Source organism: Haemaphysalis longicornis, unplaced genomic scaffold (genome assembly GCF_048455015.1).
Source record: "Haemaphysalis longicornis isolate Haplotype H1 unplaced genomic scaffold, Haemaphysalis longicornis Haplotype H1 scaffold_23, whole genome shotgun sequence".
Classification (NCBI taxonomy): Eukaryota; Metazoa; Arthropoda; class Arachnida; order Ixodida; family Ixodidae; genus Haemaphysalis; species Haemaphysalis longicornis.
In genome coordinates, this window is record NW_027526306.1 from 3335400 (window position 1) to 3479578 (window position 144179).

At 47.3% G+C, this 144179-nt stretch overlaps 1 pseudogene; it reads right to left on the bottom strand.

Annotated features, from left to right (window-relative positions):
* Nucleotides 1–15751: 15751 nt before the first annotated feature.
* On the bottom strand, nt 15752–71472 carry LOC144172505 (uncharacterized; annotated as a pseudogene).
* Nucleotides 71473–144179: the final 72707 nt, after the last annotated feature.

The window sequence follows — 144179 nt, forward strand, 5'->3', positions numbered from 1 at the left end:
CCAGAAGTGCGGTAGGTTATTCTACCCTAAACGTCTTCCTCTACTTCTGCCCTATCGGCATCGGGATGAGGACGCTCAAACAGAATTGCCTTCTGTGCGTTGCACACCGCATCTTTTGGGGATAGACCGTACGCATGCGATTTTGTCCTCCATCATATCACAGACCCTTACTGCTCCTGCGGTAAATAAATGACATTGTGAATGCAGTGCTCTCATGTCCGCGAATCCGCCTGTGCAGTGAGTGTTGCTGGGTTTTACTGGGGAAGGGAATTTAAAAAAAAATTGCCGCATGTACCCAACATCGTGTTGGCATTAATATAGTACAGTCAATGTTAACGCCCCAGGTCGGATTCCAGGTTATAGGGAAGAATAAATATTTTAACTGTTAGAAGTTTCTAAAATGTTGATGCTAAACAGTGTGAAGGCAGAACGTCAAAATGTTCTCAATACCAACATAAATACACATTGGCAACCTTCCTCCTGACGATGTTTTTACATAAATGCGGCATCACACGCTGAAGAATTAGCACAACATTCTTCAGCTTCACGGCCACCAATTTAGAGCAGCGTTTTGTGAATTCGTATAGAAGATGATGATTGTGTTTAATTGCGCAAGGTCTTCGAGGCCAACTACTGCCAAAAGAACAGTGTTCTGTCTCACATTAGTTATACGCTGCAAGATTTCGTTAAAAGATGGTTATGTAAAATTGGTGTACAGGGTCAATGATTGTCAGTAAAAAGTGAAATAACCGTGTTAAGAGCACAGAAAAAGGTTTGGGCTAAAAATCAGGGAGCCTCGGGGAGTTTTTTTTGCCTAGCAATAAAATGCCACAGAAATGTACCTCAGCAGTGCCCTCATTATTGCCGGACTAGCTGTGGTCATGTGCGATAAGAACGTTTTCTTTAAAAAATCTACTTCAGCAAAGTAGTACAAAGCTTGTTGTTAACTAATTATTCTTTCATCTGAGAGAAAGTGTACCTGGTGTAGTGGTATGTGTTGTGTGTACATATTTGCGACGTGTTTCTGTCTTTGTGTTTCGAGTACACTACATTCAACTAGGATATGGAGTACATAGAGAAATCCTCCACATTATTCCCGCCTTCGCCGTAGTGTTTTGTTCAAACGTATTCATGTGTGCCGTGTGCGTGCCCTATTCTTAAACGACACAGAACAACTTCCATAGGTATGTGTAGTTTTTGGTTAGGTGTCTGCATATGTGTGGTTTTCTGTCTGCGTTCCCCAGTGTTCCTGCCAGAGTTCTCGGAGTTTTCTTTTAGGAGCGATTTGAGGTAGCACTAAGGTACTCATACAATGCCCACATTTCTAGGAAGAGCAGCAGCAGCTGCCTCTCTATCAGCAGCCTCATTTCCAGATATTCCACAATTGCCAGGAAGCTAGCAGACTATGATGTTGGGCTCGATCGAGTATGCTGATATGATAGTGTTTATGATCGCGTTAACACTGCAGTCTTATGGGGCTTCGCTAAAATAGGGCTGTCATTACACTCAGCGAATCACTGTGTATGTCTGGCAAACTATCGAAATTTTGTTTTATGTGTTCTACACGCATCGTAATCCCTTGGGCTTGACCTGTGAAAATGCTCCTGATAGGTTTAGCATTTCTGACGTGGAGAGGTTCAGTCCATGCTCAGCACATAATACCGCAGAGTCTGTTTTTGACGCATCTGCGTAGAAGTCTGTACATTGATATTTATGTTTAAGGGTTAAGATGTTGAAGTATCAAGTCGCAAGGGGCTCTGTTCTTGCCTAGTTTTTTAAAACATAAGTCATACCCGGGCGCTAGCTTCCAAGGGGCTAGCTTCCATCAGACAAAGTGGTTTTGTAGGTGTCTTTTTCAAACCATACATGTTGCATTGGATGCTAGAGCGTTTAAGTTTATCCTGTGTGCCTGTGAAGTGAAGGCCTTTTATGGAATAAAGTTACTGTAGATGTGTCATATGTTAGGACGTTCAATTGATGCTTTACGACTGAGGTTGATTTTACTGCGCATTGCAATACTGTATAGGCACGCCGATTTTCGAGTGACCACATATCTGATTAAAAATATAAGCTTTCTATTGGGCTCTTACGGAAAGAACCAGTTGCCAATCACAAGTTTTCATGGTAAACAGGATCCCGCAATTTAGCACAGCCTTTGGGGCTACCCATACATCGCGCTACCATAATCAAATCTCAATCCGATAAGGCTCTTGAAGATATTTATAAGGCATGACCCACCCGTGCATTACGATTGACGAGAGAGAATCTTAAGAATTTTCATTGCTTTTATACATCTTAATCCTAGTTTTTTTGTCTCGAAAATAAAAGATGATTCCTCATCCATCTTCCCACCCAAAAATGTATGCTCTTTCTTTAGTAGAATGATTGTTCCATCAAGATTCATACATTTTCCCGGCCGCACGCATCGCAGTTTATTAAACAGCACACACGAGATCTCGTCTCCATTAAACTTGGAAGCATTCTTATTTGCCAATCTCGAGAGGCTGTTTACTCCTAGCTGAATTCGTCTCTCACAGATGGCCAAATTGCACGATTGAAAACTAATCTGAATGTCGTCCACACAAAGAACCTAAAACATTGAGCAGGGCAACACTTTCCCTATAGAGTTCATTTTGACAAAAAAGAGGGAGCAACTCAAAACGCCTCCTCAGTTTATGCCACTTTCTTGAGTATACACTCTCGATAAAACATTGCCAAGCCGAACGCGATGTGTCATGTGCGAAAGGTAGTACTGTATAATGTTTACCATGTTGCAACAAATTCGAAACGAGCAGAGATCTATCAAGGTGCCATGACGCCATGCAGTTTCTTGCGCTTTTTCCATGTCGCCCCTATATTGGTGCTATGGCGGCACCACGATAGGGGCGACAGGCGCAGACAAAGATGCAGCCGCCACAACCGCAATAAACGGCAGCTTGGATGCAGGAAACCACGTCTGCTTCTCCGGGGCACCAGGCCGTGAAGCGAGGGCCGCTTGGAGGCAGTGAACCTCTCACTAGAGGGACACAGCAGAGTTTTAGCATAACAACTAGCGTGCGCTAAGGCTACGGCACCGGGTACCGGACCCGGTCACATGTCCGCCCGGCGGGAGTGAACGGAGGTCGTGCTTCACTGTAACGAATATGGATCTCCAACGGAGATCCATACTGGCACCAGTGGAGTGGCCTCGACGCAGTATTGGCCCAACCGAAACCTGGGTTTAGCGAGTACGTTGTTCCAAATGCGTGTCGCGTGCTGACAAAGGCGGAATGCAACTACTATGTCACGAAAAAAAGAGTGTCTGGACATTGTATGGACGCTTGGAAAGTTTCAACCCTACGTGTACGGCCGACCTTTCGGCGTAGTGGCAGGCCATAATGCGCTCTCCTGGCTGTCCTTCTTAAAAGATCCATGCGGACGCCTTGGTCGATGGGATCTGCGGCTTCAAGAGTTCGACATACACGTCATTTCCTGGTAGGGCTGGAAACATCAAGACGCTGATTCTCTGTCCCGATCGCCGCTTCCCTCTGTGTGGTTGCCTGCGTTTTCACTTATCGCCGCATTTATTGTGGTCCCTCCTTGGAATATTTATGCACAGATAAATGCAATTATCCATGAATCTCTTCCATTCTTTGTGTCCTCTCTGGTCTGTCGCCTAATTAAGAATCACGTACCCTTTACAGACAGGCTCCTTACTTCGGACCAGGTGACAGCCCTCTTTACGGCCGTAACTACCTCAACAAAGGGCGTAAATGGCTACATGTTACCCCGCGCCATCGCCGTGCCGACATTTGTGCTTCTCCGAATGCCGACCCAACCTGCGTTCAAGCTAATGTCTTCAAGAGTCCATTTTCATCGGGTCCGTTTGCGTTATTACTGCCTGGCATGTACAACTTTGTTAGGAAGTACGTCCAGTCGAGTGCCACGTGCCAGCACCACAGGCCTCCACCCGCTACTTCAGTGGGTCCCTTACAACCACTACCATCTCCAGCGAAACCCTTCCACCGTGTTGGCATTGACCTCTATGGACCTCTGTCATGTACGCCCGCTAGCAACGGGTGGATCATTCCGCTATATGCCACCTCACGCGCTAAGCCGAGACTGCTGCATTGCCAACGGCTCCAGCAGAAGACGTCGCTCCTTTTAGTTGAAGCCACGTCAATTTGCAACACGGAGTGCCTCCGGAGCTCCTTAGTTATCGCAGACGTGTGTTCTTGTTCTTCCAAGTTGTTGAGGCACTGCTAAAGGCAGGCCGCGTCGTGCATCCCAGAACTACTGCCTACCACTCACAAGCAAACAGCCTCACAGAATGCTTCAATCGCACACTAGAGAATACGCTCGCCATGTACATACGTCGCCGACGACCAACAGAACTAGGACGTCGTACTACCCTATTATGTCTACGCATTCAGTACCGCCACGCAAGTTACGACGGGTTTTTTTCCCTATTTTCCGCTCTACGGACGTGAGCCCTCTTGCACTCTGGACCCCGTCCTGCCCTACCAGCCAGGTCCTTCAGAGTGTACGACCCTTTCTGTTGCCACAAAACACGCGGGCGAATGCCGACAACTCGCGCCACGTTTCACTGCCGAAGAACAGTGGGGACAGGAATCTCATCATGATGACGTTGCTGCAGACCCAACCTATTTACATGGCTCTTTAATGTGGCTTTTGGTGCCGTCTACAACAGCGGGATTATCAGCAAGCTCCTGTCGGAATGTCACTGACTTTACCATGTCATTAAACGGTTTTGCCCGGCCAACTACGTTGTAGAGCCAGTGACTCCTTCTGCGGACCTCCTAAAGCGTGGTCATGAAACAGTGAGCGTGCAACGTTTAAAGCCTTATAAGGAACCGATCGTTTCTTCCGAGCCATGCCGTAATAGCCAGGAGAGCCTTCCCTCCTCCGGGGGGGTGGAAATTTGTAATAAGAAATTGGTCCAATCATTGACAAAACAGCCCCTATGGCCTCTCATCCATCATCATCATCATCTGCCCTAAACACTCATTGCGAGCAGTGCCGGCTAGACAGGAGGAGGTCGCGGTCGGTCCGACATAGCCTGGTCTGCTGATCTTGTTAACTGCGCTTCGCTACCAATAATTACAGTTGCAGTACAATTTACCCGCCGTTCTTCAGGAGGTCTCCTGCTATCTGTTTTTAACTAGATGCGTTTACCCCTTTCATTTATTTCAAAGTCTTCCTTACTTCCTCTGTCGTTACTGGTGGGATGTCTGTATCATCTGGACTACTGTCTCGTTCGGCATTATACCGGATGTTATGGCTATTCTACAGGGTTCATAGAACTCCTCGGCTACTATCACTATTTTATACCTATTTTTGATGACATTGACTTGTTTGTCTGTAATTGCATACATATGATTTTCCCCATGCCTAAACGCCTCTTCCCTGATTCAGGACGCCTTCGTTCCTTGCAGCACATTCGATTCTCTCCATATTACACTCCCGTAAACCAGCTATAATAGGCTTATTTAACAACTTCAAAAGCTCCGCAAGTTATATTCTGTTAGCTTCGGTGGAGATTGCCATTTTTTGGCGTTTCCTGATTAGATCTTTTGTCTCCTGGAAGAGTTATCCAGTATCCTGTCTAGCGGTCGAAGCCCCGACCTACCCTGAACATTTTGTGACAATGCGTATAAGATTGACGCTGGCTTCCTATGTCGTAAACTCTCCTTCCTAAGTAAGGGCTGCATATCGGTTCTGAATTCTTGAACTTTGCGTCTGACTGTTAGCTGATTGATCGGCTTCTTACGTACTAGCTTGTTACCGTCCCTCCTCAAATGTAGCCTAATTTCAGATGTTACCTTACGGTGATCACTACACATCATCTTTCCGAGCGCTTCCACTTCCTGCACAAAGCCAGGGTTATCGGATAATACGAAGTCTATTTCATTTGTATGCTCACCTTTCGGGCTCCTCCACGTCCACATCCGGCTCCCCCGTTTGCCCTAGAATGTGTTCATGGGGCGTAGATTATTACGTTCTGAGATCCCGATTAGTAAGTCCTCCCTGTTATTTCTTCTGCCGAGACCATAGGTCCCATCTGCTTTGTCTTTAAACTGATTCTTCCCTACTTTGGCATTGAAGTCTCCCGTAACTATGGTATGGCGGGTTATCTTCATAGAGGCATTAAACTAGCTGGCCACCGTGGCTGGATGTTGGCGCATAGCCCTGTACCACCTTGAGTTGGTACCTTTTATTAGGCCTTATTACAAGACCGCCTACCCTTTCGTAAATGCTATACTATTCACCGCTCTTGCCTGCTATGCTTTTATTGACCTAAAATCCCCCTCCCAGTTCTATTCTGTGCACTAGACCGCGGTAGAGATCAGATTTATATACGCAAGCTAAAACGGGTTTCAAAAATGAAATCTGAATATCTGTGAAAAATAAAACACGAAATATTCGAAGGAGAAGGAAATGGAAGATACTCCAAACGATTTAAAATCTGCAAAACAAGAAAAATGCATACGCGACGAGCTTTTTCTGACACCTTTAGCCTCAACGTCGGTGTGTCCAATGTATGCCATGTAACATCTCAAGATTGATGTATTGATATATGATTTGAATGTATTGATGTTTGACATTCTTAGTATGTCTCACCCCTGTAAAAGCCTAAAGGCTAACAGTATTCGGAAATAAATAATAAATAAATAACGGCAGGCTGTGTACAGAAGGAGGTACATGGCTGGTTTTGTTACTGCAGGCTGGAGGATACCCGGCTCGTGATGAGTTCGGCAGGAGTTTGAATGCTTTTTATTCTTTTATAAAAACTCTTCTTCTTATTAGACGTTTTACAATACGAATCACTAGATAAACATTTTCTCTATGTTGGCGACTGTAAAATCGGCTCGGCCGTTTTCCTGTATTGCCACACCAAGTATTCGTAGTTTAATTGTCAGGGATGCCATCCTGACCTATCATTGCGGGGATTTTTTACTTCAGTGCGTGGCACTGCTAGAACTTGGTTGTTGAAGGAAAAGGAAGTGACACTGAATGGTGGCGCTGTGCCTGCACTGCATGCTTTGGGTATGGGTCAGGCTCGCGCACTCCGTCTTCGCTTCTTCATGTCCGGTCATGGACGCGGACTGAGGGTGGTCTGCGAGATGCTCAATAAAGCCGCCAGTTGTCCTTGAAGGGCGCCGTCTTCATGTGAAGCGTGGTGCCAAAATTCTTGGGGACGACGAACCAGCGACGGCATCTACATCACCGAAAGGCGGACGACCGTTTCAAGGCCACCGCAACCGTTCCAGGGAGACCATCCGAACACCTAGATCAGCTGAGAAGCAAGCAAAAGTCGCAACGTTCCCTAATAACGAAGTTGATATCTGAAACCGAGGCTGCCTTGGAGTGAGACGAAGTGCGTCTGAAGGACTACGATACCTTCTGTGACCGCATTAGTACGATGTCTAGCGAGCTGAAGCAGACCGACCGCGACATCAAGCCTCATTTGACGGGACAAGATATGGAGGAAGAATGTATTCGCACCGCAGAGTACAATGACAAAGCCGTCACGTGGTTGTTTAAGCTAAGCCAACGCATCAACAAACTGAGAGCCGCAGCCGCTGTGCCTTCGGCCGCCTCGGCAAAACCAGTTCCGCTAGGCGGGGCCAGCCACGGTATCAAGCTTCCACGCATCGACTTACCAAAGTCTGATGGCCTTCGGCGCAACTGGAACCCATTCTGGGAGCAATTTGAGATCACTGTCCACAACAATCCGACCCTACCGACAGCGACAATTTCGCGTACCTCAGGTCATCGCTCATAGGAACCGCATCGCCTACCGTCGCAGGCCTAACCGCAACGTCTTGATGTTACAAAGGCGCCAGAGACATACTTACCGACAGATTTGCGAAGTCGGACCTGATTGTTGAAGATCACATCGAGAACGTTATTGATCTGCAGCCCGTCTGCTCATCGGAGGACGTCCTTGGTCTGCGTCGTCTCTAGACACACTTCAGGCACATATCCGTGGACTAAAGGCCTACACTTCGCAGAGGACTCTTTCACTACTGTGCTCCGCCCATTGATTTTGTGGCGACTTCCAAAAGACCTAATTTTGAAGTTTAATCGGTGCTCGGCCAATCAGGAAAACGGAGCTACTTTGTTGATGCAACTGCTTCCAATCGTGTGAGTTTGGCTCCTCTACTTGGTTTTCTTAAAGCAGAGGTAGAATCGAGAGAACGCACTGATGGTTGCTTGCGTGCTAAGGAACAAAAAAACGTCCTGGTGAGATCGAAGGACGTCAAATGATGTCGAAGACTTTTCGACCATCCACTACGCGAGAATTGGCTTCAGTAACATACGGAAGTCGCGAAACAATTTCTTATTTCTTCTGCAAATCTTAGGATCACTGTACCGACAGGTGCGACACTCCCATTACCGTCTGGGAAAAGAAGACTATGTTTCAGCAAGACGGTCGGTATTTCCGCGGCACAGCACGGAATCTTATTGCCAGAAGCTGCAGGAAAAAGGTCAACTGCACCAAATGCCACCACCGCCATGATTCAACAATGTGCGAGCCCGACGTAACTTCCAGTTCAAGGCATCAGGGACCGCAGGATACTCCCGTTCAAATAAAAGAAGCCTCATCCCCAACCGTCACCCCAAGGAAGACCATTTATTTAAAATCTGCCGTGGTATAGGCGGTGTTCGTTGAAAAGTTTAGCGGTCAGTTTGTTCGCTTGGCAACACTTGAAACGGCCACAGACATCGCCGCGGTCACAGCGCGGCTTGGGTCACTGCGGGTCACTGCGGATCACGGCGGGTCACTGCTCCCTTCCAATCTGATTCTAAACGGTGCGTCAAGAGAGATATTATTAAACCCACTAACATTGAACTCGAAGCAATACTTTTCGTGAGGTAGAGTTTGTAACGTGAAACACAGTCATGTGTTTCACAGTCGTCCTTAGCATGAACAAGTCTGGCTTCATCCCGCGGAGCCAGACGTAATGAGTAACGGCGCACTCGCACGGTTGCATGGAGAAGAGGGGTGCCTGATCTGCGGGCCGTGCGCACAACGTCGCCTAGCAAGAGAAGCTTGTGCCAAAGATATGGCGGTGCACACTTGGTTGCCGGCATGCATTCCACGCCATTGAATACCGGCTATACGCGTCTTTACAAATGAAATAAATTATGCCACGAATCCTATTTCCCGGGGGCAGCTAACAAACCTTTGTTACGGCTCGATTAGCCAGACCATTAGCTTGCCCCACAGGGGATCGTGAAAAGCATTCCGGCGCACTCGCACGGTTGCATGGAGAAAAGGGGTGCCTGATCTGCGGGCCGTGCGCACAACGTCGCCTAGCAACAGACGCTTGTGCCAAAGATACGGTGGTGCACACTTGGTTGCTTGCGTGCATTCCAAGCCATTGAATACCGGTTATACGCGTCTTCACAGATGAAATAAATTATGCCACGAATCCTATTTCACGGGGGCAGCTAATAAACCTTTGTTACGGCTGGATTAGCCAGAAGATTAGCCTGCCCCACAGTTGACCGTGAAAAGCCTTCCGTGGGTTTCTTTGGCGGACACGACAAACAGAAGACGTTCCGTAGAGTTGAGATTGCTCTACGCGGAATCAAGGAAGGCCCTCCTTTTAAGATCGACGCCCTTGTTACAGAACAACTCTGCGACGGGCGTATTCCTGTAACTACCAAAAATGCCTTGAAAAAGCTACACGAATGTGCTTGCACTCTAGCAGCAATGGATTTAGACAAATGTAATGCGGTTATAGTTGAAATGAATATCCTCGTCGGCACTGAGAATTATTGCGACTTCTTCACAGGCCGAACAAAGATCTTGAGAAAGGCCTGAAAGCCGTCCAGGCAGTTTTTGGGTGGACTCTTCGCGGACCTACTGCTGAGTCAAGAACCGCCTCACTTTGTTCACAAAGCTTTGTACCGAAATCTTATGCGGCCACCGCCCAACGTTTTCTAGGACGGTTCAGGGACCTTGACACCATCGGGATTCGCGCGTATTTGTGTGAGCAACCGCAAGACGAGGCAACACTGGCTAAGTTCAACAACTCTGTACAGAACATCGATGCTCGGTACAAAGTACGACTTCCCTGGAAGCCAAAAATCGAGCTAGACAATAACAAGGCAAACGCTGAACGACGGCTGACTCAACTTGTTCGAAGACTTCAACAAATTTTTGACCTCTTCAGTGCGTCTCACAAAGCGATTTCGATATACGCCAACAATGACATGGCTGAGAGGTTGACTATGGGCAGCACTGAAGGCCCAGTTTATTACATGCCTCACCACGCAGTCATCAGGAAGGTGCGGAAAACGAATACTCGCGTTGTGTTTGACGCATCGGCGGACGCACGTGTACATGCATCGCTAAACGAGAGCCTCTACAGCGGTCCCAACCTTAATGCAGACCAATTAGGTCTGTTACTCAAGTTTCGCACACACCGTATAGGATTGGTGGTGGACATAGAAAAGGCTTTTTTGCAAATCGCTATTCACAAATGTGACAGAGAGGCTCTGCGTTACCTCTGGTTTGAGAGAGCGCCTGTTCCAAACGAACCCCCACCAAAAGAAACGCTTGTCCTTTGGTAGGACTTGAAGTCGTTTCCTACTTGCCGCCACAATTAACTACCAGCTCTACAAAATATTATCGCAGTTTCAGACACCGTTGCACGGTTAGAAGGTTGCATTTACGTGGATGACATTTTAACAGAAGTGAAAACCATTTTCGAAGCACTGAAACTTTCCACCGAAGCTGCAACACTTTTCGCAAGCGCTTCAATGAAATTGCACAAGTGGGCATGAAATTAAAAAACCGTCCTCGAAAACCTCCCACTAAAGCAAACCGGCGAAGACCTTCCCCTCGGACAAACTCTCGGATTAATCAAGGTTTTCGTGTTGGTTTGGCATGCAGACGCTGACGAACAGGCCTTTTCCCCGAAAGCGTGACCGATTTCGTTCAGCGTCGCAACGACACCAAGCGTTTTGTGTAGAAGCAACGAGCAGGTTGTATGACCCGAGGGATTTCTGGCACCGTTTACTATAAGAGCCTAACTTTGTTTCCAACAAATGTGGAAATTGAAAACAGATTGTGACACAGCGGTACCACGACAACTATTGTCAAAGTGGCAGAATTGGTGCAATGAGCTTCCCGCATTGAGCACAATTGTCGTTACACGGTTTTACCGGCACAATTGTTTGCCAGGATTCATAAGAGGTGGTGAGATTGGAGCTGCTGGCTCGTCTCGTGGCAACACGGCTGTATGCGTTTATCAAGACTCACCTTCCTGACGGCTTCAGTGACGTACTATTACGAGCAATATGAAAGGGAACACAGGAACGCGCAGAAAACACCCTCGGACCCAGCTGTGAGTGATACGCAGCGGCCGCCGTCGGAAACAAAGTGGAAAGGGGGACGCTGTTCTAACAACTGTTCCCATTCCCGCCGTTCGTCTTATCGGCTGTCGGACGATACCATTTATCGGCGAACTAACGTAAGCTGCTGCTGTGTAGAAATGCCAGCGTGCTGGGAGTGCCAACAGTTAGTGGAAAAGCGCCCTCCTTTCCCCCTTTGGTTTTCACAGTGCCATCCGCGTATCGCTCCGAGTCTGTTTCGAGGCTGTTTGCCACGCGTTCCTGTGTTCCCTTTCATATTGCTCATAATAGTACATTTATAGCCTGACTCCGTGATTGCACTTGACTGGATAAAGGGTGATGTAAACAGATGGAAGCTATTCGTGCGAAACCGAGTCACCGAAATCCACGCCAAGACAACAACTTACTGGTAGGATTGTTGCCAACGGAAGGCGAACCTGGCCGATATGACGAGATGCATCACTTCGCAACAGCTAATTTATTCGGACTTATGGTTGCATGAACCGCAGTGGTCAAACGGTACCAAAGAGTGGCCGCCACAACCAATGTGCGATGAGACTTCAAGGCCGAAGCAAAAAGGGAAGCGGTTTTCAAAGGTGCACTACAAGTGCTCGCGCCTACATCTCAGACACACCCTCTGGTCATCGACATAGCACGTTTCAGCTACATCGTTTCTACACCGCTTTCTTGACAAGCTACGTCATAAAAGCTTGCTGAAAGGACCCCTTACTCCAAATGAGATCGATAACGCGGAGAAGTTCTGGCTTCGAACCATTCAAGCAAAAGCTTTCCTTGGCGACATCATGGTGTCACAGGAAGGAGAATTGCCACCTCGAGCTTCTCCCCTTCGAAACACTAACATACTTATCATCGACGAGGCTCTTCGTCGCATATCTGGAAGAATACACCACCGTCAGCGGTTGGATTCTTAGCGCCATCCTGTTATTTTTTCCAAAGCAACACTTCTACTCTGATCTTCTTGTGCAGAAATATCACCGTTAGCTTCTACACACCGGTGTGAGAGACACGCTCGTAGACCATCGACAGCGGTACTGGTTTCTTCAGGGACGACAGCTCGTGAAGAATGTTATTTCGGAATGTACTGTTTGTCGACGACACCATGAAAAACCCATGCAGGAAGTGCTTCTCCCTTTGCCAAAAAACAGAGTCACAGAAACCGACCCGTTTACTGTTGTCGGAATCAACTTCGCGGGAACCTTGTTTACACGCACGGAAAGAAAGTTCACAAAGCTTTACCTGGTGCTGTTTTACCTGGCTAAAGCTTTACCTGGCACGGAAACACCTTTGGCAACAACAAGATTAAATGGAAATTCATCTTGCAGTGGGCGCCATGGTGGGGAGGGTTCTTCGAGCGTCTCTGCCGTTCGTTGAAGCTAGCACTGCAAAAGACTCTGGGAAAACATTGTGTGACAAAAGATGAACTTGTTACCGTCCTCATGGAAGTGGAGGCCGTTATGAACTCCAGGCCACTCACCTATGTTTTCAACAATAGCCATGAACCCAAGCCACTAACTCCAGCCTACAATAAAACAGGGAACCGGCTGACCTCTTTTCCTTGCCCTACATCATCAGAACTCTGTTGTTTCCAATATCCGCATCTTCATCATCTGAGGATAAAAAGGCAAGATCTCCTGGAAACCTTCTGGCGAAGATGGGCAACCGAGCATCTGCTGGAGCTACCGTCTCGCCCGTCAAGTCAACAGCAGCTGTCAGAGCAGGAGACATCGTATTAATCGTGGATCCTACCAGGGCTCGCCAAACCTGGAGACTGGCGTGCATCACAGATCTTCACTTTTGACTCGACGGAAAGATTAGAGCCTGCTCCGTCAAACTCCCGAATGGATCTCAGTTACAGTATTCCATTCGCCAGCTGTACCCTTAGAAGTGCGGCCAGTGCAAAACTCGTAATCTCCGCCTGTGAATTCTGTGGGGGGAGGTTGTTGGAACTTAGTTGTTGAAGGAAAAAGAAGTGACATTAGATGATGGCGCTAAACCTGCACTGCATGCTTGGGGTATGGGCCCGGCTCGTGCACTTCGTCGTCGCTTCTTCATGTTCGGTCATGGACGCGGACTGAGGGTGGTCTGCGAGACGCTTGATGGGCGCCGTTTTCTTGTCATGGCACAATCCGTCGTTTGCTTAACAGAGCATGGGGCGGCGACACGGGCACAAAAAAATCCATAAATTATTACACCTTTTTTATTTAAACACTATGCCCTGTATTGTATTCCTCACTCCAACACATGTTTTATTGTTTGTGTTCATACTCTAAGCGTTCCTTATTTTTTGAAACCCTGGCCCAGCATTGTTCATATTGAGCTAGGTCACAGAATGTTGTCGCCGAAATTACTTCCTGAACGAGAGGCACTTTGGTAATAGGCGGGTACTGCCGGTGACCGTGTATACCTATCACACTAACACCGATGCGTGTTTACTGTGATCACGCAGTCACGGTGCCTGCTCAGTGTCCTCCTGTTTTGTCCTAGTTGCCCGTGCTCTGTATATCAGTCAGGGAAGTATTTGTATCTGGCAGCCTGAGTATTTGTTTCCGGTTAGCAGGGAGTCTGTACTTCCGCGGAGGCTTGATGAGAATGCGTGATAGCGGATGGATAGCGTCCATAAAAAATCCGGAATGAGTGAGCGTTATGATGCAGATGCATTAAAAGTCCTTTCTAACTCGACGACAATGAACCCATCAAAATGTGAAAGCAATACCAACACCTGCACTTTATATTGATATAAAACCGCTCCCGAACATCACTTAGCTCATAATGTTCTCCCTCAACAACAACAATAAGGATACGGCTGCGAAAACACCCCTACTTTATAAAAACATACGAGAGGAAATGTCTCACCTAACCCACAAAACCTGCTAGAGCTTGAATAGGTTTAACAACTAGGCACTACATCGAGTATCTAAGTACCTTTTATTAGCCACGTGAGATACTGCAGTATATTTTCAATTTGGACACACACAAAACCTATGGTCCCGACACGCACGCAAGACAACTTTGCTCTAGGGTTATTGCTGAAGCAACTGTCACATAAAACTGGTGAATCTGCGCATAAAACACTATGCGAAGACCACTAGGAAGCACATAAATATTTCCATTTCACACGTATCAATGGAAGCTCTACAGGACGAGTTGCTGTTTTGCGCCTCCCTACGCTATACCCCGCGCACCAAATTGGAAGCAAGGGGAACCACTCTTTATGCACCAAGTCTCCCTATTGCCGCTATACCCGGAAGTATGCATACCATCACCTGAAATGATGCCGAATATCACGCACCAAGGCCTATGCTGCTATAAAAGCAGTGCAAGCGCACTAAAAATACAAGAATGGGTTCCTACATCCACTCTAATAAGCTGATGCCAGAAACGTAGCCAGTGCGCCCCAGAGCAGTAGGTTTCACTTGGCACCCTCAAAAGGCAGACGTAATCACCGATCGCACTTGAAGTCAGCACCATGGACACGCTAAAATCTCAGGTATACTCCCGAAACTCAAGTAGACAGTCGACAGTTAATAGCAGTGCGCTCACCCATGGATCAGTTTTGAACCTCTTACCTGCACCACGTTGCCTGGGCCGGAAATGACCACGAAGACTCGGGTTTTCTCGCCTTGGGAGACAACCACAGGCCGTGTGCTTCAATTATCAAGTTGAATGGGCTTTTTTATTAGTACACATGTGATTGTTAGGCCTATTTCGCGGTTTTTGCGCCTCCTATCTATCCGCTATCAGCCGTGCTCATCAAGCGCCCGCGGAAGTGCGTCATAAGTGCTAACAGGCAACCGCAACTGAAGCTATCAGATACTAAGGCTCGTCGGTATATTTAGTAAAGAGCAGCGGCAACTAGTTCGCGGAAAGGATAGCAATAATACAAGGACAGAGGCAATAGAAAAGATGCGCCATTAAGCAGGTGCTGCGTATGCGCAGTGAAGTTCTACACACCATGGGAAGCCTCGGCACACACTCTCGCCAGCCGCTTCCGCATTTCACGTCACCACCAAAGCGTCTCACCAACCAACACTGAGGCCGGCGCTAGCTCACGTTGCTCACATACATAAAAAAGTGGTTAATTATTACCGACGGGCTCTGGAAACCAGAGAGAAACCCAGATTAGCACCAGAAACAAATGCAAATTTGGGCCAATAAAAATAAAGCCAAATACAGTGAAATATCATTACTACGATTCCTACATTAACGAATTTTCCAAATTTACGAGCATTTAAAATTTTTTCTTCCTACTGGCTTTTTTTCATCGACGGGATCATTTTTCTGAATGAATTATATTAATATGAAAGGGCTTTTTACGGTCGCTTTCTCAAACAAGCTTTATTTATTCAATCAGTTTATGATTTCATGATCGAGATGTTGCGGTAGACAAGTGAGGGAAGCACCGCTCCTCTTGATCAACAAGTTCAAAAACCGTTGTGTTACATTTTTCCTCGAAGTATTTTTGACAGCAGTGACTCTTGCCAGGAACTTCCAGACTCAAGTTAACCGTATCTTTCCGCCAAAGTTCACATATTGGCTTTGATTTTTCTTGCTGATTCTGGTTCAGTACTGTAAGCGAAAAGAAATTGTTTCAAATGCTGTCAACAAACTAAGAGTGCATTTGGTTTCTGAAATAAAATTCAGAAAGCTATTTTTCATGAAGGAGCTACGCAAAAAATACAATTAACGTCCCTTTCCAGCTACATGACGAGCAATTAAATGTTCTCAATTTTAGAGTACGCTTCAAGACCTTCCGCGATGGCTCAGTAGCTCAGGTGTTGAGCGGCTGAGCACGAGGTCGCCGGTTTGATACTTGTACAGTAATTTTATCCAACCCACATTTATCTTCCCCTCCTACTTTGGGTCGGCACTATCTATTTTAACGAGGAATTGAAACTCCTGTGTTCCGTTTCAAAGCAAATAGTTTAAAGGCCCGTTCAGTAGCAAACCAGCCATCACGCGTGCTCACCTAGAAGCGGCGTAGTGGCTCTCAAAATAGCCGATTTCGCTAAGGGAAAAATTTAGGTAATAAAGTTATGAACACTCCCCAAGAGTTTAGAACAGACTCTGGAGTGCGGTTCCAGCCCACATCTCTGGTTGCACTCTCTAATTCACCTAAATACGTAAAAACGGTGCCCATGGTAACACGTTTGACAACAACAAAGCGTGCTGACCGCAATGCGTGGCCAGCATTCTTGCATCGGGCGTATCAAAATTGTCGTATTTCTTCTCGGTAATATAGACGAACATAATATTATGGAGCCGCGCCTTGGCCTGGTTATCTTCATTGTGGTGTCTTTTTTTTTTGCTTTATTGCAGTAATTGCCGTTCTCTGCGTGAATCGGAAGTCAGCTGATACATATTTTGGGGAAGCTGACTAGAAGTGGACGTGGTGAATGCGTGGTAGCCTTCGTGATAAAACTTGACAAGGGTATAGACCCGTATCTTGTAGACCCGTATCTTGGTATCCCTTACGTTACCCTAAATGTTTATCGCTTGTTGAGTCGCCTCACTACATGACCAGCCTAACTCCACTTTTTCGTTATTTAAACACTCATATCTTCTACTCTACTTTGTTCTCTTATCAAAATATCTCGTTTTCTGTCCCTGAGTGTTCTTCCTAACATTATTCTTACTACGATCAATTGAGCCAAGCTAATTTGGCTTTCTAGTTGTTTAATCCGCCGGGAAGTTTCAGCTCCGTATGTCATAACCAGAAATGTAAACTGCTGTCGATCTTTCTTTTGAGTGACATTGGTAGCTTACTTTTGATTTTTGGGAGTGCTTGCAGACTGTTTCTGATCCCATACCTCTTCTGCGTACGCATTTTTCTTTTGTGTTTGTGGTAACCACAAATCATCTGTCCGAGGTAGTGATATTTATTTATTGATACTCTTAGAACCATATGGTATTACAGAGGGGAGTGATTATAAGCCGAAACAGTAAAGAAGTAGTGCATTATGCGATGCAAACAAATTTTCGCTTATACAATTGTAGCTAAAAAACAGAAACAGAAACAGAACCGAAAAAGTAGATAATCAGATACAAAAAATTTCTAGCTTATACGATGTTAGCTGATGCCTTCCTAAATAATTGATGATCTTGAATGGCGGCCGTAAGGGCGGGAAGATGGTTCAATTCAATGGATATACGAGGTTTATATGAGTGAAAGAAACTTTTGGTTCCGCATGATGGCGCTGCTACTTCATGAACGCGATCTAAACAAGGAGTTGTAGACAGCGGAGGCAAAATCAGCTTGTCACGTAGGATTAGAGGTGATATATTTTATGAAACAAGCTGAGGCGAACGATTTTGCACAGAGATCCTAAATATGGAAGGTTAGGACTAGATTTCATTGCGGTTATGCTGACTGTTCGATTATAGTTACTAAGTACAAATGGAGAGAGTTGTCTTGGATTGTTTCAAGTGAATGTATTAGGTTATGTTGGGCTGAATCCCAAACGGAGGCGCGTTATTTCAGTTTGCGATGAATTAGTGCTTTATATAAAAGGAGTTTTAAGGAGGAAGGTTCTTTAGAAAAATCACAGCGCGAATAACCCAACATTCTGTTAGCGCTAATAATAACATAATCAATGCGAAAATCCCATGTCAGATTGGAGGTTATATGTGTAATGAAATGGGCCGGATCACACGAAACGGAGGGAACGCTGTGGGTGCGGATGAGGAAATTACATTATATTTACAGACTGGACAGCAGAGAGGGTTTAAGCAATGACAAAAGGGAATTCACGAAGCGTTATGGAGAAACTCGGATAATAAAAGCAGCCCACGCGGCCCGCTCCAGCGCCCGCAACTACAAAGTCCGCGCACCGTCCCCGCGTAAACGTCCCGAGGGCAGGAAACGCTCACAGTCGGTTGTATGGGACGCGGGTGCCGACGTCGCCCTCGTTGCGGTGTCCGCGTCGTTGAGGTTGGCTACCCAGGTTCCGAAGCCAGAAGACTTTCAGCCGGGTCCGCTGACGGCCTTGCTCCCGCCTCGCGCCTGGTCACGCGCCGTTCGGAACGCCGGAGCCCGGTCGACGGTGGCCCGTGCTGGCGACGATGTCCCGGGCCTTGGCGGCGACGCCCGGAAGCGTAGCGGAGACGGCGACGGCCTTGCCTCACTGTGGCACGTAGACCAGACGTCTTGCCCTGAGGTCGCACAGAGCCGTGCCCCGCTCAGTCCGCCTTGTTCCCTGGCTCCGTCTCGCTCCCTGCACCCGTGCCTCCTTCACCTCTTCTTCTTCCAACTCATCAGCAGGCGCTTGGCGTTGAGCTTCGGCTTTTTCGCGTAGAATGTGGCGTCATTCCCCTTCGCGGGTATGTTCCATCACATTATCCCCCGCTTAAGAAAGTTGTTCGGGAACAACTATTCTACAGTCCATAGCAGAGTCCCAAAAGTCTAACACGTACCCACACACAGACAAAAACACGCGCAGTCTCCACGAAGAAATTGGGTTGAAGCAAACATGGGGATCGCTAAGGCAGGTAAAAAGTAATTAATCAAATGCGACTCAAGTAATCAGCTCCTACGTTGTCACTGCCTTTGATATAATCGACAGAGGAGGAATATTCGTGCAAGGCTAAGCTCCAGCGCAAAACTCTGTTGTTTACATGCTTTGCTGATTGCAAATATTGCAAGGGTTGGTGATCACATTGTATCTCAAATGGTTTGCCGTACAGATAAATGTGGAATTTGTGTACAGCCAAATGAGAGCTAGACACTCCCGTTCAATGGTGGAGTAGCGGGTTTCTCGTGGCAAAAGTTTACGGTTTGCATAGCCGACAGGGCGTAAAATGTTGTCGCTACCACGTTGCAGAAGAACGGCGCCCAGACTGGTGTTTGAGGCGTCTGTCCTTAACATGAACGGATGATCCTGGTCGGGTGCTTGGAGAATCGGAGCCAACGAAAGTTTCTCTTTGAGGGTGGTAAACGCAGCTTCCTGAGAGTCGCCCCAAGCAACAGTGTTTCGTTGTCCTTTCTTCGTCAGGTCGGTTAGGGGTTTTGTGAGGGTCGCATAATTCGGAATTAACTTCGATAACAACCTGTCAAGCCGAGGAAGGACCGAACAGCTTTTTTGGTCGTCGGCCGTTTGGACTCTAAAATTTTGTCCAAAGTCTTCAGTAGTGGTCGGACCTTCGAATCTCCGATGCGATGTCCCGGGAATGCTATGTCGCTTTCTCCGATCTCGCACTTGCTGGGTTTAATAGTGAGGTTGTCGTGCTGGATCTGTTGGAAAACTTCACGTAGGGTGTTGAGATGTTCCGGCCATGTATCCGTGGCTACGATAATGTTGTCGACGTAATGATGGACTTTAGGCAAACCTCCAAGTACAGCTCGCATGAGGCGTGCAAAGACGGCAGGGGCTGTCTTGATACCAAAATGCATGTAGCGGAAATGGTAAAGTCCTGAAAGGCTCGAAAACGCAGTCTTCTCCCGGCTTTCCGGATCCATCGGGACTTGCCAGTAGCCCTTTGTGAAGTCAAACTTTGAGAAGTATTTCTTTTTGCCCGCAAGGGCGAGTAGTACGTCAATACGTGGAATCGGTTCACAGTCCGGAAGTAGAAGCTTGTTTAGCTCCCAAAAATCTATGCAAAGCCTGATGGTGCCGTCAGGTTTCTTAACCACCACAATCGGGGCGTGGTATGGCGACTTCGATTTCTCTATAATACCCATGCTTAACATCTCTTGCACCTCTTTCTCAATTGTCTCAAGGAGAGCTAGAGGAATCGGGTATTGCGGTACATGTACCGGCTTGTCGGAAGTTAATGTTAGCGAACAGTTAACTAGATCAGTCTTCCCGGGCAAATCCGAAATTATTTCCCCGAACTGTTGGAATAAGGTGCGGACCTCTCTAAGCTGTTCATCGTCAAGATTGGCCGACAACTTGATGTCTGCGGCCGACTGAGTTCGAACGAGAGGTAGCATAGGTAGAACCTCCATCGATTCGTTATACATTGGCTCATCTGACGGAGAAACGGCGTCGTCTACCGCTGCGACTCCAGATGCTTGGAGTGGAGTCGGTGGGTCTCGTTCGTCGTAAAGTTTTAACATGTTAATGTGGAAAACTTTGCACTTTTCCCCAAGGTTGATGACGTAATCAACCTCGTTTTTTTTCTCTGCAACCTCGAACGGGCCTTTCCATTGCAATAAATGTTTTTTAGAGTCGGTAGGAAGCAAAATGAGGACTTTATCTCCTATAGACAGCTTTCTCGGGCGACTCTTCCGGTCGTAGTACCTCTTCTGCTTCGAGTGGCTTTTCTCAAGCTCCGCATGCGACAGTTCACAGGTGGCCTCGAGTCGCTCTCGAAGGCCGACGAGGTAGCTGTATGTAGACCTCACCTCACTCTCGATGATGTCATTCGTCCACAGCTCCTTGAGCACGGTCAAGGGTCCTCGGATGTGACGGCCGTAAATCAGGTCGAATGGCGGAAAGCCTAGACTTGCTTGAGGAACTTCCCTGTAGGCGAAGAGAAGTGGTGCAAGGTATCGGTCCCAGTACTTCGGCTTCTCCTGACACATCTTTTTCAGCATGCTTTTGAGGGTGCCATTAAACTTCTCTATGAGTCCGTTCGCCATTGCGTGGTACGGGGTAGTTCGGAAAAGTCGAACCGATAGCAGTAGGCCTACCTCCTTCATAAGCTGTGAGGTAAAGCTCGCCACTTTTTGTAATGAAATGGGCCGGATCACACGAAACGGAGGGAACGCTCTTGGTGCGGATGAGGAAATGACAATATATTTACAGACTGGACAGCACAGAGGGTTTAAGCAATGACAAAAGGGAATTCACAAAGCTTTATGGAGAAACTCAGATAATAAAAACAGCCCACGCGGCCCGCTCCAGCGCCCGCAACTACAAAGTCCGCGCACCGTCCCCGCGTAAACGTCCCGAGGGCAGGAAACGCTCACAGTCGGTTGTATGGGACGCGGGTGCCGACGTCGCCCTCGTAGCGGTGTCCGCGTCGTTGAGGGTGGCTAACCACGTTCCGAAGCCAGAAGACTTTCAGCCGGGTCCGCTGACGGCCTTGCTCCCGCCTCGCGCCCGGTCACGCGCCGTTCGGAACGCCGGAGCCCGGTCGGCGGTGGCCCGTGCTGGCGACGATGTCCCGGGCCTTGGCGGTGACGCCCGGAACCGTAGCGGAGACTGGTGACGGCCTTGCCTCACTGTGGCACGTAGACCAGACGTCTTTCTCTGAGGTCGCACAGAACCGTGCCCCGTTCAGTCCGCCTTGTTCCCTGGTTCCATCTCGCTCCCTGCGCCCGTGCCTCTTTCACCTCTTCTTCTTCCAACTCATCAGCAGGCGCTTGGCGTTGACCTTCGGCTTTTTCGCGTAGAATGTGGCGTCATTCCGCTTCGCGGGTATGTTCCATTACATTATGAACACCTAAATATTTATAACCGTTAACAGTATTTAAAGCAACGTTATTAAGGAAGAAAGAAGGAAGAGCGTTAGAGGTTCTTGACAGTTTCATAATTTACATTTGCTAGTGTTTAGTTACATTGAAAAATTATTACACCAGACGTAAATTGTATTAAGTTCTGCTTCGACAGCGGCTACTTCATTATTAGAGGTTTTTTCACGAAAAATACCGCAATTGTCGGCAAAAAAATGTACGTGAGAAGAAATATCAGAAGGCAGGTCATTCATAAAGACAAGAAAAGGAAGTGGATCAAGTAGGCAACCTTGCGGCACGCCAGAACGAACGGGTCTTTAGGGTGAACTATTGTTGGCTGACACGTACTGGAAATAATTGTTTGGAAATATGTTGATCCAAGTAAGACGTTTGGGGTTAAGGTTTACTTGGTGAAGTTCAGATAACAATAACTTATGGAAAACTTTATCGAACACTTTCGAAAAATCAAGAAATATGCAGCCGGCTATTAAAGAACGGTCAAGGATGATGTTCATTTTGTTCGTGCAAGATACCAGTTGTCTTTTACATAAGTAAGGCTTCCGAAAATCATGCTGCGTGTTTGCGAAAAATGAATTTGACTCAAGGAAATTAGCAAGATTGGAAAACAAAATATTGCCGCGAACCATACATTGGGTTTGTTTATTTGTGTTTTGCTTTTACCACCCGGCTGCGCCGGTCTGTGTTATCTCTGCGCCAAGGGAAGCGCGTTTTCCATTCTTTCTTTCTGTGCCGCATGTGTTATGTGTCGTGATAGGGAGAGCATTCCAATCTGACGTGAACAGCCCAGAATAATCTTCTTGGATCTACTATATTCTCGATGTGAATCGACGTTTCGAGAACCACGCGCGCCGAAAGATAAAAAGCCTGCAGTGCGGACGCCGGAGCATTCGATTCGACGACACTCGCCTGTGCAAGTCACTTTGTTCACCGCTGCTTCGCCGCCTCTGTATTCTTTTGAGTTGTTAGGGGAGCACAAGTTCGCTCCAATAAACGTGTTTCTCATTCAAGACAACTGCATCGTTCTTGTCTTCGCGACATCTGGTGGAGGTGCGGGGTACTAAGTCTTTATGCCCTCTCCGACATCTCGAAGCCGCCAAGCCAGTCCAACCAGAGAAAGCCCCCGACTGCAAGGATTGCTACCCGAGTTCGGTCTTCTGCCAGAAGGGCCCAAGAGAAGGAACGCTGCAACCAACACGATGGTGCAAGAAACAACGTCGCCAATCATCCTGCAGCAGCCCCGAGAACCGCCATCGTTCCGGGGAGCCCCCGCTGAAGACCCCGAAGAATGGTTGGAGAAGCTGGAGCGCGTCCGCATCTTCAACAGGTGGGACGACGAAGAAACTTTCCGGCATGTCTTCTTTTACTTAGAAGATGCTGCTCGAACTTGGTTCGAGAAACATGAGAGCTCTTTAACCGACTGGACTCAATTCAAAAGGGAGTTCCTAATGACTTTCACTACCGTGGTGAGAAAAGAGCGAGCTGCGCTTTTGCTTGAGACTCGAACGCAGCACCCCAACGAAGGAGTCGTGATTTTTGTTGAGGACATGAAGCGACTTTTTCGTCGTGCGGACCCTGAAATGACCGAGGAAAAGAAGCTCAGGTTTCTAATGCGAGGAGTGAAGCAAGAGCTTTTTGCTTGTCTAGTCCGTAACCCTCCAAAGACATTGGCGGAATTTGCGTCTGAGGCGGCCGCAATGGAGAAGACGCTAGAAATTCGAACGAGGCAGTACGATCGCCCTGTCAACGCGCTGTCCTCGGACCCATCGGTGCCGCAAATGGAAGCTCCGATACATTGCGAGAGACCAACCGAGCAGTGGTCAGGGAGGAGCTTCGGCAGCTTTTTCCAACGACGCCGCCACCTCAAGTGGCTTCCCTGACCGACGTAATCCGAGAAGTCCAAAACGCACTGGGAACTTCTACGCCATCGGAAGCACCCCGCGAACCACAAGCCATGACCTACTCCTCGGCTGTTCGTCAACCCCGCCCTGCTCCAACCCGTCGTCAAGAGGCCGAGCCATACCGCCGTCCAATGCCGCCCGCCCGACGCCTTGTAGACCAATACCAGACGCCAAGGAAGACCGACGTGTGGCGAACGCCCGATAATCGCCCGCTGTGCTACCACTGAGGAGAGGCCGACCACATCTACCGTCGCTGTCCCTACAAGAGGCTCGGTTTGCGAGGCTTCTCCGTCGACGCCCCACGCCCCCGATACGGCCAGCGCCCTGCTGAGATCGAAGAATACCTCTCCAACACCAACCGAGGACCAGCCCGCTTCAACCGTTCACCGTCGCCCTACCCGTATCAGTCACCGAACCGCCGTAGCACTGCTGACTTCTGACGTGGAAGGTCCCCCAGCCCACGCGGGGGAAACCAAAAGCAGCAACTTCGGGGGGTAAAGTTGCACAACGGCGGAAAAATGAAAACCTTCCAACGACGCAGCGACTCGCTGAAGACCATCATTCACGACATGCCCTCAACCCGACGACCCGACCTAGCCCTAACGAGACTCCTGAACACGACGACAGCTACACGGCGCTACGCGTACCCGACCTGACCGAGACGTCCGTTGAGAAGACGACGACAACGACGATGCACAGTGCCCGACCGTCAACACGTACAAGCAGAGATACGACGCCCCGACGAACCCGGAACTCGAGGAAGACTGCATCTGACGTCAAGGTGTCCATCGACGACTTTGACGTAGTCGCCCTTGTAGACACGGGAGCTGACTATTCGGTAATGAGCGGACCATTTGCGTCTAAACTGAAGAAAGTTATGACCAGATGGGACGGTCCGCACATACGCACAGCAGGAGGCCACCTCGTGACGCCAAGTGGAACGTGCACATCGCGCGTCACCATAGACGGTACAACGTACCCTGCGGCGTTCGTCATTCTGCCTAACTGCTCCCGCGACGTAATTCTTGGAATGGACTTTTTGATGGACAACGGTGCAATAATCGATCTGCAGACCAAGTCAATAACTTTTTCCCCCAATCACTCCATGACGCCGGAACCGAACCCCGAACGACGTGCTGCTGTAAGGATTGCCGATGATCATGTCACCCTGCCACCCCGCGCAAGCTTGATGGTCGCAGTCTACTGTGAAGATGCTGCTCCTGACGTCGACGCTATCGTAGACACCGATCAAAGGGTGCTTCTCAACCGTAGTGTGTCGGTCGCAAGAGGCATTGCGCGCTTCAAGGAACACCAATCCCACATTTTGGTTACGAATTTCACCGAGGAGTATCAGCATTTAAACAAGGGTGCGGCAATTGCATTCCTCGAAGAAGCGCAAGAAGCAAGTGACGTGATCGCGGTCGCCGACTTTGAAGGCACACCCGTAGAAACCTCCAAGCTCCCGCAGCCTTTCGACGTGAATCCGGCGCTACCGCAAGAACAAGGGAACAAGTTATTGGCTTTGCTGCGTCGCTATAGCGAATGTTTTTCGTCGAGCGCAAAACTACGTCAGACCCCTCTAGCGAAGCACCGAATAATAACCGAAGATGGAGCCCGACCCACCCGACAGTCACCGTACCGCGTCTCTTCACACTTACGGGAAGCCATCCGGACTCAAGTCGACGACGTGCTCAGCGACGACATTATACAGCCCTCGAAAAGCCCCTGGGCTGCGCCCGTCGTACTCGTAAAGAAAAAAGACGGCACATTAAGGTTTTGTGTTGATTACCGGCGACTGAACAAAATCACGAAAAAGGACGTGTACCCCCTCCCCCGAATCGACGACGCCCTCGACCACCTCTGCCACGCGAAGTACTTCTCATCGATGGACCTGAAGACCGGCTACTGGCAAATTGAAGTGGACGAGAGAGACCGAGAGAAGACTGCATTTATAACCCCAGACGGCCTAAACTAGTTCAAGGTGATGCCGTTTGGGCTGTGCACAGCACCAGCGACGTTTCAAAGAGTCATGGACACTGTGCTAGCTGGCCTTAAGTGGCACACCTGCCTCGTATACCTCGACGACGTAGTGGTATTCGCCCGGACTTTCGACGAACACCTTGCAAGGTTGGAGTCTGTACTCGAGGAAATTCGTACGTCGGGGTTGACGCTGAAGCCTGAAAAGTGCCGTTTCGCATACGGGGAACTCAAGTTCTTGGGTCACGTCGTCAACGCCGCGGTAGTACTACCTGACCCGGCAAAAACTTCAGCCATTGCGAACTTCCCAAGGCCGAAAGACAAGAAAGGCGTGCGAAGATTTCTCGGGCTGTGCGCATACTACCGGCGCTTCGTCGCAAACTTCGCACGCATTGCAGAGCCACTCACGCGCTTGACGAAAGATAGCACCCCTTTCAGCTGGGAAAACGACCAAGAAAAAGCATTCTGCGAGCTCCAAAAACGCCTGGAAAGACCGCCCGTGCTCGCTCATTTCGACGAAAATGCCGAAACGGAAATACACACGGACGCCAGTGATATAGGCTTGGGTGCCGTCCTTGTCCAAAAGCAAAGCGGCTGCGAAAGGGTAATCGCCTATGCCAGCCGTGGTCTGTCGAAAAAGGAGAAAAACTATTCTGCCTCTGAGAAAGAGTGCCTGGCTATTATATGGGCGATGTCAAAATTTCGCCCATACGTGTATGGAAGGCCATTCAATTGGAAGGACCCCTCTGGCCGTCTTGGGCGGTGGAGCTTGCGCCTACAGGAGTTCGACGTTACAGCCGTTTATAAATCCGGCAGGAAACACTCCGACGCCGACTGCCTGTCCCGCGCCCCCGTCGACCCACCACCACAAGACGCTGACGAAGACAGCGCATTCTTCGAGATCGTGACGGAGAGCGACCTAGCCGCCCAGCAGCGTGCCGACCCCGACTTACGCGTCATAATCGAGTACCTCGAGGGATGCAACGTTGCCGTTCCTAGGACCTTCAAACGCAGCTTACCAGCATTCAGCCTGAGAACCTCCGCCCTCGTGAAGAAGAATTTCAGCCCCGGAACAAGAGCGAATTACCTTCTCGTCATCCCTGCGGACCTTCGTGACGAAATTTTGGAAGCGTGCCACGACGACCCGTCTTCCGGACACCTCGGCACAGCGCGCACTATTGGAAAAATCAAGGCGAGGTACTACTGGCCCGGCCTTACCTCTGACGTCACCCACTACGTCCGGAGCTGCCGTGACTGCCAGCGACGAAAAACGCCGCCGACAAGACCCGCCGGACTTCTGCAACCGATCGCCGTCCCATCGAGGCCATTTCAACAGATTGGAATGGACCTTTTAGGCCCGTTCCCTACATCACGATCACAGAACAAGTGGATTGTCGTAGCGACAGACTACATGACGCGCTACGCAGAGACCGCCGCTCTTACGAGGGGGACTGCACAAGAAGTGGCAAAGTTCTATAAGCCAAGTTGTGCTGCGACATGGAGCCCCGGAAGTCCTAATCTCCGACCGCGGAACGGCATTTACTGCGGAGCTGATTCAAGGAGTATTACGCTACAGCAACACGGATCACCGAAGAACGACGGCGTACCACCCCCAAACGAACGGACTAACAGAACGTTTGAACAAGACAATCGCAGATATGCTGTCAATGTACGTTGACGTTGAACATAAGACTTGGGACGAAGTGCTCCCGTATGTCACGTTTGCGTACAACACGGCTATCCAGGAGACAACGCAACTGACGCCGTTCGAGCATGTCTACGGTAGAAGGCCAACTACGATGCTCGACGCCATGCTTCCGCACGTAGAAGACGATGACCTCAACGCCGACGTCCACGGATATCTTCAACGTGCGGAGGAGGCCCGCCAGCTCGCTCGACTTCGTATAACGAACCAGCAGCTGGTGGATGCGGGCCGCTACAACCTCCGACGCCGAGACGCCGAGTACCAACCAGGGGATGGTGTGTGGGTTTGGACTCCCATCCGACGACGCGGACTCAGTGAGAAGGTCCTGCGACGGTATTTCGGACCCTACCAGATTCTACGACGTGTCGGCCAACTTACCTACGAGGTGATCCCCGATGGTGATTCCGGAACATCACGACGACGCACGCGGCCCGAAGTCGTTCACGTGGTTCGCTTAAAACCTTTCTACGGACGATAACGAATTTTATTTTTATTTTCGGACTGTCGCTTATGTTAGCATCGGGTCGATGCACTCTTAGAGGGGGGTAAGGCCGCGAACCATACATTGGGTTTGTTTATTTGTGTTTTGCTTTTACCGCCCGGCTGCGCCAGTCTGTGTTATCTCTGCGCCAAGGGAAGCGCGTGTTCCATTCTTTCTTTCTGTGCCGCATGTGTTATCTGTCGTGTTAGGGAGAGCATTCCGATCTAACGTGAACAGCCCAGAATAATCTTCTTGGATCTACTATGTTCTCGATGTGAATCGACGTTTCGAGAACCACGCGTGCCGAAAGATAAAAAGCCTGCAGTGCGGACGCCGGAGCATTCGATTCGACGACAGTCGCCTGTGCAAGTCACTTTGTTGACCGCTGCTTCGCCGCCTCTGTACTCTTTTGAGTTGTTAGGGGAGCACAAGTTCGCTCCAATAAACGTGTTTTAAGTGCGAATGCACTTTATAAGCGACCCCAAACCATCCACCGCCGGCGGCGGCGGCGGCGGCGTCCGCAGTGCTCCTCTATATTTAAAAAAGAAACAGCATCCGGCGCCAGGTTTCGATCCGAGGGCTTTGCGGCCGCAGCGCGACGCTCTACCGACCAAGCCACGGACGCGACGCTGATATCAGTGACGCGCCTTATATCTTTAACGCATTCAAACTACGTCGTCAGCGGCGTGCGTTGGCGACTCAGCGGCGTTATAGCGGCTTGATAACTGCGTGGTGTACACGTGATACTACAAACCCGATGGAAGAGATGGAAGAGAAGGCGGCGAGGCGGTGGGCTGCGGGGGCCGAGCGCAAGCGCCGCAAGCGGGCCGACAACCGTGCATTCGCACTTTCACATTCTCCCCCTCGGGGAAATGCGGGGGAATTTTCTCATTCAAGACAACTGCATCGTTCTTGTCTTCGCGACAATAAGTTAAAATATTTCGCATGATATTCTAGTAAGAGATACAGGGCGGTAATCTAAAGCAGAGTGCTTGCTACCTCATTTATATAATGAAACCAGCTGCCCGACCTGCCAATCAAGGCCACTTTTTTCGAGGGACTGCTGAAAAATCATGGTAAGTATAATGGACGAGGAAACGCAAGTACTTATTTAAAACTTGGGAATAATTAAATAACCAACTAGGCCCAAAAAAGGTTTTAGCGACTTGATTAGGACAGCAATGCCACTTGGTTCAATAGTTATTGGGGGCATTCTAGGTAATTAAATTGTTGGAAGGAAGATACAATATTACTTGAACGAAGTGAGAAATTCGCTGTAAAAGCATCATCAGGTATGGTCACACAATCAATCGAGGTAACTGTATTTCCAGCAATATGAACAAGGGTTCTATGTTCATTTTCGTTGGGTTAATGAGTGGGCCAACAATTTTTAATATCAGTTCACAACATAGATGACAACGTATTGCGTAAAACGTTCTCTTTGGCAGTCTTTATTGCTGTTATATATTGATTAAAAGCCCATTTGTAGGCATCCAATTGATTAGCGTTTGCAGATTTTTTTTTCTAATTTATATAAGCCTTGTTTCTTGTTAGAAAGACTCCTTAGGCGTGAGGTGTACCATGGTGCATTGTGGATAGAGATAATTATGCGCACAGGAATATATCGGTTAGATACATCATGACCCGTCGCAAAAAAAATGTCCCAGTTAGACTCTACGGAACGCGTATCGGAAGCTTCTAAGAAACGGTCAAGGAATGAACATAGCTCGTTGTTAATAACTGAGATGTTTGTTTTCTTGTAATCACTAATAGGTTTTGCTTTTTGAGAGGCTATCGGGCGGGTATGTTGATACGGAAAGATATCAATAAATGGTCGCTCAAACCGCAACAAGATCATGCCGCCACAAGGTCAGGTCCGGTTGTTAGCGCGAGATTCAGAGTGTTTGCGGTAATTTCTGTCAGTTTTGTTGGCTGTGTAATCACTTGGGTGAGTTTAAAGAGAACAAATGTTTCGAAATATATTGCCTAGAGCTGCAAACGGATTTAGGGATTAAAAACCAGCCAAGAAGACAGAGACACAACGAAAGAAACAGACAGGACGATGCTGGACTAACAACTGAATTTTATGAAGAAAACAAGAACCTACCCCAACCACAAGCTGCGCATGGGCAGAAATCAACAATGATACTTATAGGTTCGTGCACGACTAAATGATAAAGTTCGCGACAATGGATAAAATCGAACAACACGCAAACAAGAAAGTATCACAGATTACGCGCCAAGAAACTTTTTTGTCACAAAGGCTCAAAGATGCAATGCTTATGCAGCGCTGCTGTCCCGCAGTCCTAATATAGAAAGCGTCTAAAATCTCATGCTCAAACTTGGTCCAGCCATGTCCTTAGGATTACAGTTTTATCAAACATGGGTGTGCAGCGACTATCGCGAAAATCGCGACAATGGGTTGGCAAAGGGGCACCGCTTGAAGGGTTAAGCGAAGCACAGTGCTCCCTAGTCCTGTCGTTTATACATCCCCTGTTTGGCCAATGCGTACTTTGCCGCACATCAAGGGAATCTGATAAACCACGCCCATAGTGCACGGAACATACTTGGTCTCGTGCCTGGTTGTGCACTGGGCTTTCCGTTTATCTCTCTGCTCTACTTTTTTATTCCGTAAATAATGAACTAAGGATTTTTATTCTTTAAATTGTGAACCAACAGGCCCAGTTTTCCACGTTGCTGTAAACGAATGCATTGTTGAAGGCGTGCTCGCACATGTTATGTTTGGAATTTTGATGATGATGATGATGATTGGATGTTTATGGCGCAAGGCCAACTAGGGCAAAGAGCGCCAAAGCTATGGTTATGTATGACGGTTGAAGATGTAATCCCTAAGACTACTCAATAAGAGCATAGATTAAAATAGTAAAATCAGTGAGACGATGAGGATGGCTGGTGTAAAAGGCCAGGGTGTGATAGTGCAGGGCATGAAACTACGTGCAATAATTACGCGTGATAGGAAATAAGCTGTAAAAATTTGATTTCGCTAAGAAACCTAAAAGTACGTTGTAGGGGGACTATGGGATCATCCGCTAAAAACAGTGCTGGATGTAGTGGGATGTGTTGTCTGTATAGTCGTGGGAAATATTTGCGTCTTGTTCTGTGGAGTGCTCTGCATGTAATGAGGATGTGAATTACAGATAGGCCCTCGCCACACCTGCTACACAAGGGTCTTGGAGAACCAGTGAGCAGATGGGAGTGTGTTGCGTGTGTGTGGCCTATCCGCAATCTAGCTAGTGCAACTTCAATGAATCTGTTGTGTGAGTCAGTAGTGTATGGTCCTAGGTGTGGTTTAATTAGGTGTAACTTGTTGTCTGTCTGTGTGCTCCAGTCGGCTTGCCAGGTTCTGCGAAGGTGTTCTCTTATGTATGGCTTGAGGTCGGTGTACGGTACTTTTGTAATGTCCACTGTGTTCGTGTGTGCCGCAGCGGCGGCCATTTGGTCTGCGCTCTCATTTCCCGCAATCCCACAGTGACCCGGTACCCAACATACAATCACTTCGAGATTTTTGACATACGCTGACATTAAAGTCTTAAAAACTAGATTTATGACGTGATTTTCAGAACGCTTTTGGGATGATAATGCTCGTACAACGCTGAGTGAATCTGTGTAGATGATGGATTTTTGAATGTGATGTTGAACAATGTGACCAGCAACAAGAAAAATGCCATACGCTTCCGCCGTGAAGATGCTTGAATTTACATGCATCGATGTAGAGGCCGTAAAGTTGGGTCCGTGCGCAGCACAAGACACCGCGATGGAAGTTTTCGATGCATCACTAAAAAATTCGGCAGCCTGGTATTTTTTCTGTAGATACTGAAAATGTTGTGAAATCGCGATTTGTGGTACCTTGCTTTTCTGTAATTGTGTAAAGGACAGGTCACACAATACAGGGCGAGATTGCCAGGGGGCTATAAAGTCAATGGTAGATGTTCTGAATGTGTCCAAAAAGGAGATTGACAGTTCAGAAGCTTCCCTTCTCACCCTAAGTGAGAAAGGTAGAGACAGAGATGGACGATTTAAAAACAGCTGTGACGTGGATGTATCCATAAAAACAGGTTTAAAAGGATGGTTGTCGATTGATGATATTTTACAAGCATATAAAAGATCAACATAAATTCGCTGGTACTCCAGGCACCACTTGTCACACTCAACATACAGGCTTTGGACAGGGCTTGTACGAAAAGCACCACACGAGAGGCGAAGCCCCAGGTGCAGCACTGGGTCGAGCATTTTTAGCGCTGTTTTTGTGGCCGACCCGTAGACAACACTACCGTAATCCAAACGAGACCCTACCAAAGCGGTATAAAGGCGCAGCAGGAGTTGTTTATCTGCACCGTATGATTGGTGAGACAGGACTTTCAAAATATTCATTGTTTTTAGACATTTTTGTTTGAGTTGTTTGATGTGAGGTATGAATGTAAGTTTTTCATCCATCACCACACCCAAAAACTTATGTTCCTTTTTAACAGGGATCGGGTCACCATTGAGGTTTATTTCAGGATCGGGCCTTACTCCACGTCTCCTTGAGAATACGACACAGGTACTTTTTGTGGGATTAAGTTTGAAACCATTTTCGTCTGCCCAGCGAGAGAGTTTCTTTACCCCAAGCTGGACTTGACGTTCACATATGGATATGTTACAAGATTTAAAAGATATTTGTACATCATCCACATATACTAAACAGGAGATCGATGGAGGCAATGCTTTCCGAAGCGAATTCATTTTGACGATAAAAAGCGTGCAGCTCAAAACTCCGCCTTGAGGCACGCCATTTTCTTGAATGTGAACTCTCGACAGTGCTGACCCGACTCTCACACGAAATGTTCGTTTGGACAGGTAACTATCAAGAGTGTTCAACATATTACCTGTTACACCATACGATTTTAAGTCTGCAAGGATGCCGTAACGCCATGCCGTATCATATGCTTTTTCGATATCAAAAAATACGGTCATGCAGTACTGTTTGTGTATAAAGGCATCCTTAATGTAAGATTCCAGTGCAACTAATTGATCGTTTGTGGATCGCCCTGCCCGGAAGCCTGCCTGGCAGCTCTCGAGAAGACCATTGTACTCAAGAAAGTACATGAGCCTCCGGTTAATCATCTTCTCGAAGAGCTTGCACAGGCAGCTTGTCAGGGCAATAGGTCTATAGCTTGCGGGAGAAGAAGGGTCCTTCCCTTCTTTCAGAAAAGCCACAACTATGGCCTCCCTCCAAATCCTTGGAAGGTGCCCCGATAGCCATATTTGGTTGTATAGGTGCAGGAGTGTCTCAAGGGTGTCTGCGTGTAGGTGTTGAATCATAGTGTATGTAATGTTGTCTGCACCTGGAGCAGAAGGTTTACAAGTGGCAAGAGCAATCTTCAGCTCATGGAGTGTAAATTCACAGTTGTATCCAGACTTTGACTTGTTCTTGTCGCGTATAGGCTTCTTTTCGGCAGATGTTTTGTGTTGCATAAAAGTGTTTGTATAGTGCGCAGAACTAGAGACGTGTTGGAAGTGTTGTGCAAGTGTGTTAGCCTGATCTTCCAGAGTGTCCCCTGTGGTGTTAACCAGGGGCAGGCTATGTGTGTGTTGTCCTTTTAGTTTACGTATTTGGGTCCATACCTTGTGGGTGTCCGTATATGAATTTATGGATGTGAGAAACGCGCGCCAGCTCTCCCTTTTTGCCTCACGGCGCACACGCTTACCTAATGCCTTCGCTCTTTTGAAAGAAATAAGGTTAAAACTTGTGGGGTGTCTACGGAGGATGCCCCACGCCTTGTTCTGGGCCTCCCGCGCACGCTTGCAGTCGTCATTCCACCAGGGCCTTCTCGGGTTGCGCGGGACCCCAGAGGCCTGGGGTATTGACTTTTTGGCGGCGGCGAGAATGTGCTCCGTGACGAGCTGGGTTGCCTTCTCTACAGGTAAGGGTGTTATGTCTGTGTAGTGTAGTTGAGATGCCTCTGTGAATGTGTTCCAGTTTGCTCTTGCTTCTATAAACTTGCAATGGGAAGGGGAACTGCTAGGGCCTTTATCTATGTATGTTAGTGAGGTAGGGAAGTGGTCACTACCATATGGGTTAGTGCCAACATCCCACTCAAGTGATGGAAAGAGTACTGCAGAGCCAATGGCCAAGTCGAGGTGTGAATAAGTGTTGTGTGCTATATTATGGTATGTAGGCTTGTTTTTGTTAAATAGGCATGCTCCTGAAGATATTAGAAATTTTTCGATTAGGCGACCTCGGGCATCTGTGCGGTGAGAGCCCCAAAGAGTGTTGTGTGCATTGAGGTCACCTATAAGAATGAAAGGTTCTGGTAGCTGATCTACAAGGCCCTCGAAATCGGAGCTTGAAAGCTGGAAATCAGGAGGGATGTAGATGGAGCACACTGTTATTAGCCTATTGAAAATTATGGTTCTAATGGCAATAGCCTCAAGGACAGTCTGTAATTGGATAGGGTGGCATGCCAATGATTTTCGGGAAATGATGGCCACACCACCTGAAGATGTACCACCACCAGCCCTGTCCTTCCTAAATACCATGTAACTATTCAAGACATTTGTGTGTTTGGAGTTTAAATGTGTTTCTTGTAGACACATCACACTTGGCTGATTGGAATGCAATATTTCGTAGACATCATCAAGATTGTTAAGGAGGCCTCTACAGTTCCACTGGATGATATTTTCTGTTCCCATTATGTACCTTAAGAGCTACTGGAATGTGTGTGTGGGTTCATGTTTTGTCTATCGGGGCTTGTATTCTTGGAGCGGGCTTCTTTGGCTTTTCTGTTGGTTTGGACGCCGCAGCCCGTTCCTTGCGCAGCGATGCAGACAGGAACGGTCCGACGTCCATTTCCTCATCAGATGTTCGGGGGGTGTCCGGCGGACCGGGCCCCCTGGACGTGGCACCCTTACGGGTGCCTTTGGTTCCAGCCGCAAGCGCCGCGGGCGGGGCAGGCGGCGGGGCTAGGATGGGCACTTCTGTGGGCCCTACCGTGTCCATCTCCTCCGTGCCCTCAGGTGTCCCTAGGGCCTGTGGAGAGGACACAGTGAGAGCGGCAGAGCTCCCAGCGGCGATCGCACTCGCCACATTCGTTGGAGTCGCCACACTGGGCGATTCCTGACTATTCTGGACTACCGAAGGCAGTCCGGCAAGAGACGGGGCCCCCGCAGCCTCTACAGGTGTTGTAGAGGCAGCAGGTGTCTGCTCAGCTGGGGGTTGGGACAACAACACGTCAGCAAAAAGGCTGCACTGTGTTGCCGTGCTGACCAAACGCCGCCCCAACCCCCGGCGGGCGGCGTCTGCGTACGATGTGGACGAAAGCAGCTTGTGCTTTTGGCGCGCTTCTGGATAGGTGATGTTTTCATTTACTTTTATGTGAATTATTTCCTTTTCGGCCTTGAATTGTGTACACGCACGCGAATAAGCAGCGTGCGGTCCGCTGCAATTCGGGCACTTCTGAGTGGTGCTTTCACAAGCTTCTGAGGAGTGACCTGTCTCAGCACAGTTGGCACATGTCAACTTCCCTCTGCATGATTGGGTTCCATGGCCGTATCGTTGGCACTTAAAGCAGCGCCTCGGATTTGGGACATACGGTCGTACGTTGCAGCTAAGAAAACCCACTTTGACCTTTTCTGGAGGCGTTGTGCGATCAAACGTTAGGATTAGATGCTTTGTCGGAATTTCTTGGTTTGCTCTCCGAATCACGATTCGTTTTACTGCAGTTACATGTTGAGGTTGGAGCGCCTCAAGAAGATCTGCTTCCGTCTCAGACTCTAGTTCTTTCTCTGATATGACTCCTTGCGAGGAGTTGAGGGTCCGGTGTGGTGTCACAGTGACAGTCAAGTTGGCCAACGTCGTCTGTTTCAGTAGGTTCTCACTCTGATTTTTCCTTTTTACTTCGACCAGTACATCACCTGAGGCGAGTTTCTTAGCATCATAGTCTGAACCAACAACAGACTCAATGCACTTTGCCAACAGAATGACAGACTTCTTTGCAACAGGAGTGGTTTCTGCAGAGTGAATGACAAGAAATTTGTGGAAATGTTCTGGTTTACCTTTAGCTAGTACTTCGGTGCGGCCCCTTTTAGGGGGCCGATCATTGGATTGGGGGGATAAAGAAAAAGCCATGCGATATTGAAAAAAGCAGGGGACGGGGGTACTTTCTTCTCAAACTTTACCCTGATAGCCTGAGAGGTCCCGGAGCTCCCTGCCTGGTAAAGAGACAGGGAGCCCATCCGCCGGAGCTTGACCTGGGCTCCGACGGCCACCGTTTGTGGTTTCTGCCCTTCACCTTAGAACTCGTAGCCACGGTAGATTACAGCAAGAGTATGGGGGCTCGGGGTCCGCGGTGTCGCCAACACCGTCACCAAGATTACTCAAGGTGCCCCGTGCGGGGGTTTGGAATTTTGAAATCACCAAGCAAAAAAAGAGGCAACTTGGGATAGCGTAGAAAAATCGTGTTAATGACGTCAAGAAGGTCATTTATAAAATCAGAGAATAACTAGGCGGTGGTAACAAGCGCCGATCAGAATTTTTGAAAACCGAGTTTGGCAGTAGCCCACATAATTTGAAGTGAAGTGTTAACGTGAATTTACTGAGATATAAAAAGTTTTTAAATTGCCAGAAGGACCCCGCCCCCTCTACGTGAAGTGCAGTCGCAACGATAGAAAAAAACGGTGCGCATGCGATAGAATTTCATGGTTGTGCATGCCAGGTTGCAGCCAAGGCACAGTTAGTATGAGCATATCAACGTTACAAGTGTCAATTGCCGAAGTTCGGGAATCGCGCTTCTTTATTGTACTTCGTATGTTAGTAAAGAGGACAGACACATGCGATAAAGTTGATCCACGACCTCTTGCGCAATCCTACGCATTGGCACTTGATCCAGAGTTCGACTGATTGTAACCCAAAACCTCTCTAGTGTGCTCTTTTATGGTTTCGGTTTGCGGGTCATACATCTATTGTTTTTATTCAAGTCAACTTTATTATACTTATTATTACACATATGCCTTTACTTCCTTTAGTGTTCCGTTTCCTAAGCTTAATGGGATGCTTTTGGCATGCTTTTTCCTGACTAATTTAGTTTTATTCATATTAATACTTCCACGGGGCCGTGTTTTCTGATTCTTATTCCTCAAACATTGTTCACCTATGCTCTGCAGCCATCCCCATAACGACAATAGACTGCATTATTATCAAATGGCTCAACTACTGTCCATTTATCCTTAATCTTATGTTTTCACACACAAACATTCTGTATCCCTACCACCCACCCCCTCCTGCCCAGACATGCTTTGAATAGTTTTGGAGGGAGCGGGAGCGGCTTTTCTAATGAAGGCGACGAAATAAATGCCGGTGTGTTTGAGATTTTTGGCGCATGTAAAGACACCTAGGAAGTCAGAATGATTCCGGGGGCTTCCACGGCTGTTTCCCGCATCATCTGTGTACCGTCGGTGCGGTGTACCCAACCATCAATCAGTTAATCGTTAGTTTTGCAGAGATGGTATTCCCCTGTCTTTCTCCCCTTGGATAAGAAATTTCTCGGTTTGTTTGGGGATGATTATTATGCCCGTAAATTCCGTATATATGTCCTGGCGAAGTGTAATCTAGGTTTCTCTATTCCCTAGTCTTTTATACTACTAAATCGCTGCAGTTATTACGGAATAAAACGCTTTTTTTTAAATCTCAAAATGCTGTGCAAAGGGGTTCAGTGTACTCTCCTGCTGTTTCTATCACTTGATTGACGATAAAGATGTGATGTATGGTTGAGTATGGTTTCCGACATCCGCCCTGCTGTCTGGGTTGATCTGCAACATATGCGGCTTTACAAACTTTGGTAACAAGCTTGTACACAACTGCGAGTACGCAGACAGGTCTATAATTGTTGAGGCCCTGCGGATCTTCCTTCATTTTATACAGTATAAATTTGGCGTTTTTGCATTATATGAACACTTGTGAGCCTTCACGCATTCTGAAAATAGTACAGCAGGCTTTTACAGTGAATATCTCCCTTCTTCTTCAAACGATCTAGGGTTATGGCGTCGGTAGCGGCAGCTGTTCCTATTTTCTTGGTTTTGATAGACTTTCCAACTTCTTCTGCAGTTACTAGTGAGACAGCGCAGTTGGAGTTTCTGCTCTCCGTAGTTCCCCCTGGTCTAACGTCGCTGGCTTACATTCGAGTGTAGAATTGTTCTCCTGTATTGATTATCTCGTCGAAGTTGTGCGTAATGTTACCCTGTACTTTTTTTGGTGCGTCTTTGCCGAAGGTTTGCTTTCTCTTAGTTGCTTTCAAGTTTCTCCATGGTTGCCGCATTTCCTCGATCACTATATGTTATATGCACGGATGTCGTTTGTTTACCTTCTGTTCATATGGTTCTTTAGCCAGGTTAATTAAGCTCAATCTGCCGTACGGGACACTTTCGCGTTCTTATGTTTAGCAATTAGTTACTTCGATTTCTTAGTTTTCTCATTTTGTTCCCTACAAGTTGCCTCTCCCACAACTGCGGCTGATTTACTGAGAGCCGATGTTAGGATGTCATTTCGCCGCTCTATACTGAGCTCGTTATGCTCTTTCAGAAGAGAATATTCTTTTCAAAGAGATATTTTGAACTCCCACGATCTGGCTCTGACTGACTCCGTGCGGAGTGTCTTGATTTTCACAAGTTTCCTTCTTTATCCTTTGCTATTAGCCTTAGCCTGCATTTACCCATCGAATGATCCCTGCCCCGTAGCTTAAATAAAACCTCTATGCCTTGCATGACTCGCGGGTTGTGACTTAAAATGAAGCCAATTTCGTTTTTGGTTGTGCCATCGGGACTTTTGCATGTCCATGTTCTGTTCTTTGGTTTGTAAAAGAATGTGTTGCTTAACTTTTGGCTACTTTTTTTGGCAAATCACACCAGTGTCTCTCGACTGTTGCGATTGTATATTCCGCAGTTTACCGATTATCTTTCTTCAGTTTGCTTCTTACCGAAATCTGCTTTAAATTCTGACATCATAATCGGGAACTGCATTGTTCCCTTCTTCATTGCGGACATGACGTCATCCCGGAAGCTATATACGACTCCATATATTAAAACTGGTTGTTGACGCAACAGTCCTGTACTATTATCTACCCACCAGGCATTAATTGCTACAGGTATGCGATTCTTGTGTGGAAATGCTTGCTAACTGGTATCTGCATACCATCAATCGCAAACATTCTTTGTGAGAAAATGCGCATGCTTTTGAAGGTACGGTTTCTTGTCTCCTGACAACGCTCCTGCGATTGCTTTTGTCGCTACGCTGACCTTCGCTGCGGAAAACAAACAGGATTGAGGGAAATTAAACACAAGTCGAAGGCTGAACATAAACTGAACATTTATTCAAGTAACATGAAATATACAGCCCAAAGGCGTGCAAACAAATGAACCGGATCACACTTTTGCGCGAGAACCAGTTCCTTGTAGCTCCGCAAAATTAGCGACTTCCGAATAAATAGGAGACAATGCGGCTGGGCTAACTCCAGTGTTGAAATTGTGTGCTGTAGGCCTGCGCCAACTCTTTCTATTTTCGAACGTGTCAAATCACGATTGCTATCTCACCAAAGGCCTAAATGCCTTTGGCGAGATAGCAAGTAAATGCATTACTAAATACAATACTAAATGCAACTAAATGCAATACTCTGTTAAGGGAACGTGCTAAAACGATCTTTTTCACCACTATAAGTGCGACCTCATTCCGAGCGAATGTTATTAAAGAAAGGGGATTATAAGTGAAAGCAATGGTTGAAAGGAAAGGTAGTATGATCGCCCTAATATATTGGCGAAAAGGTTGTTGTATAATTGTTGGCTTAAGGGAGTATTTCCTTTCACTCAGAAGAGTGTCTTCACTTCATTTATCGACGCACTGCGGAAACTACAGTTGTGCTAGGGCTTTGAGAGATACGACCAGTTAAATATAAGACGGTGATCAGATATAGGGACGTGGTAAAGGCATGCCTCATAAACTAAACTTGCTGACTCTCTCGCTGGCCCCTACCTTCTTGCTTGTGCGTGCAGAAATCACGTGCCATATTAGTTCAGTATGCGAGACAGTGTGCGTGCGTAGAGCCGGTACGGTGAGTATTTTGTATTTTGAACTGCTGCTGGGCACAGAATTCATGGTATATCAATATCAGTTTATATAAAGTTTAGTGTTTGTACTAAGTTCCTTTTCCCTCAGTTCAGACTGTTTCGCTGAGCAAAAAAAGTACATTGAAACTCTGAATTGTCCAGGGTACTCCAATTTATGTACCTGATATGCGTCAACAATTTTGAGGAAAATAAAGTCACTGAGGCTCTCAGTTGGACAACTTGAAATGAATGTGATTTAATTGCTTTGAGACAATAAATCGAGAGGCAAATTATACTTGTGTACAGTTGTCGTGTAATTATATCTGTTGTGTCTAAACGCCGACACGAGCAAATGATTTAGCTACTGTACAAAATTCAAAAATTACGTCATAGGCCACTTGAAGATTGGCTAGTGCTGTGGGCAAATGACTTTTTTCTACCCAGATATGGTCACCTTTAATGCTGCACCGACGATTCCGACCCGAAAACCTTATTTTGTGGTTTCCTAGGACATCCTAGCACCCAGCAAGTTACATTTAGTAGAATAAAAGGTTGGTGTTACCTTAGACAACCGCACACTCGTTTCTTGTGTACAAAATCTGCCATCGGGGTTCTGGGAGTCTGTAATCCTCACCTGGCAAAAGTAGAAAAAGCAAAAAGCAAGCCTGAAGAGGGAAGAACAAAGAAGATGTGACATAGTGAAACACTTCAACATTTACAAGAAACAGCGAGTTTATCTGAGGTAGGCGCTAATCAATAACAACTGTGCTATCAAATTTTTACGCGCTAATGGTGTGCTCTTGCTGCTCAAAAAGGTAACGCCTATAATAAGGTATACCGTACTGTTAAGCCGGCTTTCTCAGCATGCGCTGCTGTTTTTTTAACTTCCAGCAAGTAAACCGTTATAAAAATATTGTACGCCTATGTATAACAAAACGGCACGTATAGCCTCAAACGCTCATTCGTAAGAAGGAATGGCGCTCACGTTCGAAATTCCTCTTGCGCTTTTCCAGCGAAACTACGCCTATTGAAGAAGGCACGGTGAAATCGATACTATTTGAATATTTTTCAGTATTGTCGCGAGTGCGTCTGCTATTAGACGGAGCCACGAAGACGACGACGACAAAAGGCTCCTCACGGTGGCGCGTGTAGGAGACTTCGTGGAGCGGCTCGTGCTTCGGAACGCTGACTTGGCTGATCGGCTCTTCGCGTGAGACCACGTCTTTTGGTGGCTTTCTTTCTAGTAGCACAAGTTCGCCTAAATAAATCTGTTTGTCGCTGCCCCAACTTCGCCTGCTGCACTTCGTGGAACAGAACACTGCTGGAGGTGTTGGGTATGTCCAGCAGTCCTACCGGGAGCCACTCACCTAGCCCCGCCAGGCCTCTTCTCACCAACACGCCTGTCCATCGCAGCAGTCGTCACCTTCTGGGCCTAACCCCTGAATGTGGTCTCATGTCCGGGAATGCTCAGGCGCGTCAAGCTGGCGAAACGCAAACCACGGAGTCCAACAACTCACGGGTTATTTTCAAACAACCTCGGCAGCCACCCAGCTTCCATGGCGAAGTGTATGAAGACGTCGACGACTGGCTAGACCAGTACGAGCGAGTCGCTCGTGCAGTCTCTGGGATGCCATTCACAAACTAAGAAACGTGTACTACTCGCTAGAGGGTGGTGCCCGTATATGGTTTGAGAATCATGAAGCGTGCCTCACAAAAGTGGGACGACCTCCGCCACGACATTCACGAGGCATTCCCGAACGCAGATCGTCGAGACAACGCATTGCAACTCCTTGAATCGCACGTGCAGAAGCCGAACCAAAGTGTGGCAATGTTCGCTGAGCACATGGCGCATCTTTTTCGTCGAGCCGATCCCGACATGTCCGAGCCGAAACAGCTCCGATACCCTATGCTCGGTGTGAAAGAGCAGCTCTTTGCTGGACTTATGCGAAACCCGCCACAGACTGCCGCAGTTTATGAAACAAGCTACCGTCATCCAACGAGCGCTGCGGTATCGCTGTCGTCAATACAACCGAATGGACAACGTAACTTCGGCGCACGCCACCATTCTTTCACCAGCCAACGAAAATTCACTGCGTGACCTCGTCCGGAGCAATTTCCAAGAAGAACTGAGAAAGCTTACCATGAGTTCCTCGCAGCCAGCCATTGTTACCATCGCTGAGGTCGTCCGCGAAGAGATTCGTCGACCGTTTCCCAACCGAAACCCAGCCAAGAAGTGTTACAAGTGAGCTACGCTAATACCCTGAGTCGTCCACCATCTGCACGGCCCTTTTTCCCAGCGCAACGAAAGCCGCCTTCTGGGACATGGTCCAGCACTGAGCCAATCTTCCAGCCACCGATACGCAAGACCAACGTATGACGCACCACACACCAAACACCGCTAAGCTGCCACTGCGGTGAGGCGGGTCACGTGTACTCTTGCTGCCCACAACGCGAGATTGGACTTGCCGGTTTTTCACCCGCCGCTCGGCGCCCTCCTCGTTTCGGGGAACGACCACCTGAAATCGACTGCTATCTCGCGGTGAGGAAAGGACAATCTGTGAGACAGCAGCCACGCTCGCCCTCGCCAGCTCGCTTGAACACTTCGTTTTCTCGTCGAAGCTCTCAGGATACGTCAAGGGGAAGTTATGCAGGTCCGCACCGGGGAAACTGGGACCTACAACCTCTGGAGGCAAGGTTGCTAATGATGGAAGCTGCGAAGACCCTCCAATGTCGCCGCCGGTCGATCGGCGACATTGCGCCGATGAAGTGGTAATGCGCCGATGAATGGTGAGCGGCGATCTTTCTGTTTTATTCGACGGGCAGGAAGTGACTACTGTGGTGGACACTGGCAAAGATTTTTCAATAATGAGCCAAGGACTCGCAGAAAAACTTAGAAAAGTAAAAACGCCATGGACTGGACTACTGATTAGATCCGCAGGCAGCGATGCAATGACGCCGACGGGCAAGTGCACTGCGAGAATCCACTTAAATAAGATGGACTTTGTCGGCACTTTGGTAACCCTTCCCCAGTGCTGTAAAGACCTTATCTGGGGATGGATTTTCTGCGAGAATATCACGCGAATATCAATATCCCAGAGCGCCTAGTCACATTTTCTACTGAGGTCACGGCTCGAGACCTCGATTACCAACAATGCTCGTCGACTTTGCGTATCGTTGATGAAGATGTCGTCTTGCCACCGAGGTCGTGCGCCTTGGTTTCCGTGAAGTGCGAGGGTTTCTTGTGTGGTGAAAGGATAGCTGAAGCAACAAGTGACATTCTTTTTACCCGTGGCATATCAATAGCACGAGGAGTAGCGCACCTAAATGATAATTGCACCGAAGTACTTCCAACAAACTTCGGCAACGAATGCGAGCAAATCTCCAAAAGAACCGCCGTAGCACGGCTTGAGAACATTGAAGAAAACTTATAATATCTAGACTTACAGGCCGAAGCAGCGCCATGTGGCTGTGAACCCTCCATCTTCGACATATGCCCTGGTCTATCAGCCACGAAGCAACAGTGTTTGCTGGAACTATTACAACAGTTGATTGATTGCTGCTCTTCTACAACAAAGGTACGACTAACGGCCCTTGCGAGGCATCGGATAATTACCATGGAGGATGGGAGACCTCTTGGCCAAAACCTGTATCGCGTCTCCCCCAAAGAACGAGACGCTATACGGGACCAGGTAACACAAATGCTGGAGGATGATGTGATACAGCCAGCCATCGCAAAGCCCCTGGGCTTCTCCTGTTGTTCCGGTACGGAAGAAATATGGTAGTCTACGCTTGTGTGTCGACTACCGCAAGCTACACCAAGTCACCAAGAAGAATGTGTACCCGCTACCACGAATCGACGACTCTCTCGACAGACTGCGCCACGTACGGTATTTTTCGTCGATGGATCTCAGGAGTGGTTACTGGCAGATCGAGGTCGGTGAACGGGACCAGGAGAAAACTGCATTTATGACACCAGATGGACTTTATGAATTTAAGGTTCTCCCTTTTGGTTTATGCTCAGCTCCAGCAATATTTCAACGGCTCACGGACACTGTCTCGACCGGCCTCAAAAGGCATACGTGCCTTGTGTACCTCGATGACGTTGTTGTCTCTTCCGCCACTTCCGAGGAGCACTTGAAAAGGCTTTGCTTGGTCCTCAAGGCATTACGTTCCGCTTGACTTACACTCAAGCCGGAGAAGTGCAGTTCGGTTACGAGAAGCTCTGCTTTTTAGGGCACGTCGCTAGCCGCGAAGGAGTAGAGCCAGACCCTGAAAAAATGGCAGCTGTCGCCGATTTCCCAAAACCAACAGACAAAAAAGGCGTACGCCGCTTTTTGGAACTCTGCTCATATTTCCACCGATTTATTCCAGCCTTTTCCCACATCGCTCCCCCTTAACCCGCCTAACCTGAGATGATACCCCATTTGTATGAAACAAGGAACAGCAAATGACATTTAATGAGCTGAAGCAGAGCATAGAAAGACCGCTGGTTTTAGTCCATTTTGACGAAAACGCAGCGGCAATCATCCACACGGACGCAAGCAATATCGGATTAGAAGCAGTTTTAGTACAAAAGCAAGATGGTGCCGAAAAGGTTCTTCCTTTCGCAAGCAGGACGCTCTCCCGTGCGGAGTCTAACTACTCGGCAACTAAAAAAGATTGCCTTGCGGTTGTATGGGCGGTGTTGAAATTTTGGCCTTACCTGTATGGACGGCCGTTTCAGATCCTAAGCGACCATCATTCACAATGCTGGTCGAGGAGCCTTAGAAACCCTTCGGGGTGCCTTGCGCGCTGGAGCCTGAGGCTCCAAGAATTCGACGTAACCGTCGTCTCTAAATCTGGACGACAGCACTCCGATGCGGACTGTCTCTCCTGAGCTCCAGTAACGCCTGCAGACGATGAAGAATACGAAATTCTGTTCTTAGGAGCTCTGAACAGCACCATCATATCCCAGAAGCACCGCCAAGACCCAGAACTGCGGTTACTCATCGACCTTTAGGAGGAACAGACAAGTGGTGTTCCAGAAGCCTTCACAAGAGGGTTGTCATCCACGTTGCGAAACAGTGTGCTCTTCAAGAGGAACTTCACCCCTAATGGTAATACCCACCTCCTAGTCGTCCCCGCGACGCTACGCAATAAAATATTACAAGCGTGTCATGACGAACCCACCACGGGTCATTTGCGCTTCACTCCCACGTTGGCCAGAATCCAGGAGAATTATTATTGGCCAAGGGTTTTCGCCACCGTTCGAAATTATGTCCGGAACCGCCCGGAAATTATGTCCGGAACCGGAACGAAATTATGTCCGGAACCGTTCGAAACCGCCACCGGGACGACCAACCGCTTTGCTTCAACCAGTTCAGATTCCTGAAAAACCTCTTGAACAAGTTGGAATGAACATTTTGGGGCCTTTCCTAGTTTGGTCTTCCGGGAACAAATTCGTAGCCGTTGCAACCGACTATCTCAGCCGCTATGACGAGACAAGGCCCTTACAACGAGGAACAGCTGAAGAAGTGGCCCTCTTCTTCCACGAGAAAATCGTGCTCAGACGCGGCCCTCCATCGACTGTAATCACAGACAGCGGAACAGCCTTCACGGAGCAGCTCATGGAAGCTGTCATGGCGCTCAGCAGGACTTCTCATAGGAAGACAACCGCATACCATCCGCAGACCAACAGTTTGACCGAGCGCTTGAACAAAACGTTCGCGTACATGCTCTGCATGCATGTAGATGTCGAGCATAAAACCTGGGATACCATTCTGCCGTACGTATCTTTCGGATACAAGACGGCGCGACAGGAGACGACCCGAATATCGCCCTTTAGGTTATCTATGGTCGCGAAGTGTCGACCATGTTGGACGCTATGCTACCACATTCCATCAGCGACGACCATGTCTACACGGAAGAGTTTACAAGGCGAGCGGAAGAGGCACGGCAACTTGGTCGAGTGTGCACAAGCAATCAGCAGCGCTTTGACGCCGACCGCTACAATCCCCGCCACAGGCACGTGGGCTTCCAACATAGTGACCGTGTGTGGGTGTGGAGTCCTGTTTGTCACCGCGGGCTCTCAGAAAAGCTGCTTACACGATACTTTGGACCATACAAAGTTCTGCGCCAGCTCAGTGACGTTACGTATGAAGTTATCCCGGTCAGCACTGTACCCGCTGGACGTCGAAAAATTCAGCCTGAAACCGTTCACGTGGTGCACATGAAACCCTACTATTCAAGATCAGCCGACGTTCACACTGTCACTCAGGGACTGTGCCCATTTTCTATCATTTTCTGCGCTTAGCTACCACCCTGAGCATTGGAACGACGGCGTTTAGAGAGGGGGTCAAATGTCACGAGTGCGTCTGCTATGAGACGGAGCCACGAAGACGACGACGACGAAAGTCTGCTCCGCGTGGCGCGTGTAAGAGAGTTCGTGGAACGGCTCGTGCTTTGGAAAACTGACTTGGCTGATCGGTGCTTCGCGTGGTGCCACGTCTTTTTGGTGGCTTTCTTTCTAGAGGCACAAGTTCGCCTAAATAAATCTCAGTTTGCCTTTGCCCCATTTTCGCCTGCTGCACTTCTTGAAACGGATCAATGTGTATGGTTTTTGGTTCATCGGAAACGTCGTCGAATCCGGTATTTGCGTTGCATTTTAAGAGTGAAAGCATCTTCAGTTTGGTAAACGTAGCTCGTAACCACCTTGGAGGAACAGCGCTCCAGATGTAGAAAGTCCCACTGCAGAGTTTTCACGTTGCGTACAAATCTTCGGCTATAAAAATTGTTGCCTCAGCTAATGTGATAGCTTTATTTCGCACACCTAAACAAAATAGTTTGCTGCCTACAGACATATACGTGAATAGCTGTGTTTGAAGTGCTCTAGGAACACGCAAAAATCACTCTACGTAATACCTTACCATAAAAACTACACCAGTAATAAGATAAGTCTGAAGCCGCGACTAGCAAACAAGTTGCACTCGAGGCCTTGATAAAGAAGCGCATTGAACGGTTTAACAAACAGCTTTCTTGATCATTGTCATTCAGAGAAAACAGAAATTCCATTGGGGCATTTAGTTTAGGTTCCGTGCTTCGAAGGCGAAAGCTCGGGGGTAGCTCTGAAAACCCTATTTGCTTCTACGTCGTTTTTGCGTGTCTTTTTCCCTTTATATGGTTTTTGGGCAGATCAAGGCTATTCTGGTCGCTTCTTTGGCCCTAAACTTTCTTTGTGTCTCTTTGCGGTCTTTTTTTTTTGTTAAACGTCAGGAATTTAGCAATCAGGCTGGCACACACCAGACGTTCCCTATATCGGAGTTGTGCGTGGATGGATTTTTGCTTGGAGGTTTGCGGCATGGGACAGGAGCAGTTGGAGGTCGACGGAGGAGCCCTCTGGCCGGCTGTGGACCTATTGATTTGCTGCTGGTAATGATGCTGCAGCAGGCGGACTACAACTTCGAGAGTGGGGCCGCCTGTGCTGCGTGTAAACCAGCCCCGCACTACTGGTGTAGGCTGCGCCATTTGTTTATTATTTCATAAATAAAAAAAACTTAAACTCGAGTTACAATGCGGCCTCAGGCGTAATCCTGATGTCAAATTCAGCACAAAGCCGTCGTTGTCTTATCGAGAATCATGTCGCACCTTTGAAGAGTAAAATAAAGGTTCGAGGTAATTACTACGTTTTCATAGGTTATGGTACGCCTTAGCGTTATCGTAATCCCGAGAGCGCTTCGTTGGTAACCACGCTGCGATTCTGACTCGAAGGGCGCGGCGGCCGCTTTGCTGATGAAATAAAAACGCAAAAACCTGTTTGTCCCGATTTCGGCGAATAGTAACGATTGCTATGTGGTCTACATTAATTTGAAGCCTTTAGTTACGTTATATCTCATAGCCTATATCTGGCTTCGGACTCTTAATTACCGAAAATTTAAATTTTTAACTTATCGCGCTACCACCAGCGTAAAAGAAAATTTCAGCGCATAAGCGTGCACGCGCTAAAAATGCGTATTATTTTTTTTTCCTCCCCGCAATAACATCACAGTCCTCCTTTCCACGGGTGGCAGCGACGAAGTTTTTCCGTGGGCGCATGATGAGCCTCACTTATAGCAGACAGCTAGCAGCCATGGGTAAATCGAAACCCGCCCCAACAACCTGCTTGTCTAAGAATATCCGATTATCACGCCTTATGTCCTACGTGCGCAAACGCGATTATTGGCGTTTACTTTCAAAGTTCTCTCCGCAACACCTACGACCCAGTGAGGAGCATTCATTGCTTGCTTTAGTTCGACGGTGTCCCCACCACAGGAGGCATTCTGGACATAGGATAAAAAAACGACAATTCTGCCCTTATCTTTTTAAAGGTTTAAAAATGCCTTACCCACGACGTTGCTTACAGAGATTGAGAAAACCATTGATGTAATTCCGCTCCCTCACTTTGAACCCTAGAATACGACTGTCGCAAGGTGGCCAAATTACTACTTTCAGTTTATGGCACTGCAACCAACATGCAGCGAACAGCCTCGCTACATCGCTACACGGGCTGTATTTCGTCGACTTTAAAGTTATGCCTGAAACCACTTAAAGATGCACTTATCGTGCAAAGCGTACTTTGAACTACCCTACAGTCACGTCAGCATGTTCGTTCGCAGTAGCGGTAGGTTGACTCGAATTAAGGTGTCAAAAGCGTGTACTTAGGCGTACCAAAGCACATTAACTCGCTATTTACAGTAGAACGCCACGTCAACATTGACTGTAGATATTATGGTTACACGTGCGGAAGCGAAAACAATGGGCAATGAAATAGCAGTGCTATACCGGTAATAAGATCATGAGGACACAATATTATCAAAGTATAGTCTAGCTTGTACCGCAAATGTAGTTATGGGAAGGCTGATTGTCCAAGCGTGTTCGTCCAAGGAAGAGGGACAAGAAACCGAGGTAAACTGAAAAGGATGAAGATTGTGTCAATGACAACATATTCACAGCACCTGCACAAGTTTCGCCTGTTTTTACTGTTAATACTGTGCAGGGCTTCATAGTTTCAAACCCAGCGTCAACCGGAGACGGCCCACTGAAAAGACATCAAAGAAGAAGCAAAATAACGCTAGGGGAGCGAAGCAACAGCATTGGGGGCCAATAAATGCCATAGAAGCCAACGCCATCGTAAAGTTTCCAATTCAAAAAGTACTGCTGAAGCATACCTCTGTCTAGTCGAACGAATTGTAGCAATCAGAATTTATATATTCACAAGAAACGTACTGCTAAATTTCGAAGATCATACGCTTGAAATAAAATGTTTATATCTTTCTAGAACACGTGAACAGGCTTACGTCTTCCACAGAATGTCCTTATAAACAACTCGTAATCCAGTGGTTGTAACCACAATATAGTGTGAAATTCCAAAACTCACCAGATTGCATTGACGAGATCATCGTGTTGTATCCAGACTCAGTTCCGTGTATAAAAAATGTCATATTTACCAAAGCTGTAGCCCTGTAAAAATAAAACGGTTTTTATTGAAATTTTCTTGGGTTTCCCGGAAAAAACTCAATTTATTTTTGCGTAAATAGAGGCATTGAATATAATATATGCACCAACACAAGCGGTATCACACCAAGATCATATCGCATACAGCCGAAGCAAAAGTGGTTTGTCACAAGGACTATTTTAATTAAAACAACACTATGTTTTGGCGGTGCGCCCTGGCGCTGTCAATTTTGAACAACAAAGCTTAGCTGCGTATTGGGTATTTATCTCGGAAAGAAAATTTTCCTGCACCTGAGTATGGCTTTTATATATTTATGGCTTTTATTATTTTGCTGAGTATGGCTTTTATTTTATTTATTATATACCATTTATTTAGAATAAGGCAGCCAATAGATGGTAAAAAACGTTAATTTTGTTTCTACGAGTGCACAAACGGTGGCCAGATTACCTCCAGTGCTCATGGAGCCACGGAGTATCCGTGCTCTGGAGGGGGGAGGAGGGAAAGGGATCGGTAGAACGTGTTGCGAAGCTGGGAATAGGATTATAATTGTGGTCTGCAATTACTTGCAAATATTTGTTGTGGCGTCAGAGCCGTGGGAGTGCAGAATGCGGGTGGTAGCGGCGTGTTCGGCTTAGTTATGTTGTCTGGCTTCTGCATGTGCAACAAGCTTATGCCGTCTGGGCCGTTTACATACCGCGTGACGCATTAATACGGCCACATCGCAATAAAACGTTTTTATAGGGTATCTGGCGATAAAGTAATTTTATAGTTTTTTTGACCGGTTATTCATAAATTCTGGGGTGTACGGCTCACGTATACGCGGCTAGGAGCATCTATTTTTGCTGGTGTTTGTAACTGTGAGAAAACTATCAAGTCATAATTATTATTCGGTTTTCCAAGATTTGAGACATAAAACAAAAGTTGCAAAACTCGGAATTTAATTTGTCTACAACTACCCATGGCGAAGTGGATATTATGCCTAACGTAATATATAAAAATACGGTTCACTCTCCCTGAGTTCTAATTAAGAAATGTATTTTGCCTTCACTGCACTGCATCCTGCGCGCATGGGTTCTTTGTACGAATCGCTCAGTCGTAGTGCAAAAATAAATCACAACAAATCCAGTATCATGCATATTTGGCACCGTAATACGTAACAATAACTCGTCATATTTTACCGTAAATAAGGAGCAGCGAAAAAAAGTACACAACCGAAATTGTCGATCGCAATGCGCGGTTATTTTTTTCTTGTTGACCCATTATTATCGGCTTTCCTTACTCCGACATGTAAGCACTTGCTAATTTATCGCCAATGGCTAAGCATTCTTATCTCGGGAACGCCTCACGATTACGACTAGACCAAGATGGCTGTACTCTGCAGACTGTGCAACTGTTCTCTTGCTTGCTTTCGGGGCATATGAAAATGAGCAACGCCAAAACACATTACAAACATGACGTGTGACAGCACGCTGTATTACATCTCTGTGCCCTACGCGGACATGAATCTGAGGATGGGGGTAGTATCGCACAACAAATTGCGGAACGAGAAATGCAAAGAGTAAAAACTCATAATTTGACTACCTATAACAAAACAAATTATAGAAGGGAACGGCAAAGTTCCATGCTGAAACAGAAAGAACGCTTCTTAAGGTTGTAACTGAGGCTAACTTCAAAATGACGTTTCTCTTACCACGCCCGAATATTGTTTGCGCTCTTTGCATGCGGTTGACGTTGTGTTTTGTGAGATAAAAAAATTCTCTCGTATGACATCATAGCGGGGATTTATTACCACTGATTGCTATTATTTACGTGCAGCGTTTGGCAGACATTGACCTGTCCGTTTCACCTATAGCCTTGTTTTGTCCGTAGGATACGAGAAATGGATGATTTCCTGGCAGACCTAAAATAATGAACGACATAAATCCGCCTCCAGTATTCAGCAAAGAGCAAATATTTTCTTAGGTGGTGAAAAACAGGCAATGCGCGAGTCTTTTTTCACTTATTTGAAGTGCCTAAATTCACTGTCATAATATACGGCCTGAACACAAGTCCCTGTTAACTTCGCTTTGGAATTTATTTCGAAATTTCACTATCTCCTTCATTTTGCACTCAAAAATACGCGGGCTCCTTGCCCTGCCCAATATGTTGCCGCCCACTTTTGAAGATGGTATTCCCTGAGGTGTGAACGGTTCTGCGACCGGTCAGGAATCAAAACGCGCGCGTACTTAGCGGGAGGTTAGTGTATGCGTAGTGAGAAAGCGTTCCCAACGCGGGGAGAATTATGCTCGGAAGGAAATGAGCTACATCCCTCCGGACAGTGTACGCGCATGTGAAATGTGTAAAAATCGGGTATTACCACTGCACCTCATCTTAAGTAGCTTCACGCGCTTAATAGAAGGAACACTTCCAAGTGGGAAATAGTCTATTGTTTTATAAATTAATCCAGGTCTCCGGTCTCTTCCGCCCCTCACCAGGCTGGAAGTACCAAGTGCGCTGCCTCCCACAGCTCAAAAGTGATTGTGGTGTTGGGTGCTCAGAGCCATATATTGAGGCAGCCACAGGTTGCGTGGAATAAGTTGACTGGTTTCCAGCAGTTACCTATCGCATTTCATTTCGTATGGTTGTGGTAACCTCTGGGCTAGCCTTCTTCTACCAGCGAAGGCGTTGGTTTGTGACTGTCGAAGTAACTGAGCTTTGTGGCTTTTGGGCAGGCTTGGGGAAAGAGGTTCGAGCTTCTTTTTAGATCATAATCACTAGTAGTCCTAAGAACAAGCGAAGGTTCTTAAGGGCATTGTCTAAACAGAAGTGTGACGTCGATATTTTTATTGTCGACAAGAGACTGACATGCCATTCAAATCTAAGCCAAGCCAAGCCAAGCCAATCCACTCGAATTCAATACAATGCCCCTCGCGAGAGAGTGTTCGCTATCGGAGAGGAGAGTGGTTGAGTGGCGGAGAGCGCAGCTCGCGTGGCGAGGAGAATGGGGGAGAGGCGGACGCCGACAACAACGCCGACGACGCCGGATACACGGACAAGGCGAGTGAATGAGATGCAGTCGCATCTAAAAGGTTTCTTTCCAACAAATATACAAACCGTGACGCATTTTTAGAAATTACCAAAATGTCGCATGTGTTTTTCTGCTAAAAAAGCTATGGTTTTGAATGCTTGGTATTTTTTGGTTCCTCATTCTCTCTTGGCGGGTTATGTAATATATCGGACAAAGCAAGTGACGTATCTTGAAAAACATTGGCGCAGCCTGCACTAGTGGTGCAATTCTAGAAAAATACTAGAGGCGGGCCATTGGCGGGTAAGAGCAGAAGTTAGGGCCACCTCCACCGCAATCCTCCTAAGCGCAACTTCCTCGGCCCCGGTAAGACCCAGAGGAAGGCGGCAGCACTCGCTGGAATTACAGCACTTGTTCAGCGCGGGGGGTGTTCTTTTCTCGTCACCAGGAGAGCGGCATCACACAGCTCTAACGGGGCAGTCGGACATGGAACGGAGGATGCTAGCCGGCCTGCTACGTCAGCCTTGCAGTGGTCTCTGTGTAGTTCACAGGGAACCGATTCAATAAAACTGTTGTGAGTGATTCCTGCCGTGCGTTGGTGAGTACTGTGAGCCAGCAGAGCGCTTAGACTGACTACGCTCAGTACACGGACTGCTTGAACAGCGTCGCTGCGAACTACGACGCGCGCCCCAGGCTGCAAAGTGATTCCGGTTACAGCAAGCAGAGGCTCGGTAATGTCTGCACGTTCCGCTCAGAAATAAGATGGATGTTCCGGGACCCTACATCTGGATGTCTTTCTGACGACTGGCAGGCTAGTGCGATCAATGGCAGTGGCAATCACAGTATCTTGAATACTGGCGTCGGTATATAATCTGGTGGAGCCGGGTGGAAGGCGACTATCCATGTCGGTGATGCGTTTTTTGAAGGCAGACGCAGAAATTCTGAAATCTGCGCGACGAAGGTCAGTTGGCTTGTTTCACCTCAATTGCACAAACTGCCATGGGGGAAATACTCGATGCGGTCGGTCTAGTACCAAGTAAAACGTATTCTCACTTATAGCGCAGGGCCTTCCTCCTAATTAGCCATACTTGACACAGGCTGGGACATTGCAAAAGCTTTCCGAGTGGGCGCCCTTTGCTTTTGCAGCTCCTCAAAGGCACGGAACAAATTGACGACGTCCGCAACTACTCGTGGATAATTGCCAAGGAGCATTTGAGAGGCGTCGCTGTCTGCTTTTTTAAACGGAATTTTATTTTGTCAGGTTCAATCACGATAACATTGACGGTTTTCCAGAATTCGATTGCAATTCCATTCAGCTTGCGATTTCTACACCAGCCTGTATACTTTGTGTGCTCAGTCACTACTCGAATTGATGTTTGTGCACCGCAGCATCACCGAAGACTAATCAAAGTTGCTGGTGAATTCAGAGCAGGTTTGTGTGTCTGATTCCAGATTCCTGTTCACGAGGTTGCTTTTGTAGGTAAGGTTCAAAATAACGTTATTCAATTTCATGCCCTCGTTGTACTTATTGTACTTACTCACGCGTTCCGAAGAAGGAAGCCATTCCTTGCGCATGCCGCTGAAGATGCAGGCTCCATCTTGGAAGAGGGAGATCAATCTTCCTCATAGAATCGGAGTATATTAGAGGTGAACAAGCAGACACGGTATGTTGGAGGTTTCGGGGGCTGTGGCCGTAGCCAGCGTCTCGTTGGGTATATTCAGAATGTACCGACATTGTGGCGCCTTCACCAATTGTAATACAGATAGGGTTCATGTTGATACATGTTCACAAGGTTCTTTTTTGTGGGCGAAAGCGTATCGGGGTGGAAGCTAGCGCAATCCTAGAAAATGCGGCCAACGCCCATAAACGTATGGCCGTTTGGCCACACGGCATGTATATGGTGTTGTTGATGTTATTGATGTTCTCCACTACTTTTTTTAGAAGTATTTTTGTGCTTGTATATTTTCTTTCTTGTTTTTTATGGCCCCTTCCCTCTACAATGTATTTTTACCCTGAGGATAGAATAAATAAATAATAAAATAAATGAATAAATTTGTGTACAAGAACATGTGCAGCAACACCCCAAGTAGGGAAGGGGCGCTGCGGTCTATGGTATGCGTTTTGTTCTGGCGCTAGATCATATTCTTTCCTCCAATGCATTTTATAGCACCGGCACAACCGCTTCCGGAGGCATGGATCATCGTTTGTAAAAATACATTACCGCCTACAATCTCTCTGCTAGGGGTAGGACAATGCACTTGGTTACGGGGCCACCTCGTCGTCTACGTTGGCGTCGTCTACGGGGCCACCTTCCAAACCGCTCTGCTTGTGCGTTCAAGGAGGCTCTTCAACAAATAAATAGGTTCTCCCGCCTATCAACAGTCAATGTTTTACGCCGGTGTCTTGAGCACGTAACAGTGAATATATGGTTTTTTTTTCGGATGACAGCTTGAATGTGCAGCTTGTTAGCAGCACATTCCTCCTGACTTGAACATTAGGTACTTTTATGCTATAATTAAAAGCTTTTTACCTCACTCCAGCAATTTTTAACACAACAATTTACAAGATCGCACAAAGGAAACCGGGAACAACATCCCAATATTAATCTTTTGAGCCACCGTAGCTATAAACCTTTTGGGAATATGCCGCAAAATGAATAAAGAAAATCCCTTCAGCAGAGGTATTGAAAACCCGTAGAGGGAAAATATAACCACGTTAGCTATGCATCGACGAATATGAAGTTGTAAAAATTTGTGGTTTGGATTTGGAACACAATTGTGCCTGCGCTCTTGTTCCGCTCTCTGTGTCTCCGTTCTATAGTGCCTGATGCATGATATTTCTTACTACATAAGGGCAATATTACAATTGTTGTGCTCTTCAATAAAGAACATCTCCAAAATATTCACATGTTCACTTTTTTCTATCCTTTCTTCTCATAAGCACAATCAGAAACAGGGCGTAAGTAAGAATGAGTAAGGCACTTAAACTTACTGATGGTAGTCAGGATCACTTAAGTTGCTGTAGTAAAAGTATTGCATCAGGCTATGGTCGCCTGATGGAGTGACCCTAGTGCCGGTCATAGGACATAAGGTTTGGTTTAGTCCTCCTTTACCGTGGTAAGTTCGGTTTGTCATCACAAATCTAGAGTTGTTGTGGTTAAAAAACTGAAATGCAAAAATCAACAGAAATGGGAAATTTAGTTTTTGACGAAGAGTTTTCTCAATTGAAGAAACAAATACTGCAGTCGAGAATTCGTCTCGCTTAACACAATCTGAGCGGCTGGCTGTACTGGCTCACTGATTATTTCTGTGTTTCTCTCTTTCGGAGTGCTCACAATACAGTAAGTCCAGCAGCAAAATGTATAGGTGTTGGCATGATGGCTTCAAACGAAATAATGCGTCTTTCAACGGCACAGGGAAGCTGTATTTTCGGAGTCTGTTTGCACTACCGGAAATAATTTGGGGCGCGCTGTTATTTTTGTGGTTTAGGTAATGTAGAAGCGTTGATAACGCTTCCCTTTTTGCGAGAAAATGCTACTCTGAAACCTGAGCCTCACTGCGAAAAAAATGAAGAAAATTTATTTTCAGGTGCTACAATGCATTTTCTTAGGATTTTAGTTGAACAGGATAAATTCTTAGCCAAAAAAAGACATCCCACCGGTGATCCTGGTTAAAATACCCGCACATGCAGCAAATTGATAGTTATGCCTAATTGTACCACGGTACTTAATAAAAAAAAATTGGCTTTACAGCAATGCATTTGAACTAAACAAATCTGAAATGTCACACCTGTTTACGCTAATTATGAAGAAACGGAACTTTTGTTTGCTCTCGAAAAATGAATGAAGTTGCGGAAATTTATAGTGGGGTCTTGGTATTCGTTAGCTTTATTAAAATGCATCAACCAACACGCGAATTACGTTTGCCACTTTAGCTCTCATGGAATTCAGTACCCTGATTCTCAAATTTGCAAACTGGAGACACGTGAGTGTGATTTTTCAAAAATATTCTGCTGCCTGAAATTTTAGGTAAGTTTTATCTTGCATTCTTCCGTTTAAACGATGCCATCGCACTGAGTCCCTGAGGCTGCTCATATGGCCCTACGTAAGAGCAAAGCCCGTGGATAGATATAGGTAGCTTAATTTAATCGAAGACTTGTATACCTCACTGATAGCGACCATCCCGTAATCAAAAGGTAATGCAGGAAGGCCAATTTTGCACAGTGTGTGTTACAAAAACACGGCGATGATCAGCGGAAGTACATGAAGCTCCTAAAAAAACACTCCTCCCGCGGCCAGAGTAGAAACTGGAACTTCCGCTTTATGAAGATGACGCCTATCCGATTGCATTATTTATACATAGTCGAAGCAGTTTGGGTCTCGGATTCGGGCTTAGTTTCCATGGGAGGAAGCTTTGCGTTTTACCCACGTTTATTTTAGGAATTGTCTGTCATTTTTCTTGAGGAGGTTGCTTGTAGCTTGGCTGGGATCAGCTAGCACACTTCTTGTTCCGCCACTTTTCAAAACGAATGTCTATACCTGGGGACGTGTAAAAAAATCGGCAGGGTTAATAAGAAAGCTAGGGCTGCTATAGTCCACACCCAAAACTTTGATCTGATGCTACAAATAAACTGCGCATTACACTTTTGTATTATCGCGTGTACGAAATGTTAGCGATCTCTAGTAGAAAGGAAATATTTCAGGTAACGGGGATGTTCCGCTAAATTGTGCTCGGCTCGCAATTCACATTCGAGATCGTTGTTAACCCAACACTGCATTATTGCTGCTAGGTAAAAACGCTAGAGGTAGGGTATTATGGGTGAAGAAATTTGCTACACGTCTTTATATGTTGAAAATGAGACAGAGATTGTGGCCGTATTGCCAGGAGATGGTTTTGCTTGAATGCCTGTGTGAAGAGAAAGACTAACCAAATACCACTAACATTACAAGCTTGTGCAATAGCCTGGCCAGAGTTCTGCAATAACGTTCTGGTCCCCTGTTTCTTAACGGGACCCACGAACTACTAAACCATAAAACGAAATTTTAAAGTTCTAAATGACCACAGTGGAGTGTCGTCAGCGCCGCTCGGCATAGCGATGACTGGATAACCGCGATCGAAAGGCTGGTGCAAATAACTGCGGTTTTTTCTACGCGACCCGGCCTAGCAGATACGTGTTCGCCGTGGAAGCTCCGCATACAAGACATTTAACGGGGCCCTAGACGTTTGCGAAAACGTTCAATTATTGACGTGTGCGAGCTTTTTCTGTTTGGGGTCCTGTATCTGGCCTCCACACATTCCTTTCCGCTTTTCTAGGACTGATGTGCCGATGCTAGCACGGCGGAAGCAAAAAGCAGTGCAGCGCAGCTGTAGTACGCGTAGCATGCGCGTCTACTGCAGAAGAAGAATGACGGTCCGCCGAGCACAGGCAATGGCTGGACGTATTTCGGAGCGCAGTTGGGCCCTGACTATTATGTCTAGCTTTTCTTGCACCGCGCATCCACGGCGCTTTAACGGGCGGGGAAAGAGGGAAATCTCCTGGCGTTACGTACTTTGCAACCCTATTTAGAGCCACATTATATTGTTTCTTTTGTAACCTTTGCCGTAAGTAAGAAAGCAGCGTGAACAGCCTGCCGAAGGGCGTCACTTTCTGAAATCGTAGGAGTAACAATCATTTTATTTAAAGGGACCCTGCTTCGGACGCAGGCCGCTTTCAGCACCGCATTTATTCTAACGACGCTGTCTGTAGCGTACGTTATGTCTAGGGAATCGGCAAATAAGTGTAAATTTCTCGATCATTGCCTGCTCTGTGGCGTGACATTGATTTACGTGCCTGATTTACGTGCGTACCTATACGGCAATTCTTATTCGTTATTAGGGGTTCAGCTTTTCGGAAATTTCATCAGCTTCCACGTATAGTGTTTCTCTAAGACATTCGCGGCAGGTGATGTGTTCTTTTGGGGAATCAGTACATCTTCCACGTATAGTGTTTCTCTAAGACATTCGCGGCAGGCGATGTGTTCTTTTGGGGAATCAGTACAGCTTCCACGTATAGTGTTTCTCTAAGACATTCGCGGCAGGCGATGTGTTCTTTTGACGAATCAGTGCAAAGAAGGCAATACGATTGAGTTTTTTACTGCCAAGGGAAGCGGTTCAACAAATCTTCAGAGTTTTGTGTCCGCTGTTACAAAAACCAAGAAACTTCCAGGTGCTCGTGGGTGCGTGCCTCACGGCTGTTCTTCAGCGAGCCCCGACAGTGTTTGTCAAGCCAAGGTACGGCTACAACATTCCGCACTGAAAATTGCCATTCCTGTCCAATTTCCCCATTGGGGAGATTTACCAGCACTGGCGAAAAAAACGCCAACGTTTTTCCACTTCCCCAGAACGACAAAGACACGTCACGGCGTATCCCATTCCAAGGTGATGTCCAGTGATTATCCTTAGAAAGAATTAAAGCAAGCTCACATTTATAGCAACAATGATGGCGTATAGGTCGTTGAGATAGGGAAGAAGAAGCAAATTGGCCGCAACACTGGACTTAAACGGATGAACATTTCTTGTTTTTTTACCGAGGGTTCTCTTATCAGCGAAGAAGGCGGCTGTAGGCTCCCGTTTGGCGTCTAGGAATGCCACTAACCTTGCCAGTGCTTTTGTCCTTTGAAGGCACGAAGCAAGGCCACGGCCATGGGGATTTTTGTGACGCCATCCATTCCTTCATTTCAGAGACGGCTCGTCTGCCTTGATAAAACGATTCTGATCAGGCTCTCTCGTTCCTCTTTCTTTTGCTATTTCTGTCTTCAGTCTACGTACTAAATTCTTTCTTCGACTGTACTATTTTTCCTATCTGGTCCTTTTTAATGAAAAAAAAAATCTTGGCCAATCCCCCTGGGTGGGTATGCGCCACTTTATGGGCCACCACCGCTACCATAACAAGTGGTGATGGTTGTGAAAGTTCCTACAGCTTCGCCACTTTCAAGCATTAGGCGTTAGTGTGAACTTCCTTCATTTTTATAACGTGTCCGCTGTAGTAAAAAGATTTAGCCCAAGCTTCACATTATTGTTATCTTGTCACTCAGTCATTTCTGAACACATCTTGACCGAGGCCTACATTTTTAGCGGACAGCAGTACAGCCTCGTTGGTTTACTCAATCAACACTGCTCTCATGAATACTTGTATTGCTCTTATCTGATTGTCGTTGACATTTTTGCTAGCTTTGTTTATATTTGTAGATACTATTGCTTGCCTGATATGTTACATTGCGCTTAAATGTGAATAGGATTTGTTTCTTGTGACTCCAAGGGGTATATATTAGGGTGCTGCACGTGCCCGGGAAGACTGGAAGGCACAGGCCCGGCACGGCCCGCTGGCCGGGACCTTCCAACTGCTGCGGTTTATAGGGGGTCACGGGGCAGGCCCGAGCCTAATTCAGTGTGTCTGGGCAGGCTTTGGACTCGTAGTCGTGGTCTGGGGCCGGGCTCAAGCTTGCAGTCGTGGGACTGGCCTTGAATATTTTCCACGTGAATAAATAGAAAAGATATTTAAAAGATGGGTGTCTAGTTTTAAAGCAAAGCTATCTACCTCTACCAGCCAACAGTTGTTTCGCGGCGTGCGGATCAAGAAACTCCCAACGCGGCTGTAGACGGAAGGGTGGGTTTAATTCATAGAGTACAGTGGAGATGGCGCGGTAAATTCCCCAAGCCTTCCCCGCGTGCTCACTCCAGCGGAGGCATCGCCGCCACCCGGCTTTGTTTTGTCGTTTGGTGTAGCGACAGTTGTTTTTGGGGCCTGTTTAGGAGTATCTTCACATCCATTGCTCGCTTCCTGTGCACGGCCTAATTAAATTGTTCGAAAGCACCTCCTAGGTACCCCGGACACGGCAGAAATAAGTAATTGTACGACGAAGATACGTTAAAAATTGGTTTGCATGGCTCGAAAATAAAATGTAGATACCCCATACACACATCTGTCCGTTAAACAATCACTACCTTCCTGCACTGCTTCCCACGAATCGGACACTGTTGTCTAAACTGGTGAATACCAATTAAATTGTGCATTAACAGGTATTACAAAAGGCAACAGGAGCAACTTGCTCTAAAAAATAGCAATTATGAGAGTTCCCTCAGCTTTCTCGCCATTCTCAGACTTCCTAACTAACTAGTTCAAATTGGTATAACCGGGAATAACTAAGCTCACCTGCGTAATTCTTTCTGTGTCCGCGCTTGTGTCGCGCGGGCATGTAGCCACGAGCTAGCCCATCGCGATGGCTAGGTTGCGCTGTCAAACCCTTCGAATGACGCTCCTCGCCATTTTCCTTTCTGCCGACGCACGTCCGGGTTACAGAGGCGGCGTCCGCAGCTCTAGCCCGGCCTTGGCCGACGCTTCTGCGTTCGGGACGCCGCCTCTGCGAATTCTAGATAACGGCAGGCAGAGACACTGGTTTCTCTGTTTGTAAAGCCGCGTGTGTGAATTAACGTGACGTCGCATGGGCAATAGTTGTGGGAGTCGTTTACAGCTTTGCTTGGCAACCATCTTCACAGCCTGGATTTCAGCCATTTTTTCCTCTTCGCCTCTTGAATGTAGTTCTATGTATTGTTAAAAAACGCACTTTGCTTGGTCTGATAGCCACTTTACTGTCCTTGTAATGGCATCTTATATACTGCATCGAAATTGTATATTTTGCGGATTAACGTACGATAACATGGAATACCGTTGCTCGAACGCGCTTAATTACCTTGGAACGCTAATTTGTAGGTATATTTTCATGTCGCACCGTCTAAATGCAAATTCCGTGAGGGGAATACAACTCGTGTGCTAAGGAAACAGTACTGCTGAGAAACTACTGCAGATAAAACGTTTCACTGCACCTACATACTCGTGGATATAAACTGGGCCTCACAATTTCAGCATATCAAGTTGTGGCCCAGACAACTAGTTTAATTTGCCAAGAATGTGGTCAATCAAGGTGATGGCGTCTCTGATGTAAGAATACGAGCTATTATTATGTCGATGGGATCTGAACTAAAAATAGTAGAAGTTAAGGTAGCGGCACCACCTAACCCTAACTTTTTCTTTCATGTCACCCATGACGTCCTGTACAAGCTAAAGCCTCCTTCTGATGGTTCACTACGAAGGCAATAAACCAATTAAAATAAATTTCCTTCAGTGTCTAATCCCGGGCATGAATTACCGGGCCCGGGACGGTCCTGCACTTAAGGCGACGGGCGAGGGCTGGGTCCGGTCACGCTCATGGATGACCGGACCGAGCCCGGTCATCCATGTTACCGTCCCGGGTCGGGCTCTGGCCTCATGAAGCAGCCTCAAGCAGGCCAGGGCCCCAAAAACCGGGCCCGAACAGAGTTCTAGTATATACACCCAGACTCGTCCCTATTCCGTAGCAGGCTAGAACTGCCCGTTTCTTCGTACAGTGGGAAAGATTTTTTTTATTTTCACCTAAAGGACAATACTCTGAGATGTTTAGAAATATATGTTGTAACCGTACGTTACAATTCATTAGGATTTTGGAAGGTTCCGCTTTTCAATTTGCAAGAAGACAGTAAAGAATACTAACCGATTCCTAGTGGTTGTGTTCTAGAAACCTTTGTATAATGGCCAAGCAAGTTTATTAAGCTCCGTTATTAATTTCTTACGTAAATGTGCGTGTAGCAAATTATCTTTTCCTGACATTTTCATCACCATCTCCTGCATGCGATTAATAATATTGTCTATGTTTTTGTAAATGTTGCGTTTGTTTTGGGAAGTTTTGCAGTAAATATATAGCTTTCATATGCAATACGGGCGGATAATCTTCCCTCAACACTTGCGGTGTCTATCTAGGCGCTTGGATATGCACTATATATTGACATGACTTAGCTAAAAAATTGTCTGTCTGATACCTTTACATACGTTTTTGTTGCGCCTGGTGACCTTTTTTTGAATCCTGATTCAGTTGCATATTTTATGTTTGTTTCTGAAGAATTCATCTTTCTATTGTTTTTTATTCTGCTGGAGTCGTATAAAAGCATGCTAAGTAGCAAGATTTATATTCAGTGAATTGAGAGCACAGTGCTATGCGAGATGGCCAGAACACCCTTGCTGAATATAAGTATTTCGCGTGAAATGTGCTACCTCTCCCAATCTCTCGTCGCACGGCCTGGCTTTGGTGAAACCATAGCCAATATTTCCAATCAGTCGTCACCTTTGCGCACTTAATCGCGTTCATTTCATGTTCTCCACTGTTCTGGCGAAGCCGAACTACGAGGAGATTTGCGGTTACAACTGTTAGGCACGTGAAAATAATTACAGAATATAAAGAGAACCGACAGTATTGAAGCCACTGAAAGAATAAACAAAAAGAAGAATCTTTCAAGAATCAATTGTTGCTAGCATTGTTTTTCCGAAATAAAAACGTGGATTCCTAATTTGTAAATGAGCTGTTAACTTTCACAGCAGTGTTCTAGTTCTGTCCATCTGCCGTTTACTTCCACCGGGAAACATTTGTCACCTTTCTTGTAGCGGTCAAAATAACAAAAATGCCATTACAATTGTAAGAATTGTTATCCACTGTTCACTCAGAACAAAGCGAATTCGCCATCAAAACATCTCACCTCAGTTGCATAGCAATTTCGATATTAAACGTGTTTTACATGTAGTAAAGACATCAACTACAGCGTTATTGCTTCGCATAAGTCCTATGCGTGCTATCACGTTCACTGCCAATTTCACAATTTTCTGCCGTAAGAGCAAACATTTGCTAAGCGAATTTTGTTCTGAAATATGACCGTAATCAACATCAGCTTGTTGCAACGTTTGTAAGTATTACGAGACACCAGTTACGTAAAGACGTCCATAAAGGAGGATTTTTCATATTGCGTCTCATCGTAATCTAAGCGAAATTAGGTTTTGCTAAACCTGCATATTATAACCCGTATGTTACACGAAAACAAATTGTGTCTGCCCACTAACGGTCCCAAAAATGCACTTGGATTTTTACTGCTTTTCTGTTCATTCCCCTGCCGTCGCAACCCTTGTACACTTCTTGTTTTTGCTCTTTACTTCGTGAAATCTTCTGCAGGAGGTTATAGGACGATTTCCCTCCAGACCCACTGGAAAGTGCCAAATAATCCCGAAAAGAACCTGCCTAGAACACCCATGTCACATTCACAGAGTTCGTTTTGTGTGATCGAAATAAAGCAAACGCCACAACCGTAACCATTGCAAAGTGATTCGGCTTCGCCTCTACTCCAACTGCCATCGTCGGGCAAATATCATAGCTGTTAACCTTTTTAATAATCATAATAAAAAACCGGGTGTGAAACAACGTTTCGGGCTAGTAATAAACTATATGGAAAGCTATTCTTAAAAAAGTGAAAGTAGGTTTTAGTATGAAAACCTTGACAGGGTTATAACGTTCTATTGTCAAACGAAATGTTTCGGAAAATTTATTATTCTGAGGCAGAAAGAGTACTTTCTGTTCTTGCAGCCGACGCGCATACAGCACAGGTAAGAAACTGTTTTGTATTTCGAGGCAATGCGTCCCTTAATTTGACCTCAACGTGGCTGTAAATAAAACGTTTTGTTGTTTACGCAATGATCTAAACGAAGGCTCTTCGCTGGATTCTTCGACAACCCCTACAAACCACTCTCCGATGTCGGTCCCGGGGCTGCCATGATAAAGAACGTACTGAACATAGCACGACTTGCGTACAGCCAGCTGATTTGAGGCCGCTGGAGTAGCAAAAGAAAATGAATATTAGCTCAGGGTGCCGTAAGCAGAATTGTCTGCCCATGTCAATCTGGCGGCGCCTTCAAGAGATTCCCTATCCGCCAGTTTAAAACACGTGTTTTTGTGGTGACAGGTAAAATCATAAATTTTAAAATTTGATCTGGTAAGAGCAATTGTTTCAAAAGCCACTCCCTGAGGTCAATCATGTGAATGACGTCGAAACAATTCTTGGCAAGGAATGTGTATACTCTGCTATCAATACGGCGATGAAATCATTTAGTTATTAATCGTTCAAAAAATAAAAAACACCTTTATACAGGATACCTCGCGCATATCTCAATATCATTCCGGCGCTTTATATTCCACGTGTCTTTATTACTCCCGTTCGAGAATCTCGGTGAGTAGCTCCTAATTTTCTGTAGATATTGTTCGATGAGCAGAACATGGGAGCCTCAATCTCAAAAATTTTCACATTGGGGTGGTTTACCCATACGTTAAAAAGTCAATCTGTTACCCGAAATAGACACACATCTGTATGGTGGACATCGCTCTTCAGTGTTTGGTTGAGGTTGCCGCCAACTCCGGCGTGACCCAATTCTCTCATACAACCGTTTGGCTGGTACGAAATATAGTAGTTGTATGTTATAACGAAACATAACTTAATCGGTCCATCAGTTCATGCAAGTAAAAAAAGACACTAAATTGCATTGCATTGCCCTAAGTATATACTAATCACCATATTATGTTTCCTCTAAATGGTGGCTGGGTGATTGCAGGAAAATTTAAGGATGCTGTCCGTTACAACATCAAGCGGCTAGTACCAAGATCTCGAGCCTAGGTACTGCATTGCCAGACAGATGGTGCTCGTCAAACTGAATAGTTGATTGGGATGCTCAGAAATGTTTAACAATTGCAAGGCAAAAGCGCAGCTCGACCTTGATTTGATTTGCAATTTCAATTTTCCTTGAACATTTCACCCGCAGTCACTCGAACAGCCCGTTGACAACACCCTCCGAGCCTCCTACCGCGGTGTTTCTACCCCCAGGGGCCTCCTGCTGCTGTCCGATTGACATCGTAACTCAGTTTTACTCTGTAGCTCGTTCTGCTCTGTCGGAGTCGCTGAGAGCGTTGTGTTCGGAGCCCCAATCCTCATCGCTACCTTCAGCTCCAAACGCAGCTTGTAATTCTCATGCGGTAACGGCCTACCCTTCTTTCACACTGTTGTTCTTTAACCTTTCTTGGCCCGCCTCGCGTTTTCCATTCTTGGAGCCTTAATTTCTTCAACCTTTTTTCCGCACTGCTCTTTCCAATCTCGGGGCGCGTTTGTCGCGTCATGGCCGCTGCCACACCCTCTTCTACGGTCTCTAAGCAAGTGTACGAAGCCTAGCGAGTCGATAATAATTCACCAGAAAACAATGCCAGGGACATAAAACGAATAAAACAGACAAGGATGGACGCTGTATAAAGAGAGACGACGGGATGTCGGCTTTATCGTGTCCTCTTTCTCGCAATATTTTCTTGCCAGATAAAGGACTTCCATTATTTGACTGCGCCAACAAACCTGTAGCCTGTAAAGCAACTGCTCGTTTTTATAATAATGCTCATAATAAGCATTGAAAACTCACTGCGAATATGACCTACTCTTTCGGTACGTGTCACTTTGGTAGGCTCCAGAGAAGAAATATTTATTTTGAAGTACATTAACCGATTTGTGGATGACAGCACTCCAAGGTCTCCAAGTGCGAATAATCAATTTACCGCGACGTTCAGTTTTGCATACCTCACAATGCAGAGTGCTCAGAACCCGTTATTTAATACTGCAATGCGTCTAGGTGATTGATTGGTTGAATGTAGGGTTTAACGTGCCGACTCAACTCAGGCGATGAGGCGCGCCGTAGTGGAGGGCTCCGAATTATGAAATAATTTTGACCAACTGGGGATCTTCATGGTGCGCCGAAATCTCGTACACACGAGCCTTTTTGCTTTTCGCGCCCATCAAAAAGCGGCCGCCGCGGCCAGGGAATCGAACCCGCGACCTTGTGCTCAGCAGCGCAAAGCCTTAGCCACTGAGCCACCGAGGCGGGTGCGTCTAGGTGATACCTCGTCGTTAAATGTAACGCTACCAAAGCTTGCCCTATGTTATTTCATAAACGGTTTATTTTTTGAACAGCCTCCTGCATGTGAGCACTAATAAACAGGAAAAAAACTGGATAGAAGGGCAAGTTTAGAGAAGAAGAACAACAAAAATTGTGCGCCAATTCACTCCATGAAGGTGGCTGTTCGCCGAAGCTGTAAATTCCTCCAAAAAATATTTACACATGCGAAGTCACTTGAACTCACACACGTGACTCAACAAAGAGTGAAACCAGAGGAGAGTTAAATGGACCTAATCACACCCCTTATTACATCAAAGAGAGATTTCTTGCTACGGTTAATCAATGCATGATTCATGAATGGTGTCTAGTTGAGTTTAATTGAAGGTTGTGAGTGGAAACTCGTTCATAAAATTAATGGACGCCCAGGATCGAGGGCTCAGGCATGCAACGCTTACGCCTGAAACCATGCTATATGCTTCCACAATTTATCCTATTTTGCTTTTTTGGTGATATAAATAAGACCTTGGTCTGCTCAAACGAGTCATGGCATCCGTAGACTTTACAATGTGCGGCCAAGTTCCCAGAGCAACTACTGTGCGCACAAGCACACTGGTGCTTGTGCGAACCTGAATTAGCGCGAACCTAAACTAAGACAACAATGTAAAAAACAGTAAAAAACAATGCGCATGAGTGATACAAGTTTAAAAAGCCGCGGTTATAACGGAACTACTGGGCCACTGGGAAAGACGTTCTACGTCTCCCACGGTGGTCGAGGGGCGCCGCTAGTTGACCGGCCTCAGAGCACTTGTAAATATAAACCCCCGCTGTAAAGTCGAGAGAGAAGCCGCTGCGGGATAGCGTAATGGCGAACGCACCGCACCGGTTATGCGGAGATGTGGGTTCGAGTCCCGCTCCCTGAAGAAACGGCGGATTTTTTCTCGACTTATATTTTCGCTTATATATCAATGTATTAAAGAAACGTGACAAACACACGTCATTCGGCCCTATTATATTTCAGAAAAAGCCGAATAGCACTGGCAATGACGACTGCAACTTTGATATGTATCTTTACCGAGTCCCTCGTCCCGTACCTTTCTGTTCTGCTACATGCATTACGAGGCACTGGCTCCAGCAGTTCGGATATGCCAATTGCTAACCCCGACCTCCGACCACGGTCTACGTGGCGGCCGCTCGGAAAGACGTTCTACGTCTCTCGCGGTGGTCGAGGGGCGGCGCTAGTTGACCGGCCTCAGAGCACTTGTAAATATAAACCCCCGCTGTAAAGTCGAGAGTAAAGCCGCGGCGGGATAGCGTAATGGCGAACGCACCGCACCGGTTATGCGGAGATGTGGGTTCGAGTCTCGCTCCCGGAAGAAACGGCGGATTCTTTCTCGACTTATAGTTTCGCCTATTTATCAATGTATTAAAGAAACGTGACAGACACACGTCATTCGGCCCTATTAAATATTTCAGAAAAAGCCGAATAGCACTGGCAATGACGACTGCAACTTTGAGACGTGTATATATATAAGAAAGAAAAACACGCGCCCAGAGTGGGGACCGAACCCACGCCTTTCGATATATATATATATATATATACACATATATATATATATATATATATATCGAAAGGCGTGGGTTCGGTCCCCACTCTGGGCGCGTGTTTTTCTTTCTTTCTTTCTCACGTAAATAATAATAAAAAATAATGTAACAGCACTAACGGTAAAAAGTAATCTAACCATTCCCCTATGCCTTTTTTGGCGTTGTAGACTGCCGGCATTTCGCTCTTTATATATATATATATATATATATATATATATATATATATATATATATATATTGTGAGCGATGTTTTCATACCGATCGCTACGGTGGTCATTCTCCCAATTCATAGCATCTAGTAACAATCCCATCATCAGCATCATCTTAATTCACGCGCCACCGGCTGCCACCCTGATATCCCGTGCCTCGTGCGACCGTCATCTTCCTATGACTATCTCCGGGTCGTTCCTTTCGCGAAGCCGGAATAAACGGTCTGTGCTTCCCCGTGACTTTGCCTTTCAATATATATATATACATATATATATATGTAAAAGACAACTTCCAACGCAGTACAAACCACGATTGTTGCCAACGTTTCAGCAAAGAGGCTTGCCTTCGTGAGGACAACCTTTCGGCTGGCTGGCACGCTTTATATAGGAGTAGGTCTCCAGGTGACAGGAGAGGAAGTGGAATTAAGATATTGAGGGGGAAAGAAGGTTGTATAGTTTGATCCGCGATGTAGGTTAGAGGCACGTCAGCCGGGGGTTGATATTCCGGGAAATTCGTGGAGGGAAATGATGATAAGGTGTCTGCAAGCAAACTATCTGCAAGCCTCAAGTCAAAAGAAAAGGTAGAGAAGGGGATAATCAGTAGGTCCAGGAAAAAAGAAAAACAGGGAGGAAAACCACACAAACACACACAAAAAGAAAACACATAACCCCACAAATCAAATAGCACGTGTCGCCAACAGCAACATTCCTGGAACAGGCCTGTACTGAATCTCAAACACGAAAAGATAAGGGGGCACAAGACAAAGCGGACCAAAAAAATTGAAATAAAATAGAATTCCACAGAAAAGGTTGGAGGGATGCGGGCCCGTACTAAACTGGATGCTAAGTAATGAAAACAAAAGTAATTAGGTGACCAAGTAAGGAGCAGACGGAGGGGTCACAGTCTTTGGATAAGGTATATGCATGACAATGCCTAATGCTGTATTCCCTGTGAATATCGCAAGGATTCCTAGTTTCCCCTACACGCATTATTCCAGCGGGTTCCATGGAGTTGAATTTATGAATTAAATAGTATGCTCGGTATTTTCTGTCCCTAGGAGACTTGAAGTTTGACTGAAGTATATACAACTTAAGGACATATGAATTCTAGCCTGGTTCGTTGAAATGCTGTGCTACATCTTGTGAACATAAATACTGGCTGTGCTTTTTACAATGCATTCTTACTGCGGATGCCTGCAAGTCTTGCATCTGGACGGGAGCAGCTGGCTATGACTGGTTGCTGTGAAGGCCCTGTTTTTGCACGCAATAAAATATCTTTTAGATTCCTGTTTCTCCGCTAGGTAACCCTTGGTGCTGCCGGGAACGCTTTTTAAGTCGGTCGTAACTGGCTAAAATGGGGCAGTATTTCCGCACCATATTGTTTACGTTTGGAGGGCGTTTGAATATTTAGTTATCAGGGCAGGCGGCCCGGCGTTTTCGTTTTGTCACTCTTTGTGGATCACATCCTCCCCTTTGAAATTAGAATGACGTTGGTATGCCTGATCAAGCCAGCTTTTGGGGTGGTACCTGTTCATAAGGGTAGACTTGATTTCTTATAGATGCGTTACGTAGTCCCTGTCATTACTTCATACTCTTCTAAGCCAGGCGGCTTGTCCTACAAAGATCCCTTCCAGTGTCTCGGGTGATGGCTTTAATAATCTAGGTACAGCTGCCTGTATATATATACATACATATATATATATATATATATATATATATATATATATATATATATATATATATATATATATATATATATATATACACGAGAGGGTAGACACACGTATGAAAACGATGATCGAACTAACCTTTCGACCGGGGTTCGACTCTGACGAAGACCGGACCCCGGTCGAAACGGTAGTTCGATCATCGTTTTCATACGTGTGTCTACCCTCTCGTGTATTTTTGAAACCGAATCCTGGAACTTATTCATCGCTATATATATATATATATATATATATATATACATATATATATTGTGAAGGCGAAAAGAGAAAGCCAAAACTTCCTACTTCATTGTTGTCAACACTTTAGCGGGTCGTTCTGCACTGTCACCGAATAAATACCTGCAGTCAATGAAGCGTTCTTCTACGTAAGTTTATGTCTGAGAGGAGCTGTTATCAATGGTATATCTTCCACCAGACCCAGTACATAGACCCTAGAGAACTTAGATAATTCTGGAAAACTAGCGCACCAAACCCGTCTATGGCAATAACAGTTTGCAGCACAGAAGGGCGCCGCAACCAAGATTCCTCACAACGGTACACTTAATTGTAAAATGTAACACGGGTTTGCTTATTTGACATTCTTACCCGAAAGCAATCGCACACTGGAAACTTTAGCGCCACTCTCAGTGAGAATTGTGTGCTTATTTCGAAAGTCCAGGACGTGCGCATGCGTCCCTCACGAAATGAATAATTAAATAGCTTTTCCGAAGATTTATTTTGTCTGTGAGAAACTCTCCCTTTCAATCTTTGGTCTGAAATAACTGGCAAATGTTTTACACGGCAAATATTCCCAGCTAACGGACGGGATTTGATCATCTAGCGTTCCAAAGTACTAGAACCTTCGCAAGTCTAGTGGAGGGTGAGCGTTTTTTTTTTCTCGCACAATGTCCACTCAAAGGAGGCAAAACTTCAATACCTGCACCATACAGATACTGCTGATAAGCTACAGCTTTTTTTTATAGCATTTTTCTCAGTTTTGAAACCCACACCATTCACGTAAATATAATTTATGGCGATACTTGAATGAACTGCCAGATATGAAAATGTATTATTTCGACGTGTTAGGATTTGCAGCAACGCCAATTTTACTTACGCACCACCACTCTCTTTCATTTTAAAGGCTTTGTTTTTTTGGTTTTGATATTGTGTCAAGCCTATTTGCCATTTTATTGGAAAGGCACAACTTCCGATTCTTTCATGATGTTGCATTTTGGATGTACTCGTGCTTTGGCACATAATACGCTAACCTTCTCGGTTTTTGGGTTCCTGTACGTATCATAAAAATCAATACTTGTACGGCCTAGTGTCATGACGGAAATTTAGTTATTTTGGAGAGCATGGGATTTTTCCAGCGTTTTCATAGAAACGAAATATTTGTCCTTAAGTGCACTGCTGAAGTAGCTATAAATTAGGCCTAAATAAAGATTTACAATAGCTCTTGCCGCTTAGAATTGCATAAAACGGTACTCCTCCGTGCCTAATACAGCCGCCTAAAAGCGAGATTTTTTGTGGGTTAGGTAGTGATCTCTAGGGATGTACTTACGTCGTATCCGTCCATTGTGCGTGGTTTAACTTCGATATCACACTGCTCCTCATCAGCCTGGCTATACGCTGCGAAGAGCGGAAGTGTGAACAGCAAGATCAATGAAGCAACCATGTTTTCTATTTTCTGGTGACTATTGCTTCTTTGCGCTCTACTATCAGAAGGAAGAGGGCTTTAAAACGAGATTTGTGGGCGGAGACTGTTGCGGTCCATTAATATTAAAGAAGTGCTTTTACGTCTTTCATACGTAAATGTAAATAACGCGAAGCGTGTTTTATTTGTTCAAATCCTTCATATTTCTTTATTTCAAGTAATTCCTTTTAAAAGGTCAATTATATTTTCAAGATGTGAAGATTGATCACCCCTCTCCCTCGTAGATTCTAAAGTGTAGTATATTTGTATGTTGTTGGTGATAAAGACTGCCAGAAAAAAACCCAATGTCATGGATGGTTGTAATATCGGGCTAATCCCATAAGTATTCCCGTCTATACGCATGACACACCTTGGTCACTAAAGGAAACGTTTTTCACTGCAATTCGTGCACTACTCTGTTGAAGGACATTTAAATTCAAGTGGACCTTGCAGTTCAGAAACCTTTTCTACATTGCTATTATATTACGGTCAATGACCTGTTTTACGCATAAGAAATTTTTTTCAGGTCGGCAAAAGATTTCTGGAAAGTGAGCATAAAACAAATTCTTGGCCCCTCTACAATAAGTACGGCCGCAGAAAAAGGCCCTCTTTTTACCACGATGTTTTTTCCCCAAGCTCTTCTGGTATGAACATTCTAGCGCTGAATGTAAACCGCGGAAATAAAGGTTACTGAACCTAGTGATATGGCCGTGGTGCGTGCTGTGCGCACAAGGTCGCCAAAACTTTCTAACCTCAATTTCTGTATATTAGATCAAAAACATTGTAAGAACTTGGTCAAAAATGTAACGGTGCGAACTTGCCCATATATTTTTCGATTGTTACCACCAAATTATTAGGTTACACCATTTCGATTAGGGAGAACAAACAGGAGCTATCCGTGTGTTGGAGTGCGAAGGAGCAATATTTTTAAATATTAGTTTTCATCCCGCCACACTAACTTTTATAATCATGGCTAGGAAGTGGATTTATTGGCGTACATTATGCTATATTTTGTGTGGCATACATCTTTCAAAGCGCTAGTAACCAGTGTTTTACAATAAAGTTTCCCTAAACAGTCGACGCCAACATTTTCGGTGCATGCACTGACGCATAGCAAAGGTTGTACAACAATTCAAAATAAATTGTCATCATCAGCAGCAGCAGCATTAGCATGCTCAGGCCTACTGCAAAACGAAGGCCTCTCATATTATCCTCCAACCGCTCCCGTACGGCTTTACTCGAGTTGGCAGTTTATCCCCGCCGCTCCATATATCACCCATGGATCGAATTATCGGTCTTCCGATTCTTCTAGACTCAGCTCAAAGTGGCCAAGCTGTTACCTTCACTGTCCACGTGTTCTTGGCATGCCATTTCTTTTTCTTTATTTGATTTATGATATTCCTACTCTAGTTTCTTTTCTGTTCCAGGTGGCTGGTTTCTTATCCCTGGGTGTTATTCGTAACATTAGTCGCTCCATGGCCAATTGAGCTGACCTTTATTTGCTTCGTGGTTATTTTGTACGGTGCCAAGTTTAAGCTCCCTATGTCATTAGCGGAAGCATGCCCTGGTTGTAGATTTTTTCGACTGAGATAGATATGTGGGTTTTAATTGCTTGGGAGTGTTTTAGAGGGCTCCCAAGCCCGCCCCTAATATGCGCTGGACTTGTCTCTCGTGGTTGTGGTCAGCACTAACCGTCCGTCAGGGGCGGGTATATTCTGTGTGTTCCTAGTAGCGTTTCATTTTCTGAGCTGAACAACAACTTCTTGGCGTGCGTATTTCTCATTATTTTAAATTATTGCTTAGTTATTTTTAAACCCACGGCCTAGCTTTGTGATTGTGCTGAAGCAGTACATGAATGTGTTCTGCTGCAGTCTCACTCAGCAATACTGTGTAGTCCGTATTCCTGTAATGGCACAAGTATTTCCCGTTTATTCTTAATCGTATGCTTTGCCAGTCAAGCTTTCTGAATTCCAACTTCAGGAACGCTGAGAATAGTCTTGGGGAGATTTCATGTCTTACTCCCTTTCGGATAGGAAAATTGTCGCTTTGTATGTGTAAGTTTATTCTGCCCATGTATAACTGATATGTGACTTCTAGAAGTCTTTGTGGGTTTTCTCTATTTTCTGTTTTCTATTGCATCGCAAACGGCTGCGGTGAGTACGAAAACTAATGCTTTTTAGTGAAATGGTTTAGTGTACTCTGAGACATTTCCTATCACTTGGTTGACAACATGATTGAGATCCATGGTTGAGTACCCTTTCCTAAATCCAGCCTGTTCTTTGGGTTAATGCGAATCGAAACTGTCACCTATGCAGCTAAGTATAACTTTGGTACACAGCTTGTAAACAACTGAGAGTAGGCTCATTCATGAGGTCGTTAATGTGTCCCGTCTTATGAACCAGAACGTTGGTGTTTGTACAGGCTATGGGCACATTTTTAGTCTTCAAGCATCCCGAAAAGAGTAAAGCAAGCTTTTCTAGTACAATACCTCCGCCCTCCGCCGCCCCCCCCCCCCCCAGAAATGATGTACGGTTATGCCATCGTCACCTGCCACTTTACCTATTGTCCGGCCGTTGAGAGCTTTTCCAACTTCATCCTTAGTTGCTGGTGGAACGCCGCATTTTTATTCACCCTCAACGATTTTCGCAGGCTATATGAAAAGCGGCTAGAAGAACCAAGCACTCACGCACGCGTTCTGAAAATTTCGACAGGGGCTTCGTTGTTGACTCATGGCTCTTTGGGCCGCTTGCTGACAAACCCTGTCGCTGTGGCCAGACAACAACCTGTCTATCCTGGGGTAACATAGCGAGGGCCTTTTTAAATTTTATTTTATGCGGAGCTTGGCCGTTTTAAGTTTCACTTAACGCGGAGCTTCTGTACTGTAGTTCGGGTTTCCCGTGTAAACGTAGCGTCAGTGTTCGCATCAAATTTAATACAATGCCTTATAGGTACAAAAAGAACGATTGGCGCCGTACCTCGGCCATCTTTACAATGTGCAAACATCGCTTTTCGTGTAGTGTTGTGAGCGAATGCCGAGGTAAATATATTAACATACTGGCATTGTGACTTGATGAGTCGGCGAATGGGCATCTAATGGCTGCTATCATCACTGCTGAATCCCGTAAAAGGTGTGTAAGCCTTGTAGATGGATATGTTCAAAGCGAGCAATATAGTTGAGAAGGAGCTGCAGATTCTCAAGACTTCTGTCATCGTCATTCACCAAGCTAATAAAATGAGCATGTAAAAATACTTACTGTGAAATTTGTGCTCTATGCCAAAATCAGTTTGGTGAATTGACTGTGGGCTTCTGGCATCTTGTTTTATGAGGACTGGCAAATATAGCTGAGTGTGAGTGTTGTTATTATTATGTTAGACTGATACAATGTATCACCTTACTCTCGAGCCTATGTAGGTGACAAAAAATGCTGTAGTGTAGCTTTGGTTAGCCCTAGTTGAAAGCAAAAGTTTGACTACCGTGGCTAGGCCAATTTTCAATGGATGGTCAAGGTGTAGTTTGTCTTCATCCATCGCACACGGCTCTGTGCCGCAGTGGCCTCCTGGCCTTCCATCGTGGCGCGCGCTTATCGCTGCGGCGGCAGCCACTTCGCCTTCCTCCGCGGGATGCCGCAACTGGCCCCGCTGTCATCTCCTTTCCGTCCTCGCCTATGTCTCTCCTGCCGCCTATTTCGCCCATCCATCCGGGCGCTGGTTCGTGCCGGGCGCACCTCCACGTGACGACACGGGTTCCCTCACGCTTCCGTTCCCATCTCGCCAATCTCTCTTTGCAAGGGTTGCAAGCGGGGCTAGTTAGAAGGAAACATTTTTCAATGAAACCAGCGCGAACCTAAACAAAGGCCGGGAAGTGGAACACAAGTTTTATCAGCGTGCGTTTGACAGAGCATGAATTATTATTGAAGTGCCCCTATGATCTCATTTTGTTCCACTGTACTACGCGCAGGGGGTGTAAACCTAGTTTTCCTGCCACTGAAGTTCTATTAGGCAGCGTGAACAAACTCCCCCTGGAATTATGGAACCGTTGCGCATAGCAGAAAGAGGAGAATGTGTGCCAGCCAAAAGCTTGTGTATTCATCCCAAGGAGATTTCATATCTACGTGGGCCTTGACTGTTGCCGGTGTTATACCTCTTTACTCTTTAAACTAGTTTCCCTCCTGCGCAGTGTTTTTATTGTTTTGTGTAAGTGTTCATATTCACTATTCTTGGTAGTATTAAACTTTATTTGTTACGCCAGTGGCGGTTCCTGTGTTTCACTTCTTTGTCTTTGTTTAGGTTCGCGCTGGTTTCATCCGACATAAAGCCTATCTCTCCCCTTCCGCCTATCTGTCCCCGCCATCGGGCCGCTGCTCCGTGCCGGGAGCTTGCGTAAGTGGGTGCGGTTTGTCTTCTTGCTCTTAAGGTCATAACTGGTCACCCCGCGAAGTCTGCCCGAGGTAGCGTAACGCAGGTTTCGCCACAAAAGGCGAAATACATTGTACGCCCAACTGGGAGACATATTTAGGATGGGAAACTGTAAAGCGCAACATATGGGCTTACTCCGAGCGGTCACGCACGCCATTCGAAAGGGCTACACGAGGATATGTGGGAATAGGGACGCCAGGGGTGCCCAAATTCTTTGTGTCCCTTGGGAGCGTTATGATGTGAATGCCCCTTTTGGCTGGCAGTAAAAATATCGAATGCCGCGGTTCGGCTCTGCGGACCGCCCGGGAATGCTTCTTAAAATTTGATGAAGGAAATCTACAATTTCTTGACAAGTTCAGGCAATTAGGATCGCGGGACGCTGTTTTTTCCCAAAGTAAACAAGTACCGCTGAAGTTACAATCAATTTTGAATTTCAATACCGCTATGTGCCAAAAAAGATGATGGTGTGTGTTAGAAACATTGCACAATAGAACATACTATACATCTCCGAGATCATACATAATGTATCATATTTCGAAGGTGTTTTTGACGCTCGCAATCATAAATGTATTTATTGAATCATGAACCAACTATTCAATAAAACTTTGCGTACTGTTTCCAAAGTAGATTGCATGAGTGGCAATATTACGTTTTCGGCGTCGATGTACAGAAACTGTTCCTTTAAAACACAGAGAGAAACAAGGCATGTTTCACATATTGCATCCGTTGACCATACTCTCACAGCACCACGGATATTCGGCAATTTGAAACGCTCTACTTCTGCAACTTGACTACTTTTAGAACATGTGCGTTTGCGGTTGCAATCTGGCCCTCTCAACTATAAGCGACAGCAACATAGACTACTTGAAGAGGTCGCAGCTTTTCTTGGCACCTGACTTTATTAAGTTGCCAGCAACAACACGGCGCCTTATAACACGGCCCAATACTTCGTTTTCCTGTTATGAGGAAAAGTTCCATCATATATTTGGACTTAAGTAATGCCAATATTTTGTTACTCCATATCTTTGAAACTTGTCAGCACTCGTTTTGTTAAATACAAATCTAAAATACACCAAGGGCTTGACAAATTTTAGGTCCAGGATTCGAACATCCTCTAAAACTTTCGTTTGCTTTTTAACGTCAGCCTTTTATGGCTAATCCAGAGTAAAGCAGGCCTCGATGCTTTATTCTTTTCCGAGCGGTATTTCTGATATTTTCAAAGTCCTCCTAGCAGTGGTTGAAGTGCATTTAGAATTATATTTACATTTGAGAGTTAAAAAGATACCCACCGCCGTATTGCTCATAAAAATCGCGCTAGCAGGCTGACTTCAGCTATGGCTTGGCTGGTTGTATTTTTAACCATTTCAAGGCAACGGCCTGGAGAAACGATGATAGTTATAAAATTCTAAACTACACCAGACAAGCCTTGCATGCTCGTTCTGAAAGGTCGCCTTATCCTGAAGGGCACAGCCTGTATGTCACACTGATAGGAAAGTGAAGTATAAAAGTAATATAAGCTTCTTTTTCACATGAAATTCAGCAAAAACTATTGTTGTGACGCACCTTGTAATATTTTTGAGGTTGTTTATTTCGAACTCGGTGTTCCTTTTTTTTAAATTTTCTGGTGTTCACTCGGGGGCATTCTTCTTGGTTCCGTATAATATTTACCCCACGGGATTTCGCAAAGACAATGTATGGCTTTTTGAGTCTTTTTAGCACATTGCTTATATGGTTTAGAAAAGAGTCGTTCAGTTGTATGCTAATGATGTATATAAAACTGAGAAATGTCAAAAAACATACAAAACACCTCCATTTTAAACAATGTGTTGAAACTACCCTGAACATAAATTCATAAAGATTCTGATATTCAGCAACACGTTCCACCTGATAACCGTTAGGCTGCTTGTATCATTGAAAAAATGGAACCAATAAACAGCCTGCCCCAGTTATAACTCCGGGACATAGCCTCGGGGAATTATACCAATTCACAGTGCCAGTAACGAACAAGGACGAGAGAGAGAGCGAGACGTATAGCTCCTGTGTGTCTTTCTCTCACTTTCGACCTAGAAGAGTAGTTCGAAAAATATTACATGTGGAATAAGCGAGCAACGTAAAGTGCACGGACTCATACTCAGGTTGGAACACAGAAGTGACCTTGTGCCTGTACATCGTGTGGAAGACTATAAACAATTAGTGCATCCCTAAGTTGAGCCAGTAAGGTTGCTCAAACCTATTACCAGTGCAAATAGCATTCTGAGTCTTAACCCGGTAATAGCTTTTGCTTTGAAGGTATACAAAACTGTAATATTTAATATATAACAGCGTAATAAGCTTTACCTAGCTACCAGAAAACTGTCAACTGATTGTTTTACCACTAGAGGTGTTGACTTATCGTTATCAGGGCTTTCATGCTAAACGCGTCAGCACGCTTGCACGGATTTACAATCGTTCACTGTCTCAACAAGAAAGAATCCGCTACTGCCCTATAACGCAGGGCTGCAGCTTACTATAGTCAACGGTGCATTTTCAACAGCAAGCCATCGGAGCTCACAAGACCAACCTTCAGCACTCCGCTGCTCTAGAACATGCGCCTAAAATCGCTGACCCGGGCACAATATTAGGCTCTCTTGCTGTTATTTGGCTCCCTTTGCTTTGTTGTTAACAGTTTTTCCGGATTGGCAACAGTTGAAACCGGAAACTATGGCGTGTATGATTTTGCGGCTACATAAAACTTTATTTTGGTAAACTATACAGCATCCCAGGAAGCAGAGTATCTGGATTTGTAGCGGCCGACCATAAATTATTTGTGCACTCAATTTAACGAGGAAACGATTTGAATGATCGAAAACGTAGTCGGCAGTCACGTTAACTGAAGCTTTACACATGTGTTCCAAGATTGGCATAATCGCTTTATCGCCTACAAGTTGTGGATTTGTGAGTATATTTTCTCTTCGAAAAAACGACTCCCAGAAGTGGTGGTACACCTGGGCCTCCAATACCATCACATTCACATTAGCGGTATGCACAGAAAGACGATTGTGCTGGCCAACACGCTGTATTACGCCACCAGTGCCAAAAGCAGAGAGGGTAATATACGCCGCAAGTAAGGCTTTCACGTGCGAGCCGCTTTTTCAAAGGCTGTGGCCAGCGTCTTCTTGTGTTACTCTCCCTGCCGCCCCCTCTATGCTCGCTTCGCCGTCTCCGTGGTCGCGGTGCACGGAGGACAGAGTTATTTGGTCTAAGATATCACCTAGCAAAACAAAAGAATCTCGCCAAACCAGAATAGGAGACAAATACACTTTGCATCAAAACCACGCCAGTAAATTGAATCAAACTATTCAAGTCGCGGTCGAATGCAAGCGCATTAACGAATTGCGTACTTCTTGGCCACACGAAGCAAAGCTTTTTACGTAGACTCAGGTATGCTCGCGGTGTTTGCACTTGAACACATGGATACTTGCCGTTATAATACTTTACTGCACCATGCTGCTAAAGTACGAATTTGTCGTTACTTTTTTATTCATAAATTCGGATGCTATTCAGACTTGTAACTTGCACAGTAAAGGAGACGCTAGCCACGAGGACATGGCCGGCGTGTCAGGCATGCCTATTCCTTTAGTCCTTTTTCTGTGCTTTGAATGAGACCCCACAGGGTGCTGTCCTAGAAAAAGTGCACTAATACTTCATTGTATATATATATATATATATATATATATATATATATATATATATATATATATATATATATATATATATATATATATATATATATATATATACATATATATATATATACATTCTTGACTACCAACCCTTATTTCCTATTCTGATTCGCTACATGCATAGCGAGGGCCTCGGTTCTGGCAGTCTTGGTGCCATAGGGAGCTTAAGAGGGTTCAACGCTGGTCGACCACTCTCGACATGTCGTAAACACTCGTATCACGGCCCAGGGTTAAAAAGATGGTCCCCTTCACCCCGAGTAGTCCGAGTGGCGCTGGCTACCACTCCCAAGTGCAGGAAACAGAAATACCTTAACATAAATACCCGAGAAAGTGCTGTGGAAACAGCCCCGCCGGTAGCGCAGTGGTTATCGCACCAGACCGGTATTCTGGAGGTCGTGGGTTCGGAGCCCACCCGGCGGGCGGGCATTTTTTCACCACTTTCTTTTCTACTCAAACAATTCTTCATCTCTTTCTATGACCCACCACAACCTCCCCTTTGCTTTCCAAGGTTTTCTTGACTGCCAACCCTTATTTTCTGTCTATATATATATATATATATATATATATATATATATATATATATAAATATATATATATATATATATATATATATATTGAATTGAAAGAGCCCCTGATTTTCCATACTCACCCGCTACATACATGGCGATGGTCTCAGTTCTGGCATGCTTGGTGCCGTAGGGAGCTTAAGAGGGTTCAACGCTGGCCGACTATTCGTGACATGCAGTAGATGCTGGAGCCACGGCCCGAGTGTTAAAAAGAAGGTCCCCTCCACCCTGAATAGACTACCTGGCCCAGGGTACCACTCCCGAGCACCAGAAAAAATTATCTTAACATAAATAGTTAGACAGAAGACTAGACAGAAGTAGTTAGACAGAAGACTAACTACATGTATTAACGCCAAACGTGGGACGGTACACAGATGATTCACACAATAGATCCACAAAAGTCGCCTTGGCTAGGCTACGGATAGGGCACACCCATGCAGCGAACAGGTATCTTGTTACGGGATCTTCAAGACCCGAGTGCAGCAGGTGCGGAGAGCCCCTATCCGCAGTTTACATACTCATTCAATGCACACCACTTCACACAACACAACGCAAACACTTCCCACTACTATATACTACAAATACCCCTACACCCAGCGTTTTTCTGTCTGACGATCCCATGTTTTCTATCAAGTGCGTTTTTAAATATCTAGAAGGTGATTGGTAGACCTCCTTTTGTACCACGCATGATCACTCCCTGGCCCTATACACCAGCCACGCTCATTGTCGTTTTCTGATTTTACTTTTGTTTTTTCTGACTTATCTTGGTGTTACGGTTTCAACTCTTATGCATAACCATTGTTTATGCGCGCTTTGCCTCAGTTGGCCTTGCGCCACTAACATCCAACCAGCGCATCATCATAATCAAGGCTCCTCGCGCTTGCGCAGCACCGCCCTTCAAGGTCCACGTGAAACTGTTCAACCTCAGCCAGTGTAGCACACTCTACAAAACAGACTTTTTATACGTCTGCAACTTCTGAGTATGAAAGTAGTGTACAATTTTCTAGTTATGTAATTTGCTCTTTAAAGGAGAAGTTTCGGCTTGTGATATTCCGACATCTTCTTGGGTTGCTCTGGAAGAGTTTTCATTATTTGTTTTTTAAACAATTTTCTCTACGTGCCTTGATTTCTGCTTTGAACATTTCAAATTCTTCTGTGTAGCTGCTTCCATCACACGCTAAATTACATCATTTGACTTTTTAACACAGGCTTTGGTTTGTATGTTCAGCGTTTAATGCCGGCAGTAAACCACGCGCTTAGCAGCTATGACGTGATATTGATTCGTGGAATAAATTTTTTAACACCGAGCCTATTGAGCTAATTGTTTGCGTACGGCGTCTGCGGCTTAACATACTAAAAAAAAACCAAGCGCTCATCCACGTGTGCCTCAAGCGCAAATTTGTCAAGCTAAGCATGCCCACTTAAGAGAATGGTAAATGTTGGTTAAAAAACTCTATCAGTCACGCACGCCTCGAGTGCATTATTGTCAAGCCAAGCATACCACTTAGGGTATCGTGGCAAAACTTGCTCAGAACAAGAAAGACACCTTGTAGCGTACACTGCTAGTTCGGTCGTCCTCATGATGTCATGGACATGCGATCTGTACTGTAGAAGAGGCCGTACTTGAAAGTTTAAGCGGCTATATGGGATCATTCCCTCCACATGGCTCGGCCAGGGATAGCTCGCACGACCAATGAAGAGGCCCTGCTTCAAAAGGCTTTGTGTGCAAAGCATCCTCTAGAGACGTCAAGTCGCGCTTTCTGGATGGCATACCAAAACATCGGCCAAAACGACAACCTCCCTCTTGCCTTTCTCGACATATGTTATGAAAGTTCATGCCGCCGGCGTCAACCCCGACAACACAATGGCACTAAAACTGACCTTAGTGTCCGTCAAATATCACCTACAGCAGCTTCGCCATTCAAGCCTTGCACGTGTGTGCAAGCATCCGGGAAATTTTTATCAGTTTCAGAAACCTCTTGCAAACAATGTCACAGTTACAATTTACATTTTGATGCACAATGTAAGTAAACAACTGTGTAGAAAATGATATGTGTTGGGTTTTTTTGGTCGGCTGTAAATAAAATTGTCATTTTATTCTCGGTTTTGCAGCTTTACAGTGTTACCTTGCAGTTCTAGGTTGTGATCGCTGAGGCTATCGAAGGCATGTATGAGCGCGCGGTTAGTTATGCAGTGAGCCCAAGATTTAATATTGAGTGGACGCATGTAGGAAGGGTGCCCATTTGAGTCAAACTATGCGAAGATAACACATCCGAAGTTTTTGACATTCATGGCTTTTTGTGTTGGTATGTCATCTGCCTTACCGCAATCAATACCTAGGAAACTGATGTACTCGGCAAGAATGATTGGGTATTTAGGGTACTTGTTTTTTGTGAAACGATGGTTCATTAGGATTCTCAAATAATGCGGGATAAAATCTGGCGTTCGGTACCAGACCCCTACAGCACAATTTACAGAGGCACGTACGTGAAGTATTACCTATACCATCGCTTTGTTTAAAATTGTGTCCAATAATTGGGCTTTCAAATGCTTTTTAGCGACTATAAGGACACCACCACGATGACACATGGTTCTATCTATCCTGAATATAGAACAATGTTGTGCGAATGATAAATCGCAATTATTAAGATAAAAAAAATCCCACGTTTCAGTTCGAAGCACAGTATCCGTAGATCATAAGCGTGAACGGGCATAAAATGGTTCGGTTTACAAAATAAGCTACAATATTTGCAAGCAAGATTGACATCTGTGAGGACGAACAATATTTCGGCTACTCTCTTTAGAAGCCGTGGCGCTTGGCTCTTCGAATCTCTAAGAAACGAGGAAATGTGGACTGATTTGTTTTAGAGAGTAAATTACTTGTTACATAATTGGCCGACCTAAGAGTCTTAGGCAGCGGGTTACCAGCGGCCCGGGTCTTGCAGGCCAAAAGTCGCGCCCAAGAGTCGAGAATATGCAGGACTCCATAGGCTGTAGTCACTATGATGCCAAATCATTGAACAAAGGGAGTCTAGTTGCCTTATACATGACAAAAGTAATGAGAGTCCCCCTGACCGTTTTTGTAAGAGAGTCCCGAGACTCCATCAGACCAAAAGTTGAGACGGAGTATGCAGAACTGCATACGGCGTAGCAAATACGACTAGGAATCCACAGACAAAAGCTGTGTGGTCGAATTTTCTGTTACAGCTGTAACGGGGTCTCCCGACTCTATTTGAGAGTGATTTTCATTATACAGAGAATTCCATTAGACGAAAAGAGTCTAGAGGGAGTGTAAGTGGCTGACTTTGACATAATCGCTAATATTCTGTAAGGTAAGTCATGTATACTTGTATCCCCAAACAGAAATATTAAATTTAAATTTAAAACAGTATAAATTTAGTTTCCTAGTAATTGAAAATGTCAAGTAAGACACAAAATCACGAGAGCAAAAGCTGATAAGCTGCTAAACTAAAATACCGAAAAATTATTTTTATCAATATTGGTACACAAGTTACAAGGTCCCAGCTCACATAAATAAAAAAGTGCCATTTATTACCCTTTAAAAAAGTGTATGTCATCATTTATTACACTGAACATAGAAGTAGAGTGAAATTCAAACGTGAAGTCCAATTAGAGAAGAATGGGCTCCCTCCAGTGTTGGTAATAGTTGAGTGTTAATACTTCGTTGGTGGAACCTCCACAAACGTCAAATAATCGTAAAATATTACGAAAAAACTTTGTACTAGAGTCACTTTATGAATGTATAAAAAAAACCAATTATTATGTTTATTCAAGCTGCATGTGCTTTGTACAGTGGTATTTGTATATATGACAATGCAATACGTATAGAATAATGGTTAGGCTTAGCACGCCGAAACAACATTGATGCAATGAAGTGTCTGAGATGGAGTCACCCGAATGGATTTTACCACTTGAGGTAAAAAAAGGTAACCGCCGCTTTTTAGCTCTTCAATTTACTTGCCTTTTGCATTCAGATCTGCGATATCAAATATGGCAGCTTAGTAATACAAGTGAAAGATTATTAAAAAGACGTTTAAAATAAAACATTTTTATATAAGCTACTATGTAGCGTACACCCACTCATTAAGGGCAATATTTGAAAGACGCCAAATAAATCCTTTCAGTGCAGTTAAGACTGTACCGCCTGTTACATTACATCTTTTGCGAGGTACAAATTACCAGCAGGCCGACAGTCATTCGAATGAGCGGCAGAAGGACCACTTGGATTCTATGATTCAGCTTAAAAGCCCTTTGTGCGTCAGCACGAGTCTTGGGGGTGCTCCCGAAAGGCTGAAATAGAGAAGTGTGGAGTGCTAAAATGCCTGAAGAATATGCGAACAAAATATAAATTTACCCGTGAATGCTTGCTGCTTATTTTTACGGATATATTTGTCTCGACAGTTAATGCTTTATATCAGGCAGTCACTCAGCTTGACTTCGGACCCAATCATTTTTGAGTTGGGGTTTACTTTTGCATCCTACATATTTGTGTTACTTTCACTACAGTTAAACCTTGTTACAACGAAGTTGACAAAAATTTGCTATTTTTCGTTTCGAGATAAGGATTGCGTGAAAGATGCAGAAATGAACCCAGATTGCTAGACATCACAGACAGGGAACTCACCGTTCAAGAATTTATTTCACAGGGAAAAAATGCGTGATTTGCGCCTGCTGCTTTCTCACGAGCTTAATCACTACGCGGCACACCACAGGAGCAAGGTCACTTATCACCGCATGCGCGAATGTACCTCAACTATCTCTTTTGCCTTTTGACACTTTTCGGTGCATTCACGCGTTTTACGGACCAAACATTGGCAGGAAGGGCACCTTTCAGCAAACCTGAGGCCCTTCTGCGCACACAAAATTGTTCAGAAGTTGTTAGCTGGGACACTTTACCAGGTGACGACGTTCTTTTTTCTCGCCGGTGGAGATGGCACCTAAATCTTCGAGTTTGTTTTGACAATACAAAAATTTTCGTTTTCTGGCAGCAGAACCGACGCTACAGGTAGTAGTGCGACGTGCAGCTGCGCGCCTACAAGCAAGCCGAGCACGTAACCGACACCGCACTCACACATGGAAACCCACAATAGCTTGCGGTGGGGGCGAAATTCGTCAAATTAGTGCACATCGATAGCCTAATCTTAAGGAAACATGGCAAAAAATTTGGGCTCATCCCCCCACGAGGGGGGACTCGAGTAAATGCATCGCGTAGGTTGTCGACCTTGCGTTTGGCATTTTTGAGCAAGTGCGGAGTCTTGCATACGATCAAGCCGTCTCGAGCTCGCAGCACTTGGTAGCCATGCTCCTGCGACTTTGCAACGGCCTCGTTGAAGCGCGTGTGGACGCCCATCTCCCATCTCCCCGCGAGGGGGACTCGAGTAAATGCGTCGCATAGGGGGTGGGTGTATTGCGTTAACGTTTAGTGTTTGGGGAGTGGGTGGTAGTGAATGTGTTGTATCAGCACTTCTTGACGTAGTTTGAATGAGTCAAGGATATAAGGCGCGTTCGTAGCCTTTCATTCTGTGTCGGTTTTGTGGCGCAGTGGGAAGAGCACCATGTACCTCGCATTCCGCCCACAGGTAGTGAACGCGTTGTATCAGCAGCTTCTTGACGTAGTTTGAATGAGTCAAGAATATAAGGCGCGTTCATAGGCTTTGATTACGTGGTGGTTTTGTGGCGAAGTGGGAAGAGCACCATGTACCTCGCGTTCCGCCCACAGGGTCATGGGATCGAAACCAGGCGCCGATAACTATTATTTTTTTATAGTGTAGGGGTAGGGGTGCGGACGGACAACAACGCTGCACTTGTTGTTGAGAGCGAGGAGGGTACGAGGGAGAGACGCGCACCTGCGCCTCGCCACGACGCGAATGCGCCGTGAGCGTGTGGACGCCGCCGACGACGGTCGAGGGACATCGTGCAACTAAGAAAAGCTCGGCGTTTAAAACAAGGACTCACCAACGTTGCGAATTCGTTACATGAAGGTTAACCATCGCAACGCTTTCGTTACATTCAGGTCGCAAACACATGGGCTTCAATGAGGGGGGCCATGGGGAATAGAAAAACTTCGTAAATCCAAAAATGTGTTACATAGAGGTTCGTTGCGTCCAGGCCTAATTGTATGTTATCTCTGTTTGCTAAGCAAGTCTTAGAATTACTGACAACAGAAATGAATATTCCTGGAGCTAAACAGCGATTGCTTTGTTTTATTTTATATCCACTTTCTTGTACGGTTTATTAGAATTTCAGTAAGCAGCAAACCAGCTGGAGGTAAAGCATTATTCAATAAGGAAAGAAATACACCTCTAAATGTTTGTGATTTATAATCAAATGACATCACCGTAAGCATCAGACTCTCATGTTTAATTATGGCACAGAACAAAACATATGGCACAGAACAAAACATACAGCTTTAAAATGTTTTGCGGTTAATTTAGGTATAGTCTTGATACTCTGCTCCGCTATGCACGCACTTAACCAGTGACGTCACATGGTGGCGGTTGCATTGGGGACGCAAATGCATCGCCCTATAAATGAGGTACAAAGCCGTAGTTCCCAAGGAGCACACTACCAATTTAAATATGCGATCTGCCACAAAGTTTACACATATAACAAAAAGCGTCGTTTGAACTGCCAGTGGATAGACGAACGCGATACTAATCGAGGACAAGATACTGCTCTCAGTGAGCTTAAAATGGCTTTAAATACCTGGCACACAGATTGCGTTCCCTGCTTCGCATGTACACGGTGTGCTATTTAGGCAGGCTTTTCCTTTTTTTTTTGCGCAGGGGTGTGGTATTTTGCAAGCCCTGCCCCAAGGTCAAAACCTTCAAGCGTGATAAACGTTTCACAGGCAATGCAACTCAATTTTAGCACTACCTGTAGTTTTTCAGAATATTTAATATAGAAGTCCCCACAATAATAATAACATTCATTTCATTAAACCAGTTTTCAGCTTTCAGACGAAATTCTTAAAGGCGCGGTTACACTAGCCCGATAATCGGTCGATTTGGGTGGCCAATACCCTGTTGACGTGCTGTCGGCGGCCATGTCACACTGCGCTGACTCGGACCGCAGGCTAACTGTCGGCGCGGAGGGGAAAACGGCGGGGCATCGGTGTCGGTCCGCTGTCGGCCGACGCGCTTATCACAACATGCCGAAGACCGCGCGACGACCCACTCCGCCGCCACGCCCCTTCGCCGGGGACGTCTTTCTTTATGTAGTCAAACTTGGAGTATACCGTGTCGCCGCTGCAGCGAAGGAAGCTGTTCATGCGTACTCGCGTGTGCGATACTTGTGCTTTGTGTACTCCTTAACTTTTTGTTGGATTATGGACAAAGCATAACCAACAGCTATGTTCGCTGCTGAGGCAGCAATAACACGAATGTTATAGATGACACCCCGGCGAAACGACTACTGTACCATGTAGAATATGCATGTAAATTGGTGCGTACGTCAGCAAACATTTGCCCTCCTCTATTAGAGTAGTCCTCACAGTGCACCATGGTACCGCATTTCAATAAGCGGGGTGTTGCGTCTTGTTGCGAGTTGTAGCGACCGCAGTCTGCTGGTAGCGGCGCCGGTCGCCGTCGCTTCGTCGAGCCAGGACTAGGGGAGAGCTTAGAGCAAACTCAAACATTTTTACAGTGAGTTGTCGAGATGAAGACAGAAGACAGATCTTGGCGGGCCGCAGCACGCCCTTTTTGTTGACCCCCGATCCCTAGTTCCCTAGGTTAGGGATCCCCATACAAAACAATGCGGACCAATGGTGATGTGTACGTTCCTCGCTGTGAAGCACCGCCCTCGGGTAGGGACACGCCTTTCAGGTATGTCGGCAGACTCACAGCACACGCACACACACACACCCTTGCCACTCGTCAGGAGCCTGTAGTAGAGGGGAAGAACGGAAGACGCGCGGGCGCCGCGTATCCTTTTGGTGTCTGCCGCGCGCTGCGTTCCCAGGGAGCCTAACAGCACAGATTAACAAGGTTCGTGGAATCACTCCGGGAAGGGTTAATGGCTTGACCATTGCCACTGCCTTCTTCGCTGTGCTGCCGCCGCCACTGAGTCCCATTGTCCGGTCGTCGCCGTCTGGGCTTTCACGCGCACACGCGTTCAGTTGCTTAGGCCGGGGGAAGAGCGGCGGCTCCTTATTAATTCCTTTTGGGGCAACAACACTCAACACCGCTCAAAAGCCGCTGTCAATCAGTGGCCGCCGCCGCGTCGTGTTGGCCTCCTTTCGTTTCCGTCGACAAGCGGTGGGGTGGTCGACCGGCGGGCGACTGACCCGCGCAAACATGGCGCCAGTGAGTCATAACAGCTCCTCCGCCGACGGGAAGATCTCGGACGTCGTGTAGTATCAGCTGCTCGACGGGAGAGATCACAGTAGCAGCATTCTTCCAGCACCATTGAAACCACAAAGACCAACCTCCCGGAACCAGCAAGCGCCGGCAATGAGTTTTCGGCAACCAGGCTGCTCTTTCAAAGGTTCTACCATGCACCTACGCTTTTTTTTGCATATGGCAACCACACTAATACTCTTGCTCACAGCTAAAAACTTAGACTGAATTACTTAAAACACTACTCAAAATTACTACTGAAAAACGTTCCTCAACTGAAAACAAAAGAAAGCAAAAGTGAAAAAGCTAAAAGGCTCTGCTCAATGTGTCAACATTGGCGTTGGTGGAACCCTTCTTATACTTCACAGTGAAGTTAAGCTCCTCAAGCGCAAGGCTCCGGCGTAGTAGTCGCGGATTCTTTCCCGACATTTGCGACAGTCCCTTCAGTGGGCAGTGGTCAGTGACGAAGACAAAAGAAGTTCCGTAAAGGTAGCAGGCCAATTTTCGGGTGGCCCACACAATGCAGGCACATTCTTTTTCTGACGCACTGTAGGCCTCCTCGCGAACTGAGAGTTTCCTGCTGGCGTACAGCACTGGGTACTCGTTCCCGTTCTCATCCTCCTGGCAGAGTATTACTCCTAAGCCTCTGTTGCTGGCATCGCACTGCACAATAAAGGGACGATCATAGATCAGTGCATGCAGTACGGGTGAGCTAACAAGAGCCGCTTTGAGGCCTTGGAAGGCACCCTCCATTTCCGGGCTCCAAACTACCTTTTCTGGGGTCTTCTTGCGCAGTGCATCCGTTAAAGGAGCGGCTACTTCTGAGTACTGAGGAATGTAGCGCTGATAATATCCTGTCAGTCGAAAAAAGGACCGGATAGCAGTCTTGGTTTCTGGCTGCGGGAATTCGCTAACCGCCTTTACTTTCAACTCGTCAGGTCGCCTCTTGCCCTGCCCTACCACGTGCCCCAGGTACCGTAATTCGGCGTGAGCTAGCTGGCACTTAGCCGGCTTCGCTGTCAGTCCAGCGTGTGTCAAACGTCTAAGGACATCGCTAATATAGTACAGGTGTTCTTCCCATGTGTTGGAGTAAATAGCAATGTCGTCTAAGTAGGGAACAGCGTACCCTTCAGTTCCCTGAAGAACTCGGTTCATTAGCCTTATCCCGCACTTCTCCAGGAAGCCCGCAGTCAGAACGCTGGTTAACACTGAATCCTGGTCGCACTGTATCTCGTGAGGAAAGCCCACTCTCGAAAAAATAGACAGTAGTGCGTTAACTACTTCTACTGAGCTCTGCTCCTTCATTTGGATCGCCTCTGGCAATTTGGTTGCTGGACAAACAGCGGTAAGGAAATACCGGTAGCCTGATTTTGTCGCTGGGAGTGGTCCCACAACGTCTATTACCAGCCGGCGAAAGGGCTCCGAAATGAGCGGAAGAAGCTCAAGTGGCGCCTTTCCCTTCTCGTGCGGTTTTCCCAATCTCTGACAGGTTTCACACGCTCTTACGTGGTTCTCAACTTAGGTGAAGCATCCTGGCCAGTAAAACTCTGTTAGGAGCCTATCTTTGGTCTTCCGAGCTTCTAAATGCTCCGACCAACCCACTCCATGACATTGATCAACAATGTCATGCCGATACTCAGCTGGAACTACAATCAGGTCAAACCTGCGACCTTTTTCATCCCGGTAGTGGTGGTACAAGATGCCATTTTTGACGGGAACACTGGCATTCTTCCTCGCCACCCCTTCTCTGACTGTGTTCCAAACCTCCCTAAGGCTGGGATCGCTTTTCTGCTGCTCGATGAGCTCGTCTCTTGTCACTTTCTCCCGTACATTGTCTAGTGATTTCGATACAGGCAACACGAGCAGCCCCTCTTCGGATTCCCCTTCAGCTATATCAGCGCTAGTCTCCTCCTCTGACCCTCTCTCTCTTTTTCATTAGGCGACGAGATAGTAGACTCCGCTGTGCTGACTCCAGCTGGTGTTGCTGTACTTCCGGTGAAACTCGGTTCTTTCCGCTCTAGTTCGGCTGCTAGCGTGCATGCTTTAGCTCTAGTCCAGGCTTGGACTGTTCCCTCGTGAAAACTTCTTCCTTGCTCTCTAAGCAGACGGTCGGTCTGATTCGAGAACAAGTAAGAGTACTGCGAGGGCAGCTTGTCTGACACCGCCGCTTCCGTCTCTACTTCTTCGAACGGCCCAGTGATGACTACTCGAGCTACCGGGAGATAAATGCTTCCCTCTTGCAAAACCGGTTTAATCCATGCGCACTTGCCGTTGTAATCTGCTTGTGCCACATAGTCCGAGTGCACCAGATCAATGGTTGCCCCACTGTCTCGTAATACGCGGCATGGCTTTCCGTTCACTGTTTGGTTAAAAAGGTAAGGACTACGTAGCTTCTCGCTAGTAGCAGAGTCACAAGTATACGAAAGGGCTGGCCTGGGCCTACGACAGCCTATGGCAATGTGACCGACATCCTTGCATTTGTAGCAGGTAGGTGATTGCCTAGCGTCAAACGGACTCTTTTTGGGAGAACTCTCCGAAACCTTTCCCTCCTGTTTGTTTTGTGATCCTTGACTACTTGCATCGAAGTCCGCCTTTTTCTGTGCCGTCATACCTGCGCCAGCCCCCTGCTTCGCCGTCCAAGGTTTTCCTTTATCTCCCGCTTTTGCGGGAGGAACCTCGTCCCTTTCTCCCCGGCGTGACGCGTACTCATCAGCCAAGTCGGCAGCTGCCTGCACTGTTACTACTCCGGCCCTATATTGGATCCAGAGCTTCATTGGCTCTGAAAGCTTAAAAAAAACTGTTCGAGAGCCACTACTTCAAGAGCATTTTCGAAGTTCCCAAAAGCGCGGGCTCCCTTCATCCATTCTACCAAGTTGACCTTCAACTCGTAGGCAAACTCAGAATACGTGCTGCCCTGCTTCTTGCTAAGATTGCCAAACCGCTGCCGGAACGCATCTGACGAAAGTCGGAACCTCTTTAGAAGGCTATCCTTCACTTTGTCATAATCGTACGCATCCTCCATCGGAAGCCGCGCGATCACATCCGCTGCTTCACATGGCAGCAAACTTAGCAAGTTTCGAGCCCATGTGCTACGGTCAAGCTTCGCTTTTTCACAGGTTCTCTCGAAGTTCACGAGAAAGAGGACCACATCTTGCCCTACTTTGAAGGGTTGCATTAGCTTAGATAAATCACAACGATTTTGTCCTCCTGCTACCTCTACTCCTTCAACCTTAGCCATCTTCCTCACTTCCACCTCCAGGCGCAGCCGTTCTACTTCCAGTTCCTTTTGCTTTACTGGCACTCCTGTTGCTAACGCCTGTTCTCACGCTCCTGTTCCTGTTGCTTTTGAATCTCGTTCCACGTTTCTTTACTATCTTCACTGCTCAGATTCAAGCCCTCGATAGCGTGAACAATTGCGTCTTTCTTCATCCCCGAATCTACTTCTGCTCCTAGATCCTCCCCCAGAATCAGCAGCTGATTCTTCAACAAACGCTTCCAATCCATGACAGAGAACTAGTGAGGTGCGGCTCCCTCTCTACCCAGAAGTTCCGGAAAAAACTGCTTCTGTGGTAGCCTCTACCAGCGAAAAGATTGCACTTCTATCTTATCAGCCTGGCAACCAAAAAACCAAAGCCAGCACTCACCAGTTCACAGCTGTCAGTCTCCATGATCTCGGCGTGTTGTTCATTCTCCGACGTCCAGGCTCAGATCCAACCGCTTGCCATCCAGTTGTTGCGTCTTGTAGCGACCGCAGTCTGCTTGTAGCGGGGCCGGTCGCCGTCGCTTCGTCGAGCCAGGACTAGGGGAGAGCTTAGAGCAAACTCAACGGGTTTATTTACATTTTTACAGTGAGTTGTCGAGATGAAGACAGAAGACAGATCTTGGCGGGCCGCAGCACGCCCTTTTTGTTGACCCCCGATCCCTTGTTCCCTAGGTTAGGGATCCCCATACAAAACAATGCGGACCAATGGTGATGTGTACGTTCCTCGCTGTGAAGCACCGCCCTCGGGTAGGGACACGCCTTTCAGGTATTTCGGCAGATGCACAGCACACGCACACACACACACCCTTGCCACTCGTCAGGAGCCTGTAGTAGAGGGGAAGAACGGAAGACGCGCGGGCACCGCGTATCCTTTTGGTGTCTGCCGCGCGCTGCGTTCCCAGGGAGCCTAGCAGCACAGATTAACAAGGTTCGTGGAATCACTCCGGGAAGGGTTAATGGCTTGACCATTGCCACTGCCTTCTTCGCTGTGCTGCCGCCGCCACTGAGTCCCATTGTCCGGTCGTCGCCGTCTGGGCTTTCACGCGCACACGCGTTCAGTTTATTAGGCCGGGGGAAGACCGGCGGCTCCTTAATCCCTTTTAGGGCAACAACACTCAACACCGCTCAAAAGCCGCTGTCAATCAGTGGCCGCCGCGGCGTCTTGTCGGCCTCCTTTCGTTTCTGTCGACAAGCGTGGGGTGGTCGACCGGCGGGCGACTGACCCGCGCAAACATGGCGCCAGTGAGTCATAACAGGGGAAAGAAAAGTAAAATTGATTGTTGTTGCTTCGAGAGGGCACTCGCTGTTTCAAAGGAAATTTTCCATAACAGAGGTGGTTTCTTCTCGAAAGCACGCAGAAAATGATTTGCGAATTGGATACTCAAACCATGCCCATTAAAAACCGAACAAAATAAACAAAAAATGGCTCCAATCTAAACTTTGAACAAAGCTTTCAATGACACCCAGAACGATTCCCCTATCGACGTCACTTGAATTCACACGTGTAGCTCTACAGAGACTGAAACGAGAGATTCTGCCAGCCGTTCCCTGGCATTAGTTGGGGCGTCCGGAACGCAGCAGCGTCGGGTTCTGCAGAGATAAAGCGACGGACACCGCCGTTGTATCCCGTTTCTATCCGCGCTTCGCCGGATAGAAAACGGAGAGGAGACTCTTTCGAAGGGTGAGAGAGCGAAACCTAGCCATCCTTATGTGCTAGCTCGGGGCTACACCACCGTGCCACACAAGCGCAGACACCAAAACAATTTTGCATGTTGGATTACTGATTCTCTTTTGTGACGATTTAGACTAGTTAGTAAGTTTCAGTATCGCGAGTAAGCCGGGAAACTTTTATAATCGCTCTTTATTAGATCCTGTTGCTCCTTTCGCATTTTACCCGCCGCGGTGTCTTAGTGGCTAAGGCGTTGTGCTGCTCAGGACGAGGGCGCCAGTTCATGTCCCGGCAGCAGCGGCGGCTTTTCTGATGGAAGCGAAAAGAAAAAACGCCCATGTGTACGAGATTTCGGAGCACGTTAAAGATCCCCAGCTGGTCAAATTTCATTCGGAGCCCTCCAATACGGTATGCCTCATCGCCTGCGTTTCGTCGGCACGTTAAACCCTACAATCAATCAATCAATCAATCAATCAATCAATCAATCAATCAATCAATCAATCAATCAATCAATCAATCAATCAATCAATCAATCAATCAATCAATCAATAATTCAATGAGTCAATCAATCAATCAGTCTTTCGCATTTTGTAATACTTCTAAAACATCACCGAATTGGTATTAACCGATTTCAAAAACACAGTCCCATTCGTACCAAGCAGTGCGCAAAATGTAGCGTTTCTATAGCGGCCAGATGCCAGTGTGTGGTCTGTACATTTGGTTTTTCCGCCCTTCAAACCAATCCTTAACGTATATTTGTCGTACGCTTAATTAATTCCGTAGGTTCCGGGTTACCTAGCAGGCGCTATAGAGAAATTTAAATAAGCGATGCGAAGTAAGCGCGTAATAACGCGAAGCAGCGCCAAAACGGGCCTGAAACAGCTGTCGCTAAAGCAGACGACAAAGCCATGCCGTCAACGCACGCGCCGGTGCGAGCAGTCACCTGCGCGAGGGGAACGCTGGTTAATAGCACCCTATCGCCACGCCATCACACTGTGCTCTGTGAGTAAAACGTACCCTCCCTAGCCCGATTCGCGTTGGGAGTTTGCTGTCTCTCACGCCACGAAAGAACCGTTTGTAGGTAGAGGTAAAAAGCTTTGCTTGAATTTTTGTGCCCGGCTGCGACTGCGATTTCGCAATGCGGGGATAGTGCTTTCTATACTTTGGTTTTCCGTCTTACGTTAAACCGGTGGCCGACATTGAACCCTTATTACATAAAGTATCCTGTGCAACGTTTCTTCTGCACGAAACTGACCGTATATTTTCTACACGCGGGCCGATCGCACACGCATAAAAAGTTTCAGCTCCGGGGTAGCGGCGTCGCCGAAGAGCGCGGACGAAGCGTCGAAAACAAAAATACGGATCGCATAAATTCTAGTGTTGTGTTTTATGAGCTTCATGGACCGTACTGAGTTTATTGCACTCCAGAAAATAACAAAACAGAGCCGCATTCATTGCGGCACGAATCTTGGCGAGGCATAGGTTTTGCTTGTCGGTCGAACCTCGACGACGCATCGAGCGACCGGTCGGGCACCTGGTTTTGTTTGGGTGATCGGTCGGCGAGCCAGTCACACTGCGAGGACTTTTCATCCGCCATCGTGTTTGTGTCGCTGTCGGCGCACTATGACAACGCGGTCTGAGAACCCAGCAGTAGGCCGATGGTTCGACGACTCGCCGGCATAGAGATAATACTCGTCAGAGTCGCCGTGGCGTCGTCGTCGCCTTCGTGTCGGCCTAGTGTGACCGCGCCCTAAGGTGCGCGCGCTGCAGCAACATAGTCCTGAATTTCAAGTTTCCGCAATAATTCTTGCAACGTGCTGCTGGGGTGCGCGAGAGCACTCCTGTGAGCAAAACGTAGCAATGGTCCCAAAACAAGCAGGGTATCTTGCCATCAAAAAACGCCATGCAAATCATGAAAGCTACCTGCGGACCGGCTATCTCCATGTCCCGCCACCACAAGCTCACCCACGCGGTATTCCCCTCGATACTAAGGGGAAATATTCACTAGCCGAGCCCTGGTCGGTGCATATTTATCGAGTTATTAATGAAAAATTTCGAAAAACATAGGCAGGGAACCTTGCACCGCAAGCACCTGCGCCACTGAAAAGTGTGGAAGGAGAAGCACGTTTAAGGGCAATAGATAAGGTGATACAAGCCAAACACATACAGGAGGACTGCTTCGAAAGTAGGATGAATTTATTGTATAACGGCAGATGCAATTAAGCCCGTATTGATTCTTACAGACCACTCACGCTCATATGAGTGGTGTATAGATTTATTAGCAAGGCGATAAAATCAGAATTTCGAACATGAATGGAATAAAATAAAATCCTTGGGGAACTGCAGAATGGATTTAGGCAAGACAGGCGGTTGGATAATAATTTTTTTGTGATACCAGAGTGACCTGGAATTCCGAAAGGGCCGAATAGACAAATATAGATTACGTTGTTGGAAATGTAAGGGCTATATGACAACGTAAACAGAGAACTGCTGTGGAGTATGCTGGAACTCCAGGGATTACATGGGAGGTAATACTGTTCCTTATAGCGATCTATAAAGACGATAGAATGCAGCTGACATGGGAAGGGCATAAATGCGAGAGCAGCTCCTCACCTATCGGGGACTGAGACAGGGGTGCCCTTTCAGCACAATATTATTTATGCTTTGCATGGCAGGAAGAGAAAATAAACTTGAAGAACATCAAATATGGTGCAATATAACGCATATGTTGCGAGGCGAAATGGATACACAGTCTATTCTGAGCATGTTATACGCAGACGACAATGTTGTGTTAGCTCATAGCTAAACCGATATGACACGGCTGTTAAATATTAGCGGCCAGGAAGCCACCGACCTCGGGTAATTTTTAGCGCAGAAAAATTGGGAATAATAGTTCTCAGTGACACTTGCACTGACGCAGTGTCAGTCCAGCATATCGAATTACCCACAGTTAAGGAATGTAAATATTTGTGAGTATGAATAAAGGAAGGGGGCAACTACTTAAGAACTCACGAGGAGCAACATAAGGGTAAGGGAACGCAAAACGCAGATATAATGAACCATAGAGCTCTGTGCGGGTATAACAACTATGAAGAAGTCACAGGGACGTGGAAAAGAGTAATGGCCCCGGGTATCATATTTTAGAACGCAGTACTGTCATTAAAATCACACGCACCAGCAGCATTTCATTTCAATCAGAGAACGGTAGGCCATTTGGCATTAGGAGCGCATGGAAAAACAACTAACCAAGCAGTGCAGGGAGATTGTAAGGTGAAGCGCTCAGTCGGCGGGGACGATGACGACGACGACGTCGCGGACACATGCCCGTGAAGGGATTGTCCTGGTTTCGGCACGGCCGGAAACGACGAAGTGGCAGGTCACACGCGCCGATGACGGTGAACGTGAGGGCCCTATGAGAGCCGGCCACGACGGTGGGGTGACGAGACCAGACGGGAACGAGGAAGGACGGCCATTCCAGTGGAGGAGTTCCGAGAGGACGGTTCGAGGAGAGCGGCGTCCAGGCGCACATCGGGAGCTCATTGGGTCTCGGGGACCCAAGCTCGGAGGGATCTACCTGACGCCAAGGCCTCCCCTGACCAGCGTTCTATTTCCCAGTGTCCTGGCCCGTGGCAGGCACACGCGCTGCGTCGTGCCCCGGTCCTGAACGACCACGGTCTGGAGATCGTCTACCGGCGGCTACCGGGTGCCGACTGCCCGCGGCCTTCGGTGACGTGGCGCCTGGAGGTGACCAGGTTCCGGCCACGACCACTCCTGCAATTGCCGTTCGTGGAAGAGCTGCGACGGAGTTGCACCGGCAACGGGCCAGCACGCGAGACTTCCGACGCTACCCTCAGCGCAACGCAACGCGACGCCTCGATGCCCGAGTACTACGCCACGTCACGGTGAACTGTTTATGAACTTTTCTGTTGCTATTTTCTGGTGTTTAGATTTATAGACTTTTCTGCACATTAGTTAGCGTTTTGGATTTCTTGATGTTGCATTTGTAGACTAGTTATTCCTTTTGGGTTTTTGTTAGCTTTCTGGTAGTCTCTCTGCATCGTGCTTTGTTCTAAAATACATGTTGTCTTCGTAACCTCACAAAGCGCCCTCGTCTGATTAACTGGCGACTGTGGCTAGCCCCACTCGCCACCGAACACACCCTACTCAAGAACCTGCAGAGGGGGTTTTCCTTCCCCTCCTCACAGAGATATAGACTGGGGGTCGTTTGAAGTTCTAGAAGCGAAGAGTAAAATATGTTTTGAGAGGAGGTTGAGAGCGATCGTTCAACGTAGGTGGACAACTAAAGGTTTTAGGTACTGTACATGAAAAGCGTGGACACGCAGTGGCTAAGTAAGACTAGAAGGCTAGCCATCAGATACGGAAAGAGTGGAGAATCCAAGACAGGCAAGGTAACCAAAAAAAGGTAAGGCAGATAAAACGAATATATATAACAAAAAAATGAAGCTAAAACGTTGTTAGGCATGTAGAGGACTGAGAAATTAGACATCACAGAGGAAAATTCGTAATATAATTCCGAATGCTGTGCTTCGTTCTTTGAGGCTAGAGCAGGTTGCGTAAGAACTAAAATCTTTGTGGGGAAGTATACACTAAATGATGGAGTGTGCCTGGTCTGTGGAAAAGAAACACACTATGCGACACAGTAATATAATGCTAGGGTATCCATCTAAATCTAGAGGGAAATATTCGGCTTCCAGAAGCCTTAGGGTATAAGAGTAGCACAAAGGGAGTTATTTTCAAGCTGTCGAGGCGAGAAAAAGAAGAGTAGAATGCTTTGGACAAAAAGCAGACAGGGGAATACTACCTGAGAAAGCTACGGCCTGTAGCAGAAGAAATAAGTATTTTGTGCCTAATAAGTGTTTGTGCCTTCACTAAGAGCAGTGCTATAATAAACGAACAGTGTAAAACATAGGTATACTAGTTTCGTATTAATGTTTTAAGAAGATGACGCTTAGTCAGCCCGCTACAGAGGGAATACCTATACTAATCATCATCATAATCGCATACAATCACCATCACTTCCGACAGTAGTGGCAGCACAGGGCACGCATTCTGTAATTTGTGCTAACTGAGCACACACCTATACTGGTTCGTTCCGTGCGAAATATCTTATGCAATGTTCTTAACTCTTTTTTTGCATTTAACATCGTGGCTCTCATAGGACGTGTGTGGCCCTTAAATATTTTGGAGAATTTTTTGTAGGAAACTCGTTGCACATTTGAAAGAAAGCGTGAAAATAGATTTCGTTAAGTTATTATAAACTCCAATGATATTTTATACAGTTTACATACCATTGTTCTTTGCTCCGACACCATGCTCATGTCACTGTGGTTTTGTACCTTCAACATATTTATTAAACTGGACCTTGTGAAATTTATTACTTTTCAAATTCTGCGTGTTTAAGCGCTGAAGTTGCAGTCGAATATGAATATATAATTCTCCAAGTGGATCGCTAGAAAGTTGGACATATCAATAATTGGAAATATAAATTGTGCCCACATGATGGTGATCTGAAAATTCCGCACAACACAGAGCTTTTTCAAGTCCCTACAATTGGTAGCTTACCGAGTTTTTCTCCCAGCGGGAAACATTAGAACCAGACTGCCATGACCGCCGCAATTTATTTTTTAAAAAATCTAGGAGATCCGCTTGCATTTTTTTGGTGCCGTAAGGTTAACCCCTTGAATTCGTGCTCACAAATGCCGTTAAATGAGTAAATGTGGCGTAGCAGACTGTGCCACACCAGTGCCGGATCTGAACACTGAAGAAAGTTCGGCTGCAGTGGGCAGTTGGGAAAGTTGTCAGAGCACCTAGTAGGGTCCACTTCTTAAGCATCCGTGATGTGTACCATAACATGCACATCGTCGTCAGTACTGTAGCAGATCGGCTTTGCTGCTACCGGCAAGGAGCATACGCGGAAGCAGTGGTTCAATAGCACAGCGGTTTATTTGCCGCTCACAAGAATTGGTGCTTGATGTTTGCATTCGGGTGTCAGTGGCGATCTTCCAAAACCGGGTGGTCCTTCCTGAACTATAGGCAGCGGTGCGTTCACAGCCTACGCTGGCTGCCCTCAGCTGCAGTCGCCGGTGCTCTCTACAGGAACCGTGCGTGAAGGCGTCCGCCTTCCACAAGTTCTCCCACTGCTCAGCCCAGATGGCTGCGTATCGGTGCCACAGGGGGCATTCTAAGACACGCCTATCAGCCTGTCGGCCACTTCCCAGTTCCAACCTGGCCTGCTCACTGAGTTTATTTGCTATCGCTGCGTTTCGCAACCCATGGCAGGGTCCTGTCCGTGGGTCTTGCTCCGCGGGGCTGGTGTCCGACGCAGTCGTCAGCAGCTGTCCCTGCAAGCAAGCAAAAAAGCGCCCCGGGCTGGCGCTGAGGCCAGTTATCAAGAATTATCCGAGCCACCATGCAATCTTCTCCGTGCAAGGACCGTGCAAGGACCGTGGGTCGAATCGCGGTGCCGGACCAACCGGATTAAAAAAAGGAAAAAAATCCGTGTATTGATGGAATTGCACAACGGGGCTTGGGGTGCGGCCTGACCCCGGTGACCATTGCCGGTAATGCACTCCCTCACCAGAGCAGGATTGGCCACCCTGGTGTAGTAACGGCCACAACCTCCCATGAATACGCCAATTAACCCTCGGTCCTCAGTCCCCAGCGGCTGCGAAGCAACTGACCACGGCGGCGGTCAGACCTGTGACGCAGCAGAGGGTGCTAAGAATCCCTGGATCCGGACAGGCCGCCAATGGAATCTGAACCTGGCAACGTTTAACGCGCGAACCTTATCTTGCGAAGCAAGTCTCGCGCTGTTGTTCGAGGAATTAGAGGGCATTAAGTGGGATGTAATAGGGCTTAGCGAGGTTAGGAGGGCAGGCGAAGCCTTTAGGTTGCTTAAAAATGGACACGTCCTATGTTACCGTGGTCTAGAGGACAGAAGAGAACTGGGAGTGGGATTTCTAGTCAATAAAAGCATAGCAGGCAAAATAGACGAATACTATAGCTTTAGCGAAAGGGCAGCAGGTCTTGTAATTAGGCTAAATAAGAGGTACAAGCTCAGGGTGGTGCAGGGCTACGCGCCCACATCCAGCCACGATGACCAAGTAGTGGAACGCTTCCATGAAGATGTGGAATCGGCAATGGCTAAAGTAAAAACACAGTATACCGTAGTTATGGGCGACTTCAATGCTAAAGTAGTCAAGAATCAGGCTGGAGACAAGGCAGTTGGGAACTACGGTCTGGGCTGTAGAAATAGCAGGGGGGACCTATTAGTTGAGCTTGCAGAACGGAATAACCTACGCATAATGAATACCTTCTTCTGTAAACGGGAGAGTCGGAAGTGGACCTGGAGGATCCCGAATAGGGAGCACAAAAATGAAATAGACTTCATATTATGCGATAACCCTGGAGTCGTGCAGGATGTGGAAGTGCTCGGAAGGGTAAGGTGTAGTGGCCACCGTATGGTAAGATCTCGAATTAGGCTAAATTTCAGGAGGGACCGCAACAAGTTAAAGTACATAATAAAGAATACGCCGACCACCAGAGAAAATAAAACAATGACGTTTCCGCACCCCGAACGGGAGCCTTGTTCACACTCCCGGTTCCCGTTCGGGGTGCCAAAACGTCATTGTTTTATTTTCTCTGGTGGTCGGCGTATTCTTTATTATGTACTTCAGTGTCATTCCCGACCAGACGGGCGTCCGTCGAAGCCTCGATTTCTGCAACAAGCTAGTACGAAAGAAGCCAATAAACGAGCTAACAGTAAGACGTCAAGTAGAAGAATTCAGGATCGCACTGCAGAACCGATATTCCTCCCTTAACGAGGAAGCCGAGCTTACGACACAGGAAGTCAGCGACAACCTTACACGCATTATCACGGAGTGTCAAGTAGAAGTCGGGGGCATATGGCTAGACAGGATACTGGTAAACTTTCACAGGAGACGAAAGAAATAATCAGGAAACGGCAGACCATTAGAATCTCTACCGCAGCTGACAGAATAGAACTAGCCGAGCTCTCGAAGTTAATCAATAGGCGTAAGACAGCTGACATACGGGAGTACAATATGGAGTGGATCGAATACGCTGTAAAGAACGGAGGTAGCCTGAAAGCAGTGAAGAGACGTCTTGGCGTGGGGAAAAATCAGATGTATGCACTTAAGGGTAAGCAAGGCAATGTCATCACAAATAGGGATAAAATAGTCACAGTGGCCGAGGAGTTCTATAGGGATCTGTACAGTAGCCGGGACATACAGGATAATGCCGAACGAGAAAGTAGTTCAGAGAAGATAGACATCCCACCAGTAACGACCGAAGAAGTAAGGAAGGCTTTGAAAGAAATGAAAGGGGGGCAAAGCACCTGGTGAGGGTTAGATAACGGCAGACCTCTTGAAGGATGGCGGAGAAATTGTACTTGAAAAACTGGCAAACCTGTATACGCAATGCCTAATGACCGCAATGGTACCGGAATCTCTGAAGAACGCGAATATCATCCTAATCCATAAGAAATGCGACATGAAGGACTTGAAAAATTACAGGCCGATCAGCTTACTGTCAGTCGTCTACAAGGTATTTACCAAGGTAATCGCTAACCGAATCTCTGCAACCTTAAATTTCAGTCAACCTAAAGAACAAGCAGGGTTCCGAAAAGGTTATTCAACATGAACCATATTCACACGATCAATCAGGTGATATAGAAGTGCGCTGAGTATACTGAACCCCTATACTTAGCCTTCATAGATTATGAGAAAGCATTTGACTCGGCCGAAAACCTAGCAGTCATTCAGGCATTACGGAACCAGGGGGTAGATGAGCATTATGTAAGAATACTAGAGGATATCTAGAATGGGTCTACAGCTACGATCATCCTCCATAGGTTGAGCAATAAAATACCTATAACGAAGGGTATCAGACAAGGAGACACAATCTCTCCAATGTTATTCACAGCATTCTTACAAGAAGTATTCAGAACGTTGGATTGGGAACAGGTGGGAGTAAGGGGTAATGGAGAATACCTCAGTAACCTCAGATTTGCTGATGACGTTGCCTTGCTAAGTAACTCGGGGGACGAGTTGCAAAGCATGCTTTCCGCACTGCGCGAACAGAGTATAACCGTGGGCCTGAAAATAATATGCAGAAAACTAAAGTAATGATCAATAACCTCGGGACAGCACAGCAGTTTGAGATAGTCGGCGAGGCAGTGGAAGTGGTAAGCGAATATATCTACTTAGACCAAGTTGTGACCCCAGATCCCAACTATGAGGCAGAGATAATTAGAAGGATCAGAATGGGGTGGGGTGCATATGGCAGACATTCTCAGATAATGAATAGCAGCCTTCTATTTTCTCTGAAGAAGATAGTGTATGACAGCTGCATCTTACCGGTACTCACCTACGGGGCCGAAACTTGGAGGCTCACTACGAGGGTTCAACTTAATTAAACTGAGAATTACTCAGCGGGCAGTGGCGCGGAAAATGATATGTGTAACATTAAGGGACAAGAAGAGAGCGGAATGGGTCAGGGAGCAAACTGGTGTTAAAGACATATTAGTAGAAATTAAGAAGAAGAAATGGACGTGGGCAGGGCATGTCATGCGAAGGCAAGATAACCGCTGGTCATTAAGGGTAACAGAGTGGATCCCGAGAGACGGCAAGCGTTGGAGGGGGCGGCATAAAGTTAGATGGGCAGATGAGATCAAGAAGTTTGCGGGGATAAATTGGTCGCAGTTGGCACAGGACCGAGGTAATTGGAGAATAATGGGAGAGGCCTTTGCCCTGCAGTGGGCGTAGATAGGCTGGTGATGTTGATGATGATGAATCGCGATACTCCTTCCTGGCGCGCGATCCACAAGATATGCCGGCCGCGCTGCTTCAATTATCGCACGTAAACACACGCACATGTCTAATCGTCGATTGCCAGCGTGGGTTCCTACACTCGTGCTCCCCCCCCTCTCCAAACGAAACCGCAGGGAGGTTAGTCGCGCGGTTGAGAATGCCGTTCTGGCCCTCGAGGAAGTGGCCGGCAGGGACTGCCGCCAGCCAGGAGAGACAAGCCACCACCAGCCACCTTTAAGGAGCCAACACAGCAGCAAGCGGTCAGCCGTCCATGCCGTCGTCTCGTAAGCGTCCGGACATTGAAGTGCTTTGGTGATTGTATCTTCTATGCCCTATATATTTAATTTCCACAGCTTCAGCAAAGCCCCTTATCCCTATCGCAATGTTCTGTGCTGTAATGTTTTGACGAGGCTGTTGCCTGAACTCAATCGGTAGGCAGTATTACCTCTCTTGCCTCGTAGCCCAGGTTGGCAGGAACCGGGTGGCTTCTGGCCCCGTAGCCCGCGTCGTCAGGAACCGGGTGGCCTCTGGCCCCGTAGCCCGCGTTGTCAGGGACTGGGTGGCCGCTGGCCCCGTAGCCCGCTTTGTAGGAGGTGCGGGAACGGCACAGCCTAGGCCTCCTTTATGCGGATGCTGAAGGCCGTAGTTCGTAGTCAGGGTGTCCCCTCCTTGCACAGCTGGGTTCCAAGGACACGTCGCAGGGTGGTGGAGGCACGCCCTCGGCGGCTGCGAGTAAGCACTCCTGACTAGAACGCGTATGTTTGGCAACGTCGTCAAGGCTCGAAAATCTGCGAACTTGAAGGTAACGCATAAAGCGAGGCTGGCATTGTCGCAGAAGCCTCGCTACGTGGTCAGATTCTGGCGTTAGAGGGCGTGCTCTGCGGTAGAAGTCCTGCATAGCTCGAACGTACTCCAAAAGACACTCGTTCGGATGCTGAGTTTGAAGGTCGAATTCGTGGAGTATTCGGTATTCATACCCTGGAGGCAGGAATGCGTCGCGGAAACGCCGCAGAACTCGTCCAAGCTTTGGAATAGAGGCTGCAGGCGCCTCCAACATGCCACGGAACATTGAAATGCCAGCGGCAGTACCCGGTTGAGCATTAGGCTCTCCAACGCTTCGAAAGCTGCTGTGTTGACGCTCAGGCGGTCCAAAAAGTCCGCAGCGCTGTGCGGGTCATCGCAGCCGCCGTATACTGGAAATATGACTGGCGGTGCTGGTGCTGAATTTTCCAACAGCAAGAGGCGGTTAGTGATGACGTCGCAAAGGCCGGCCGCTTTCCCAAGGGTGCCGTCTGCATTCACCATCGCTGCCAACAAAAACATTACGCTTCCTTCCCACGTGGGAACCATGAGGGGATGCAAAGGCGTGCAGTCTGGATCAGCTACTCGCCGCTGGCATTTCAAAGCGGCTTCTCATTCTAGAATCGAGGAATCCGCTGCACGACGCTGCCCTTTACGTTCGGCGTCGCGAGCTCTCCTCTGTGCAGCCTTGTCTTCGGAGGTGCTCGCCGTTCTGACAGTGTGCTGGCTGTCGCTAATCGAAGGTGTGCCAGCCAGTTCACTGACGGAATCGTTGGCGTCCATTTCCAGCCATCGGACGGCGCAGTACCGAAGAAGCCACTGAGCGGTGCGCGGACCGGGTTAATTTGCAGAGGAGAGGGAGTGAAGAGGAGCAGCGCGCATGCGCTTGATTGGGCAGCTGGTGTGGAGAGGGGAAAGGAGGAGAAGCACGCGTAGTGCACAGGTGGTGTGGAGAGGAGGAGTAGCGCACTCTAGCGCACAGGTGTTGTGTAGAGGAGGAGGGGACAGAGTGGTGTTATCACAGGTGGTTTAGAGAGGAGGAGAGGTACGGACGCTGGACGCCGGATGACGGAGGGTCCACTAAGAGATGATTTGCAGCTAAAAATTACACCATCTTCCCGTGGGGAACCATGAGGAGAATGCGAAGCATCATAGGGATTCCGTGTAGGTTTCATTGTGTCGCCGTTACTTTGTTTCATTTATCGAAGCAAGAAGGGGAACGTAGTGTGAACCCCTATTTAGCGACAGAAATGTAGAGAAATGTAGAGACAGCGACGAGACCGACACCGGCGTTACCTGATCTACCTCCTTCTCGTTCTCGTCTTTCTTTATTGCGTGCTCAGGCTGCTACCCCGCTGCCCGCCCTCTTCGTCTTCTTCTCTGGTTGGCCAGCAAGGCGCGTGGCGCTTCCCGCAATAGCTTTCCCACGGGAAATTCAACATCCTTCTCTACAGTTTTCAGTTCGTCTTTTCAGATGACGTTCAGCTTCGCTTGCCTGCATTGTGTCAGTAGCTTATTGACGTAGTTTGAATAAGTCAACGACATAAGGCGCGTTCGTAGTACTTGCTCCTGTCTCGGTTTGGTAGCGCAGTGGGAAGAGTGCCACGTACCTCCCGTTGCGGCCAGAGAATCGAGGGATCGAAACAGGACGCCGCTTTTTTTATAGTGTAGGGGGAGAGGTGCGGACGCTGGATGACGGAGGGTCGACTAAGAGAGGCTTTGCATCTAAAAATGGACAATCACAGCAGGGAAAAGCATATACTAAACGACGTCACAGAACCACCGCTAAAACATAGCACACAAGCCGGTTGCAAAACAACGCCGGGTGCCACTGTAGCAGGTCGGCCTTGCTGCTACCTGCAAGGAGAATACGCCGAAGCAGAAGTTCAATAACATAGCGGGTTATACGCCGCTCACAACAATTGGTGCTCGAGGGGTGCAGTCGGGCGCCATTGGCGATCTTCCAAAACCGGGTGGTCCTTCCCGAAGTATCGGCGGCGGCGCGTTCACGGCCAACGCTGGCTGCCCTGAGCTGTAGTCGCCGGTGCTCTCGACAGGAACTTTGCGTGAAGGCGTCCGCCTTCCGCAGGGGCTCCCACGGCTCAGCCCGGATGGCAGCAGATCGGTGCCACAGGTGGCCTCGTAAGACCCGGGGGTCATTGCAGAAGGCCCAAGCGTGGCAGTGTTCTGCCCGCTGGTCTCGCTCCGAGGGGCTCATGTCTGGCGCAGACGTCAGCAGCTGACCCTGCAAGCAAGCAAAAAGAGCGCCCCGGGCTGGCACGCACGCCAGTTATCCGAAATTATCCGAGCCACCGCGCATTCTTCCCCTCAGGGTAATCGTAAGACTCCTTCCTGGCGCGCGATTCACAAGATATGCCGGTCGCACAGCTTCAATGCTAGCACGTAAACATACGCACGTGTCCAAGCGTTGATTGCCAGCGTGGGTTCCTACAGCAATTACTTAACTCGTGGGCCATTATGTCATTGGGATTGGCGCATGGGAATGCTGACAGCTCTCTAAATTCACTCTCGAGGCACTCAATGGCGTCATCTCCGGTACAGGACCACTTGCAATCTGGAGCCGCGCCAAAAATCCGCTGTGCACTCGGCATGATATCGATCGACTGGGGCGTGGCTGCACTGCATTCGCCTTACGTGACGTTTAATGCGCAGTGTCCTTCTCAAAATCCAGTGATAAATGTAGCCGACATAGCTTTGGTGGCCTGTAGCCATAGAAAAATGTCAGCATTCATCGCTAAATACAAATTATTGTGTTTTTTACGACTATGTCAAAGAAACGCATACCGCGCAAAAAACCAAACACGCAACACGCGCCATCGGTACCCCTGCGCGAGCCACCACTGATAACTGCTCAAGCACGGAGAAAAAAACGCTTGAAACCGAGCGCTCTCAGTCTGTTTCCCCTCATCCTTTATTGGTTTTCGCACTCAATCATCTCCTCATTATATCTGCCGTGCGACTACCCAGCATTCTAGAGTACGAGAAGGTGTTGACGAATTTTTCCTTCCTCAGGGTGTTGGAGGCTGTCGACGAGACAGGCTGACTCTCCTTTTTCACCCAACGCGGCAGAGCGCCTGAAAAGTTGTATTTGCATACACACCATCAGGACAAGGGCACGTGCAACACCACTTGCGAAGCAACGTTCGATAAATCAAATTTGCCCGTGATTGGGCGTTCAATTCACGCGCACAACAGCGCTATACTTTCCTGTGGATTTTTCAAGCGGATGTTCAGACTGCTTGATATAGACAATGATTCAATATATCCGTGTTGGATATATCTGTGTTCGAAATGTCCATCTAGGTCATAAAGATTACAGCTGAGGAGGGCTCCGCATTATATTAAACACCCTAACAATTTCTGAAAATTGCAACATTTATAACACTTGCTTCCCAGTAGAATTAAAATAATAAATTTTAAGTTTAGTTGTACCTACCATGATGAGTTGTACCATAGGAGATAAGCACATATTAATTTAAACCACCGGTGAATCTTTTGTTAGCCACAATATTCACAGATGGGCGCTTTATTATTCGCCTCGAACCGAACACCGGCCGGGGCTAGAATAGAACCTGAACTCGAGCGCCTAGCGCTCTAGCCGCTGAATTACGCCCACGGGTGTTGTGTCACTACAACACACAATATTGTCACTACAAGATACACAGTAAATATAAAAAATCCCAACACACATTCTAAGATAAATATGGTGCAATATAAACGTTTAAATCTTAACTGAGGTAAAGCAATGCGGGAACTTTTGATTTCAAAATTCGGATTATCTGGGTGGTATGCGTTAAATAAACCTATTTTTTAAGATGGTAATATGCATTCTCACATGCATAATTGTAACCATTTCTTAATTTTGAGAGAAATATGAGAGAACGTAGCGTGCCCTTTGTAGACACGTTATAAAGTAAAATGTTACTTCACCTTTTCTATAGTAATTATAAACTTTTGTTTAGCATGCGTCATGCTGGGAAACATGCTCGCGATGCTACATTTTACCGCGGACATCTTTAGCCAAATCATAAATCTATTCACGTGATGATAAAACGGAAAAAGCACTTAACAGACCGTTCATCTGGGAAATAAATACCATTCATCTGACAGAACTTAGACGTGGTCTACACGTTCTAGAACTCGACTCATCATGCCTTGAAGTTCCCCTGCCAACTTTTTACCATATGTGGACAATGGTGTGACTGGAAGCAGAACTTCCAAAGATAAAGTGCTTTATGGAGGGTGAGCGACGGGTGGGCGGTTGCGAGTGAGTGAGTGAAAAATGTTTTATTGAGCCGGTGAAGTGATAGTTGTTTCTTATTCGAGACAGTCATGTGATGAGCGAGAAGCCTTCGCTCCGGAGGCCAAAAGTGCCTGGACGTCCAGATTGCTGCTGGGCACCAGGTTATGCCACAGCTCAGGGGTGGGAAGGGGGATGGAAGAGGGAGGAGGTTGGGATTGTGCTTGCACTCTGTTATGATGTGAGGAAGAGTACCGGCTTGTAAGCAGAACTTGCATTTGGCAATAAATTGCGTTGGAAACATGCGATGCAGGCGGACTGGGTGAGGGAAGGTATTGCTCTGCAGTCGGCGAAGTAGGGATTTGTTTTTAGAGTTAAGGATGTGGAGAACAGAAGTGCTCGGGTTCGAATCGGTAATATTGTGTAATATCTTGAAAAGTCAGTAAATTGACGGGCAGTGCGGTATCATCGGCAGCCTGGAGGGACAGGGCGCAGGCTTGCTGGTGAGTAAAGGTATTGCCCTTCAGTGAGGAATTGTCAGGAGTCCAAATGAGGGCGACTTTCCGGCAGGGTTGATGCTTATACAGTAGTTTCAAAGTTGTGCGGGCCACCCTTCCGACTGGAAAGCTTCTGCAGCCTGCTCGACAACTTTTGGGTATAATGGGGTTCTTCTTATGAATGAGGGATGATGCGATGGCCAACTCTTCCACAATCGATGTTGACGACGCCTGGATTGTTGCAGAAGCTACGAGGTTGGTCTTGATGGTGACTACACCTACGTGATACTGTCCGCTGGGGTAGGTGCTAGCGTCCGTTCAAGAGACATCTGCACCCTTTTCATAGAAGGTCTCGTGCCCTTGACTTTGTGCTTTTGGGCGGCCTGGTTGTAGGAACGGGTGCATAGTTTATGTCAAGGGGCGAACCCGGATAACACTTCTCCAGTTATGAGCAGCAGTGGATCCACTGAGAGCCAGTGGATTGGCATGGGACGTGAAGACTGTTCAGGAGGGCTAAGCCCGCAGGTGTTTGGGTAAGACGGAGACGTTGACTAGATAAATGGCCCTGAATAAGTTCTGACACCGTGTTGTGGAGGCCCAGCAGAAAAACACGGACCGTGCAGGTGTTCATACGAATATTAAGCACTTGTTTAAATGATTTCCTAATGAAAAAATGCTTGTTTAAATGCTTTCCGTGTCAATTTTGGTGATGATAAGGTACGGTGTGACGTACGTCACACGTGAGATAAGGAGAGACTGGACCAGTCGGACCACGTCTTTTTTCTTCATGCCACGGCGGCGGTTAGAAACGCTTCGAAGCATGTGGGAGACTTGGTAAAAGCCTCGCAGTGCTAAGACAAAGTTTTATTGTTGCCTGTATTGGCCTGGATCGTGAGGCTTAAAATCTTAAGGCAGGAGCTCGGCTGTATAGTATAGCCGTCGAGGTGTACGCAGACTGCTCCTTTCTGTAGAGCAGATGGATGTGTGCAGATGATGACAAGCTCACATTTTTGGTGCGAGTAGTGACGTCCCACGCAGGAGGCATAGTTGTGAATGTATTGAGCAAGCAGGGGAGAGAAAAGAATTGGGGATATTGTTGAACTCATCGGGGAGTTCACCCTTATGCAACCCAGACTTGGGAATAAAAATTGGAGTTTCAAAGCATAGGAAGACAGATAGAGCGGGAAAGAAGAGGTGAGTGGGGTCAGTCTATGTCGCGTTCGTGTGGTCCAAGGCTCGACGGCAAGAAACGCTGCACTAGTCCTATCACAACTAGGACGTTGAGGAAGTGCTAGAAGACCTCCTGCCAGAAAGCGTCCTGTTCCTTGTGGAACAGGAAGTCTTCCAGCTTGTAGCTTGGGGCACTGAGTCACTGCAGTGAGTCTCTTCGGGCGGTTCCGGCAACAACTCCTTGGCAAAAACCCGGCAGCAACCTTTTTCCAAGGTGAAGGCGTATCTGAAGGGGGTGCTGTGGACAGTTGCCACAACCCATAGACTGCAGCTGCCCGAGTCGAAAACAGAGGCCTTCGGCTTCCACCCGAGGGACTAAAGGGCACGCAAGGCCACACCACCACTCCCCTTGAAGGGCCAGTCCCTTCCGTGGTGTACCAGTGCCATGTATCTGGAGCTCCCGGTCAACTGGTAGTTGTCCTGGCTACACGTGCTGAAGGTGACCTGGCAACGCACAACGAGGGTCCACCAGGGCATGCGGAGGTTGCTGGTGCGTGGCCAGGGCTGCACACACACCATGGCCCTGCGGGTGTTCCACGGTATGTAGTCCTGTGCAGTCGCCTATGCTCTGCCTCTGGGGCAACTCAAGCCACGCCGATGGGAGATGGATCAGCACCGGGCTATCCCGCTGTGCCTGGGCCTTCTGAGCGCATCTCCGGCGATGGCGACGCACATGGAGGCAGGTTCGTGGCCTAACCAATTGTAGGCCCTGCAGGTGGGGCTCAGAAACTCACGTGTGATGTAGATAGTACTTCCCTTGCCTACAGGAGATGGAGGAGCCCGCGGTCGCTCCCACTGCCATCGCATCGCCTGTGCTACTTCTGGCACAGCCGATGACATCGGAGGCAGCGGCTGCAGAAAAGGGCACCCACAAGAGTGCCAGGTCCAAGGAGGACGATCAGTTGTATACTCCGATGACGTCCGACGAAAACATGGATGTTGGACCCTAGCTGTCTGCATTGCAGCCAAAGGAACGGGTACCATTGTACAAACCTCTCGATAAGCCAAGACCACCAAGATTCAGAGCCCCGAAAGACAGTGCATAAACACTCATACTCACACGTTTCCAGTCGTTACTGCAAATAATGGTAGGGGAAAATATAGTACAATTGAACTGTGGAGGCTTCATCATAAATCTTGACGATGTTTCTGAGATACTACATACCACGCAACCAATTATCATGTGCCTCAGGAAACTCATCTGAGCAGCAAAAACACAATCATCCTCAACAATTATATGGTATTTAGAAAACACAGAATGAACGCACGCACTCCTCATTTGGAGTGGCTATTGTCACTCGAAAAGGCATTCCATGTAATGCCATTACCTTAACCTGACTATAGAATCAGTTCACACCTTGACCTGACTATAGGATCGGCCGTACGTTTTAGATCTCTTGAGTGGTATGTGGACAAGAACCCATACGGTAGTGACCACTTCCCTACTTCAATAACATACATTGACAAAGGCCTTACCAGTTCGCCTTCCCATAATAGGTTCAATGAAGCAAGAGGGACCTGCAGAACATTTGCAGAAACATTCAAACTACGCCCGACATCAATTACACACCTACACATTGATGAAGCTACCCAACTACTCACGGCACACGTCCTTCACGCCACCGAAAAGGCCATCCCCTGGGTATCTGGTGCTTCGCGAAATCCAAGGAGGCGATGTTCCATGAGGACTGCAGGCGAGCGCGACAAGGTCCAGAACAAGGCGTGGATTGTCCTTCACAAGCATCCCACGTCGGCTAGCCTAATTTCTTTTAAAAGGGCATAGACTTTGAGAAAGCGCGTGCGCCGTGACGCAAAAGGGGATATTTTACGCTCGTTCATACCATCCTTAAATTCATACACAGACACACGCAAGCTAGGGACAGGAATACGTAAACACAAAGGAAAACATACACATAGCCTGCCCTTGGTCACCACGAAAGGGGACACACTCGATGATCAGGCTAACACACTTGCACAACACTTGCAACACGTGTGCGGCTCTGCACACTACACCAACGTTTTCCTGAAACGTAAAGCCTCTTGTGAAAAGAAGTCCCTAAGCGACAGCAACAAATTACAGACTTCTTTCAACTCCCCGTTTTCACTACATGAGCTGAGGGCTGCCCTGAGCACGTGTACACCCTCAGCTACAGGCCCCGACAACATTACATACCCAATGTTAACAACTACATACAGACACAATTGAAACATGCCTACACCTGTACAACAGAGTATGGCTTTCGGGGCATATAGTCTCCCTCTTCGAGGGAGACTATAGTTGTAGCGTTCCTGAAAGAGGGGAAGGACCCTTCCTGCCCCGCCAGCTATCGACCCATCTCCCTCACAAGCTGCCTGGGCAAGCTTCTCGAGATTATGATCAACAGGAGACTCGTCTACTTCTTAGAGTACAATGGTCTCCTCGAGGGCTGCCAGGCAGGCTTCAGGGTGGGGCGATCTTCCAACGATCAACTTGACGCTCTTGAATCATATATCAAGGATGCCTTCGTGCATAAGCACTTTTGTCTTATGGTGTTTTTTTTTATCTTCAAAATGCTTACGACAACGCCTGAGATGCAGCATCCTTAGCGACCTCAATTCTTTTGGTGTGTCAGGTAACTTGTTGAACACCATTTCTAGTTACATGTCCACGCGTACATTTCGTGTTAAGGTTGGGTCATCCCAGCCCGGGATACATGTGCAGGAAAATGGTGTGCCGCAAGGCGGGGTTTTAAGCTGCACATTGTTTATAGTTAAGATGAACTCCCTCCGAAAGGTACTGCCACCATTTATTTCCTGTTAAATCTATGTAGACGATGTACAAATATCTTTTAAATCCTGTCACTTGTCAATTTGCGAACGTCAAGTACAGCTTGGGGTTAAGAAACTTGCTTGCTGGGCGGGCCTTAAGGGTTTTAAACTCAACCCGCGCAAACTTATTTGTGTTGTGTTCTCGCGCAAGCGCGGGATTATTGCAGACACTGAGATTACCATTAACTGTGCATCTATTCCTGTAAAAAGTTAGCGCAAGTTTTTAGGTGTCTCATTTGATGACAAAGTCACGTTCTACCCACACAGTAAACGCCAAACATAAATGCCTCAACGCACTAAACATTCTGAAGGTCCTCTCTCACATATCCTAAGGTGCAGACAAAGAACTCCTTCTCCGGTTCTTGACCGCCTTAGTCGGGTCGTGGTTAGACTACGGCAGTGTCGTGTATGGGTCGGCATCAAAAACAACACTAAAGGTTCCTGACCAAGTACTCTACTTGGGCCTTCGCCTTGCTTCTGGTGCGTTCCGCACTAGCCCGGCCCAGAGTCTGTACTTTGAATGCAACAAATTGTGCGTCGTACATCAACGCATGCACATAAACTTATTATATGCTTTCAAGGTTTCATCCTTGAATAAACATACTTTTAAACCTTTTCTTAACAATACATTCACAACCCAGCTATTCTCAAATCATCCGTCTGTTTCTTTTCCCTTTTCACTAAGGATGAGAGATAAACCTTCAGGTCTTTCCGCTGTGTTTTCAGATGTATACACATCATCATTTACTCGCATTTTTCTACTATGGCAACTTCAGCCTGTATTATGTGATGTTTCTTTTATGACAATAAATAAAACAGGGTTCCGAGCACAGCAATTTTGCAGCACTTCTTGTCCCTGTAGGATACATATAAATGTGCCGAATTTTATAGCGATGCCTCGATAACTTCAACTACGGTGTCGTGCGCCGCTCATGATCCTAATTTCAACTCTTGCAGAACCATGAGTGTACACACCACCAAAATTCTCCGCAAAACCATAAGCACTTTACTCATCGTTGAGCACATTAATTAAAAACATATTGTAACGCTAAACCACTTCTGCAACATTGCTTGGCCAAGGATTGGATCAGCTGAAGAGGAGAACGAGGATGCGGGAGCTGGGCTCTCTGGACAAGACGAAGAAGAAGCCGGACCGCTGCTCGCATCGTGCTCAACGGTGCTTGACTTTTCCCTGCCTTCGGAGCCTGCGCTCTTGCCTTAATAAATCCCTCCCGGACGTAACAGTTTGGTGAGTTGCGGGGTACGAAGCGACGACGCAACTCCCTGACTTGCGCGGAATCCGACGTGTTGCGGGCCTACCACTAGCGCCAGATACCATGCCACCGGCTGCGGTCAGCCGTCTTCCCAACTCTCCGCCAATGGCCAGCTGGTATCCGCAAAGAGAACCACAAAAATTCTGTGGGTACGCTGAGGAAGACGTTGAAGAATGCCTCACCCATTACAGGCGGGTGAGCCTATACAATCGCTGGGATGCACCTGCTCAGCTCGTTAACGTCGTGTTTTCCCTGGATGAAACAGCGCTCACTTGGTTCGAAAACAACGAAAGCAAGTTCACAACTTGGGACCGCTTCGTCGAAGAAATCATCGGTCGCTTCGGCGACCCCGCAACAAAAAAGAAAAGGGTCGAACAGACGCTGCTTCAGTGCGCACAAATTCCTGGTGAGACGTGTATCACCTACATCGAGGAAATATTGAAGCTCTGCCGAGTTGTCAACCCGCAAATGTCGGAGGAAGACAAGGTAGGCCACCTCTTGAAAGGAATCGCAGAAGACGTCTATCATTTTCTGATAGGAAGAGAGAAACTGGAGTCAGCAGCGGACTTCATTCAGCAATGCCGCACATTCGAGGCATTGAAGCTGCGTCGCATTACGCCAAAATTTGGTCGCTTGGCTAACGTGACTACCGTCGCCAGTGTTGACGACTGCCCACCGTCTGACTTGGCCGACACCATTCGCCACATCGCGCGCGAAGAACTGTTGCGATATCAAGAATATCGGGAAGTTCCGGCCGCGGCCGTAAGTGCGAAGACTCATTGACAGAACAGGTGCAAACGAACGCTCTTCAGCCCTACAGCGCTGTTATCAACGACCGAAATTTTGCCTCCCGGATTGATAGTTCTAGGATGGGTGGTAGCCGCGCGTCCGCGGGATATAGTCCTCCGGAGAATTTCCTTCGCCGTTCCCAACGCTACCATATGCTCAACGTTTCTGCGGCGCGAATGATGAATACCTCACTGACGACATCCGCGAGGGCCCCGTTTTCTACTTCTGTGGCATTACCGGCCACATCTCCCGCTACTGCCGTCGCCGACGCCAGGCGACAAGGTACGAACCACCACGCACGTTCTACCGCTCGGAGGCAAACGATTCACACTACAATGGTCACTGACCGAGAGGCTATATCCCTAGACGACAGCCGCCGGCACGTTATCATTCGCCCGCTTCGGACCGGAGTCGTACACCTCCCACATTCCGCCAGCGACGTTCGCCTTCGCCTCGGCACAGGTCGCCGCTGCCGGAAAACCAGATGGCGCGACCAATGAAAGTGAGGTCGCTAACGAAACTGCGTCTAACATTCCTCTCACGGGACTGCCTTCAACGGATTTACCTTCGCCTGTCCTCATGCTAAAAAACAAAGTTGAAATTGTGGTTCATAATGTTCGAACAATGGCCTTAGTAGATACGGGTGCAACAGTGTCCGTGATGAGCGTTGATTTTAAAAACAGGCGTGGACGTAAGGTGATGTTTACGTGGGACAAGGTGGTTACATTTCGCGGTGTGGGTGGTGAGTGGCTGCACCCTCTTGGAGTATGTTCTGTAAATATGTCCTTCGGCGGCCACTTATTCAGAGCAGAGTTTACTGTGCTCCCGCGGACTACACATGGCGTCATCTTGGGAATCGACTTTCTGAAGCAGTGTGGTGCTACGGTGTACTGTAGAAGTGGAAAAATTTTAATATACGGCACTGCCTTATCTGCGCTGGTTGAAAACCCTGCTGGCCACCAGACCACTGCATTGCACACATTTTGCGTGTTGGAGGACACCATCATGCCAGCACGATGTGCCATATTTGTACAAGTATGGTCTTCCGGAGCCCCAAATCGTGAAATTGACGCTTTAGTGGAGCCCATTTCCGAGAATTGTGCCAAGAAAAACATCGTCGTTCCTCGCGCTGTTGTTACCGTTGTCCATGGTCACTCTACGTTGTGGACTGTCAACTACTCCAGTGAGCCCGTCGTGTTGCCAAGAGGTCTCAAACTTGCCCACGAGATTCCGTATGCGTCCTCTTTAATAGCAGTTCTGAACGACGAGTTGAACGCATCCGTTAATACTTGCCCAGTGGACCCCTCCAAGTTCCTACACATGATTAGCGAGTCACTTCAACAAGATGAACGCCGTTCCCTAGCCGATCTTCTGTCCAAGCATGCAAGTGTTTTCGACTTCTGTCACAAGCAACGGCATTTTCCAATTCCGCCAAATCGCACTCAGCATACAATCCATACTGGGGTAGCAAGACCAATTCGTCAGAAGCCTTACCGCGTTTCCGCGCCAGAGCGACGCCTAATCAACGACCAAGTCCAGGAAATGCAAAGGAATGGCGTAATTCGAGTATCATGCAGTCCTTGGGCAGCACCTGTCATGCTCGTCAAGAAGAAGGACGTCTCATGGAGATTTTGCGTCGACTATCGACGCCTCAATGCTGTAACTCAGAAAGATGTCTACCCGTTACCCCGAATCGACGACACCGTTGATTATCTTCATGCAGCTTTCTATTTTTCCTCCGTTGACTTGAGATCAGGATATTGGCAAATTCCCATGGACCTCAATGATAACGAAAAAACTGATTTCGTAACGCCTGACGGATTGTTTGAATTCAACGTGGTGCCCTTTGGACTTTGCAATCCTCCGGCATCCTACGAACGTTTTAAGGAAAGCGTTTTGCGCGGCCTCAAGTGGGAAATCTGCATGTGCTACCTCGACGTTGTTGTAATTTTTGGCCGAACGTTCAGTGAGCACAACAGTCGCTTGGTTACTCTCTTGGACTGCTTGACAAAGGCTGGTTTAGTCCTAAATTTAAAGAAGTGCCGATTCGCAGATCGCCAAACGCTAGTGCTGGGCCTCTTGGTCGATAAGGACGATGTCAGACCAGACCCACGCAAAATCCAAGCAGTCAGTGAATTCAAAGAGCGGCAATCTGTCAAGGAGCTACGACGTTTTCCTGGCCTCTGCTCTTATTTTCGCGGATTCATACCTCGATTTGCAGACAAAGCCTATCCCTTCACATCACTACTGCAGAAAAATGATCTATTCACGTGGACTTCTGAATGTGACGCCGCGTTTCGCCAGCTCAAGCTCCTTTTGACGTCGGGGCCCATACTTCAACACTTTGACCCCTTGGCTCTTACAGAGGTTCATACCGACGCCAGCGGTATAGGAATAGGGGCCGTGCTAATTCAACGCCATGGTACTAATGAACATGTTATTGCGTACGCCAGTCGGGCACTGAGTAAATCACAAAGAAACTACACAGTTACAGAGCAGGAGTGTCTCTCTGTCGTTTTCGCCACGCAGAGATTAGGCTCCTACCTCTATGGACACCCGTTTACCGTCGTAACTGATCACCATTCACTATGCTGGCTCGTCAACCTTCGGGATCCCTGCGGCCGGCTTGCACGGCGGGCCCTGCGTCTGCAAGAGCATACATACACTGTGTCGTACAAGAACGGCCGTAAGCATGCGGAGGTGAACTGCCTTTCTCGGCTGCCACTGGAAACCACGAGCTGTGATGACGACAGTTTCTACGACTGCCTTGCTTCTTTGTCAACACCATTTCCCGATCTCTCCACTTTCAGGATAGAACAGCGCCGGGACAAGAGTCAGCAGCCCTTCTTCAATTGCGCCCGTGCCGACAGGCGTGATACCCGCTTCCGTGTTCGCGACGGCCTACTATACAAAAAGAACTACTTTCCAATTGGTTCCACTGCGCAACAGCATTCTAAATTTCATGCACGACAATCTTACGTCTGGACATATGGGGTTCGCCCGTACACTTCACCGCGCCAAACAAAGTTTTTACTGGCCAAATATCCGCGAAACCACAGAAAAGTATGTTGCCACTTGTATACAATGCCAGCAGCACAAGCTGCCCACTGTCGCCCCGGCAGGAAGGCTTCACCCTCTAAATCCGCCCACTGCCCCTTTCGAAAAGGTCGGCATCGATATACTGGGCCCATTTTCGCGCTCATCGAAGGGTAACTGTTGGATTATCGCGTGGGTCGACTACCTTTCACGCTACTCTGAGACCGCCGCGCTATCATCTGCTACTGCGGCAGAAGTGTCTCTGTTCCTGCTCCACAATATACTTCTTACTCATGGACCTCCCCGCGTCATCATAAGTGACCGTGGCCGTCAGTTTACAGCGGACGTCGTTGAAGAGCTCCTTCGCGTCTCTGAAGTGGAGTTCCGGCACTGTACCCTGTAGCATCCTCAAGCGAGTGGTCTCACCAAGCGAACGAATCGAACACTGTCCAATATGCTAGTAATGCACGTAGCCTCCGACCACAAAAACTGGGACGAAATCTTGCCTTTTCTTACGTATGCCTACAACACCGCCAAGCACGAAACCACTGGATACAGCCGTTTCTTTCTTCTCTATGCACGCCAACCTCGCTGCTGCCTGGACACCATCTTCCCTTTCGCAGAACACGACGAGCCTTCAGTGGCTAAGACGCTCTCCCTTGCCGAAGAGGCCCGTAGGCTTGCGCGCCTAGGCAGGTTCGCCTCCCAAGACCGCTGTAAACAGCGATATGACCGTCGTCACCGGGACCTCTCTTACGCCCCAGGTGATCTAGTCTGGCTCTGGACCCCGCAGCGCCGACGCGGCCTCTGCGAAAAACTTCTCGCGCATTACACTGGTCCCTTTGTTGTTGTAAAACATGCTGGCGAAGTTAATTACGTGCTGTCACGCCTAACCACCACTGGTAGGCCGTCGAAGACGACCGAAGTTGTACATGTGGCGCGTCTTAAACGCTACAACTTCCGTACAACACAGTGACTCGCCCGGAGGGCTTCGTCTGTGACGGCGGAAGTGTAACGGTAAACCACTTCTGCAACATTGGCTTGGCCAAGTGGATTGAATCAGCTGAAGAGGAGAATGAGGATGCGGGAGCTGGGCTCTCTGGACAAGAGGAAGAAGAAGCCGGACCGCTGCTCACGTCGTGCTCAAGGGTGGTTGACTTTCCCCTGCCTTCTGAGCCAGCGCTATTGCCTTACTAAATCCCTCCCGGTCGTAACAATACTCCTAAATAAGTAATCTTTACAGAATCTTTGAGCATTGTGTGAGCATTGTCTTCCCACAGACCCAGAAAAAACCACATTGTCAATCTTTTCTTTATTGCCATAATGTCTATATATGCTAAAAATTTTCAAGTAATCCTGTGCTGGGTACCAGGGCATGCTGCAATCGCGGGGAATAAGACCAGGGATCCAATGGCCACCACTGCTGCACTTGCAAACACAGTGGACATAACAACAATACCCTACACTGACATCAAGCCACACGTAATTCAACACCTTCGCAAAACACGGCCAGCCGACTGGAGTACACAGAGAGACAACAAGTTACAGATAATAAAACCACAGTTAGGATGATACACTAGTGGCTCACACAACAGATTCATCGAAGTTGCCCTAGCTAGATTACGGATAGGCCAAACACACGCGACACACTCCCATCTGCTCACTGGATCTCCAAGATCCCTATGTAGCAGGTGTGGGGGGGTGGGGGCTATCCGTAATTCACATCCCCATTACATGCAAAGCACTCCACACAAGAAGACGCAAGCACTTCCCTCAACTATACAGACAACACATTCCAGTACACCCAGCACTCTTTCTAGCGGATGATCCCATGATTCCTCTACAATGTATCTAAGTTTCTGGCTGAAATCAAAGTTTTACACCTCATTTCCTGTCACGCGTAGATTTTTAGACCCAATTTTATCCCACGCACAATCACAACCTGACCTTTTACACCAGCCATCCTCATTGTCTCTTACTGATTGTACGTATGTTTTTGTTGAACAATTTTAGAGTTTAGTTCTACATCCTTCATAAATAACCAATGTTATGGCGCTCTTTGTCCAAGTCGGCCTTGCGCCATAAACATCCAGCCATCATCTTCATCACTTCGGGTGGGTTGACTTTACCAATGAGCCTTAAAAATGAGCACAACCGATTGATGTCACGTGCAGTTGATTCCCTGCCTTGTTTTCATAAAACATATGCGAAACTTTACAGCACTGCGCTTGCTTTGGCAAGACAGAGTATGCTAAACTGTTTAAAGCTGATATTAAATTAAAAATAAATATTGAGTAACTTTGTATAATGATAAAACTTGGCTCAGAACCTTTGGTGTTAGACGAGGCAAATCTTCCTGTAATAGACAGCGGCTACAGTTAAGCAACTGCAAGTATAGTGCAAGCTCGTTAATTCGAATTTCGGTGGAATGTTTTCTTTTATACTTCAGGAGTGCTTGAAATTTAGTAAGGCAGGAAAGGGTTCAGAGGAACAAAAAGAAAATATGTGAGTTAATAATAGCCCTAGGGTGATACTAAAGCTTTTATAGAAAACTGTGCAAAAGTAAAATGGCAAAATTTTGATATACGCACATTGTGCATAAAACCAATGCGTAAAAAGCCGAAAATAAAATCCAGACTTCTTTCTGCCACGTGATACTGTGAAGCCACAAACATCAAAACCTGCCTACAGATAAAGGCCCGCTACACACTACAGGCCAGAGCGATGAAATAGTTAAAAAATTCTCGGCTGTTTTCCAAGGGAAACTTATTACAAACCAGTTTACGTTTCTAAACTCCATTGTCAGGGTGAGGATATCAAGGTGTGAAACACATAGTGAACATAAATAATCCCCGATAATGAGAAACACTCCGTGTTTTATAGTAGTTGTGGTGATGCTGTCGTGTCCCTTGACTGCTATGAAGACCCACTTAATGTAACCATATTTGAGCCTGCATCCGCAATATTGCTGACCTTACGCACCATTTGGGGGGCTACGGACTTCCGCAGTCAGTACGTCCTCCTAAACAGGACGCATTCCAGCAATCTCGTCGCAACAACTCTCCAGCCTCTGAGAGCAGTGTCTTTGAGAGGAGTGTCATTCTGGTGAAGACGAAATACGGCTCCTGGTGGTTTTGTGTTGACTAACGCCGTCTGAATGCTGTCACAAAAAAGGACCTATATCCTTCACCAAGGGTTGCCAATGCTGTTGACTCCGCCGCCCCCCCCCCCCCCGAACTGCTTACTTTTCTTCCGTCGACTTAAGATCCCGATACTGGCAGATTCCTATGCATCCAAGTGACAAAAAAAATACGGCTTTTGTCACGACAGATGGCCTATAAGAGTTTAATGTTATGCCCTTTGGCTTGTGTAATGCGCCTTCCACCTTTTTGTGTGGTCTGAAGTGGGATATAGGCATGTGCTATCTGGATGATGTCATTTTCGGTCGCGCTTTCGACGAGCATAATGCCCGCCTAGCTGTTGTGCGTGACTGCATGCAGAACGCAGACATCCTATTGAACTAAAAAAAATCTCGCTTCGGCGACCGCCAAGCCCTTGTTTTAGGCCTTTTGGTTGGCAAGGATGGTGACGACCAGACCCGCACAAGACTGAGGCTGCGCGCCCTTCAAAGAACCACAGTCTATAAAGGATAAAAGAAGTTTTCTTGCCCGCTGCTCGTATTTGTACGCTTCGTACTTATATTTGCTGACATTGCGTCTCCCCTAACGCACCTGCTTCAAAAATACATCTCTTTCATTTGGACTCCAGACTGTGAGGAAGCTTTCCGCCCGTTAAAGTTTGTTCTTACATCAGGGCTAATGTTGCGCCATTTCGACCGCCTGCCTTCCATTGAAGTACACGCGGACGCTAGCGGAGTGGGCATTGGTGCCGTGCTACTTCAACGTCATGACGTCCGTGAACACGTTATTGCTTGCGCCAGTCTTTCGCTGAGCAAAGCCGAGCGTAATTACACCGTCACGGAGCAAGAGTGCCTGGCAGTCATATTCGCGACGCAACCCTTTCGTTCTTACCTGTACGGCCACAGCTTTCCCATAATTACGGACCATCACTCACTGTACTGGCTTGTGAATCTCCGCGACCCTTGAAGGCGTCTTGCAGGGGGGGGGGCTTTGCGCATTCAGGAATTCAACTTTACGGCCACCTACAAGAGCAGCCGCAAACATTCTGACGCTGACTGTCTTTACCGCCTCCTATTGGAAACAGGCGGCGATTCTGATAACCTTGACGACTATCTTGCAGCTTTGAGCACGCATTTTACCGACCTTAGTACATTCAAGAAAGCATAAATGCAAGATCCGCACCTAGCATCACTATTAGATTCAGCACGTCACAGTCCAACGCGCAGCTTCTTCTGTGTGCACCACGGGCTACTCTACATAAAGAATTACTCGTCAGCAGGTTCCCAATTGCTTCTTGTGGCTCTCAAAGCTTAGTTCGGTTCTCCACGCTAAGCATGACGATGCCAGTGCGGGCCACATGGGACTTTCTTCGACGCTTCACCGCACGCACCAGCGCTTTCACTGGCACAAAATGCGTCAGGTAACAGGACTATACGCCGCGAATCGCCCCGCATGTCAACAGCAGAAGACTCCTTCGTCAAGGCCACTTGGCCGACTGCACCCGGTAAACCCACCGCACTCTTCATTCGAGAAAGTTGGTATCGACCTGCTCGGTCTATTCGCACGGTCTCCACACGGTTACCATTGGATAATTGTCTGCGTGGACTACCTTTCCCGTTACACAGAGACAGCTTCGCTCCCATCAGCTACTGCCACCGAGGTCTGAAACCACTGGAATCCACCACTGGCAGCCTCGCGTCATCATCAGTCACCGTTGATGCCAATTTACCGCTCATGTTGTCGAAGAACTGCTTCCGGGAATCTTTCTCGGAGCATCGGCACTAGACCCCTAATCATCCGCAAACGAACGGCCTCACTGAGCGCACCAATTGGACACTTACCAACATGATGGCTATGTACTTTGATTCTCAACACAAAAACTGGGACACCATCTTGCCCTTCATTACGTGCGCATACAATACCGCCCGCCACGAGAACACAGGATACAGCCCTTTCTACCTCCTTTATGTGCTTCCGCCGTCGAAGACTTTGGACACGATTTTTCCGTTTTCTGTGAACGATGACCGCAGCGTACCCAAGACTCTGTGCCTCGCTTAAGGCGCCCGTAGAATCGCTCGGCTGCGTACACGGGCCTCGCAAGACCGGTCAAAGTTGCGCTACGAAAGCTGCCACCAAGACATGTCGTACAGAAGATGAGATTCTGTATGGCTTTGGAGCTGCTTCCACACTACACAGGGCCAGTTCTAGTTCTCAATCGTATAAGCGATGTGAACTACGTCATCTCACGGCTCCTTAGAAATAACCGACGAAGCATCAAGTCTCAAAGGGGTTCACGTCGCCCGACTCAAACCCTAATACTCCCGCGGCATGCCTTGAGTGTCCCGGAGGGCAACGTCTCCACCGTGGGAAATGTTGCGCTGTCTACTCACGGTCCGCAAGGTCATGTGACTTTAGAAATTGACAAAATAATTTAAGGGAAGATGCTGGCAAGGTAGAGGAAGAAGAGGTTGCCAGCGTTCGCGGCTGCAGTAGGACATAGTGAGCTACCCCTTGTTTACTGTGCAATAAACCATCGTTCCCCGCGCATAACAATTTTGTTTTCCTTATTCTAACGCCTCCTTAAAAATGATGAGGAGTGCGCTGTCGGCATGTTTATTCATCGTTAGTTTAGAGTTATTCATATTTATTTTAAACCTCATGGCGAAGCTTTCTGATTCGAGTTCCTCAAGCATTTTTTGCAGCTGCTCTGGGGTCTCACATACCAAGAATATGTAGTATTTAAACCTCAGATGACTCAGGCATTCTCCGTTTATCCCTATACCTGAGTATTCCCAGTCAAGCCTGTAATCCGCCCTCGAGACATGCCGAGTTTGGCCGAGATGGCACCTCCCTTTCTTCCAACCTTTATAATTGGAGATTTGTTGCACCGCTTGTGAAAGAGTTTCAAGCCTGTGCATTCCTTAAATATGACGTCTAGAAATCTTACGCAGGCCTCTACAATTCTGTGGACTTTCAATGCTTCCAGCAATGATACGGTACTGACACAAACCCTTTACCTATTCTTTAAAATCTATTTATTTGGGTTCATTATAACCTGCGGATTCTTCTGTTACTTGACCGACGACACGAATGAATGGTTGTACATTTTTATAAACTCCGCCTGCTCTCTGGGTTGTAAATCTCGACTGCCACCACTGCCGTGAAGTATGTTTCGTAAACAGCTTGTGCGCGAGTTAGAGCAGGCTGATAGATTTCTAATTCTTAAGGTATTTGGTATCACCCCTTCTGTGAATCAGATTTATGTCGTTCCTTTTACAGGCTATGTGTCCCTTTTGAGTACATAATCTTTCCGAAAATGATGCAGCATTTTTTTTCCAGTGGAATAGCTCCTACTTCTATGAAAAGACTCAATGTTATGCCATAGTCACAGGCAGCTCTTTCTCCTTTTATGCCCTCAAGAGGGAATTCTACTTTCTCTTGAATGAATAGTTTGACATCGCAAGCTCTTGAACGCTCAGACGTTACCCATTGTATAACGTGGAGGGCGCAGAGCCTGATGTAATATTGTTCTGCTCTCTTTATTTTTGCGTCCATAATGTGGATAATGTTACCATGCTCGTTATTGATTGCGTAAGTTCTGTCTTTGTCGACTGCGACATTCTATACTTGCTTTTAGGCTTTGCACCACGTTTCATGCACGAATTTGTTTTGTTTTACTTCTGTTAATCAATTTCGACAGTTGTTCGAATTTAATTTGATCCTTCGTTCTTGCCACTTTTATTTTCTTTCTTTTGTTCTCTGAAGTAGTTTTCAGTTTGTTTCCTGCCGAGTACTTGTCCCACAGCTGCTGCTGTTTCTGTGTTACGGGCCGTTACGTTGTCCCTTAGCCTGTAAACACTAACTTTGTTCTCCAAGTTTAGAAGCGCTAATCTGATTTCAAGAGTTCTCTTATATTGCTGCGTCCTTGCTGTAACTGACATCGTGCCGGGATTCTTACTTTTCGCGAGTTCCCTTCTTTCTATCCTGAGATTTAGTCTTGATTTGCATCTAATCATTGTGTGATTGCTGCTCGCAGTCTTGCCTAAAAGCTCTAGGTCCTCCAGAATAACTCAATTGTACCATAAAATGACATCAATCTTGTTTTTTTGCGTAGTTACAACCTACTCAGGTTAATAAGAGGACTGCGGTCCCACGTCGCCATACTGCAGGCACATGTTGGTCTGGAACGCTGTTTACCGTGCTTGCATGCAAGGAAAAAATTATACATCGGCGATTTGGCCTAAGTAGCATCGCTTAGACAAAACAGTGCCTTTATAATCATCTTTATTAAGGTTTATCATGCGCTAGTTCGGTTGTTGCCTGCATAGGCTTCTTATTGCCTTCTGCAGTGACCCTGTTACTATAAAATTGAATATTTTGGGGTGCAGAGAAGACTACATCACACCCTCTTTCTGCGCCAGAATTTTAAGAAAATGCAGGACACGGTGTGTATACGACATGGCAGCGTATCTAAGAAAGCACGTTGTTTGGCAGGTAGCCAGCTGCTCCACCCAGTGCTTAGCTCCGAGCCCTCGGACCAGCTGGGACTGGTGGAACAGGCCCGGACAGCCAGCCAGCACCAAGGCATCTTGGAATCAGGATGCTTCCACTGGATGGAAGCCCTAAGAACTTCCTCCTGCTGACCAGTATAATAAATGTCTGTATCTGGGCAGGGGGACTTTAGTGTGAATGGCTTACAGTGCAAGAACACAACGACAAAAACAATGTTCAGGTGTAAACAAGAGGTTACACTATGTTATGGTCTAAGCTGTGCCATGCAGGCCAATCAGGACGCGTAATCAGATCATTTTAACAAATATCCAAAACCGTCAATGGACGCACCGTGGATTACTCCACCTGCGTATCGAAAAATGCGATGCCCCCATTTTAAAGCAGTGGAAAATACCAGACTCCTTAAGCACCAAATAACTCTTAAGATATCGATAAAGTAAAACATCCGTGAAAACGGCGCGCGATCGCTTCTTCATTGCTATTACTATTGAAAAAACGAAGGCATCTGTAAGTCTGTCTTGCTTAGTAGCTGCATAGGCTGTCTTGGTCTTTTATTTCGGCGTGCCTTAAAAGTACATTTCCGGGAACAACGAAGTTGGAGGTCGGTAAGCGCTTTGCCTTTTGTATGCGCTTTTCGCCTCGTTAGCATTGTTTCCACGAATTTAAATGTGGCACTAAGAACACTGATAATTGGCGAAGGGGTTTTACACAGTCAGCATAAAAATAAAAACAGCATGGTTTGCTTTATTTTGAAAAACATAATGCAGTCATTTTCTTTTACAAGAACCCATACCGAAAACAACTATGTTGAATAAACGTTTAGCTCAAATGAAAGGGATTTCTGCGACATTTAGTGCATAGCATGTATAAGTGACAACGGTAATATTTTTTCGTTGCTTTATATAAACATTCTTCGTGTAGTTCACGCGTATGCCTTTAGTTTACCGTGCGGCGGCGACTGAATATTTTTTGGAAATTTGAGCAGCTTAAACACCCATTTATTTGGCGCAAGAAACACGTGCGTCAGGAGCAAAGAATCACGAGGGGATCGAAGCAGGAACATGGAAGAGTTTACCCCATGTATGATCTTCTCAAAAGTACTACCACACTAACTAAAATGTTCTGATGCACACTTTTTATCATCCGCTAAGCGCAAACAGGTGCAATATTGTAGTGTTTGTTGCCGGCATTTTGCGAATTAGATAACAAGGTTTTCATTTTATTAAACTGCCTCTATGTTTGTATTGTGAGCTAAGAGCAGAGCCACAAACGAGAACAAATTACGGGTATGGACTGGGAATTTCCCCCTTTCATTACATAAAGCTCTATAAATACAGCTCTATGGATGCATTATCTACATAACGTATTTAAAATGACCATAGTCCAACACAATTTTGTTTTTTAATGGCTATACGCATCGTTTTCACAGGAAGCACCGCAACACTAATTTATTTAAAGAGCAGCGAAGGATGCCGCGGTTTAATATTGCGGAAGCAATAGATTCATCATGCAGAGAAATGTTTCCATCACTCTTGTAGTATTAGAACATAGCGACACGAAGAAAGCATAGAATAGAATGGCCAGAGCGCCTTCGAAAGTGTAGACAACCTTGCCAAAAAAATGTCAGTTCAAGAGGAGCCTTGCACATGCCTCCACAGACGTGTCAGTTCAGTCACCTGGCGCCTGGATGGATTAATCCCAACAGCGCGTTTTTGCGCTGCAGAATCATGTTTACAGCAATACCAAATATTCAAAAAATGAAGGAGTCGGAATGAAGGCGAAACTTTGTAATTCTGATGGACAACGAACACAGCGACAGGCAGCTAGTGGCACTGCTAAAGGGAGCAGCCGTTACCATTTAGATGATTCAAGCGAGAACCAGGGTTAGCTCGTGGTTTGAGGAACCTGCAAGTGCCAGGTTTTGCGCTACATGCCCAGCGCTTTCTTCACAAGAAGAAGGGAACAAATTGCTACCTCCTATTTATTCCACCAATCAGTTTTCCGATATTTTTTTTTAATTTGCATCAAAGAGAAGTTGGGAATAAACTTATAATATTAGGCGTATACGTATTGTAATTATTTTTTCTGGTTACCGAATTGACGTCAGTCGGCAGCAAAGTGTAATATTTTACCCATGCAAAACGTACATTATGGACATGTGCTTGGACACATTTCACAGGAAACATTGTGAGAATTTTGGCTGCCCGCGATCCCGACTCAGTACGCGGCAGTGCTCGGAAGGCCGCTCAGCTTGCGCGGGATTGCGCATCGAGACGGCAAAATAGAGGGGTTCGCTTGCGCGTCACGAGATGGCGCCACCGACGCGCTTGGGAGCGGGGAGCTATGCGTCGCTTCGACGGGGAGGCTGCTGCGGAGAGGGAGGGACTTCGGCTGTGGCGCTCGGCGGCGGCGGGCGTCCGCTCGGAGCGAGGGCGCGACAACGTGCGGCCGCGGAGCGACCCGGCGTCTTCCCCTCCAGCCTGGACCGACCATCGCCCACCGGTAGCGGCGGAGTCGAACGACTCCGGCCGCTGGAGCAAAGCGGGACCCGTAGATGACCTAGAAGACGGGGCCAGCTAGGGGAGGGTTTTGGGAATACACCCCCCTTGGAGGTTGGCGTCGGTTCCCTTTGTCTCTCGTCTGCCTCTCACGCCGGCGCCGTCTACACGGCAGCCGCGTAATGAGGATTGTCAGAGTCAGACCTATACCACATTTTGGCGCCCCAACGTGGGGCCTCGACAGCAAACGCAATTGAGGCGCATACAGGCAAGATGGTAAGCAACGCCAACGAGCGGAGCGACGGGTGGAGGCTGGAGGCACGTAGGCCTACTGTCAACATGGCGGCGGGTCGGCTCCACCGCTGCGCCGTGCCCGCGCACACGCGCCGGCGGCAGCGATGAATTGACCTCCCAAGCACCGAATGGTGCGGCGGACTCTTCCTACAAGTATGCAGCGCTTGGAAGTACGCAAATGGGCACTATAAACCCGTGACTACAGCACTGGACTTGGCCGATGCGACGTTGACAAAAAGCGAGGAGGACGTTGAAGGTCAGTTTTTTCCTTTTGCTTCTGGTGGTGCGAAGGGAGACGAAACCGTGTCCACGCTAGTGGGGGCTTGCGTCTCGTTGTCGGAATGGTGGATAAGGTACCGCCCGAGATTGCTTTCAGGCAGTAAGAAGTGCCTGGCTCGCGTGGCTTGGCAGGGGGCTTCTTTTATCGGGAGGCGATCGTCAGGGTTTGCAAGAGACGGACGTCAGGCGACTATCACCGGAGAGCCGCGCCCATAAGCCGCTTGTAACGTGGTGGGCGCTGGCGTTACGGCAGCCTGTATGCTGCGATCTGGGATAATCCATGTGTGGGCGAGCGTTACGGTGAAAGTGTGTGCGTGCGTGCGTTTGTGTGCGTGTGTGCGGGCGCGCGCGCGCACGCGTGTGTGTGTGTGTGTTTGTGTGTGTGTGTGCGTGTGTGTGTGTGTGTGTGTGTGTGTGTGTGTGTGTGTGTGTGTGTGTGTGTGTGTGTGTGTGTGTGTGTGTGTGTGTGTGTGTGTGTGTGTGTGTGAGTGCGGCCGCCCGTAAGCCGCTTAGATTGCGGCGGGCGCTGGTTCTAGTGCAGCTGGTAATGTTGCGACCTAGGTTGTTTGAGAATGCGTGTGAGTGCGCGCCTGTAAGCCTGTAATAGAGCGGTTGGCGCCGGCAGCTGATATTGGTGCTAGTGAGTAGTAGGAGCCCTGACTGCTTGACGCTAACGCAGCTTTACCGAACAACGCAACCCGGCAAAGAAAACTTGAACGGGTATTTCGAAGCCACCACCCGTGTTATGTCAGACGAGCTGCATCGTAGTAGGCTTTCTCGCCAGTTACTGGAGTTGGCGGAAATTCGCTGCTCTCTTCCTCAAGCACCGGAATCGCTCGCATTGAAGGGTGAGAGCGGAGCCCTCCGCACACGAACGGCAACGGGAGTCACGCCACTTGCCAGTCTCCATTGCCATGGGCAGCGAGGACGGACCAGCTGAACCACCATGCGGGGCCGGCCAGTTAAGGTTGCACAGAGCGCAGCCTGTTGAGCTGTCGCCAGCTGCTACTCCGCCACCCCCCCCCCCCTGGCAAGCGCTCTGCGGGGCAACCACTCAGCCGTTCGGGAGGGCCAGCCTCCGAAGCAGCCACGGAACCCAGGAGGCCGAGGGACCCGTCATTGGGGAGAATGCCTTGCACTGGGAGCAGAGGCCGCGTCAGCAAGCGACCTTCGCATTCATCGGCTGCGGCTGCCGGCTTTTTCTGGACAGACAGACAAACAAATGTTTTTATTTGGGATGGCTCAAGGCGGCAGGATTGAAGCAGGGGGTGAATAATGTCCGGCCATGGCTGCCTCACAAACGAAGTGCCAAAACGCAGCCAACGTAGGTTGGTGTCGATCATGTGGTCGGATCCAGTCCTCCTAGGAGAGGACTCAGGCGGGACGATATTTTGAGGGAAGCCGATCGAATGCCCCGCAGTCCCAGACGAGATCGCAGATTGTGGGGGTCCCGTGTGCGGCGTGACCCTCTCTTCCTCTTCCTCTTCTTCTTCCTCTTCATCTCCCACGCAGAAATGCGAGGAACTTAACTCATGGCTAACTCTCGAGTACTGGTAACGATACGCTGGATTCCTAGCCCAAGGACACCCAGGAAACGAGAAGGCTCATGAACTTCCGAGCGAGGCTTCTTTACACCGTTCCCATTTCATGCTGTCTGTAAGACCATCAGACTTTTTCTGGACCTGCCAACCTGCTTTGCTCCTCAACCGTAAGAGACTCGGACCAGTGCAACGCGTGGCACGCTCATCAGGCCGAGCTTTGCGGATACGGCTCATATGGCGATCATTTGGGGTGAACTGGCATGACGATGACGTTTATTGTCGTAGTTCGTAACTTGAGGTTTCGGATAGACTTTTGCGCTTCGCGGCGCCGTTTCAATGCGAGTGGCGCCGAGTATATAGGGAGGAGGAGCGTGGGAATTGTGGCTCCCCGCGATCCCGACTCGGTACGCGGCAGCGCTGGAAGGGCCACGCGGCTTGTCCGGGTTTGCACAAGACGGCAAGAATAGAAGGTTTCGCTTTCGCGTTGCGAGATGGCGCCACGGGCGCGCTTGGGACCGGGGAGCTCGGAGTCGCTTCGGTGGGGAGGCGGCAGCGTCAGTCCGCGGCATCTTAGCCTTCAACCCAGCGTCCCGCCTAATTGTGGTCGTAGCGCCAAATCCTCCCCTGGCGAGCCTGGGTGGGCAAAAGGAGTTGTAATTGCCATAGCAACGTCACCGCCATCTTGAGCTTGGAGGCGTACTAATTGTCATGGCAACACAGCGAGGAAGCGCAAAATGGGGGAGGGGGGGCTGATGCTTTCCTCCCCCCGCTTCTTCCCGCCGCTCCGCTGCCGGCCCCGCTAGCCCCGCGCCGCCCGCTAGGCCTCGCCGAGACCGTCGCGCCTCCATGCAGGCGTACGTACGCAGCTGGGACAGTAAGACGGCAGCAGAAATCGCACTTCAACAATTTATTCATGTTACGAAAATACGACCGAGCACAAACGCAACGTGCCGTGATAAGCACTGATGTTCCACACGGCATAGCATAAGTTGACATCGAACACGGTACACGTAGTTGTACAGCTCACGACACCGGCGCTATCGTTCAGATTAAATTCACGCTTTACAAACGAGTGTCTCACCTTTTGCTAACACGAAGCAAAATCACTTCTTGCTGCGCTTCCTCCCTGTGCATGGGGCATATAACTGCTCTTCTGTGGTCTTCAGAACGCTGTCACGATATTTCCGCTATGCTACGACTCGCACGCGAGCCCCGCAGCTTCTCTCGCGCACCGGCGCCGCTGTTGCTCCGGCAGCTGCGGCGACCGTTACCACCGTTACCCCGCTGTCGCGCATGCGCGCCTAAAGTCGCGCCGGGAAGAGGTAGAGTGGGAAAAACAGTGAGAGAAGGAGGCGTGTTTTGCTTGCCCCGCGCCGCTGCGACTTGGAGCGCGTAAATCAAAGAGGAACTAGCAAAAAGTCACCTCGGAATGGCAGCGTGGAATGAGGGACTTCGGCTGTGGCGCTCGGCGGCGGCGGGCGGCCGCTCCGAGCGAGGCCAAGACGGCGTGCGGCGGCGAAGCGACCCGGCGTATTCACCTCAAACCTGGACCGCCCATCGTCCACCGGTAGCGGTGGACTCTAACGACTCCGGCAGATTGAGCAACGCGGGACAGGTCGATGACCGAGGAGACGGGGCCAGCTAGGAAACGGTTTGGGGAATAAACCCCCCTTGGAGGTTGGCGTCGATTGCCTTTGTCTCTGGCATGCTTCCCACGCCGGTGCCGTCTGAATGGGAGCCACGTGAGGAGCATCGTCTGAGTCAGACCCATACCACAACATGCATAAAACATTTGCCACTATGACTAGCCATACATTGCAGAAGCGCACAGAGATTCTTAACGTTATCCTTCTGTCCATCATATCAGCAAATTGCCACAGCACGACTTATCAACCATATTAAAGTCGATATTCTCTCTTGGGCTACTTAAAGGCAGACATATTGGTCCGTGTGTAAGCCGGCCTCTCTGTCTGCCTGTCTGACCCGATTAAGCCACCCGGCCAAAGTGAAACAAAAGCTGCGGAATAACCCACAACCAAATCTAAACACCTAAGTGCGGTTTGAATGTTTGTACTTCTCAACAGTGTTGAAAACATTACGCAAATATAAGGCAGCAAATCATAACATATTTTATATTTGCAGCGCTACTTTGTTAAGAAAAACTTCGAATGCTGGGTTTTTTTAAAGCAAATAAAATACTACATCAATGGCAGAAAACCGTCGCTTGGTGTTTCTGGTGCTACCTTCTGGCGGCATTTAGGAAACCAACGGCCACAGCAACGAAAGGTTCAACAAGATGGGATCTACATTCCGCCCGCAACGCTCGTGAAGTAGGGCAACGTGGTTCTATAAACGTTGTAGTGCAGTGCCTCAATTCACGCGTGTCTTCACCGTACGGCAGATCTTGCATCTAGGCATCCCACTTGGAGCAGTGAAATGCGGCAAATTTAAATTGACTTGAAGAAACCTCAATTCAGCAAACCTTAATCTTGGGAGGAATAAGACGGGAGAGGAACAAAATAAGGGATGAGGGGGAAACAGACGGGAGGCATTTACTTGGCCAAGGTGCCAGTCTACTATCCACTTTCGTCGACATTTGCAAAGAAAGGAGAAGATACGTGGCCCCTTTTTTGCGCACGCTTAGGTGCTGCTCCTGTTAAAAAGGTATTTAGTAGGGCTTCTTCAAACTAAAGTGACGAGCAACCTCCCATTCGCGGAATGTGGTTGCACGTAAAACTTCTTAAGCCTTACCTGAGGATCGCTAGTTGGGACACAATAGAGACGTGTTTGATTCAGCAAACAGAAATGATGTTGTTTATTGTTTGTCTTCTCCTGGCGGAACACCCCCATGGCTGGCCGCATGCACGTTCACATTATTGTGCGCAAACCAAAACCTGCCGTAAGTTACCCAAATAACTTTACATGTGAATGTGCCACGTTATTTTTAGAGATTTAAATTGGTTAATAGGATACCAAAAACAGCTAATCGAGAATGGTGGCAAGCACAAAGCAATCGCAGCGACTAAAAACAGACCTCTTAATTCTGTTCCACAACAATTAAAACAGAGCGTAATGGCGGAAGGTTGCTATGTTTCAGCACACTGCACGCTAAAAGTGCGACCTGGACAAAATTTATTCCACCCCGAGAGACTACATTGAATTAACCGTTGAAATTTTCAAATGAAAATGAGCGTGAGGACGGCAGAAAGGAGAGAATTTTTTCAGAACTGCGTGGCAGCAGACTACGTATTTCTAAAATTTTTGCAGTAATGCCAAGACATATGCTGCTAATCTTTGTTTGAGAAAAAGCCGCCGCGTAGATGGACCTGCTAAAACCAACAAGGGGCAGATGGTTCTGCTCCAAAACATGTACGTTTCTTGTGACGTAGGCTTTTCTCCTTTTTCCTCTCTCTAAGGTGAATTTTTTGCTAGCAGCTGCCACTAAAATGATTACGCTATTTTGTCAGCGATATATAGACAATGTTTAAAGAAAACTGCGCGGTTGAATCGTAGACAATGAGTGAATTGGCCAAGCTTAAGAAGAGGTAATATTGATGTAATGTACACGTAAGCCAGCCTGGGAATGGGAAGTGTCCTTCGCGCCCCTGCACGCTTGATGCTCGAAAAGCACCGGCTGACCGAAGCCAGTGGCCTACGCCGGCCCAGGCCCCATAACAGTATGAACTGTGATAGCAGCCTAGCGCCGGGTAGGCGCTGAACTGAAAGAATTGGAAGGATGGCTATAAAATGCCAATTCAGGGTGCTATTCTAGAAGGCCCGAGATTGAGCGAAACCTAGGAAACAACTAGCTCTAGTGACGCCCACGTAGCGTAATGATAATATTTCGAGGCTTTAAAAATGCTCTTTAAAACGCATTCAAAATGCTATTTATGCTATTTGCTGATTATTGGGGTTACGTAATCGGTACAGAGCCGCGCGTTCCAAGGAGGCGCGACTAGGGCGCGGCGCATTTTTCACTGTCTCTCGTTCCAATGCTGAACCGGTGGCTACTGGGGGCAAGCAAATCCAACTACATTACTTTATCGCGCTTTTATTTTAATAAACTGCATTGCACTACAATGCACATTTATTTTTTATTTTAGGCGTTCTTATGAGCTTTTTTTTTAAGTTTGCCTTCATAAGCAGCAGTTTCTGCCCATTTCTGCCGTCGTTGGCAGATAATGCAATCACGTGACTAAGGCCGACTGGCAAAAAAGAAAACCAGTGATGGAAACGCGCCACATTCAAATTACTTGCTGCTCGGTGCTATCGAAACCCGCCGTCCGCTTTCAGATACCAAATTTCCTAGAACCACTTCAGCCTGCTTACGGGATTTTAAGGCGCAAGCTTGGCGATTCTTAATAACAACTGATACATTGTACTTGCGATACTTATTAGCAACTGATAATTGTACTTGCGGTAATTCCGAATTGATATATTGCATTTGCGTATTTTTTCTCGCTTTGAATCTTTGTCTTTCGGCATGACTTTTGGCATTCAACGGGCTTCTTTTCTGCTACACCGCGTTTGCGTCAGTTTCTTCTCTATCATTTCGTAGTGAACTCGCGAGCAAGAAGACTGGCACACAGCACATCCCCCCTGTAATCGTGGTTCTGCACAGCTTATGTGCACTGTCATTTTCATGTGCCATCACGTTTACGTGTCACGCATTATTCTACAACTTTGTTTTCCAATTCACAGTTTTGTGAATTTTCGAAACTGAGCCCATTCTCTTCTCAATGCTCTTAATTGCGGGTAAGTCACCCATTTGGCCATGTGCTACGAAGAAAGCAATAGTAACAGCCACAGCTTTTCAAGTTTGTTTCCATTATTTCATTTTGCTCTTCACACCTCTTGTAAGACAAAGCTCTCCAAACTCGTTGGTTTTTTTAGGAACTCTATACCTTCACTTTTCTTATGGCGTCACGCTGTTTAGGCTTTCGGTCTCAATCTTCGCTTCACAAGAGCTTCATGATCCGGTTCCAGCCAGACGACAAAGACGCTGGACAAAAACCTTTGGAATGCGTAAAAATTGCCTCCGATAATAGACCCACGCCATTCATTATATACTATCCTGCAAGTAGAGTTTTCGCAAGAATGGTGTGACACGAAACGCCTCAAGAAACACGTCTGCCGCGCGGACAATAAATGAAGCGCACGGTCATGTAACGCCACATCGGAAAGGTTTGCTAGTAGACGATAACGGAAGTACGTACGGCCACTCAATGGAAACTTTCTTTCCATGGAGCGGTCGCGACCGTGGTCACGACTGGAAGGTACGCTCTGGCTGCAGACGGATAAACGCATCGTAGTACCTGCGGAAGCCATGTCCGGCTAACCACCTAAAAAAAGCGAAAATCTTGCCTGCAGTAATCCTATAGCGCACACACCGGCTGACTGTCGACTGAGGGCAGTCATGGTGCGGTCACTACCAACGCTTCCGTGAAAGGTGTTCATCGCGTAAAACCGCAGCGCACCCAACACTTGCTCTTTGGCAGTTATGAAGCGAAAGCCGCCTCAAAGTCGTCGCAAAAGGGTCAGGTGTCAGATGGCTACACAGCCAATGCACAGTACTTTCGACAGACAAAAAAGGGTTGGAATTCCTCCTCCGTTAATTGGAAAACTCTGTCGGCATAGATAAATGCCTGCTACGGCGACCGTGAACTATGATCTACGCCACAGCAGCCGCCAAAAAGATCTTCACGAGTTCAACTCGGCTGCATAATATATCTCCCAGTTTCTTCCGAGTTCTCGTGTCAATTACACACACCCAGCCCATTCGTGGTCGCGGCGTAGCGACCGAAGCCCCTCCCAACTATGGCTGCCATGGCGTCCTCATCGCCGATGGGGTAGCGTCGCCGCCACGAAGTCACTTGCGTTAGATGCTCCGGTAGCAATGCTTAGAAGAAAGAAATGAACAAATGACGTCCCCAGGCCGCCGTCAGTCAACTACTGCCACAGTCACAGGCAAGGGGGGGGGGGGTCGGTCTGAACGAAGTGGTCGCTCTGGTCCGGACAATAGGAGCGTCCAATACGACAGGATTTTCCTACGGCAGCCGTAATCATACACAGCAGAAACACAATCGACGACAGATGACACACCTTCAACGTCAAAACACACTCGTAAAATGGTGAATCACGCTCATGACACGCTAAATAGGGGCGATGTCTGATACTACGCTCGCCGTCCGCATGTAAACGAAGCCGGTTGGTCTGACAGTCGGGCGAAGGATGGGTTCCTTCCGCTGCAGTGAACTTCCTCGCTTACTTGCTTTGGGCTTGCGCTGAGCCGCACTGGATCCACCCTGAAACAACGTACCGAACCGATTTCAGTGGAAGAACAGAACACCGAGAAAATCGGGGCCGCCCCGCGCCGCTTTACAGCGCGGATCTTTAAAAGAAGGCTTGGGCAGAGCTGGAGTTTTAAAAGGAATAGCTGGGTTATCTCCTTTGTATAACGGAGTGCATACTGCAACTCGATTCTAGACGGCGCTGCACGCGGATGTTCGTGCAAGCTGTGCTTTTCCAACGTGAGCGGCCTCAGCTGGGCGCGCTGATAATGCTGAGCGTGCTCTGCGTGATTGCGCCGGTATCGCTTGAGCTTTATCCGCTGCTGCACTATCACTACTGTGTTAACTCGAGCAGCTGGAAACTTGGGACCGAGCTATGTCGGGCCTCCTGGAATAGCGCCCCAAGTAAACTATAAAAGAAGCGATATTCAACCAAAAGACATCCGCATCAGGCTGAAGCGAAATTTCGCGTGCCAGAGGGATCAGATACTCACGCGTTCCTGGAGATATTCTTATACATGCTCGAATTTATTAAATATTTTTCTACTTTTACATGCTACTACCGAATAAGTACCCAACGCTGGAGAAAGAAGTGGTAACCAGTTACAAACCAAGGCCCACACCCTGGAAACAAACGGCAGATAACGGAGGATTAAAACAGAAGACGCCAACAATCTGTAGTTGCTGAAAGAAAAGCCCATAAGTGCATGCAATGGTAGGAGGAGACGAGTAAAATTAAGAACTCTTTGTATAGAAAGCGGCTACACTTTACTCTGAAAGCACCTATCAAGTAATGGAGGCTTTGCTCACTTGGATAGGTGCTATGCATCCTTCTGAGACAAATCTTACAATGTTATCGGAATTTAGAAATATTGAAATGGGAACACATTTATAAGCGTTACATTCACTGAAATAGTCTGTCTTGGAAATGCTAGTGAAGGTTTCGCGACGCAGGAACAAACAGAAGCGAGAAATAAAGCTCCTTATCCCGAAAAGGCAAACTAGTTGTGTGTCGTGGGGACATCCTCCAATTCATTATTTTACATTGGTTGGAATCAGTTTGAGTTTATTGTTTCAGTAGGAATGGTACAGTGCATAAAAAACTCTAGGAGGTCAAGTAGTCATAGCCTAGGGACAGACCTCCTACCAACAAGTACGAACGAAAAGACACCAAACCCGGTTAACAGCAGTAACAATCTTAAAAAAACACGAAGAACATGATTACACAATCAAGCCAAATATTATTACTAAAAATCAGAAGTATTATACAAAAAGGTAATTAAACGGGGATATTCATCTACATACTACTTATACAAGTACATAATAACAATCGTTAGGCCAAAATGATCCGGCTAAGCTGCCTCTTAAAAGAATGAATTGAAAAAGATGATTTGATGGTTGGGGGTATTGAATTGCAGAATGAAGTCTCCAAAAAGATCGTAGTTAGTTTGCCGTAGTTAGTCCTACATTTTAGTAAGAGATAATTGTTGTGGTGTGAGAATCGGGTGCGATCAAAATGCGGTTTTTGATCTTTAGGTATTAATGAAATGGGTAAGTTTCCTAGACAAAATTTATAAGTTAAGACGCAAAGATAATATTTATTTAAATCACCAATTGACAAAATAATAAATCTGCGGAGTAAAGTTAACGCATCACATGAAAAATGGCTGTAAGTGATTATTCTTAAAGCTTGGTTTTGTGTGTGCTGTAAAGGTGCCAGGTGAGTTTGATATGTGTTGCCCCAAGAATAACTGCAATATGAGGTATGGCTGTGAAGGAATGCCTAGTAAAGTGAGGCTAATACGCGTTCATTAAAATAGGGACGGACTCTAATTAGTATTCGCACGCCATAGGCCGTTTTACGGGTTAATAGATATGGGACGTGAATTTCAAATGCCTGTCCAGTTCAACGCCGAAAAATGTGGCATGGTCTGTATCATGAAGAACATTTTGCCCAAGGCTTATGGAAGGCTTTCCCGGAACAGTTTTAAGCGGGGATGAAAAAATTATGAAGTGTGATTTAGTGCCATTAATATTTAGCGCATTATCACTGCAACATTTAGCGACTTTAGCGGCAACACCATTGCGGAGAGAAATTAGGGAATCCAAACATGAGTTAGAAGAATAAATTGTGAAATCGTACCATCACCGAACAGCATGCCACAGTATAGGCCTAGTCAATTGCCGTTTAATAAATATTTTCATGTCTGCCAGCTTTAGTTACTGTTTCAGCCAAAAAAAATATGGAAGGTTTTCTAAAATAAAAATAACGAGGATACCGGGAGGAAAATTTCGGGAAAATATCATACAGAGATATTGATATCGTATGACCTGCTTCCACTTTCCGGTCCTACTGGTGAGCCCTGCGTGGCGAAAGGAGGTGGCAGTCTTGAAAATGGAGTCTTTTGAATATGATAGGGGACAAACCGCTTGCATAGCCATCCGTCGGGTTCAGCATCGTGGAATTCTTCGGTGAACAGAACAATGTCCCGGCAAATATTCCAGGGTGTGCAGTCAACCAAAGGCTAATAGGCGATGTGGCATTTGCGTGTATATTTGCTTCGCTTTCCCTTTGTTTTTGAGGAAGAAGATAGTTTATAATTGCTATTTGAGAGGAAATGGCAATAGGCGAACCAAAAATCAAAAACCACTCACAGTTGTGGGCTAACTGAACCTGCGACACAAAGGCATGCGGTGGGGTGAACTTCTCTCGGCAACTAGTGTTCGCGAAGGCTAGCCTCACGCAAACACATCATTGCAAGCAGTTTGCAGCCCGTAGTACTTTGTTAGTAAGGCATAGCGTCTAGAAAGCTACGTCCAAATAAATTGCTGTCCCGTTCGAAATCGCCGTGTTGCAGTTGCACATTTTAAGTAACCGGAGGCAAGCACTTCCAGCTTTGACTGCTTATTCAGATTTGCACGCACGTCTGTAAAAGAGCGAAGGTACGTGCCATGCAGGTGAATGCAATTATTTCATTCGTCATTCGCGCGTCCGTCCCACGGCTGCCCCCGCTAATTCAGCGCTTACCACAACCACGCTCCTCCTTATTTATTATCTGTTTAAAGCGAAGTTTTGGATGCCTCATTGATGGCGCGCAGAAAAATGCAATTAAGCATGGTTATCTTTTCACAAGACTCTACGAAACGCTTTCCGTTGTCGGAATCTAAAATGGGTTTCTCGATTTAAGACACCCATGCTTGTCCAACTGCGAATTTATGATCAAAGCATTTTGAACTTTACGGTAAGATTTTTATGCATCACTGATGGCGCTATGAAGATGAGGGCTGTTGAGTCCGCGTACCTCACTTAAGTAAGCAATAACGTCCGGCAACTAGATATCGTTCGTTGTGTGTAGTGTGTTTGCGTGTTCCCGCCAGCCGAGATGAATTTAGGGCATGGGTGAGTGAGGAGATACCGTGGACGCTTCTTTGTGTTCGTCGCGGTATTGTGTTCACCCGCCAAGCGGGCCCCGAGAGGAAGAATGTATACAAATGCGTTGGTCACTCTAAAGTAGTTAGAAGCGGTGTTAGTATCTGAAGAAGGATTTCCTTTCGCTAGTTTCGAAAACCGGCGGAGGGGGACGGTTGACTTTTTAACGACCGCGGTTACCGCCATAACAAGGCCCGAACCGGACGGGAGCTGGAAATCAGTCAAGGGGTCAAAGGTAGGAAGAGGGCTCCAGACGTTCTGTCTACCACGGTTGCGGTGCTCAAAGCTACTGGGCGAAGATTCCATTCACTCCACGCTCGGCCCTAGTGACACGGTGGGTAGGACGCGGGAATCGGCAGGCGACAGCTACTGTTATGCATTCGACGTGTTCCCAATGCGAAGGAATGTTAGCGGCGCATGGCACAATAATAGGCGTGCTTGGTATTAGCAATACTTTGATAAGAGCCACCGGACAACCGATGGCTGGCGCTAGGTCTCCTTTTCGCTGGTTGGTTTTTATTTGTGCTATGTTTGTGTTTTGTTGAGCACTTCCGGGTGTCTGCATGAGAGTAAGAGACGTGGGTCACGTGACTCTCTTGAACTCACCTAGCTTTTTTTTCCCGGTGGCCAATCAGTGGCTAGGTGTGGTCTAATCAATAAGCCATCCTCACTCTTAAAGTGTGGCGTCCCTCTTTTGAGCGGCGTTTACGGGTAAAACCGAGGAGTTTGATGTTTTTTTTGAGGATGACAAAAGAGCGGTCAGCCACGCTTTACGAGGAATTTGTCCGACCTCTTTGATGGGATCATGAGCATTGAAAGTGGTAAATAGCTAGCGTAAAGTGTACATATTGTACATTTTGCGTTTGCTTGGAGTAGCTCATCGTTTTTCACGTTCCCTTGGGCACGAACCATCGTTTCATGCGATCATATTCAATCAATGGCAGACTGATCCACGGATGCAGTTTAATTCATGTTCATATCTTCTTCGTAAATTCAACTGTTTCCGTGACCAGAATCGGTTTACATAACTTTCGGCGGACGAAGGGGACGCTACGCCAAGGCTGGCGCGACATCTTGGTGAGATGCCCCATGAAGCACAGGCGGCAGCGGTGACTGCCGGGCAGGGTCCGGAGTGACACCTTGCCCAGAGACCCCGGGGAGCAGAAGCTCCAGACGGCAGCGGCAAGGAGCACCTGGATCAAAAACGGGTGAGAGCTTCTTTTTCTATGGCAGCAACCAGGTTAGTGACGACAGGCGTTCGTGAGTTCGAGCTCAAGTTCGTAGACTGGGGAGACTATCTTGGTTAGAGGTCCCAGGGAGCAGACGCTCCAGGCTGCAGTGGCGACACCAAGCCAGAGTCGGGGGTGATACCTTGGTTAGACACCTTGAGGAGCAGAAGCTCCAGGCTGCAGCGGCGACGGCGACCTCGAGCATGGGAGAGAGCCGCATTCGCTACGGTAACACCCGGAGTCTGCGTCGGCAGCCATTCGAGAGTCCGAGCCGAAGTTCGGATCCTGGGGCGACATCTTGACGAGAGGCCTAGGAAGCCGACGCTCGACGCCAATGAGGCGCCTTCGTGACCGGGAGGGAGCTGCATTCACAGAGGCAGCACCCGGATCCAGGGACAGCGTGCGTTCGAGCGAGAGCGTCGTCGGCGAATCGACAACGAGGGCCGCCTGCGACCGGATCCTCGAACTGAGCGACAGCTTGGTGCGAGGCTCCGGAAGCACGGCTCCAAACCAACTTTTAGAGCGGCGCGGCGGCCTTACCCCGAGTAGTGTGCGGACAGCAGCAGCAAAATGAGTCCATTTACCCTTCTCCTTGGCGCGACCGTTGCTGTCCGATATTATTAGGTCGAAGTCGAGGTTCGCGTGATTCAGGGTTGTTTTATCTGCGTTTGGTTATTGTAAAGCCTCCACAATGGCAAAAGGCTTTTCGGCTGTGGAGAGACGTAGAAACTTTATTGTACAATGCAATTAAGCGGGCGGTGTGGCCGGTGGCATGAGCCTGACGGCGACAGCGGTGGCTCGGTTCACCAAGGAGATTTTGATCCCCGGATCCGATCTACCCAGTGCCCCTCCTACTCCTCGTCACACGATATTGAGGGGAAGGGATCATTTGGACATGCCCACATGGTGCGCGACACGGTGGATAGCGCACCGCACGAAGGGCAGTTGGGGGAGGAAAATAGTGTGGGGTGGATATGGCGCAGCACTGCATGACATGGAAGAGTGTGGGTCTGCAAGAGCCGCCACGTGCGTTCTTTAGAGTTTTTAAGGCTGACATGAGCGTAGGGGAAATGCGCGGCGGTAGAGACGGTTGTGTAGGAGCAAGTCGTGAGAGCTGAGGAGGCTATCTCGAGCCGATCTGGCGCCGTTTGAGGGCACCAGGCTGGGGCCAACCTCGGATAGTGAGTTCTCGAGCAGTAGCGTGGGCCGCCTCGCCCCCAACACCAGTGTGGTCTGGGGTCCAGATCAGTTCTATAGGGGTGGCTGCTGGATTTTTGGGAAAAAATTGGTGGCCTGCGGGGTTATTAGACCCCGGTTAAAATATCGAATGGCAACTTCAAATCAGAGATTACGATTGCGGGGGCGGGCCATTGAGTTAAAGGAGCCATGAAGAGAAAATACAACTTCGTTTAATTTGAAAGAACTAGGATTCAATATCTCACTCAGCTCCATTAGAGCCCCAAAAGATGTTTTTTAACGAAAAAAAAGCAAAAAGTATTTAAAAACTTTCAAATTTTGCGCCACAGTGACGTGTTATGAGCAAGAATGACGTCATACGGGCCAACAATAAAACATAATTTTCAGTGCGTTAACTGCACGTTAGCATTCAAGTGATGCGGTCAAATGGAACTAGAGGCCCCATTACAGATGTCCAGTCATGTGTCGTCGCGACAAGTCAGTTAGGCGGCTGCCAATCGCACAAACAAGGTTCCGTGACGTCATATAAAATTGCGAGAAATTGCCTAGGGGGTCGCGACTGCTTCAAACGTTTTCTTTAATATCTCCGTTATTTGTTCGATGATTGCGGTGATATTGGTATCATTGTTATCGCGACTAAGCAGTCTTTCTAATAAACCCAACTTGTATTTTGTCTTCATGGCTCCTTTAAGGTTAATGCAATTGCCGTGTCTTCTGCCGTCGCGGGACAGGTTGTACGGACGGAGAAGGACGGAAGGGGGGGGGGCGCATTTGGTCAGTCGACTACCGCCCCTGCGTATGCGGTGTGGTGTCGATAGTCCACCGCGTCATCATAAAGTATGCCTGGATTAATTGGAAAGGCCCGACACAGCTCTGGTGCTCTATGCTCCCTAGACGCTTGTGATGAATGGGGTGCATATTGCGTTGTATGGGGCGGACTATAAGACACGCATGCGTATTGTGGAAAATGTGGAGTCTCCTATCACTAATTAAAGGGGTGCCCAGCTCCAGATGATCTAGTATGTGCCTTCCGCTCGAGGTGGCCGAACGCCTCCGCAGTTGATTAATAGGATGGGCTTCCACGAGTTCCTCCGCGGTATTATAGGCCCCGAGACGTTCGAGTCGAGCAGCGGATGAGTGCATAGGAACTTGTAAAGCGGCCTTATAAGATTTTCAAATTGAGGAAATCAATCTTCTTGAGTTTGGTTTTTACGTGAAGGGGGGGGAGTAGGCGATGTAGCTTATCACGAAAGCTTGTACAAGCTGGAGTCTTTCTTTCTCCTTAAGTCCTTTGGGACAGGTGGTTATTCGTCGAATTAGGCCGATAGTTTCGTTTATATGCGATATACTTTGGGATATAAAGTGAGTGTTTGATCTTTTATGCTGTATGAAAAGACAAACAATTTTGATACTTTCTACTGTTGGGACGGTGTTGGTCCCAATGTGAATTTTTACGTCCGGTGGGGCTTCCAATCTACGATTCGCGGGTAGAAGAAGGAGCTCAGGTTTCTCAGCGGAACAGTTCAGTCCCATCGCACCCGCCTTCCCGACAACCACCTGTGCACCAGCTTGTAGGGCTGCTTCTTTGAGGGCATCGCTACCACTCGGAACCCAGAGGCTAAAGTGAAGGTGAGGGATTCTTTCGATCCTTTTGGGAAAGTTGAGAAGGGCGAGATTATACAGCAGCAGAGACAGTACGGCGTCCTACGGAGTATCAACTGAGGGGAGATCAACAACGTCTGAGTTGATGTCTCCGACCTGATTTGTTG